Below are 140,874 nucleotides of genomic sequence, written 5' to 3' on the forward strand. Positions count from 1 at the left end.
CAGTAGCAATGCGAATCGCAGACGTGCATTCAAGGTGAATCAACCTGAAATAGTTTTTATGTAAATTAGTTCGAGTGAAGTGATACTCCATTGTTGTAAGTGGGAAGAGGGTCGTGACCAATGCAGCACCACAACAAAAGCAAAAAACAACAAAAACTGACATTGAAAACTTCAGAGTTAAATACTGTAGTTTGCCTTACCTGTGCGCGCTAGACTTGATTAATAATTATGCCATTGTCTCTGTTTTCTAGGCTCTTCCTGGTTCTAGGCTGTACTGTTTTCCAGGCTGTTTTAGGGGCTAGGCTGTACTGTACTCTAGGCTTGTCTGTTTTCTAGGCTGTTCTGTGTCTAGGAAATGCTGTGTTCTCCACTGTTCTGTGTTCAAGGATGTACTGTGTGCTATTCCATTCCATGTTCTGGGCTGTTCTTTGTGCTAGGTGTGTGCTGCGGATCTCCCAGCTGACGGTTCCACAGTCTGGACGGCTGCACCACAGGGAACCTCACAGTCTCCATGAGAACATGGAGGAGAAAGATCCGGCCTCCGTCCCTCATTATACACACACACGACAATGTCCCTATTGTAGTGAGCTAAATTACAGCAAATAATCACAAAGACACACACACTTGCTCTCCTTCTTTGTCTTTGTTCTCAGAGTCCTATTTTAGACTATATTACAGCAATTATTCCAGCAGTTATTCTATGACACTCTGAGGAGACTTACACATACAATTGTGTGTATGTGTGTTTCTATAACAGAGTAATGGTGATCATTACAGTATGATGGGAGTGGGGTCTTAACAGCACATAGGAGACTTGTTAGGGGCTACACTCAGAGTGTGTATGCACAGAACAGACAGGGCTTCTAATGAAAACACTGATGCCTAGACGCACACAAATAGACACTGGGGAGTCCCACAGCACACAAGGCACACACAGCCTAAATACACACAAACACACACAAATACTGGTACTCGCACAAACTCACACTGGGGAGTCTACTAGGATGTGTCCAGTCAGGAGCACAAACACACACTCTCACTCACACACAGATGGACACACAGCACACACACACACCAAGGCACACAAAAGAATACACACACAAATACTGGTACACACACATTCTCACACTGGGGAGTCCACCAGGATATATCCTGTCAGGAGCACCAACACACACTCTCACTCACAGACAGATAGACACACAGCATACATACACAGAAACGCATATACACACAAAGACTGGTACACACAGACCCCCACACATCTGTCATCTGAGGTAAGGCGCCAGAAGGATGCCTCCTGGGACATTTAAACTGTCACCCCTCAGAGGATGAAAAGAAGCACTCCTGTTGCCTGCCACTCCAAATCCTGTGTGTTTGTGTGTGATATCCAGCTTACTATTAGAGAGAAAACCCCATGGTTCCAGTGAAAACAGATATAGCCCTCTCTTCTCTTTTCACCATCTCTCTTCCCTCCATCCCTCCCTCTCTTCTCACCATCTCTCTTTCCTCCATCCCTTCTTCTCTCCTAAGTCCCCATCTCTCTGTCCTCCATCCATCTCTCCCTTCCTGCTTTTTGCTCTATTTCTCTTCTCCACGGGGATCTGTTACAGCTGAGTGATTCTCTAATGATCTCCAAGAGAGGAGCCCATAGTCTCTCTCACACACACACAAACACACACTAACAGGCTACAGTTGTTCACAGTGTTCACCACACCACTCCATCTTCCATCTCAGTCTCCTCCGGGATAATTGGGCGGAGAGTTCACTCACTCAGTCCCAGCACATAGGCACCATTAGAGCACACAGCCGTGCCAAAGCAACTGGATTTAGTGTGTGTGTGTGTGTGTGGTGGAGGCCTGTCAGGAGGAGTACAGCAAAGACACTGTCAGTCAACAGGTGAGTGTGTGCTTAGTGCTGTCATGTCCCCGGCCTAGGCCAGACCGGGTTCTAGTCTGTTCAGTCTGTTTATTCCAGATCCAGGCATCCTTTCCATTTCTTCACTCCCTCCCGGTAACTCAACTCACCTGCGGCTCATTCCCTCATCAACACCACAGCTCTTAACCCTTGTGTTATCTTCGGGTCATTCTGACCCATCAGTCATTGTGACCCACACACAGAGCCAAAATGATGAAAATTGTGTCAATGTCCAAATATTTATGGACCTAACTGTAGATTCAAGTAAGGACCAATGCCTGATCATAATTTCTCTTAGCTTTTTGGACAGTTGACAGACGGCTTGTCAGAATACCTGGTAGCCGAACCTGAGGAGCTAAGAAGTTATCAGTCCTCTGTACAGTACCTGGTGTGTGTGTGTTGTTTGAGTGTGTGTGCATATATTTATGCATTACAATCAGGAGTGACCTGGGATGAGTAAGTGATGTTTATTTACAGAAATTATAAATGTACTACAAAGTGTTTGGAGCTTAGACCGAATGGGGAATTATTGATCAAAGGGCGCCTGCCCAACATTCGAAGAAGAATCCCCCACGGAGTCCAGACACTGGTGGCGGTGGCGGAAGCAGACGACCCAGGCAGCCAGAGGAGTCGAAGAACAGCAAACAAAGCCACCGGGTGGCGACGGAGAGGTGGAGGGTCGCGCACTTTAGTAGTATAGCATGGACAAACTAAACAGGGAGAGAAACGTATTTAAAGGCACAGCATCATTGTGATAGGCTGACAGCTACGAGGAACATTTGACACCGCTAATTGATAGACGAGAGCGCTAATCGACACTGAAACCCAGATGACCGCCCGGCATAGGAAAGAGGGAAAGTAGGGAACGTTCTTAGCGGGGGGAGTAAGTAGTGAAACATTATTGTGTATTCCCGAGTGCAGCGATCGGTCTTGCCTGACTGAACTTGCGCTAAGCGTCATATGTGTGTGTGTGTGTGCGTCAGCCCTGTGACATCCCACAAAAGTCTCTGTAATTATAACATCTGCTGCTGTCACTGCTGTGGATATAAATATGATTAATCAGCACGAGCCAACTTTGTTTATCAGCCTGATTGTGGCATTTTGGCACGACTTCGCCATGATGAAGAGGACAAATACACTGTGCTACACCAAAGCTGTTTGCTGTTATCTAATGGCACACACACACACACCACACACACACATGCACGCACATGGGCATATTCACACAACCAAAACTGGCACAAGAGTAAAAAAAATGACCTCCCAGATATCAATTAAGCAAAGTCGTTTGTTACAATTCGATTTTGAGGTTTATGTTCTTGAGATTAGTCTGTGTGATTAAACATATTAGAATGAGTCAATCTCTATTTCTGACAAACCTACACACAAACATGCAGACCAGACACACACAAGCACACCCACACAAAAACTTGCGCACACACACACAAACACACAAATATAGTCACATGCACAGAGGAGAAGTCAACAGGAAAGACGAAGGGAGAGGAGGGGAGGCAGAAAGTGAGAGTGGAGAAAGAGAGAAGTACCGAAGAGAGAGAGGCAAGGAGAGAGAGAGCTGAGAAGAAATGGAGAGATGTGGAGAGGATGAATAACACTGCTCTCTGTCTCTACAACCAGACCAACACTCCATCCAGCCCTCCCTTTTCAAGTCTCTGCGAAAGTCTTCATTCTCCTCCTCCCTTCATCAATCCACACCTCCTCCTGATCCCTCCATCAATCTCTATTGGACAGGCTGCAGTCTCTTCCTCCCCTGTGAAAGGGAGGATGACATTTCTGTATTGTATTGTTCGTGGGAGATAGAGGGAGGGAGAAAGACAGGGGAATTGGGAAGGAGAGAGAGGAAAGGAGAGAGAGAGTGGGAGAGAGAGAGAGGACTACAGTGTAGGAGAGATAAAAGGCCTTGATAAATAAATTATTTTATTAGACACAGTCAATATATTCTCAGAGTCAGGTCTGAATGAATGGTCGATGATGGTATTTAAACTGCTGAATATTACTGATGTATGTGGAGACTCTGATACATGTTGTTCCTTTGTGGACCAATAGTGGACGAGACCTGCCTTTGCTATACTCTCTTCAACTTACCTGAAATTCTCAGATCATCTTGTATCTGTCTGGGGCTTGTTGGTCTGGAACCATGGTATGTGTGTGTGTGTGGCTCATGTCAGGGGCTTGTTCACGTGGAACAAAAGCACTGCTCCAGAGTCCTCAGGCACCATGGGTCTGGATCTGAACCGTCAACCCCAGTCTGGATACAGCTGATGTCCGGAAAACTCTGCTCAATCGTAGTAACGATTGAGCAGAAAACAAAACCATCGATATTTCTTACGTGCGTTTCCCAAACATGCTCGTAAGGAGTAAGCTAATCCATGCGCTTTCAAGAGCTACGAATTTTCAAGAGATACTTAAGCTATGATATCTTTGGGAACGGCCCGTAAAACTAAGATTCGTCGTAGGATGGATTCTACGATCAGTTTAGGCTTACGACGCTTTTGGGAAATGCACCCCAGAACGGTTGCTCAAGGAATGTGCCAACCAACTGGCTGGGGTTCTCATGGACATCTTCAACACCTCGCTGATCCAGGCTGTGGTACCATCATGTTTAAAGACTGCTACAATTATACCAGTGCCTAAAGAACCTAAAATCTCCTCCCTCAATGATTACCGCCCCGTAGCACTCACCCCCATTATGATGAAGTGCTTCGAGAGGCTGGTAAAGGACCACATTGTCTCCAGACTCCCCCCCACATTTGACCCGTACCAGTTTTCTTACCGGCCTAACCGCTCTACAGAGGATGCCATTTTGTCTGCACTCCACCTGAGCTTAAAACACCTGGAAGGGAAGAACTCACATGTTCGAATGTTGTTCCCGGATTGCAGCTCAGCGTTAAATACCATCATCCCGCAGCATCTGGTGAGCAAACTGGCCCCCCTTGGTTTCAGCACCCCCCTATGTAACTGGCTGATTGACTTCCTCACCAACAGACCCCAGTATGTGCGGGTGGGCAATAACATCTCCAATGTCATCTCCCTGAGCACTGGCTTTCCTCTGGGCGGTGTCCTGAGTCCGCTGCTGTTCACCCTGATGACTATGACTGCTGTGCCAAGACCACTACTAACCACATTGTGAAGTTTTCAGACGACATGACAGTAGTGGGCCTTATCCGTGATGACAACGACACGGCCTACAGAGAGGAGGTGAGACTGGTGTGAACGTTGACAAAACTAAGGAGATCATCGTTGACATAGAGCATAGGTCACTAGCCCCAAAACATTGCGAGTAGCCAAACATGAAGCATACATTCTGAAAAGCAAATACGTGCCAATGGGGAGAACCATAGAAGCATGTAGTTAAACAAGTTACAAATTAAACAATATGAACAACAGGTGGGGAGACAGTCAGTGTCTCTGATGGAGGTGGGGAGGTGATTCCACCATTGGGGGGCCAGACAGGAGAAGAGCTTGGGTTGGGAGCGGGCACTCTTGAGAGGTGGGACCACCAGACGGTTGTCAGAAGACGACCGTAGGTGACGGGTGGGGGTGTAAGGCTGCAGGAGAGACTTGATGTATTCGGGTGCAGTCCCGTTCACTGCTCGGAAGGTCAGTACCAGGGTCTTGAATCTGATACGGGCCATGATGGGAAGCCAGTGGAGGGAGATGAGGAGTGGGGTAACATGGGAGCGTCTGGGTAGATTGAAGACTGGCGAGCAGCGAGTTGCAGTAGTCCAACTTGGAGAGGACAAGTGCTTGGACTAGCAGCTGGGTGGAATGCTCAGACAGGTATGTCCTGATCTTCCGGATGTTGTAGAAGGTGAATCTACACGACCGGGAGACTGCAGCAATGTGGGCAGTGAGGGAGAGCTTGTCCTCCATGGGAACCCCGAGGTTCCTGGCAGAGGATGAAGGGGTACCCGCCGCAGATCCCAGGGTGATTGAGAGATCGTGGGAGATGGAGGGTTTGGCCGGGATGATGAGGAGTTCTGTTTTGGTGAGGTTCAGCTGGAGGTGGTGCTCGGTCATCCAGGCGGAGATGTCTGCGAGGCAGGCCTCGATCCTAGCTGAGGTCCCCGGATCAGTCGGGGGGGAACGACAGGTACAGCTGCGTGTCGTCAGCGTAGCAGTGGTAGGAGAAGCCTACCACTGTCAGGATGAGGTTGAGCTGTTTGCCTGTCTTGTGGGTCGCCGGTGTGTTCAGCAGCGTCAGGTCGAAGGAAGTCAGAAGAGACTTGAAGTCGACGGTCTGCGTTCCTTCGAGGTGGATGTTGGAGTCCCCAAGGATTATCAGCGGGGTTCCATCATCCGGGAGGACGCATGTCCGGCTCCTCCACAAAGTTGGCTAGTGGCCCTGGTGGACGATAGATGACAAGTAAGAGTGCTTTGATAGGGTCAGTTAGCATCACATAATGGTGTTCAAATTATTTGGTGGTGACAGAGAGTGGGGTGGATGTGTATTTAATATGTGGGGAAAGAAGCAAACCTGTTCCACCACCTCGCCCGGTTGAGCGGGGTGAGTGAGAGAACGAGTGGTTGACGGAGAGAGCAGCTGGAGTTGCAGTGTTCTCTGGGCGGATCCATGTCTCTGTCAGCGCAAGGGCATGAAGAGAAGCAGGGGATGCGAACGCCAGGATGAAGTCTGCCTTGTTCACAGCAGACTGGCAGTTCCAGAGCCCTATAGAAAGCTAGCTACCTATTGACCAATTTAGCTGCTATACCCTTACCCTCTGCCCTTGAGACTAAGTTTTAGCTAGACACAACAAAATGAAACAAAGTCTGATTTACTTACAGTCAAGGAGACAGTCACGATGTACACTCAGTAGGACACTATTCGCTCAGGGGGACACTGACTGTCTCTCTTTCTCTGTCTCTTTGTCTCTCACTTGCTGTCTGTGTTTTTCTGTCCTCTTCTATCTGTCCTTAAATGCCTCATTCCCTCGACTCACACCTGTCCCCTATCTCCTTCTATTTTCCTCTCTCACTCCCTCTCCCCCCTTTCTCCCTTTCTCTCTCCATCTCTCCCTCTTTCCCTCTCACCCTCCATCTCTCTCACTCCCTGTCTCCCTCTGTACCTCCTTCCCTTTTCTCCCTCTTTCTCCCTCCCTCTTTTTCTCTGTCCATCTCTCCCTCCCTCCCTCTCTCCCTCTCAGTGCTCCAGGGTGAGACCCACAGGCCCTAGGCATCGATTGTGTTCTGAGGACTAATGGCCATGACACAGGCTGAACAGGGAGAAAGAGGAAGGAGAGAGAAGGGAGAGAGAGATTGAAGGAGAGAGAAGGGACAGAGAGAGAGATTGAAGGAGGGAAAGAGAAAGAGGGGAGAGAGGAACAGAGCATATTAAAAGAGAAGAAGAGAAAGTGAGGAGAACATTGCGTTAGACAGAAAGAGAGTGAAAGGCTTTAGTTAAACGCCCAAGTTAAAGTAGGAACAGAGGAGAGAGATTACATAAGAAGACGAGAGCGAGAGAGAGAGATGTAGGGGATGGAAGGATGGTTCATTTACTGTAGGAACTCCCAGAGCAGAACGTAATGGTTATCAAAATCCCCTTCATCCACTTACACAAACACACAGGGAGGAAGGATGGCTGAATGTTGAGACCTGTCTAGAGGCTAGAGGATCCGTCTTTGTCTCTGCTACGTAAACATCTCCCTGGGAAGTCTTCTTTGTTATCCTCTCTCTTTATTTTTCTATCTTCCTCCTTCCCACCCTCTTCACGCCTCTTATTCCCCTCCTCTCCTCCTCCAACCCTCCTCTCTTATTCCCCCTCCTCTCTTCCTCCCTCCTCCTCTCTTCCTCCAACCCTCCTCTCTTATTCTCCCTCCTCTCTTCCTCCCTCCTCCTCTCTTCCTCCAACCCTCCTCTCTTATTCCCCCTCCTCTCTTCCTCCCTCCTCCTCTCTTCCTCCAACCCTCCTCTCTTATTCCCCCTCCTCTCTGCCTCCCCCTCCTCTCCTATTCCCCCTCCTCTCTTCCTCCCTCCTCCTCTCTTCCTCCAACCCTCCTCTCTTCCTCCCTCCTCCTCTCTTCCTCCCACCCTCCCCCCTCCTCTACTGCCCACTCTCCTCTCTTCCTGTTTATCCAGAATTAGAACAATAACTAATTCTCGTTCTATAATCTAGATGGAATATGGTTCTAATAATGTAGAACCAGTCCCTCAGTATAAATATCTCCCACCCACACAATTGTCATCTATTTCTGTGGCTAACTGGCTAAAGCTATTTTTCAAGTGCTTATGAGAGCTGGTCAGTTTTGCATTAATGAGTTTAAGTACCCTAGAAACCACAGACAGAGTGGGGTGGGTGAAGGGGGGACAAAACTGATGTGTGAGACCTGTCTTTCTCTATTTCTCTTTCTTTCTCTCTTTCTTATGTCTTTTTGTCGCTCCACTCTCTTTCTCCCCTCCCTCTCTTTCCCTTCCTCCCCCTTTCTGTCTCTCTCTCTCCTCCTTTTCATTTTCTCCTTCTCGCTCTCTCAATCCCCTCCCTCTCTTTCCCTCTCTCCCTCATCCTCTCTCTCTCCCCTCCCTCTCGTTCCCTCCCTCCCCTTTCTCTCTCTCTCTCTCTCTCTCTCTCTCTCTCTCTCTCTCTCTCTCTCTCTCTCTCTCTCTCTCTCTCTCTCTCTCTCTCTCTCTCCAAGACCATGCACATTAGCAGGGGTCCCACACTCTCCAGAGGGCCCCTGGCTACAGCGCATGGAACACGGTGTGTAGAACAACACCTGGGGAGCCCATTCATCATGTAAAGGCCAGGTGTGTCAGAGGCAACAACCCGCGTTACCGAGCAACCTCCACCGTTAACGGGCAGACCAGCTCCCCGCAAGCCTCCTTACCCTCTCACTCTGTCTGATGAGGTCATAAGAGTGAGACGACACTGCCACGGGGGTCTGGATGGAAGGATAATACAAGATGGCAGCTCTTCCAACGGCTGGGATACACTGATTTATCTTTATTTAATAGGATGTGAATATTGCATGGTGCCATAGAGGGCTAAACTTGATCCTTGACAGGCGATGAGTGTGTGTGTGTGTGTGCACGGTTGTGAGCACGTGTCTGTTTGCGTGCAAAGCTGTGTGTGTGTCCGAATAATAAAGCATTATGTTTGCAGCTGAGCAGTATGAAGCACTTATGTCTTCAGAAATAGAAGTGGACTACTAGGTAGAGGAGAGACTCTCATGCTCCACTTTAAACCGTTCCACCATCGTGATCATTCTTCATCACTACGTAATTCTCTTAAACTCCTTCCTCTCGCGCCAACTCACGCTTTTCCCTGCCTTCTCTCCTCCCCCCTTCCCTCGCTCATGTTACTTCATTAGACTCTACAGTTTCTAAAGGTTTCTCCGCATCGTTAAATCTTTCAGCAGCTTGAAAACACAGATGATCATGAAAAATGGATGTTGACTTAAACAGCTCTTCCCCAAAAAAACCTCTCGGTCAAAGTAGAGCTACTAAACTTAAAAAAAAAAAAATGTTGCCCTTCCTCTTGGAGGGTCTGAAGGCAGGATTTTATGCCTGGTGGACCTGTGCCAGGGAGGTGGATGGTTGGATGGTGGAGGGTTGGATGGTGGAGGGTTGGATGGTGGAGGGTTGGACAGTGGAGATGGAGAAAGGTCATCACAGGGTCACATTATGTGAAAAAAAGCAGGTGTACTGTGGTCTGAGTGATGGAGGAGAGAAGGAAAGAGGAGAGAAGCAAAGAGGGGAGAGGAGAAGAGAAGAGAAGAGAAGAGAGGAGAGGAGAGGTGAGGGTAGGGGAAAGGAAAGGAAAAGAAAGGAAATGAAAGGAGAAGAGGAGAGGGAGGGGAGAAGGGAGGAGAGTAGGGGAGGGGAGAGATCTATCTGAGGACATGGAGATGTTACAGTAACCTCTTCATCTACTTGACCTCTGATCAGCCTGGTGGCTGTCTGTGCACGTGTGTTTGTGTGTCATCAGGATTATGTTGTCTACCACTCCAGGCAGACAGTGGTTTTGCTGTGCAGAGGAAGCAACGTGATCTAGCATCTTTTAGACGGCTCCTTGACAAGCACATAATACTGTTCTATCAACAGGACTGGATAAGAGAGAGGAGATGGAGATGGAGAGAGAAAGAGAGAGCGAGAGAGAGAGAGAGAGAGAGAGAGAGAGAGAGAGAGAATGAGAATGAGAAAGAGAGAGAATCTGAGAGAGAATGAGAGAGAAAGAGAAACAGCTGTTGGTTGACCGTGTTTCCATCTCAAACACATAGCCTCATTTCACATTATGGGATTTTATGTATAAAAGTGTAACAGCATCCAAGCAACACATATTACACACACCACTGAGGTTCAACAGTGTGATCCTACCTAATGAACCATCAATAAGAATGCTGCACACAGAGAGGAGGATCCAGACCATAATGTGCTGTCTGTCACACAAGTTTGTTGCATCTCCACTTTCCAGGTGGAATATAGGGCAGGCTTGAATCGTATCCATGGTAGCAATGATCAACACTTTGATCGAACAAATACATGCACACACACCTTGTTTTCAGACAGCCTTTGAGCTCCTGTCACAGTTTGAATTTGACAGCAAGCCTGAAAGGCTTGAGTGACAGCACCAAGGCGCTTTGCAGAACAGCTGCGGTGAGGTGAAGCTGTAGGCACAGAGGGAAGCCGAACCAGGCTCTCTTGCGAAGGGGAAACAGATGCGATTCCACACCTGAAGATGAGAAAACCTTATCGGATGGGTTTATCTGCAATTATGGCTGATCCTGATGAGGAGAGGGGAAGGTGGGGGGGATTGGTGTGCTGGCGGGTGCATACAGTGAGAGAAAAAGAAAGCAAGAGAGAGAGAGAGAGAGAGAGAGAGAGAGAGAGAGAGAGAGAGAGAGAGAGAGAGAGAGAGAGAGAGAGAGAGAGAGAGAGAGAGAGAGAGAGAGAGAGAGAGAGAGAGAGAGAGAGAGAGAGAAAGAAAGAAAGAAAGAAAGAAAGAAAGAAAGAAAGAAAGAGAGGCAGACAGCATTGGTTGGGTCTGCAGCTCTCTGAAGGAAAGAGACAGAGAGGTGGGATGAGCAGGGAACCTTCAAGAGACAAAATCCTGTCCTTTGATCTTAGGTGAGGCTCCAGGTCTGGATAACACACACACACTCACATGCATGCACACACACACAAACAGAAACACACACATACACACAGACACACACCCTCACACACACAAACTTACACCCCTGTCTACGCTGTGATCACAGCTTGTATTCAAGACTGAGTGTTATTGTCCTTATCTCCCCTACAAACCTTTACCCTCACCTGTGAGTGTACTGCCCACCTGTGGATGTCGGGGGTATTACACTGTGTTTGTGCGACTGCGTGTGCACTGTGTGAAGGGGGACAACAGACAGACAACGGCATCTGAAAATAGCCGTGTGTTAAGGGCCATGAAGCGGATTAATAAAGCGGTGTAATGTGAGAGCTAATTCTGTTTACTCTGGGAAGCACTGTTTGGGTCATTGAGACAAACATTACAGCTAAATGGACTGGGGCAGGGGCAGCCAATGGTAAATGATCTGCTGGGTGCTCAGGCCAATGAAGCGGGACCACCATTACGAGAAGGCCAATCAGAGTTCAGAGTCAGATTAATGTCATGACAGCTGTGACAGCCTCTCAAGTATTTTCTCTAATGACATGAAACGCTTCCCAGAATAATCTGATTCATTTGATTCTCTGTAGGTTATAACTTTCTGTTCAACATGTCAGTTGAACCTATTTTTTCTTTACCAATTTAAATTTATCCTCTCGTCTCGTCTCCTCACCCCTGTGCTTCTCTCTTCTCCTCTCTTCTCTTCTCCTATTCTCTTTTCTCCTTTTCCCCCCTCCCTCCCCATTATACACACACCCAGTCTTTAGACATGAGCGCAGTGACATCAACTCACACACACACACACACACACACACACACACACACACACTCACACACATAAACAACAAGTGCAGAGTAAACTTCAGGGCTTTGTCAATATCCCCACCATCGTCTGTAATTACACAGCCAGGCAACACACCCAGATGCATACCCACACACATACAGATGAATGCACACAGTCGCTCACTTACACACAGATGCATGCACACACATACACTCTCACACACAGACGCAGACACCCACAGTCACACTAATTGCATTGAATCAGTTTAAGTGTGAGGTCATTCATCCCAATGTATCTGTAAATAATCCAAACCTATTATTCTAAAACCCATTTCACACTCAGGAGCCAATTATCGAGTCCTAAATATAGAGCAATTAGTACCTCTGACATCATCTATGACACCACTTGCTCCTGAATAAAATCTGAACAAAACTTTTGCACAAACACTCTTATACTGTTAAATGCACACAAAAAAGTTGAAGAGAAACCGTTAGTTACGACAGTATAACATAAGTGAAGATTTCTATCTGAAATGTGTATTTCTTGGTAAATTCATAATGACAAGGAAGTGGGTAGGGAGACGGTGCGGGGGTGGTTTGAGAAAACGCCCTCAATGCGCCACTGAGCATTTTCCATTGAAACCAATGGGGGGCCATCTTTAAACAGCTTTGATTCTTGGTATACTTATAGGTCTGTCTGTGCCTTCTTTCTCTTCGTCTTCCTCCACCTCCTGTGTACCAGTAAGATGCTGGAAAGATGTGGTGACTAAATAAAGCTCAATGTTGCCCTCTTCTGGCAAAACCTCAAACGTTTCATTGTTTCATTGTCCAGATGTCACTGAATATTGGATTTTTTTTATGACACACACGCACATGCACAGACTTACATATCACAGAATACCAATAAGGAAATGTCATAAGTTTTTTATGATACCATAAATGACATTGACTTAATTTATATGTTGGATATGATTGCTACAAACCAGTGTCCCCATAGAGAATGTGTGCAGTGCCTTTTGTGTTATGGCAAGTAAATTCAACATAAAATCCTCAAAACGTACTTTTCTTTGGATTGTTTTTATTATTTTTTCTAGTCTTAGTCAGTTACTGAACTTGTAACTAAGAATTCAATAACATCTCTTTATTAGTGCAAATGTTTATTTTATTAATCAAATAAAATTATCTCTCTCTCTCTCTCAATTTTCCATTTAATTAAATTCAATAATGCTTTATGAATGAAATGAGACAATAGTAGCTCTTTCTACCCTACTTAGGCCTACGTTATTGGGATCACAAGTTTGCATCAAATGAATTGAAGCTGAACACTGGAAAAAGCGACACCAGCACATTTGTCTTCGTGAAAACAAAACCACGCCCTTTATACAAACCCCTCCCCTTTCAAATTCTCGGTATCCGGAAATTAGCAAACTCGTGATGTCAGGAGTCTTCTCAACTAAGTAGCTATGGGGATGACCATATTGCCTTCCAAAGCTGAAAATATAACTGAAAGTATCTCTACTTTGTCAGCTAGCTTTATAGCAACATTTTAATCGACAGACATGGAACTGGCAACACGGACGGTGATTTTGACAGCCAGCATGGATTATTAAACTTGCTATTGGGAGCTGGAGATGCCAGCGGTCCAGCTCCTTTCCGAAGTCCGAGTTGAGATTCGCCCTTAGGCTAGATAGGCTAACGGTAGCTATGTTTCCTTAGCTAGCGAACGGATGGTATTTTGCGATCATCTGTTTGCTTACCCCATCTACCAAGCTTTGTAGACATGACGCGACTTGTGTTAGAGCAGGTGACTGACTTCGGGGACTTTACAAGAGGAACGGATTTAACTGAGTTCCTAAAACCAACTAAATCTAATGGCTGTTGGAATAACAGTCTGTCAGATGTTCGTGTCAGCCCTGACGGACGTCACATTCACATCATCCTCCGGAGTCCTAAAGTCGGTCTCATGACTTACGACAAGTATCAAAGACCTCAGCTGATCCAGAGCCAAAAGCATTTGGATTTAGGCCTTACACGGACTTCGCCGATTGTGGATGTTGTGTATTTGGACTACAGCAGAAAGAGAGACGGGGGAGTTGCTGTTGTAGCAGTGGTCTTCGAGAATGGAAAAGCGGAATTCTGGAAATTCCTGGAGTGCAAAGGGGGCTGGCATCTCCTGCAGACATCGGACTTGTGCAACAGCCCCCGGGCTAAAGTGGTGTCAGTCTCCGCCTGCTTTAACTTCATCGTCTGGTGCGAAGAGAGGCCCCCTTCGGAAAGCTCTTCTACCTTCAATGCCACAAGGAGCAACTTCAGGTACTGCATCTGTAAACGTTCTTACGAGGTGGATGAAGGTGCTGTAAATTTGGGGGGCGTGAAAATATCTCTTCATAACAACCCGTGTTACCAGTTGGTCAGCACCATTGACAATGTCTACCTGCTTCCGAACTGCACGGCGAAATGCGCCGCTCTCAGCATGTCGAAATTCTTCCTGTCGTGGTTCCCACAACATGACACGTTTAGGGTTAGCACCACGTGCAAAGGAACACTTCTGAGAAAAGACTGTCCTTTACCAAAAGAATCAGACTTCAAGAGATTGATAACGGACTGTGTCGGCTATTTATCGTCTCTCAACCCGCCCGAGATCTATGGCTTCTCTCCTACCGGTTGTGGGGGCCTGTTGCTGTTGCTCAGCACTGGCAGGGTTTGCCTGCTCCAGAGAGATGGAGTTATGAGGGAAGTCTATAAACTAGCAGACAACTGCCTGGCCAGCAGTGACACCCACAACAGCCTAAACCTCTACCAGGACACCCTGGCTCTCACGGTAGGCAGGACCCTGTATTTGATTGACACAAAGTGTGGCAGGGAGTTGGAGAAGATAGCACTGAGGAGGGAAGGGCTACTCTACATCAACCAGGGAGACAAGCAAGCCCCTCACTTCCTATCGGAGACTGGGCTGTTCGTAGTGATGCTTCGGGAGTTGGACCCCCCAAGGGGTCCCAACGCAGACGCTAGGCAGAGGCCCTCGTCCCTGGGTGCGGAGGAGAGCATCCACCCCGGGGCTCTCCTGGTGGAGGCCGTGTTTGAGGAGGCCTGTAGGTACTACCAGCAGAGGAGTCTGGGGAGCACCCAGCTGACTGTAGAGAAGCTGAAGAAAGGAGGCATGTTTCAGGCCCCCATCTCCCTGGCCTCCATCCTCAGGGACTACCTACATGGAGGGGCTGGAGGTGGGGGCCAGGAGGCAGCAGAGGCACCCTGGGGGACTGGAGGGGGAGGCGGAGGAGGGCAGGACAAGCTGCGTGTCTCCCTGGACGCAGAGCTCAAGGCTCTGGTTTCCCTGGAGGAGGTGAAGAGGAGCGTGGTAAGGGGCAGCGAGGAGGAGGTGGAGGTGCTGTTGGAGAGCCTGGTGCAGCAGGAGGTGGGGAGACTGCTCTCCTCCCCGGAGCTGGACAGGGACGCTCTCCTCTACCTCAACTCCATCTTCAGCCTGTTCCCACGCCAGGCGTGGAAGGCCACGCAGTCCTCCCTGCAGCTACGCTGCAACGGAGAGGGCTCTCTGTCCTGTAGGGCGCCCCCAGAGGTCTGGAAAACCTTGCTAACCCCCCTCCAGAACCCCAGTACACCTGCCAACCTGCCCTGTGCCAATGGCCAGCCCAAACACATGCCAGGTCTTAAACCCAACCTCTCTCACTCTAACCTTAAACTGAGCCCCAGCCCTAACCCTCCCACAGCCAACCTCACCCTGGCCGTGTTCGAGCTCCTGTGCCGGTCAGTCTTCCTCTTCCAGCCCAGCTGGCTCCCCAGGTTCCTGGAGTTGGCCCAGCAGCAGCAGGGCTCTGCCGGGCTGGGCCTGGGCCTGGCCTCCTCCTCCTGGAGCTACTCCGGAGCTGGGAGAGGGGCAGAGAGCGGGGAGAGCGTGCCTCTCTACAAACGGGCCCTGTCGGTGCTTCCCGGCTCTGAGAAGTACCAGGACCTGGAGGTGGACCTGCTCCTGGTCAGCGGGCGTCCCAACGCCGTCCTCCAGGCCCTGCGGATCCTGATGGGCCGGCGCCAGTGGGAGCGCGTCACCCAGGTGGCTCAGAGGTTCTGCCGGCAGAGCCCACTGCTCAACAAGGAGATCTTCTGTATCCTGCTGTGTGAGGTGGCCCAGCACCGAGACCTGGACCCCTACCTGGACCTGCTCTGGGCCCTGTGTCCTGAGGACCTCACGGTCACCTCCATCCTCAACATGGTCCTGAAGAACATCCCTTCTTCCTCCTCCTCTACCTCCACCCCTTTCTCCTCCTCCTCCACCACCCCTCCCCCCCTCTCCTCCCCCTCGCCCGCCCCCGCCCAGAGCAGCCAGGTAACCGTGGGACTGTTGAAGCCCCTGCTCTCCAGGGTTCTCCAGAGAGAGACCAAGCCCAGTCAGAGGTACGCGGACATCCTCCAGTCCCCCAGCTTCCCCCCGCCCACGCCCCCCCGCCAGGAGAAGGGGCCCCCCAGGGCCACTACGATGCCTGCTCTGCTGGACCAGCCGCAGCCTCAGGAACCTCACGATGATCTGTACAGCAACATGCCTGCCGCCCTGCTGGACCTGCCGTCAGACCCCCCCCCACACAGGACCATGGTGAGGGGGAGGATGACGTCACCGCCTAACCCTGTCTAGCACACACACACGCGCACACAGACATAATATACACACATAATGAGCACCCAGATAGACCTACATCATCTACACACAGAAACACACTCATAATAGCAGAGTGATAATGTGTCCAGAATGCAGAAACGGTAGTTCCATGTGACCCTGGGCATTGCTTGCTAGAGACAGTAGGACTGGAAAACACTGTGATTGATGTGAAGTGCTAAAGCTATTAACAACCAAAGCACAAAGAGAAAATTATGTACATTTGTTGTTCTTTATCGAGAGGAGTTGGGATTTGTAACATAGTAAAAATTGTAATAACAGAGCTACAATAATATAATCTGCATTAATGCAAGCTTTTGAACATGCTTATTAGTCTTTTTTTAATTTTTTAATTTTAGTCTATTTAATAGTCTTTTTTTTTTTGTCTATTAATTAGTCTTGTGTAAGCATACCTTACCAGAAAACTCAGTGAAAACAGAAGACTCCTGCTCATGGCTGTAGAGTGAATACTGAAGTTTGTATCATTGTACATACCATACAGCAGTCCACAGTCATTTTATATTGGACCTCCTATTGTGTAAACATGGGAGGGTATTTAAGTATTAGTCTATGGCCAGGAATGACATAGAATCTAGGTTGAGTGTGTTTCTGTCAAAGATAATCTAAAGGATTGACAGACAGTGAGGATAATATATGTAACAATTATTGTGCATGGGCTAAATCTAGCTATCTATTGGTAGCAACATAATAACCTTCATCCTATACAGGTTCTTCATGCGGTGTATTATGTGTTCTGTTGGCCTGCTCTGAACCTGGAGTGGTTCCTCTTGGGAGGTTCTTCTCTGCTGTAAGAGGAAGTTTGCCAAGGCCTGCTGTAAAAGGATGAAGTGGCCTTTTCATGTGTCTGTTCCTGTAAGCAGCATTTCAAAGGTAGCCAGCTAACTGGGTTGCCTGGACTACTTGGTAAAGAATAGCTATAATTATCTGTCTGCTACCTTGCAAACCTTTAGGTATCTTCAAAGTCTTCTAGGAAGTTAGCTGGCTAACCCTAACCCTTTGTTTTGAAGGCAGTAGAGGCCTATTTGAACCCTTTGTTTGTTGGATGGGTTAAATATTTACTCCTATTGAGGCCAATTCTGTTTTTTGTGTTCCTCATAAAAGCCATTCAGTCGTCAAGATCAAATATTAACCCCCCTTCCTCCCAACTACCCTGGTCCCTATGGACACTGCCTTAGTTATATTACCATGCAGAGACTCATGTTTAGCAGTGGTGCTTGGGGAAGAAGTGTGTGTGTGTGTGTGTAAGTTGTTGTTAAATGTAAAAAAAGTGTCCAAGTGTGAAACCAGTTAATCATTAGTTTTTTGGTTGTGGAGGAATGTCTGCAGTCCAAAACTCAACAGTGTATACCTTTACATTTTCTTATTTTCTGCCTCCTGCCCTCCTATTCTCACCACCCCTCTCTCTCAAGCTCTCATATCTCCCTCTACTTTTTTTTATCCCTCATTCCATCTCTTCCTTTCTTGCTCTTCCTATATGTAGCCTATCATCCATTTCTCCTCAGTCCCACCCAGGACATTCCTACCAAACTCCCTAGCGAAGGTGACTCACAGTCCTTCTCCAAATTGAATTGAGGGCTAATTCTGTTATATCCTTATAGGGAGGGGGAAGGGGTGGGGTAGGCAGACTGGCCTTAACCAATCCACGATGCCTCAACTCTTTGTCTCTCTCTTGCACACGGACTCCTCCACACACACACACTTAAACACACACATCCAGCAGGTCAGTCTCCCTGCATGATCCTGGTGAAGGTAATGACATTAGAGATATGAGCCTCTCTGTGGCCCTCTTCTCTCCATGCCCCCGTGCTCCATGTCCTAATCCCAGAGAGAAACCACCAAATACAGATCAACCTGGATATTTAAGTGTCACCACGTCCTCTCATGATCGGAACGATGACTTTGAGCTTTGATAGAGATGTCTCTGTATTATTTTGAGGTGCATCGGTTGAAAGGCTTCTGCTTTTGTTTGTGAACGTTTCGCTGATGGTTTTATTTCTCTCTCCCTTTCCGTAGCCTACACTGCAATTTAGAATCGGATTAATGCCTCGTGTTTTGTACTATAGAAAACCGTTCATCTAATTTATTCCCTCTCACATTTCATATTGAGATGGTATTTCAGGAAGGTCTGTGTAATGAGGCCTGGTACTGTCACACAACAGCTTGTCATTCACAGACAGGCGTGACTTTACTGAAGTTGGCAGGCTGTCTTTGTGTGTTGAAAGACGGCTTGGGGTGTGTGTTTGTGGGACACAATGTCGGCTCTGAAACAGCTGAATGAAAACGTTTGATATGTCGGTGTCATCTATGTCCAATATCGCAGTGCCTGCTCACTTGTCCTTAAATACAAACTACTCGCTGTGGTGAATGTGTTCTTAAGAGAAGGCTAAACTATGTCCTTCCCTGTTCAGTCATATATATCTTCTTTTGAAGATCCTTTGCCTGGTTTGACAGTGTTGCTGCTGCATGGGGTATCACATTTTGGGATATTTGGGATGACTTACAGCATATTATATAAATACAGCATATAATGTATTAATAAAAATCAAAGTTAAACCTCACTATGGTCCCAGAATCTTTTTAAACATTATTAATCTTCTAGGAACTCTAGTGACTCAGTGGGTTATTTCCTTACCAAGGAGTTGGTCATCCGTTTCAGAGTGTTGAAAGTGCATCATTTCATCCTTGTTCTGCATGTGACTGCGCCTCTCCTACACACAGCAGCGATGCTAGTGAGTTCAGCTCCACCACAGTCAGCAGATCCCGACTCAGTTACTCATGTGTTCGCAGTGTGTGACGACTTCATGGATACGGTGCTTGCATCAGTAGAACACAAACATACTTGTATAGATTGTACGTGGGTGGTACGTTATTTTATTATAGTATTTATTATAGTCTCTGACCGAACTGGAAGACAGCGTTGCTGACTTCCAGGATCCAGCTGAACACGGACTTTCCCAGACAGACCCATATGAGCCATTGCCCTGGTTGTTACACAGACTTAACCTGAATCATACATTAACCCAACCATGGGCAAATCCACTTACAGCTACTCACAAAACTGTGTGTGTTTGAGAGAAAGAGAGTTCCAGTGAAAGGATTAGTGTGGTATGAATGCACTGGCAGTACAGAGCCTGTTGTGCAGTGTCTGTGTGTCTGTGTGTGTGTGTGTGTGTGTGTGTGTGTGTGTGTGTGTGTGTGTGTTAGAGAACTATGAGAAGAATGTTCAGGTCCTACCCAGGCCACAGAGTAGAGGCAGCATGTTACCCTGATGGCTTCTGGGATGTCAGTGTCACAGGACCTGGGGTGGGGCCGGGCAGGGGGCTGTGTGTGAGTGTGTGTCTACTTCACGTTGAACAGATGGGTTTCTCAGAGAGGTGTGAGGGTTACAGGAACACAGCTGTGACAAATGAAGGATGCAATAAGGATAATCCAAGGAAGAGAGAGAGGGAGGGAGAGAGAAAGGGGGGGAGAGAAAGGGAGTAAGAGAAAAGGAGGCAGAGGGTCCAAGGAAGAGAGAGAGGGAGGGAGAGAGAAAGGGGGGGAGAGAAAGGGAGTAAGAGAAAAGGAGGCAGAGGGAGAGAGGGAGATAAGGGGGGAGATAAGGGGGGAGAGGAGGGGATGGATAGAGAGAATGAATGAATGAATGAGAGAGAGAAAGGGGGAAGAAAAGGGAGAAAGAGCGAGAGAGAGACAGAGAGGAGGCAGAAAAAGGGCGCAAGAGATAGGGAATGAAAAAGGGGGGAGAGAAAGGGCAAGTCACAGTAAATCTGCAGGGTCCTGCTGTCATCAGTGTCAGATTCCACGCTGATAGCCATCTTCTTCCTCTGCTTTCACCTCCCTCCCCCATCCTTTCATCCCATCTCTCTCTCCCTGTTGCACTTCAGCCCCTTCACAGCCATCTGTGCTAAGCAGAAGTGTCTTCGCCTGCATGAAACATCATCCACCATCCAATACTCAAATCAGCTTCTCTTTGTCTTTCCATCTCTCTCTCGCTCTCTCTCTCTCTCTCTCTCTCTCTCTCTCTCTCTCTCTCACACGCACACACAAACACACACACACAGTAACACACACATCTTTGCTGTGGAGTGTACAGATTCTTCCACTCATCTTCCGGAGGTCTGTGATGCAGGTGTTGTTGAAATAGCATCCATCGACCTCGTCCGTTTTTAGACTTCAGTCCTGTAAACAATAATCAATCTCAATGAACCACACTGAGCCTTGATCCGGCAAACTATCCCTTTAATGAAGCTGTGACCTTGGCACACGAATGTGAACTGCAGGCAGACAGGACTGAAATAGGATAGTCGTACTATGACACTGCAGAAGTGATGGGACAGCCTAAAGGCTTATTTGTTGAGATCAGTGGTTCTCAATCCTAGTCCTCGGGACCCCCTGCCCTGCATGTTTTAGATATTTCTCTGCTCAAACACACCGGATTCAAATGAATGGGTCGTTATCAGGCCCATTTATTTGAACGTCTAAAACATGCAGGGCAGGGGGTTCCGAGGACCAGGATTGAGAACCACTGGTTTAGATCATGTTTTTGTCACTTTGTCTTTAAAGATGTCATGATAATAGAAGGATCTCATATTTCACACAGGTTTCACAAGTCTTCAGTAGCACATTTTAATCACGGTAGTTTGACCACCAACAGCTTTCATAAATGTTTCATCATGAACTACAATCCGCATAAAGACCCAATAAAGTGCTTTGTAACACATATACAAACATATGCTATGGTATATTCATTGTCAAGTACAAAATGTAATCATCTTTAAATCAGTTTTTGAATATCATTAAATATCATTACTTACAAAAATATTTGTTTAGAAAAAACGTTCAAAAAGAGAAACTCCGAACAACTTTGTATTCAAATGCAACTGGGAAATCATGACGGAGGGGGAAGCCAGTGAGACACACACACACACACACGACAGTCAATCCACAAGTACATAGCATGAAAAGGAAAACAGTACATTGGGTTTGGAACTTCAAACTGACCAGAGACGAACGTCGAGCAGGTGACCACAAGAAGGGACAGTTCAGTAAAACAATCTAGTGCCGTGACTGGACAGTACAATCCCTGCTAACTCCACCCCTGTGCCACATCTCATAGGAATCCCAATCATTCCAAGTGAAGAGTGCTTGTGTGTGTGTCTGCGTATGTGTTTGTTAGTTCATATTCATCAGTCAGTGGATCTACCACTGTGTCCTTGCCGGACTATACCATTTCAGGGAGGTGGGTTTCTAGTAGGCCTATTATTCTCTGAGAGCAGTGCCAGCTATGCTCAGTCCTCGTGCCACCTTCAGTATGGTTTGACCTGAGCCCGGGGGATGTGGTTCATGGCTATGTGGTTCCTGGGAGAACAGACACACATGGTTATCAGAGGTAAACGCAACCATCAAGAACAAGTGTGTGTGTATATGAGTGCATGTGTGTGGAATCATTTGTGTGTATGTGTGTGTGTGAGTCCATGTACGAGTGCATGTGTAGGTGCACGTGTATGTGTGTGTTTGTATGAGAGTATGTTTGTGTGTCACTCACTCAAAAACGTCACCTTGGTCCATCTTCCTGTAGTACTTGGCCAGTTTGATGGAGAAGATGATGCTGGGGATGAAGAAAAGCATGCACCATCCCAGGCTGAACCAGAACGCATTCTACACACACACACACACACAATAACAGCAACTTAAAATACATATAGATACTGAGTGACACACCTCAATCACACTGAGTAGCACATCTGATTGCTGGTGGATAAATATGTGGTTCTGAGGCTGATGAAGATGAGGACATATGGAGGAGGAGCAGGGGAAGCAGATGGGGGAAGAGGAGGAGGGTGAAGACGTCTTACCAGAGACTCCACCATGTAAGAACAGACAATGACCTCTGCTGTGTCCACAGCTCGTGCAACGGGTCCACAGCGACCCACCTGCTGTGTGATCTGCAGAAAACAAACACACACACCCAAACACACATTCAAACACAGATACACAAAATGTGCTATAAACTATATAGTACACAAAAATACACAAACTCCAACACCAAAATGTTGGTGTACAAGCTGGCTGTGACTCACCGTCATGTTGGCCCAGTCTGCATAGGTTATAAAGTACCCCATCTGACAGTCCACAAACCTTCTACTCTCCTGGGAGAGGAAAAGGAAGGAGAGAGAGTGTGTGAGAGAAAAAGATAGAGAAAGATAGAGGGAGAAGAGATGAAAGAAAAAGGGATAAAGTGGGCATGGGTAAGGGAAAGTAACAGCAAGAGGGAGAGGGTAAATTCCTCACATTCTCTAGCGACTCAAACTGAAAAGTCATGAGTCACGGTAAACCAATCACTGGTCACATTTCCCTCTAGCATTCTGGGTAATGTAGTATCTGGAAAACACACACATGCAGACACAGATTCATACAAGACACACACACACACACACACACACAAACATGCATACAAGCACAGATACACACACACACACACACACACACAAACACAGTTATACCCTGTATGACTGTAGCTAGGTTCGGCTAGTAGGCCTACATTACCAACCCTTCCCCTTTGATGGGATTAAGCTGCCACACCTTCCACAAAGGAACCAAACCATTTGACTTTAACATACGATGTATATGATATATAAATGCAGCAGTTGTTTCCCCATGTATGTAGCTGGTACTGAGAACTCACATTCTTAATGATGAGGGAGGTGTTTGTGTTGAGGAAGTCCTGAGCAGTCCCTACTTTCCTCAGCACATTCTCCACTGTGCCCTGGAAGGTAGAACCAAAGAGAGGAAGAGAGAGACGGAGAAAGACAGACAGCAAAAGAGAAATAGAGCGGGGGAGATGGAAGGAGAGACAGGGACAGAGAGAAGGTGAGAAACAGAGAGAGGGAGATGGAGCATGAGAGAGTAAGGGAGAAAGATGGAGAGAAACAGAGAGCGAGTGAGTGAGAGTTGATAAGTGGAGGAGTAGGAGAGCTAAATGTTTTTGTCAGTGCTGCTGACATGGATTCAGTGTGTTACCTAGGGTGACCAGATTTGAGTTTGTGAAAAAGTCGCGTTGACGGAGGGGGGGAGGGGGGGGTGTTGCTGGTCGTGCATTGCATGCTGCACTATCTGATCAAAATTATAGTTCTCTCTACAGTCAGAGGTCGCGCATGAAGGTGGAACGTAAGGGAGATACACTTTCCAAAACTTGTAAGGGCGTAATAGTTTGTGAAAGACCCAGAGAAACATATCCGACGAGGCAAAATCGCGGACAATTTTGGAATCCCTGCCGGACGCATTTTTTGGGTCTCGAAAAGAGGACATGTCCGGGTAAAAGAGGACGTCTGGTCATCCTAGTGTTACCTACATTAACTTGTGTTGCTATTGCATGGAGGGCCTGGATGGTAGAGTTCAGATTCACCTGGAAGAGAAGATGTGATCAGGTTTAGGGTTCAGACAGGCCGGAGAGATTGACACCCATCAGTTGAACAAAGTCATGGTAGGCTTCGCTAAAAGAGGCTTGGCCATGTTAATATGTGTTTGTCTAGGCTAGGCTAAGCTACGCTAGCCTGGGCTGGGATAGACTAGGCTAAAATAGGATACAATTTATTAGGAAGGATTAGGATAGGATAGACTAGGATTAGAATGGATATACTATGTATGAATATGCTTAGACTAGCTAGGCTAGGCTTGGAAAGGCTAAAATAGGCTAATCTAAGATAAAATACGCTTGGCTAAATAGATTCACCAATTGTGGGATGATGGTTGTATCTATATCATTCTGGATCCCCCTCAGATCTGCTGCCTCAGTCCTCAGCTCTGCTTGTATGGTGAGGTTAGGCTACAAGACAGAGGAACACACCGCATTAGCCTTCTAGCTCATAGAAATGACAATGGACACATACAGTCAACAATATTGCAGGACATTGTCTTTGAGGCTAATGAGAATATACCGGAATAGTCACTAAGTCCAATAAGAATCAACTTAAATATACAGTAGTCTTTGTTGGAAGCAGACCAGCCAAGTACCTGCCATGTGGCCAGAGAGTCCAGCTTGTCAGCTGTTGTGTTAATGTTGATCCTGGACATGTTGTTGATCTGCAAGATATGTAAACATGCTTGAACATTTGTCGTAAACATGTTATGATGATATAAACACACACACATACCAACATATATAGCCTGTAAATACACACTCACACACGCATGGACAATACCACAGGTACAGTAAATACATGCACACACACCCTTTGTTACCTGCTGGGTGACAACAGAGATGTCTATGTCCTTGGCCATGGATGAGAAACTGCTGAGCTGAGATCGTGTCTCTGGGGTCAGTAGAGTGATGGTGGGCAGGTTGATGGCATTACCCTCAAAGTTCTGCTGGATTTGCTCTGTATACTGTAGGAGGAGAGGTGAGGTGAGGTGAGGAGAGGTGAAGAGAAGAGGATAGTTGGCCGGTTATGTTATCTTTGAGGGGTTCCATTCTAGATTCACCTCTGTAGTATAAAGTATCTTGTGTTGGTGGAACAACTCGTCTTACCTTGGACACGTTGAGCAAATCGTTGAGGTTTATGAGCTCGTACAAGTGAAGGGTCGACCACAGGGGCATGTCCTGCTCACAGTCCCTACACACACACACACACACACATACACAAAAGAGGGCATGTCAGGCTACATGTAGATGTCTTTTCTATCAGACAATATAGATGCATACCTGTATGTGTGAGTGCGCATGTGTGTGTGTGTGTGTGTCTTTCTACCTACTTGTAAACCTCAGTGAGAGTGAGGTTAGATTGGAGACCCAGTGTCTCTGCCAGATTAAACCCAGGGATCAGGCCTGGAGTGTCAACCAGCTATGGGGGAAACACACAGGTTACTAATGCATCCATGTCCATGTGTGTGTGTGTCTGTGCGTGTGTGATGTGCCTGTGTGTACATGTGTAATTGAGCAATATGTTAGAACAAAAAAGTGTTAATAAGGGTGCGGTTCAGTTTCATTTCCATGTCGCCATCTCTCTTATCAGGAAACATGTCTCTGGAATTGTGAAACCTTTCTATGGATCTTGTGCATGTTGAGTCATTGGTATGCCGAGAACACCTCTGTGTGTGTGTGTGTGTGTTACCTGCAGCAGCTTCCCGTTGTGCCAGGGCTGACAGACCAGGGTGTAGACATTGCCGCCCAGCAGGAAAAGAACCAGCACCAAGAGCATGAACAGCCAGGAAAACAGGAAGCTCAACCCTGCACCTCTGCAACCACATCCAGGTCAGGGGTCACAGGATACAAGGTCAGTCATGAGACTTCAACAGGCCTAAACACAGTTTTATGTTTCTTAAAGTTTTTAGTAAAACTATCCAAGGAATGGAAAGTAAATAGAAAATAGCTTGTTTCATTCAATTTCATTCTATCATCCCGTATTATATTCCATGCTATCATAGTATATTATAGTAAAACATATTATTATAGTATATTATATTACATTTTACTATACTCTACTCAACTCTATTCTATATTAAATTAATGAGTATAATTCAGGGCTCACATCATGAAGAAGGAGCCCCCACAGTCTGAAGTTCCGGAGCGTTCCATCGGGTCATCCTTGGGCCTCAGACCCACTGGGCCCAGAAGCAGCCCCATCAAGTTACACACCACCACCAGCAACACCAAACAACACAGGGCCAAAAACACACTCCACCTGGATAGCACACACACACAGACAGACAAACACAAACACACACAAAGACTCTGAGTGACTGAGCATGTCTTCGCAAAATATCAGGAAGTGTGAGTGTCAAACAGTCATTATTATTTCACTTGTTTTTTTATTGTTCAGCTTGGTACTCCTTGTTGTTGATGTTTACCTGATGCGTTCAGCTCTCTCAGTCTCAGGTCTGTACTGGCCAACGTACTTCATCGCCTGTCCCAGTTCTTCAGCCAGGTTGCTCAGGGTGGACACAGGGATGTCACTAGTCACCTTGGAGATCTGGCTTTTAATATCCTCCAGTTGCTTTTTTACACCTGGCACACACACATACATTAGTTTGTAATGCAGTACTGCATACAACAACATTTTACAATGACTAGATACACAGTTCACTAAGGAAGCATTGTCAATTAAGTAATACACATGTTGTACAGAACTACCAGATCCTGTCTCTGCAGCATACTCACTTTTGACAGCATCCTTGGTGTCATTGGTCACTCTCTGGGGAATGTTCTGGAAGAAGGTTTCTCCCTGTAACAGTAGGACAGTCAGCTCTGGTCTGTACTGACGGCCTACAGACAGCTAAACCCCCGGACAGCTAACCCTCCAGACAGAAAGTTAGTCCTACACTACACACAGAAAGCTAGTCCTACATACAGCTAACACTACACACAGAAAGCTAGTCCTACATACAGCTAACACTACACACAGAAAGCTAGTCCTACATACAGCTAACACTACACACAGAAAGCTAGTCCTACATACAGCTAACACTACACACAGACAGCTAGTCCTACATACAGCTAACACTACACACAGAAAGCTAGTCCTACATACAGCTAACACTACACACAGAAAGCTAGTCCTACAGACAGCTAACACTACACACAGAAAGCTAGTCCTACATACAGCTAACACTACACACAGAAAGCTAGTCCTACATACAGCTAACACTACACACAGAAAGCTAGTCCTACATACAGCTAACACTACACACAGAAAGCTAGTCCTACATACAGCTAACACTACACACAGAAAGCTAGTCCTACATACAGCTAACACTACACACAGAAAGCTAGTCCTACATACAGCTAACACTACACACAGAAAGCTAGTCCTACATACAGCTAACACTACACACAGAAAGCTAGTCCTACAAACAGCTAACACTACACACAGACAGCTAGTCCTACGGACAGCTAACACTACACACAGAAAGCTAGTCCTACAAACAGCTAACACTACACACATACATCAAGTCCTACAGACAGCTAACAATACACAAAGACAGCAAATCCTACAGACAGCTAACACTACAGACAGCTAACCCCCAGACAGATAGCTAGGTCCACAGACAGACAGCTTGTCCTACAGACAGTTAATCCTAACCCTGCAAACCGACAGCTAACCCTATAGACAGACAGCTAGGCCAACAGACAGCTAACCCCAGCCAAGCCCTACAGACATATCCAGCATATTCATTACTATGGTTCCTGTAACAGACTACAGTTTTCTGTATGTATGGCCTCACTCACTCCCTCTGGTACATATATAACAATATGGACCTTGTAGACTTCAGCTTAAAGGTTATCAGTCTATCTGCTTTTCTTTCTATTTTTCCGCAAAGAGAAAAGCCAATCGATTGAGCATGCAGGTTCCAGCTGTTATTGGCTCATCAGTGGTTACACACGGGCTGACCTTCTCCTCTCTACACCGTTTAATTTCTGGGTCTCATTCTGGAATGTAGGGTGGTAGTGGGCGGAGGAACAGGAGGTTATATTACATGATGCTGTGGTTATTTTAGAAAAGGAAAAACAAGATATTACGGGATTTGATACTAAGCAGTCCAGTGTTTATGTGTGTATGTGTGTGCTGAGTATGTGTGTGTTTTGTCATCAAACTCACTCACCTCCTTCACTTTAGAGTTGAGATCAGCTTTATTGACCTTATCCACAGCAGACTGCAGCTCACCTAGATTAGGGGTCTGGGGCCATTCACACACACACACACACACACACACACACACACACACACACACACACACACACACACACACACACACACACACACACACACACACACACACACACACACACACACACACACACACACAAACACACACACACACACACACACACACACAAACGTTATAGCTCACTTTCAAATCCTGCATGTTATGTCTTTAAACTAGCAACAGGGGGCAGCAAATTCAACCTCCACCCCCCTCACCACAGCACTGATTATATTACATCCTATAGTTACAGAGCTGAAAGCACAGTTACAGAGCTGAATGCACTGTCAACAATCCACCTCAGGATTTCCTGTCTTCTAAACCATTAGTAGTTAATTGTTCCCATTCAGTAATCCAGCAGACCTATCAGATGTCTGGTCCTTCTTTGTTGGTTAGCTGTTCGACCCGTTTGACCGAGACAGGACAGTTGAGCCATTGTTAAACACAAGAGGCTGTTCCTAGCTGTTTGTCATACTGTGTGCGTGTGTGTAAGTGTCTAAATGTCTGCTTGTGTGTTTGTTCATAGTTGTGGTTTTGCTGAAATTAAATCCTACCACAGTGGATATTGGTGGGGTTTTAGTTAAAGTAGGACCTAATTTGTCCTCAATTAAGTAAATTCATACTTTACTTAAACTTTACGCAATTAAGTAAATTCATACTTTACTTAATTGTATAAGGAGAGGAGTTTCCTAATTTCTTCCTTCCCATACTCCTGTGTTAAATATGATCTGAAATGCTTGATTGATGTTTAATATTACAGCCATTTCCTGCAATATAAACGCTCATAAAAACTCATAAACGCAATGACCCAAGAAGTAGTAGTTCTATAAACAATTTGTATGGCTTGGTAGTTTCTAAGACAACGTTTATGACAGTATTATAGGTACCAAGTAACTAGTATAGTACATTATAGTATAGCATTATAGTATAGTATGGTATGGTATTCAGCACAGTACCGCACAGTTCATTATAGTATAGTATATAATATGGTATGTAATGGGATGGGATAGTATACAGTAAAGCACAGCTCATTACAGTATAGTATTACAGTAGTATAACAGTATAGTATAGTAGGGCATAGTGTGGTACAGTGCGGTACATGTCAGTGTTACTCACAGTCAGGGAGGTGTCCAGGTTGAGTCTCTGCAGGTCTGGCTGGGCCTCAGTACAACCAGCACAGTCAGGGTTCGACAAGGTTCTGTTTAAACGGTCCTTCACTGCGCTAACGTTAGCCTGGACCACCGCCACTCTGCTCACAACCGCAGACAGAGACAAGTTCAACTGGCCCAGGAGGACGTTGGTGCTGTTGGCCACTGCACGCATACACACACACACACACAAACAAACAAGCAAACACATAAACACACACACAAACACATACGGACACAAACACACACACAGAGACATTATTTAGGACAGACGTAGAGAAAAATACAGTTGACTGAAATTGAACACTGTATATGTATCCCCCCCCCTCACACACACACACACACACACACACACAGTGTGGCATACCTTGGGCCACAACTCTGACTGACTGCAGCGCTGCATTGAGCGGTCCCTCCAACGCTTTCTGGATCTCTTTACCAAGGAGTGGACCAATGGCTGATGGATGAGAGCGCATCAGTACAGTACAGTATAGTACAGTATAGTTTATTATAGTATGGTACAGTTAAGTATAGCTTATTATAGTATAGTATACTGAAGCATAGTGTAGTTTAGTTCATTATAGTAGAGTATGCAGACAGATAGACAGACGGTCAGACGGACAGACAGACGGTCAGACGGACAGACAGACAGACAGACAGCTTACCATTCAGGCTATTGGACACCTCATCAACCGTCTTGTAGCTCTCATTCAGAACATGGTCAACTTCCTGTGGAGAAAACCAGGATTATACACACACACCTACAATAACACATATGCGCACGCAGGTGTTTAATAACACCACCCAACTCAGAGATGAATGATTGACTCACTTTTCTAATAAATCACCATAAAGCTGGCAGAAAAGATAAACCCTCCCTCCCTCCCTCTCTCTCTCCCTCTCTCTCTCTCTCTCTCTCCCTCACTCCCTCACTGACTCAGTGTTCCATGTAAGTGAGTGTGTTGACACACACTGTAAAAAAAACAAGCACACCCTACAATTTCTGGGGAGATTGTAGGGTGTGCTTGCTTGAGTCGGTTGCACAGGGGTCCGTTTTTACATTTTTACAACTGATATTTCTGTATATTTTATATAAAAATGCATACTTATTATTTATAAAGATTCCATAGATTTAAAAGCATTTTTTTTGCTGCTCATTTACAACTGAAAATACGAGTGAAGTGTAGAATGAAATAGATGTCTTCTCATTTCCCCTACAAGAGGCAGCCTCATCGTTGAATCAAAACGAATAAATTTGGCAGACCGGTGTAAAAATTGACCTAATCTCTATGACTTAAACGTCCTTTTAAGTTTTTCCCTTCTCGTGATATTTTCAAGCATTTAGCCTACTCATATTGCATTCATTCATGAATAAAGAACCCCCTTTGAAGATTATTCTACGACGTTACCGGCAGTAGAAGATTGAATCGCGATTCAAACAGTACCACCTGCTAACTGAAAATATGCCCCCCAAAACGTAAATAAGCTTGACATTTATTTAGTGGAAAATCGCTCATTCATAAAAAGTTCACTGGTAGCGACCATTGTCAGTAACAACGCAAAATGCGATATAGCCCTGTGTGGAGAAGCTGCCCCGGTAAATTGTACTACTACGGTACAGTACTAGACTACTGCTGTGTTCGTCTTGGTAGCAATTGCGTTGGTTGAATTGGATTTAACGTTCCGTTGTACGGTTTAGGCTGAAATTAATTATTTTCATGAACAGATTGACAATGTTTAGGCTGTGGCAATGAAGTTCAGGTTAGTAGTTAGATAGACTTTTGATTTAAGTAAGGAGAGTGCCGAACATGTTCTGTCGCTGTTTGACTTCCTAAACAGCTGTCTAGTGTACATGTTTTTGTAGTGTGTCTCGCGTAAGCTACAGCGTTGCAGTGAGCTACACTGGTTTGAAACCACAGGTAATGGTAATTTCACCAACAAATCGTTTACTAATGTCAGAATAAATCCTACAACGAAAATGTATATGTGAGGAATGTTTATTTTAACGATTGAAAACAGATACATCATAGACCACTGTAGTATGTGTTGCCCGGGCAACACAGGCTAATGTCATGATGCTAATACTTCAGTGAAATGGTAGACTACTGTTTCCGAAAGTAGATGTACTTCCTTAATAATATCAGCTTATATTGTACATTACACATCACAATTGTGTGTCATATCACAAAGTAAAATGAGTAAATAGTTATCACCCTGGCCTCGTTTCTTGTGGCGCTTCTGCAGCTGCCTTGCAGTAAAGCTATAGTTAGCCTAGCTATCCCCCAAGTTAACAGATGCGAAACGAATGTTCTGCCAAAGGTAGTCACGCGTGTTTTCGTGACGTTAGTGACGCAGTGACGTTAGTAACGTCAGTGACTGTGGCTAGCAAATTAGCCACCGTTAGCTTCACTTTTCGCCACAAAAACTTAACTTAAGCCTAAACCATGCAACGGAACGTAAATTCCAATAGAAGCAACTCAATCGCTACCAAGACGAAACTTTTGACACCTACGTTGTCTATGTAGGCCAAATATTGACAGAGTTTTAGGGGGGCAAAAAGAATAATAATAATATATATGTGAGAGAACAAAGGTTGTGCTCTCGCCGAAGGCTTGAGCACACCCAATAATAATATATATGTGAGAGAACAAAGGTTGTGCCCTTGCCGAAGGCAAAGCACACCCAACTAGAGAGGATACAATTTCTGGGGAAATTGTAGGGTGTGCTTGCTTGCGTCGGTTGCACAGGGGTCTGTATATTTTATATAAAAATGCATCGGGCCTACTTATTATTTATAAAGATTACATAGATTTAAAAGCATCTTTTTTTTGCTGCTCATTTACAACTCAAAATACGAGTGAAGTGTAGAATGAAATATGATGTCTTCTCATTTCCCCTGCAAGAGGCAGCTGACAGGCTGAATCAAAACGAATACATTTGGCAGACCGGTGTAAAAATGGACCTAATCTCTATGACTTAAACGTCCTTTTAAGTTGTCCCTTCTCGTGATATTTTCAGGCATTTAGCCTACTCATATTGCATTCATTCATTAATAAAGAACCCCCTTTGAAGATTATTCTACGACTTTACCGGCAGAAGATGGAATCGCGATTCAAACAGTACCATCTGCTAACTGAAAATATGCCCCCAAAAACGTAAATAATCTTGACATTTATTTAGTGGAAAATCGCTCATTCATAAAAAGCTCACTGGTAGCGATCATTGTCAGTAACAACGCAAAATGCGATATAGCCCTATGTGGAGAAGCTGCCCCGGTAAATTGTACTACTACGGTACAGTACTAGACTACTGCTGTGTTCGTCTTGGTAGCGATTGCGTTGGTTGAATTGGATTTAACGTTCCGCTGTACGGTTTAAGCTGAAATTAATTATTTTCATGAACAGATTGACAACGTTTAGGCTGTGGCAATGAAGTTCAGGTTAGTAGTTAGATAGACTTTTGATTTAAGTAAGGGGAGTGCCGAACATGTTCTGTCGCCTTTTGACTTCCTAAACAGCTGTGTAGTGTAGATGTTTTTGTAGTGTGTCTCACGTAAGCTACAGCGTTGCAGTGAGCTACACTGGTTTGAAACCACAGGTAATGGTAATTTCACCAACAAATCGTTTACTAATGTCAGAATAAATCTTACAACGAAAATGTATATGTGAGGAATGTTTATTTTAACGATTGAAAACAGATAACGCTACATCATAGACCACTGTAGTATGTGTTGCCCGGGCAACACAGGCTAATGTCATGATGCTAATACTTCAGTGAAATAGTAGACTACTGTTTCCGAAAGTAGATGTACTTCCTTAATAATATCAGCTTATACTGTACATTACACATGACAATTGTGTGTCATATCACAAAGTAAAATGAGTAAATAGTTATCACCCTGGCCTCTTTGCTTGTGGCGTTTCTGCAGCTGCCTTGCAGTAAAGCTATAGTTAGCCTAGCTATCCCCCAGGTTAACAGATGCGAAACGAATGTTCTGCCAAAGGTAGTCACGTGTGTTTTCGTGACGTTAGTGACGTAGTGACGTTAGTAACGTCAGTGACTGTGGCTAGCAAATTAGCCACCGTTAGCTTCACTTTTCGCCACAAAAACTTAACTGAAGCCCAAACCATGCAACGGAACGTAAATTCCAATAGAAGCAACTCAATCGCTACCAAGACGAAACTTTTGACACCTACGTTGTCTATATAGGCCAAATATTGACTGAGTTTTAGGGGGGCAAAAAGAATAAAAAGAATAATAATAATAATAATATATATGTGAGAGAACAAAGGTTGTGCCCTTGCCGAAGGCAAAGCACACCCAATTACAGTACTTTTTCTGTAAATTATACATAAAATACAGATAGAAAGACAATGGCAAAATTTAAATGTATATATTTACATTAAAATTAAAGCAAAATATTGTTACTTAAAAATACACTAAAATTTCACAATTCAAGGTTCCTATGTCTAAACCAAAGAAGTTATTAAGAAATTATTTGTCCGTGGGATGAAAAATATCTGCAAAATAACTGTTAAAATAGCTAGTTTTGAGTGGAAATATGTGTTTTAACAGAACATTTTGTTGAAAATGTTATTAATATTTGAAAAAAAACACAGAAATTTTAGTGTATTTTTACGTAACAATATTTTGCTGTAATTGTAATGTAAATATATAAATTAACATTTTGCCATTGTCTTTCTATCTGTATTTCCTGTCATTCAGAAATACAGAAAAAATCACGTATAATTTACAGAAAAAGTACTGTAATTTAATCTTCTTTTTTTTACAGTGCAGATGTGGTGGCGTATACGTGGGCCGCCTGGATCAAAGTCCAGGGCTTATTTTTACTCCCAGCACCCCCCTGATAAAATATGGTCCCGCGGCGATGCGACTAGCCATATTTCTTACTTGTAAGTTACATTGGCATAAAGTAATTTATATTGTATGTGTTTTGATTAGACCTAAACGTAAAACTAACTCCCGTTACTTCACCACTAGACATTCCCGTTATTAGACAAAGGACTTGATTCTTTCTCCTCCCCCTTCCCGCTCTTTCCATCTGACCCATTGTATGTTTTGTTTCATGTGTTAGCCCATCAAACTCTTACTAAAACCAATAACATATTTCCATTACTGTTCATTATACGTAGTTCAATTTATTCCAATAAATAATTGTGATCAATTTTAACTGCGTATTCCGAGCCCTCATTTTATTTGATCTGCTCTACACTTAGAACGAATTCATTCCTTAATATGAGACTAATTATTACATATTAAACATAGGATCCCTTAATGTCTTTAAACCAATATTAAGGTGGTCCCCCAATTAACAGGATACTTTATTATAAATAAAGTATTTTTATCTTAAACGAGCAAACCCCGCTACAGTAGGCTACCTTACCTTGGGAAGACTGATGAGGTAGGTATGGAGGTTGTCCAGTGTGTTATTTATCTCGACTGTAATGTGATCCACACTGACTTTGAGGGACTCGTTGCTCCTGAACATGCAAATATTCCCAGCACTGGACACACACACACGCACACACAAACATACACACACATACACAAAAGAAAATAGGTTAATGAGCACCTAACATAGTAAAATACAACATAAATTATTAATTTTTTATTTCTCTCCCACTCTCTCTTTCTTTCTCACACATACCCTCTCATGCTCTCTCTCACTCTCTCCCAGTCCCACTCAATGTCTCTCACTTTTCTCAATCTCTCTCACCCAGTCTCCCTCGCTCTCTCTTCCTCGGACCCACTCTCTCCTTCTCACTTTCTTTCACACACTCGTTTTCGCTCTCTCTTTCCCTCTCTCTCAATCTCTCACACTCAATCAATGTATCTCTCCCTCTCTCTCTCTCTCTCTCTCTCTCTCTCTCTCTCTCTCTCTCTCTCTCTCTCTCTCTTTCCCTTTTCTCCCCTCTCTTACAGTAGGATCAGTGTAGTGATGAGTGTGCAGCAGTAGAGTCCTCGTCTGTGACAGTGGAGGCTAGATGTCTGCTGTTGGTACATGCGCCCGCCACAGTTGCCACAGCAACGGCAGCATGCCATGATGAATCCAACCAGGGGCATGAGGACAATGTAGAGGATCCCGATGGCAGCACACACCAGGAAGCCCACCTCGTAGACCAGGAACTGGACACACACACAGACACACAGAGATATGCACACAGACACACACATTTACATAGGCACACACAAATAGACACACATGAAAATGACAACCATCACAATGAGTCAGTTGTCTGGTCACACATAACACAATAGGTAGACAACTACCTCAAAATGTTGGGAATTTTACATTGTGAAATGTAAAATTCTATTCTAGGGCCAAGTCATGAGTTGTGATCACAGATACTTGACACCTCTCAGGCTCACTACAGGCGGCTAGACAATAGGGAATGAGATAAACCAATGGTGGCCACCATAAACAGGGACATACACAGACATGCACACACACACACATAGATATTGAGGCACACCACACATAGACCCCCAAACACACAAACCAGACAAAAACTCACATTCCCACAGGATGAGGGAATGTTACCTGGTATTTTCTCAAGTTACTTCTGTGACCTTCACACACTCACACACACACATTTACATTTACATTTTGTCATTTAGCAGACGCTCTTATCCAGAGCGACTTACAGTAAGTACAGGGACATTCTCCCCGAGGCAAGTAGGGTGAAGTGCCTTGCTCTAGGACACAACGTCATTTGGCACGGCCGGGAATCGAACTGGCAACCTTCAGATTACTAGCCCGCTTCCCTCACCGCTCAGCCAACTGACGCCCAGTTACACCGGGCGTCAGGTGTAACCGGTGTAACCAGGTGTAACCGTTGACACATACTCACACACACTGAAACAGACATACACACTGAACAAACACACACGCACACACACACCTCTTTGATGGTTTCCTGGTCAGATAAGGTGTTGGGATGCTGAACAGCTTTCAACACAAGATCTGGTAGAGAGGAGAAGGAAGGGGTGCTGTGAGATTTCTTCTTTGTGGTTTATCAACAACTGAACAAAGGATTAGCTGACGGTAAGGTACAGTACACACACAACATGTCGTAAAAAGGACCGACATCATACTCTGAAGATCAGGTGTCCCATTTGACATCTTCCCTCTGAACTCCAACTCTTTCTCTCTCTTCCCGGTTGCTCCTCCTCTGCCTCCCTCTCTACTTTTCCTTATCTCTCCCCCTCTCTCTTAATCCTTTCCTCTCACTCTTTCTCTCCCCTCCTCAATTTCTCTCTGGGTCTCCCTTTCTTTTTATCTTCCATTCTACCAGCGGTCCCATCTCACGCTACAGTCCCCCGTGTCAACGTCACACCTCAACACACAGTGGACTCAAAATCCAACACTTTACAACACTGCAGGCCTCGAACGGTTGTGGTCCATTGTTGCAATAAGGAAGTCTGCTAGTCAAGGTTATTGTTGTGGCCACCCAGGTGGTAACTGTAATTGCGTAGGGGGAAGCAACTGGTTGCTACCTCGTCAGGTGTCAGAGAAGGAGAAGCAGAAGAGAAGGCTTCTCTGTCGTATTTCTCTCCATTCTACAGTCTCTTTCTCTTCCAATAACTCTCTCCATCTCTCTACTGGCAGGTTCCTTCTATGCTAATTGCATTAGAGGTGTGACTGTACTCTTCTGTGTTAACAATCAGAATCAGAATCAGAAAGGGATTTATTCGCCATGAAAGTTTGCACAGACAAGGAATTTGCTTTGGCAGGAAGGTGCATACAATAAACATATACCTAAAATTTAAATTAGTGGACTAACTATACTAAGGGTACATAAACTAGCAGTACAATCACCAAACTCTCAGGGCACTACTGCACACACACACACACAAGGGCGTAGTGTGTGTGTGTGTGTTGGGGGGGGGGGGAGAAGTAACCCCCACCCACCCAATATTCAAATGACAACAATGTTTGAATACTATTAATGTTGTATTATGTTACTTCAACACCCCCACTGTTCAAACCAAATCTACTCAATCTACCTTGTACACACACCTTATATGCATACCCTCCACTCCATGGCCTCTGTTTGTTTCTCTCTCACACACACACATGCAGTCTTTTTCCGTCACACACCCTCTCTCTCTCTCCCCCCCCCTCTCCCTCCCCCTCCTTCTCTCTCACTCTCTCTCTCCCACTCCCTCCTTTTCTCTCCCTACCCCTCCCTCTCTTTCTCTTCTTCCTCCTCCCCCCTCTCTCCCTCTCTCCCCCTCCTGAAGAGGGTCTTACACAGGTCACATAGAGGAGTGACACATGGGGTGTGGCCAGATACCGTGACCAGATCTGCTTTCCACCCCGAGGGCGAGGAGCATCTGTAGTCCAGACAGGATCATCACATTCTAAAACTCAGCAGTCTGAACTACATATCCCATCAGTCATTGTTGGGTGTCATGGCATTGTCTGCTGCTTGTTAATCACTGACCAAGATATAAACAAGCAAAGTTGCTTGATTAAAAGTACAAAGTGTACACAAGACTTCCCAGAGACGATAGATACAACCCCAGAGATAAGAGGAGGCGTTTGGGGAGATGACATCACGGTGGCTGATACTGAGTCTGTGAGGGTGAACAGAGACGGGATGCAGGTAGACATGCTGGCAGGTGACACATGCCGGTGGCATGTAGTCTGGCTAATAAGGAGAATCAAAATCCAGTCCTTAGAACTGCTACCAGAGTAGAACGCCAGGAAGGGGGAGTGAGAAAGAGATAGATAGCAAAGAGAGAAAGGGAGGGGTGAGAGAGAGAGGGAGACAGCAAAGAAAGAGAAGGAAAGAGAGGGGGCGAGGGAAAAGAGAGGGAGAGAAAGGGAGAGAGAAGCTTATGGTAGATTTAAAACGAAGGCGTCTCTAAGTGGATCAGCTTGTACACCAACACAGGACAGAAAGTTTAAACAACTGTTGATAAGCTGCCACTAGCCATGAACACGAGGACTATGCTTTTAGGAAAACCTTTAACACACACTGATGTGCCAGAGTCCAACCTAGGAGTGTGTTTACTCCAAATAAAGGTGTGTATGTGCCTGCCTAAAGTTCCGTCTCTCTTGTTTGTCCGCTTAGATCAATACCAACCAGTAAGACTCAGGATTATGAGAAAATACTTTGTGTAACAAATACTCTGACAATTATCACATTTCTATGGACCGTTTGGGTGTTGGATATGGACACAAAGTCCTGAGTCATGCACGTATTCAGCACCTTAGAAAGGTGCCTACCAAGTTAACCATTGACAAAGTATTTCTCTGTACACACAGTCTGCGTCAAGTCTTAAATTTAGTTTCTGTTTGCGGAAAAGAATCAATTAGGTGAACTAAGAGTTGACCTTTGACCCGAGGGATGGTAAACACAAGCTTAGTATTTGTCAGTGATTTACATAATGACCACAGAGTTAACCAGAGGGAAACATTTGGTGAGTGCTTGGACCTGCCCAGTCCCCTGTTTGCACGCAGTCAACAATCTGCACGTCATCACTTAATAAATGGTTAGCGTTAGGGTAAGGATATATGCATGATAATAATATGTGTGTAATGTTAACCTATCAACATCTTTTAATCAATAAAATGCCATCTACAAGTGGACTACTCAATTAAAGGGTTATAAACTGTGGGCCTATCATTCCCATTGTAAGGTTAGAACTCTCTTTGGTTACTGTTGAATTCTTGACTTGTGATTGAACTGTGCTATCACCATATGCATCATTTTAAGTTTCCCCTTAAAAAAAATTGGTTTTCCGCAAAACCTTTGGATTGTTCTCTAAAACCTTTGGTACCTTTGGAACTTTCTCGGAAACCTATGGAATCTTGTACAACCCTTTTGCCTAGGAGTAGTCAAGGAGAAGAACATCACTGACCTTTAGGGAAGGGGTTGGGCTGGACGGTGTGAAGGAAGGACTGGACCACCCCCGACATGAAGCCCAAGTCTGTGTCCAGCTTCGGGGTGTCCTGGTACTGGGCATGGTTGAGCCCCATGGGGCTGGATCCGCTTGGACATGGCACTGGGCTAGGGGCAGGTTGGGCAATGCTGAGTCCCAGGAGGAGCACTCCTAGCCAGGCCTGAAACATCCTGGCGCTGGCCTCTAGCTTCCAGGACCTCCATAGATTCCTATGCAGTCCCATGGCTGCCTCTGTGGGTGATGAGACACACTGGGGAGATGTGAGCAGGGTTGAAGAGATGCAGAGAGATCACCTCATGGCACTACCTCTCCCTGGCTGGGCCTGTAGACAGACACACACACAGTAGTAGTGAATGAGGTGTGGCTACTAAGTAAATAATTTGTTGAAGAGAGAGAACAGGTAAAAGGCAGAAGGCTGCGGTCCCCGGCAGAAGGCTGCGGTCCATCAGGACCAATACCTCACGCCACAAAAACAGTTTCTTCCCTTCCGCTGTTGGCCTCTTCAACAAGGCCAAGGGACCACACTGACTCTAATGACTTCCTGCTTAAAACACATTGCTTTTTGCACTGCATTACACAATTGTATCTTGTACATTTGTATTTTTTGTAATATTTGTATTTTTGTATTTTTATATACACAACATAACTTGCACAAATGATAAACGATCATAAAAAGTTCCGTGGTCAAGCATGTGCCCTGGACATCTGTGAGTAAACGCCTAATATTTACATTGCCGCAACCTTTTAGTCACATATTTCACACTTGCCTTTTCACAGGACAGCTGACTAAGGATGCAATCAATTTACTGTAACTCAAACATTGTTTACTATCAGTACATGGGGTTGTGGGTGTATGTGAGTTTCTGGGTGGCCACAGGTACCAGCATCTACTTTGTGACGAGACTAAGTCAGTCTTTAAGACAGAGCTGAAACCGTAATCTTGTCTGTTTACTAAGGACATGATGACACTGAGAATTCTCTCTTGGTTAGATGATAAGGCTTTTCTTTTCCACTGTTATCACCACAAACAGTCTCCCCAACGGCTCCCACTATCTGTGAGATATTATGCTCGGGAAATTACAATTCTTTGTTATCCATGTATTCATATTCAAATAAAGTGGCAATTGAGAGAGAGAGGGAGAGAGAGAGAGGAACAGGGCGAGAGCGTAAAAGATAAACTATGAGCTGAGGACAACACCCCACTGCTTTGTACAGTATAAACAGACACTCAGAGAGACTTAAAAACAGAGAGAGGCAGAGAGAAGCAGACAGAAGCAGATACAGTCAGAGTCAGACACAGAGGCAGAGGCACTCAGAGGCAGAGACAAAGGTAGAGGTAGAGGCAGAGAGAGTCAAAGATAAACTTTGAGAAGACAACTCACTGGTTTTTACAATATAAACAGACACTCAGAGTGACTGAGGCAGAAAGAGGCAGACAGAGGCAGTTCCAGTCAAAGGCAGAGGCAAACAGAGGAAAACAGAGTCGGAAGCAGAGACAAACGCAGTGATAGAGGCAGATTCAAGGAAAGATTAGACTGCTTGATGGCTGTGTGCTGCATGTATACTTGTCTAATGTAGTCTCTATGTTTGTCACAGAAAACAAACCCTCAGACACTTCCCAGTTCCGACCTCACACAAGCAGCCTCTACCCTGGGGGTGTTTATCTAGCTAGCTAGACCCCCCCCCCCTTTCCACTCAGAGTCCCTGAGCGTTTTCCAACACAGGAGGAGATTGGGAAGAGAGGAGAAGAAAGAGGTGAGGGGGTAGAGAGCAGACATGTGGGAATAGAAAGGTGAGGACTCAAAACAAGGTAGGGGAAGAAGAGAAGGGTTGGGAGAGGAGTGGAAAGGTGAAAAGGGGGAAGTACAAAAAGAGGGAGAGACAGGATAGAGAACTTTACCTTTACTTCTTGGGGGTGCAGCTGGTATAGGTGAGGCTCTGCAGTTGGAAGAGTAGAGGACAGATGCCAGGTGTGTGTGATTCGGCTTTCTGGTCTAGTCTGCTTCTGTGTGTGTGTGTGTGTGTGTGTGTGTGTGCGAGTGTGTGTGCGTGTATGGGTGTGCGTGGTCTACAAAAACTGAGGGAGGAGAATGTTGGTCCCAGGAGAAACCCCACAGGCTGCGCTATCTCTGGGAAGCTGAAGTGGACTGGCTCCGTGCTTGGTGAACGCGGTCACTATGAGAAAGAGGGAGGGAACGAGGGATCAGAAGAGGGAAGTGGGAGGGTCCTAACGGAACAGAGAGAAAGAGAGAGTCATGAGAAGAGTGGAGAGAGGGAGGGAGGGGGAACTAAACACATAAGTTGGTGCTGGTACTTACCTCGGAGAGCACAGAAACGTACGCAAACAGCTGTCTTTTTTCTTGAATCAGTACAGTCAGAAAAGAGAGGCCGGCACTGTCATACAAAAAAGAAATCAGGCATTTAGAACTTTCTATTAAGTCAAAGTGTTGTCCAGCACTGTCCTTCACCATGGATTCAACACAAAGGAAGTTACATATTTTGAAACAAATGTCTCAAGAATGACAGTTCATGCTCATAGTTCCTGAAAAACTCTCATACAGTATGACCTGAGTGGTGTAGGTTTCAAGTTATCATGTTCTCATCAGGTACATTCCTTCCCACCTGACACAGCCTTCCACTTAGCTATGGCAATGTGTTCTAACATGTAAACACATTGCAAATATGCAGCACTAAATGTGTTCCAATCACTGACAGCACAGGGAGGGGGTTAAGACAAACGTTTTGGGGATTGTGTCGACTTATGATTCCAACAAAAACAACCATTCTGACCAAATCAAATCAAAATGTATTTGTATAGCCCTTTTTACAAGCAATGTCACAGAGGGCTTCACATACGCCAATGGATCTGCCCTTCAACCAACCTAAACCCTCAAGGAAGACAAGGAAGAACTCCCAGAAAAACTCACTAGAGGAGAAAAAATGGAAAAAACCTTGGGAGGAGCAATTCAGTGAGAGATCCCCTCCTCCAGAGACGGTTGGTGAAAGAGAGGTGCAGAACACAGGCTTAACATAGTCATAACCATCAGGCTGACCATCAGGGCAGCACTCGTCTGGACAATAATACTAATAATGTATTCACTTAGTAGACATTCTTATCAGAAGAAACACACATGGGTGTGTGGGGGGGTAAGCCTGAGAGACATACTGTATAAATCTACAGGGACATGCTCTACCACTGAGCTACACCCATTAACAGAACGCCATGAAATAACATCCAAATCTAAAATTTAAGAAACCGTACACTTAAATCCAGACTGCTATGGTTCTGAGTGGGCCCAAACCATGGCCTGACTTGAGATTATATTGTAGAACACATCAATCTCCCCAGCATCTGTCTGTTAGTTCACCTAATTGATTCTTTTCCGCAAACAGAAACCAAATGAAAGACTTGATGCAGACTGCGTGTACAGAGAAATACTTCGTTAATGGTTAACTTGGTAGGCACCTTTTTAAGGTACTGAATAAGTGCATGACTCAGAACTTCCCAGCAACTCAAAGTCAACAGGGTAGACAACCTCCCTGAGGGACATACAGCCGTGACCAAAAGTATTGGGAGCGAACATACATTTTGTGTTTGCAAAGCTTTCTGGGCCTTGGCATAAAATGACTGCTAACATAATTTCAGTAAGTCATATCATCAGCACAGGGGAAAGTGTGAACTAGTTCTAGGCAGGTGAAATCACTCTATCATTCTGATTGGATTTTAAGAGCAGATGGACTGCTGTTAAAGAGGGGACTATTTGTATATATTGAACATTTTCGCCCCAAAAAAGCGTAAAAAAAATGAAATGTGCCTTATTGTATTCCAGTATTCTATAGAAAAATGTCAAAAAAAATCCTCAAATACTGAACCAGCAAACTTTGCCAATTTTTTAAAAAATGGAAGAAAAAGGTGCAGTGGTCTCTCTATTTTTTTTCCAGAGCTGTACAGTAAGACCACAACAACAAAAAATTGTTTCACACGCGCCGGACACATCTTTCCAATCCCATTAGAGCGACCAGGTGCTGGGCTGGGTGAAGGAAGGCAGAGCAGCAGGAGCCTCTGCTACAGTGTGCCAACACCCAGATCAGCAGCAGATTAACCCACAGCTCAACCTCTCTGGTCAGGTCTGGTCAGCCAATACACCTGGCACAGCGCCTACTCCCTGCATCCTCCCCTGTGTGTCGCTACGTGGAACTCTTGTCTCCTTCATCAGAAGTCTCGGATATGTGGTTGATATGACATAATTACGTAATGCATAACGTTCCTTGATCAGCTTGGAATGGTTTGAGTTGAAGACTGTTATCTAATGATTACATTTAGTTTAGTTCCAAATACATTGATTAAAGGTGCTGTAAATCAAACTCCATGATTTGCTTCTCAGTACATTATATACATGTGAAATGAGTTGCTGAATGCATGTGCAAAGCTCTAAACCTTTGTACCACTGAAATGTGGAGTTAGACCGTTTCTCACCCGTTTTCAGCTCAGGTTTTGTTTAGGCGGGGCAAAACCCAACCTATCTACGTCAGATCACAGACGGTTTATATAACCTGCATTCTGTTACTCAGCTGGTACGATGCAAAGACAAAGTAATTAACACATGAAACACTCAGAGACTGCAGGTAGGTCTGTTCTTATATCTGCAATTGATTTAGCTAGTTGTTGCTGTTGTTGCTAAATTCAATAAATTAGAGGGGGCGGAGCTTCAGCTCCTTCAGATGACACGCCCCCCCCCCAGTATCAAGCAGAGAAGACTGCTGGTTTTCTCACGATTTCAAAGCCTAATTTAACATACTTGTCTGTATTTAACAACACTCTGTGGTGTGAGGAACTTACAACTAATTTTCAGTACTGCTTTACAGCCACTTTAAACGGTATATACATAAAAATGATGATCATGTTCAGAGAGAGCAGTTTATCTCAGCGTTTGGAGAGAGTGAATCCTCCAGTTGTAACCCTCTTTCTGGCTGCTCTGGTCCCTGCTGCCTGAAGGGCTGTAGAAAACGTGCAACAACAACAGAGTTGTCCATGGAGAGATCATTACAACCTGCAGGACAGGCCTTGACAGGCAAACAACAGCCTGTTATGGGGAGCAGAGCAATCAAAGGGTGACTGGCAACTGGAGCTCGACATAATACTTGCTACTTCTAGTGCTCAGAATGATATTGTTGTTGTTGTTGATGATGGGCAAGGTCATCGTAGGGTATTCTCTCTTGTTGGGTTGAGAGCCAGCATGTAATGGCATGATGATAAAATACAAAGACACAGTTGTGACATTAAGACCAAAATATGTCTGGCAAATCTCATGAAACACCCTGAGGCATTCACAGTATGTTTCTTTGTAAATACTAAACATTATACTGTGACAGTAGGTTGGTGAACTCCACAATCATTTGCATCACTTTGCATACTCTTTCACAACTCCAACTGGGATTAAACAAGACAGCTTTCTCAGGCTGAAGTGTAGCAGTATGGCCTCTCTACTCACCTTCAATTTCTTGTCTCCTCTCATCAATGTCTTCTTTGTCTTCTCCTCAGTTCTCGTCTTGGTTTCTACTCCACCACTCAAGATCTTTCTGCTAGTCTTCTGAAGCTGCCAGTAATCAGCCTATCACTTCAACCCTAGTTTACCTCGCCAGCCCAGTTACATCAATTAAATGCTTAACCTTTAATCTGCCCTGACACCAACTCTGCAGCAATTCTAATGGTCACTGACACTTCCCTCCCTCCCTCCCTCCCTCCCTCCCTCCCTCCCTCCCTCCCTCGATATCTCTGTGAACGAACATCTGGCTTCCATCTGTCAATCATGATAGCAAAATCCAAGTATTCAAATGATACTGGTGATGGTGGTGTACATGTGAGATTGGATCTAAATTGAGGCCTAAGAGTTGTTTTACACGTCAGCAAAACTCTTGACGTTTGAAACGACTGCTGCCATTTGGCAAAACTAGCACATGAATCAGATTTGGGAAAGCGCCTCCTTCCTCTCACGCAATACTTCAACTGTCAGATTTAGCAACACCCACCTTCCTGTCAGCTATCCTTGTCTTTGCAACCAGGGAATAGATCATCACTGTAGCAAAGTTATCAATTCTGGCTTCACGGCCATTGTTGCAGCTGTCATCCTCCTCTTTGCGTCATTTCATCAGCTTTGCCCACATCACATCTGCTGAGTTCCATTAATAGTCTTGACATTCAGCATTGATTTCAGTGGGTGAAATGTATTGGGTGTCATTTTGGAGAGTTAAGAAAATATATTGCGTATGGACCACTTGGGATAAAATCCTATAATTAAAATCACATTCTACTCTTAACAAGATTAAGGTAAATCCTATAATTCAAAGGGCTTGTAGGCAACACAGCACCCGATATCACATTTATTAAAACGCAACAACAACAACAAACCCAAACTCAGTCAATCTTTGTATATGTGAAAATTTGTCTTTATTGATACCTCACATGAATAACCAATAACAGAAAACTATCAGCAAAATAGATAAATCACTCCCTATATGGGTGATACAGGGAAATGTTATACATCTCAAACACCACCCTCAAAAGGGGGTCCAGGTGGCCATGTTGGAGTTCTGACCAGTCTCCTGAAGTGCTGTGCCTCAACCGCAGAGGGAACAGACAACAACGATCGTTCAAAACAACGTACAGCAGAGTGTGTAGGTTCAACGAGACACTCGAGGTTTAGAATGTGCATGACTCCATGACAGAGCCGATGACGATGGGTTGCTCAGTGTTCCGTGCTGCGTAGGGCGACGCCCGGTGGTAAGGCTGCGTAACTGCAGGGCCTGAATAACTGCTCTGGCAAACACTTTAAAAACCAAACGGAATTATTTCATCGATGACTTTAACAAAAAAAACAGGGCCAAAATGACTTAGGGATACATGATGATGATTCTTTGATATCAACATAATATCCAGGGGTTCTGACTATGGTGACAATGAGCTTGGGTCTAGAACACCAAGTCAGTTCTTGCCATTGTGTCCACCTCAGAACACTGAACAACCCAGCAGCACCTCTCCTTGTGACAAAGACATTGAGGAGACTGTACACAGGAAAAAGGGAGTGAAGACTATAGAAAAATAAATACATTGTATGTTTAACCAAAGACGAGCTTCTCTCTCCTGACCTGTGATTGTACCCTTAAAATCATCATATCAACAAAACCAAAAAGATGTGTTCATTTCATCTTTATACATGAGACGGGAGTGTCATGGCTGGCGGCAAAAACAAGGCTACAGAACAGGGCAGTCGTACAGAAACTACAACCTCAAATATACAAGCACAGACACAAACATGGGGAAGGGGGTGGGATAAGCCCAGGTAAAATAATTCTGTATAGAAAACATTTAGACATACTGCCTGCGTCGCACAAAGATTCTTGGTCTGTAGCTTCTCTAAACTGTGATTAAAAACGTTATCCTTGGAAACTTAAGTTAATAGAAAAGTTTTTATTTTATTTTTTTTGTTTACCCTTTCCATTTTATATCTTACAACAATGCTGTCAAAATGTATTTTTCAAAACTTTCAGGAGTAGCAAATTGGAAAGAGGGAGACCGAGAGAAAGAGAGACAGAGAGAGCAGAAGGGCCTGGGGGTCTGGATGGAGGTGAGAGATCAGACATGTACAGTCAGCCAGAGAGGGGGAGCTCAGCGAATCACAGAGCAGCTGCAGTCCCAGGGGAGGCGTTCCAGATCACCTGCACACCTTAATAACACCCTCTCCGTTTTAGTCGGTAAAATTGACGACTAAATCTTTCCAACAATTTGTTTTCGTTCTTTTTCATATTGTATTCACCAAAAACCATTTATCGTCAGCACAAGTGCTTTCTGAATCCCCTCTCCTTGGTCATTAGTGTGTTGGTTTTAAAGAGCCTTGTCTATATAGCAGCTCTCTCCCCCAACCCTGATTCAGCATTACATTAACAAAGGGTGGACGGTTCCTTTAAGAAGCGAATCTGAATCATACATCGTCTGACATTGACAGATGACATATCAAACATAGACGTACATGGAAGCTGGAAGCATCATAACAATAATAATATGCATCATCATCAGTGTACAAATTATCTTAACAGTAATATTTATACAACATATATAATACCGTAGATTCTCATCTCCAATGACATGTTCCAGATGTTTTGTTATTTCATTCTTATATCAGCGATAATAGAAAAAACAAAATATGTCTTCAATTTATAATAAAAATAGAATGAAGATAAGAGTGGAAAACAGTGCAAAGAATATTTGGGGGTGTTTATCATGTTGTTTAGCTTGTTTGCTTGCTTGTCTGTTTATTCCTTAAGAAATTGTTATAAAAATAAAAACATTGAAAGTAAAATTAAGAACATAGAAAGTAATCAACCCACTTCAGTAGCGTCTGGTGCTGAGGTCCAGACGCGCCGAGAACACCCTCTCCAGTATCTCAATGCCTTACGCTGTGTGTGTGTGTATGTGTGTGTGTATGCATGTAGGTAAGGGTTTCTGTTTCCAAGTGTTGTGTGCAAGTGTATGCATGTGTGAATGTGTGTGTGTGATGTGTGTGTGTGTCAGTGTGTTTTTAATGTTTAGCGTAGTGGTTCTCAACTCCGGTCCTCAAGCTCCGGCACTGTACAGGTTTTTGTTCCAACCAGGTCCTACAAAACAAATAATTTAGTTTTTAAAAACTTGAGCGTTGGATTTATGCTGTGGTGCACACAATACTGGAATTGTTGTTGTAGAGGTTTTAGTATCTAGTGACTGAGAGTTGACTAGACCTAAAGAAGCATTTCTCTTCCCTGTGAGACGAGCACAACACAAACAAGAGGTGCGTTGTCAAGGAAACGCACACAGAGACCCGAGGTTGGAACAAGAACCGCCAACATGGCCGCCAAGGCTCGCACTCGGATCACTGGCTAGACGGAGCTCTGAGACAGACACAGAGACGGGCAGTCTGTCTGGCACACACACATGCACGCACACACACAGAATTGGGGAGTGCAAGGAGCCATGAGACGAGAGCCGGGGCTGAGTACCACTGAGCATGTGCGAGAGTGAGAGAGGGAGCCGGTGATTATGAGTATGTTGCCAAAAACGGTCTGAAACTGTCGTCACAGCTACCACACAATCTCTACCATGTTGTCATCCTTCCCCCCCATCCTACCCTCCTCCTTCAAAACAAAACAAAAAGGTCCGACCCACCCCCTCCTATCTGCCCCACCCTGTCCTCCACGCTCCAGTCAGTCTAGGGTGGGTGGAAGAACAGTCCGGTACAGGTCCAGCACAACCACGAACAGAAGAGTGAGCCACCAGTGAGCTTGTCTACTGTACTAGGGCTGTGGGCTGTACCGAGACAGCAGGCTGGGAGGGGGGGGAGGGGGCAGGGGGGGCTGAGCGGGGCCTACTGAGAGGCCTGGGAGCCGGGGTTGTCGTTCTTGCTCTCCTGGCTGTTGGGGTTCTTGTTGTTCCAGGGGGAGTGGCCCCCGCCGAGGGCGGGCGAGCTGTTGAAACTGTCCTCGTCCTCCAGCCCGTTGGCTGTGTCAAACTGCGTGTTCTCCAGACGCGTGATCAGACGCTCGTCCTCGTCACCAAACTCCCCTCCCATCAGAGTGGGCTCTCCCACCATCATCACGTCCTAAAGGGGACGACAGCAAGGGCCGGCACACATTATCCCCAGGAAAGGGGGGGCGGAGGGGCAGAGGGCCCGGGGCGAGGCCTGACTTTCTGTCTGTCTATGTGTCTGTCTGTCATGGCGGACTGAGACAGGCGATTGGCTGGAACTACCAAGGATGCATGTTGGGATGTTGAGGGTACTGGACCCGAGTGATTAGATGGGACCTTTGACTAAATGTCAGTCAGAATCTGCCTTCCCAAAATCTTACTGATGGGAGGATGTCAATTCCGCTATGTACATAAAACACAATCGTTCAACTAAAGCTCTGTGTCTGGCTCTAATGTAAAGGAGATTCATTAAGAAGTCAGTTTCATCCATGCTCAGCCCACTCACAACAACACACAGCTCTAGCTCACAGGCACCTCGCAGGCACCCAGCCCCCAAAACTACAATGCCCCAACCCGCCAATACCCCAAACCCAATGCCCCAACCCTCCGACATGACAATACCCCCCGACCCAACATTCAACTCCCCCTAAATGCCAACCACCCAATACCCCAAACCCAACCCCTCCAACCTCAACCCTCTAATATCCCAACCCCCTAATACCCAGCCCCCCAAACTAACGCCCCGAAAGACCCAGCCACCCCAAACTAACCACCTTGATACCCCAATCTTCCAATACCCCAAACCCAACCCATAACATACCCCAAACCAACACCCTAATACTCAGCGTTCAAGACCTAACCCCCCCCCCCCAATGCTCAACACCCCAAACCCTGACCATTAAAAAGAGTGTACATTTCAGTAGCCACAACCTCTGCCTCAAGGTTAAGGGTTGTATTGCCCATTCCTATTGGATGGTACCTGCAACAGGGTTTTTTCCCCATTTCTGATTGGCCGGCATTGAGTCCCTAATCCTTGAGTGCTGCATCATGGGGTTTTCATTCCACCTCGGGTCTCATTCGCTCGCTCACTCAACCAACCAATGGCTGCTGTGCTGCATGCGAATCGTGTGCTCTGACAGGCTCATTGGTTACAGGCTGGAAGTTCTAACACAATGGAGGAAGGCAGGCTAGGATTTTCTAGACACCAGTCCAGGAACAGGTTCCTCAAACCCATCCTCTCATGGGCAAGGTTACTCAACCCCATCCAATCCTAAACCAGGTTGCTGCACCCCATCCACCAATTCCTTACCTTAAGATGAAAACTTGAGTCAATTACACTACCCTTAAAATGGATCAATCCTTCCGTCCCTCCCTTCCTTCCTGATATCCATGATCTGACATGACTGAATTGGTAACAGGAAGGCAGCACTGTTCAACTATCCAGCCATGTTACAGAAGGAGGAAAGTAAGGCCAAAAGGATTGAAAGAAGAAAAGTAGTAAATGAAAGGAAGGAAAGGATGGGCCCGGTGTGTGGTTAAGAGCTCTGTCCTCAACCAAGAGAGACTGCAGACCTGAGGGGACCTGGACTACCCCGGTCAACATCTACCCACAGAGCCTGCCTACCGATATGCTACGTCTATTTCCAGATGCCAATTTATATATCAGGTGTGTCCATCTCTGTAAATCTTTAGTTACTGATCCAGTCTGTCCATCTCTACAGGTCCATCTCTACAGATATGGTTCTCCCCTCTCTACAGGTATAGAGATCTGGTATGTCTCTCCCTTTACATGCAGATATGGTACGTCTGTCTGTATACATCTAGAGCCAGCTAGATCTATTTCGATACATCTAGATCTGCCATCTGGTCTCTCTGTATACATGCAGATCTGGTATATGTACCTCCCTAGATCTGCCGTGACAAAGCAGCTGGGGGTCTAGGTGAATGTAAAGGTGATGAAGATGGTCTGCTTACAGGTACCTGGGTGGAGAGAGCGAAGGTGTTGGCGGGGCTTTTCTTCTTGCTGTTGCTGTTGGTGTTATTGCCCCCTCCTCCGCTCATGGTGCTGCCGCCGGAAACCTTCCTTTTCCTCCTCTTGTTCGGGGCCTGGCGGGCTGGCTCGGCTGGAGCGGCCGGGGGGGATTTAAACACAGAGACGGCAGGTGTGGTTTGTGTGTGCGTGGACATGCGGTTGTGTGCGCGCGTCATTGTGTGCGTGTGTGGGTGGATAGGTATAGCTCAGTGGTAGGGCATTTGACTGCATATCAATAGGCTGCAGGTTCAAATATCCCCACACCCTCCCCAGTACGTCGCTTTTGATGAAAGCGTCTGCTAAATGATCATTCTACCTGGGGGGGCCACCATCCTCTGCCACTTCTGGAAGAGGCAGGTCTTGAGGCAGTCCCGGGGGCTGAGACTGTAGGTCTTGTGTCTGGACATCAACTCCTGCATGGGCTCCAGGATCACACACAGCTGGAGGGAGGGAGAGGGGGAGACAGAGGGAGGGAGAGACAGAGGGAGGGGGAGACAGAGGGAGGGGGAGACAGATGGAGGGGGAGACAGATGGAGGGGGAGACAGATGGAGGGGGAGACAGAGGGAGGGGGAGACAGAGGGAGGGGGAGACAGAGGGAGGGAGAGACAGAGGGAGGGAGAGACAGAGGGAGGGGGAGACAGAGGGAGGGAGAGACAGAGGGAGGGGGAGACAGAGGGAGGGGGAGACAGAGGGAGGGGGAGACAGAGGGAGGGAGAGGGAGACAGAGGGAGGGGGAGACAGATGGAGGGGGAGACAGAGGGAGGGGGAGACAGATGGAGGGGGAGACAGAGGGAGGGGGAGACAGAGGGAGGGGGAGACAGAGGGAGGGGGAGACAGAGGGAGGGGGAGACAGAGGGAGGGGGAGACAGAGGGAGGGAGAGACAGAGGGAGGGAGAGACAGAGGGAGGGGGAGACAGAGGGAGGGAGAGACAGAGGGAGGGAGAGGGAGAGACAGAGGGAGGGAGAGGGAGAGACAGAGGGAGGGAGAGGGAGAGACAGAGGGAGGGAGAGGGAGAGACAGAGGGAGGGAGAGGGAGAGACAGAGGGAGGGAGGGATAGAGCAGGGGAGAAATATAGGAGAAGGAGGAAGAGACAAAGGGAGGAAGAGAGAGAGGGACAGAGGAAGGGAGGAACAGAGGGAGAGAGTTAATGAGGGGAAAAAGGAGAGAAGGAACAGAAAGGGTTGGGTATAGGAAAAAAGAGGGAGATGGGAAAAGGACAAAAAAGGGAAAAAGAAAACAGTAGACAGTTAGATGCCTACTAGTGCCTTTCGCACTACGAAACACATGTTTAACTACCATCCCAGTTCCTACACACTGTGTATCCCAGGGCCTCGCCCCTGTTAATGGCCATGCAGGAGGACACCCAGTCTGGCTCCAGTTTCCTGGACTCACCCGGAGGTAGTTGAGTGTGGAGTTGGACAGACCACATCTGGTGATGTTCTTAGCCAGCTGGTCCAGCATCTGAGGGTCCTGGAGGTGGGAGGATGAACAGCATGGCAGTGTCATCATGTGCTTGTGTGTGGCACCATGTGTGTGTGTGTGTGAGGGGGGGGGCTAGTGTGTGCAAGTTGAGTGTGTAGGCTACAAATGAGTGTGTGAGTGTGTGCGAGACTCACGTGCATGGCCAGAATGCTCCTGGGGAGCACCTCTCGGTGCTGTCTGATGCTGAAGTGCCAGGTCTTGATCCTCATCATGTCATCAAACATGAACTCCAAGTACAGACGGCCCTCCACACACACCTGGGGGAAGAGGTCAGGGGTCACATTCAGCCGGTATGATTAATCCGGCATCTATTTAAGGCTAGACATCAGTGTGATATCAGATGTGAGTGCATATAGTTGAAGATTACATTTACAGAGTATAGTGTGTATGTATTAGTAACAAACTGTATAATGTGTATGTATTAGTAACCAGTGTATAGAGTGTATGTAGTCGTAACATAGTGTATTAGTAACCAGAGTGTATATATTAGTAACAGAATGTATGGAGTGCATGTAGTCATAACATAGTATGTATTACATGTATTAGTAAACAGAGTGTATGGTGTATATATTAGTAACAGAGCGTATGGTGTATATATTAGTAACAGAGTGTATGGTGTGTATATTAGTAACAGAGTGTATGGTGTATATATTAGTAACAGAGCGTATGGTGTATATATTAGTAACAGAGCGTATGGTGTATATATTAGTAACAGAGTGTATGGTGTATATATTAGTAACAGAGCGTATGGTGTATATATTAGTAACAGAGCGTATGGTGTGTATTAGAATCCAGACAGTGTACCTGTGTGAACATGGGCTTGCCGTTCTGGGTGACCATGGTGCACTGGTCACAGTCCAAGGACACAAAGTTACTGTGGAAGGACTCCTTGGGGTGCTTGAGCACGTAGAACAGCTCAGTGGCGCCCCCTTCAAATATACTTCGGAAGTAGCGTGGGATCAGGGTCCGGCCAATGGCTGCGCAGAACACAACATGGGTTCAGCTCCAATTCATCACACTAGGCCATAGACCAACACATGAACTGGCTCTACTGTTTGGTTTTAAGTCTGTACATTTATTTTAGGCTGTCATTTATAGATGATTTTGCTATCACCAAGGCATGAACAACCCCTTTGTCTATCTAGGTGCAGTAGACAGCTAGTGTGGATGAGAACGTGTGGTGTGCGTTGGCAGTTAGCTTAGCATCGAAATGGGAGACATGCAGAGTTCAGCTACAACAGGTTTTGTGTTCATAGTGTTTCAGACGTGAACCTGTCAACTACCGTTTTGGAACTGAAAAGGTTCAAAAAGAAATATTGAATTCTTATTCTTAATATTATTAGTTATTAGCCCTGGCCTTACTGTAGGACTCGGTGTGTGTGTGTTCTTACTGTAGCGCTTGGGACCATCCTCCAGACAGAAGGTGATGGTGAGCATGGCATCATCCTCAAAGAACTCTGTAGTGAAGGCATCCCACCACAGGTTGTCACAGTCCTGGAATGAATCAACCAACCAATTAACCAACCGAACCAATTGATCAATTAACCAATCAAGTGTCTAATTAACCCTTCAATCAACCCATCAGTCACTGGCTCACATAATTGGAAAAATTTGTGTGCTCATAAGAGTAAGCTTTGTGAGTGTTTTATGCTCATGAACTCCACCACGGGAAGAGTCCTCAGCTTGCTGTCAGATGAACAGGAAGTGATGTCATGCAGCAGTGCTGGCGTCTCAGAAATGACCTGCACTGTCTCACCTCCGTCCAGTTCTGTAGTCGCTTGTTGAGCTCAAATATCCTGTAGTCTGTCTGGTTTCCATACGGCGTGTGTCTCCTGTAACACATTCACAACACCGTCCATCAACAAAGTCAGCTTTCTTGTCCAACAACAGTTCCAATTAGGTTTCCTGAGCCAGACAGACATGCTGGGGAGGGCAGGTGTACTCACCCCATTCCTGGCTCCATGTATGAAGGAGGGTACATGGGCGTCGGCCTGGCAAAACAAACACGGTGAAGAGAATCGTTAAATAGAATTTAATTGGAACTGAACTTGGGCTCAACCAGCAGGAGTCATGCATGGCCATGAAGCTTTTCTGGCTCCCACTCACTGCTCTACTCTGGTATGTTCTTCTAAACAACTCTGTCCACCATGCAGCCAGGAGCTATTCTACCCTTTTCTACTTTATTCTACTCTGTGCTACAACATTATATTCGGTTCTATAAAATTCTATTGTATTCTACTATATTCTACTCTAGGTTCAGGAGGTTCTTTCAGGGCCTTACCCACGTCTGTCCAGAATTCTGCCTTGAGCTATTCTATTCTACTCTATTATAGTGTATTCTACTATATCATGTCCTACTGTATTCAGTTCTATGTTGTGCTACTCATAGATATATATAAAGGCTAGATGTCTCATCCTCGTTGCCGGACAACGGAGTCGAACATCCGCACATGGCGGCCATCTTGCTACAGTCAACTCGCTCACCCATAACATTGTGTTGGTGCTACATGTACTTTTTAAATGACCATAACTTGCTCAATTTTCAACCGATTTTTAAACGGTTTGGTTTGTTATCAACGTCAGATGTCGTTATGCCACTGCACACTTATATTCTATTTTTTATCTCTGACGTTGATAACAAACCAAACCGTTTAAAAATCGGTTGAAAATTGAGCAAGTTATGATCATTTAAAAAGTACATGTAGCACCAACACAATGTTATGGGTGAGCGAGTGAGATATATATATATATATATATATATATATATATATATATCTATGGTGCTACTCTAGCCAGAGGATGGTCCAAGAACCTGACCCACATCTTTATACTATTCTACTCTATTATATTGTTTTCTGACATTCTATTGTCCTCCACTCAGGGGCACCTACCCCACGTCTCTGTCCAGCATGCTGCCTGGATGGAAGGGGGGGAAGGCACTGCCGTTGGGGGGCTCCTTGGGGGAGTACAGCTTGAACGACTTAGACGAACAGCCTGCACACAAAGACAAACACATTCACATCAATTATTTATTGTCAAATGAGTCATGGTCCATTATTCCATTTCAAAGTAGAGAGCTTTTAATGATGTTGTTATCGTTACTGGGGGAAATATTTTATTCCATCCAAATGATTTACATGTTCCCCTTAGGGGCAGTGTATCTAGCAATTAGCTGTCTAAAGCAAATAAATACATTAAATAATCTTATTATTCTGTGAGGGAAAAACCCCTGGTCTATTTTTCATAACCAGGGACTGAGAGAATCCTGTATTTACTGTTTCCTCTTTGTTTCAATCTCACTCCTCATTATAGCTAACCTTTACTCTCTGTGTCCCTATGCATCTCTCTCTCCCTCTCTGTCTCTCTCTCTCTCTGTCTCTCTCTCTCTCTCTCTGTCTCTCTCTCTCTGTCTCTCTCTCTCTGTCTCTCTCTCTCTGTCTCTCTCTCTCTCTCCATCTCTTTCTCTCTCTCTCACTTGGTCTTTCATGTGATCGTGCAACACAACATACTGAGTCCTCCTCCGTGTGCATGTCTCTCTCTTCCTCTCCCCCCTCTGGTCGCCTCGTCTGCCCATCCCCCTCTCCCGTTCTCCCTCTATCAGGCTGCTGTTGTTAACCCCCGAGTGCCCGGCTAAGGCATTAAGGCTTCAGCAACACACAGCGTGCTGACCAACACCCCTCTGGCCCCTTTCTCCCAATCTGCTGAAGGAGACTGCACAATCACAGGCCCCCTGTTCAGAGAGGGGGAGAAAGGGAGGAATGGGGAGAAAGAGAGAGAGATAAAGAGATAAGCTTGGTTATGTGCACTGTGCTGCGGATCTGCCCTCCTTTCCACCAATCGGAAGAGTGAGAGTTCATCTCTGGTCGTGGTCTGGATGTCACCATGCCAGGTGGCCACAGAACCAACCCTCAACAACCCCACCTGGTGCGAAGCATGTTCACTTAAAAGGTAGCAGCAAGCCCAAAAGCTGCACAAGAGTCCCATCCTCCCTGTCACCTCAAGGTCTCAACAGGAAGTCAACCCCCTATACACAGTACACACACTCCCATATTTAACACTCACTTATTTCTTAAAGCAGACTGTTACGTACTCAAAGTTCAGCCACACACAGACATGCATCCGCCCACTCAAACCATATTCCTGCTTAATCCTCGTTCCAATTATCTCTCTCTCTTGTTTCAGGGTCCACCGAGGAACCCTGAAACCACCCTCCCCCTGACCCCTTACTGAGGAGGTGATCCCACTTCTAGCCCCCCAAGTCTACATAAATGGCCTTTGACCCTTCAGCCACTCCCCTCCCATACAACAGCCACCAACGCCAGACAGCATTCATTGGGTCACATACTGAGCCAGGTAGATATGTGGGTAGACTACCACATGCATGTCCTGAGTAAAGCAACAGAGTGGGCCATTTTCTACTGATCTATGAGAACATTATGTTTCTGTCAATGTGGTTTGGACTGGGAGGGTCATCCCAATGTGTAATTCACAACTCTACCTTAGAAAGTGTGAGATGCCAAGTCATTAAGTGTGGCTAGTTTGGGTCACCAAATAAGAAGTCGGAACATTATACTCTACAGACACATATCATACAGACTCCTGAATCTGAAAACAAAAGACTGGCCCATCTCGTCTGACCTTAAGGTCCTATACTACATTATGTCCACGTTCTTATCCTTCCTTGGTGTATTTAAGGACCCACTCATTAACAAGATGCCTGCGCCACCCAACCCATCTATCTATCCATCTGTTCAAGGGTATCTGGGGTGCCTGGTGAAAGAGTGGTCCGTGGCCCATAGTACTAGGCCTACTAGTTGGAACTTAATACAGAGCGATTACTGTTTCGAAAATCTGTCCCTCAATCAGAAATAAAGCATAACTGGACAATTCAGCCACAGTAGGAAGCTGGCTACTCCGGCAACAACACAGTAGCTTTATTGGAAGTTAACATTATAAACCATCCAGGCTTGTTGGATAGCCTAAGCTTTAAAATAAACCATCAAAATCTGACTTGTAACAACAGCAGAAAATGCGAAGGCCGCAACAATATCTGGAGAACAAGCTTGATTGCCATCCTCATCCGCGACCGATAGACTGCTGCCGCCAAGCAAACTAGCATGAGTGTTCATGGACGTAAAGACTCGACAAGTGACCTACCATCAGCAAGCGAAAATTCACACACCAAAGTGAACGTGTACTGATGCATCCTGTAAACCAATACCGTACCTGCCGAGAAGTGTTCGCCGAAGCGCGGCGTTCCAATAGCACCGATGCGCGGTGCTTCAACACCGCCGCTCGGTAAGTCCTAGCTCGCTGGCTATCCTAATTTGCAGAACCTTCTGCACCGTCGTCAGTTTAGTTCTCCTTTCCAAACTGAACGAAAAGCATCGTTAAGTGAAGCAGATCGATACTCTCCAGGTTTTGCAATATTTTTCTTTATATAATTATTACTTTTCAAAATCTACGTAGATTTAAAGTAAGGGAGGACGCCAGTTAGCGATGGAAGCAAGCCCCCTTTGTTCCTCGCCAGACTCGAACAATGGCCCCCGTCTCCGATCAAGCTTCCCCCTCGTTCTGTTTTCCTGTCGGTATAAATCCCAGATACTGCCAGTGCACCCCCAACAATGTTCAATCTCTCCGTAATCCGCAGTCACTGGCGAGCCAGCTACACCCTTCCCCCAACCGCATCACTACTAACAAGAACTCAAGTCACAGCAGCCTAGTCACTAAGAAATACTATATTAGAATAATAACAATGAATCATTCATTCAAAGACTTACGCTACAGCTGCATTTTGCTGACCATGTAAAATATGGGTAAAATAAACAATTCAGTGTGTAGTACACAGACTGAACCTTTTCATATTCACATGTTCATCAAGCATATAGATTATTTTCTACAACTGTGTGTGTTCCGTCTAGTCATTATCTGTGAAGTGAAGTCAATAGAGAGAAAAATATACCACAAAATCGCAGACCAGCTTTACCCAGCACTAATGTAGAAATCCCCTTTTTGTGGACACATTGAAATAATGAAATAACAATAATATGGATGTCAAATTAAAAGAAAAGGGGAGGAACGAAACAACATAAAAGAAAAGCCCCCCCAAAATAAAATTAAAGGAAACAAAAAAATAACTAATACAGAGAAAAAACAAAAGGCTATTTTTGAGTGCTGGGAATGGGTCCACCACAGGACCTCCACTTGACTAATTCCAGGCCTGCTGTCTGCCCCATTGTGAGGGGCATGTGATGGGTCACATTTGGGCTGATGTACGGGAAATACACAGTACAGCAGCGACGTCTGCTGGCCAAAGATACAAACTACTTCTGCACTAGTGTCGCTTGTTCATGCTCTCCAAAGTGGGTCAAGCCATACACATGTTCACTTTCACCAAAAGTATGGCACATTTTGAAGGGTTTTCAATACATATATTAACTATATATGTTTATTTGTAGGTATGTGATGACAAAACAAACTAAATCATTCCATGGGTACCCTCATCATTTGCAGTCAGTGAATGTCAAACTCATCACACACACACACACACACACACACACACACACACACACACACACACACACACACACACACACACACACACACACACACACAAACACACTGCTTTTAGCAATAAGGCTGCCAGAGTGAGATAACACTGAGCTAGCAGACACTGTGTGCCAGTCATGTTAACTAGGTTCATTCTCAGCAAACTTGAAGATTTTTCCATATTCTTCCCTCACTATGATACTTTGTAAACTCTATTCAACCCTAACCCAATTCTCGGATCAACAAAGTCTAGCCCCAACCCAAACCTTTCTCTAACAATCTCTAACCAGGTCTAACCCCATGTCTAATCATCTCTAACCAGCTCTAACCAGCTCTAACTATCTCTAACCAGGTCTAACCATCTCTAACCAGGTCTAATCATCTCTAACCAGGTCTAATCATCTCTAACCAGAACTAACCCCATCTCTAGCCATCTCTAATTAGGTCTAACCAGGTCTAACTATCTCTAACCCAACTCTTGGTCTAACCTTGGTGTAACCTAACTAACCCTATCCAACCTTTGGTCTCATCTTGGTTTAACCCTAACCAACCCCATGTAACCCTCTTCAGTGCTGCCTCCTTGACAGGTATGCCAGGTTTGTTCAGACACAGAGAGCTGTGTTTGTTCTTCTCTCTGCTTCCTTGTTGCCATCACGACCAGCAGGCTGCCATGACCCTAACAGCTCTTTGTTTCGACACTGGCCAAAACCAACCGTTACCAAGCCCGTGCTCCAACATCAGTAAGTACCAGTTCCATTCAACCTTCCTTTCCTCCTTCTCTCCTCATACCCATCTGTGGTGACCGCAGGGTTTCCCGCAGCACTTTTCAGTTAAGGCGGCCGCCTAAGCAACACACGCCTGCCGCCTTAACCACGTCGTCCAAAATAAATAACAAAATCTTTAAGTTTATTTTGTTTTAATAGCGATTATCCGCCGTGTTACTCTGTCCTATTTTCTCCCCTCCTTTCCAAAACGCCAGTATCCCTTCTCTGCAGAACGCATTAGTCTATCGCACAAACAACCCCCCCCCCCCCCCCCCGCATTAGTCTATCGCACAAACTAGCCCCCCCCCCGGTCTGACGGCAAACCACACCCTACTACCTTAACTAACAAATTTTCTGCGGGAAACCCTGGACTGCATCTATAAAACAAGAGCAATGTGTGTGTGTGTGTGCAGCCTTGGGTCTTCGTGGGGAGTAAATTGTCTTATCGGAGTGGGTGGATTTAACATTTTGAAAGTTCACCTCAACCTCTTATCTGGTTGGTTTCCTGTGTAAATAAATGGTTAGCCAATGTCAATCTCGCAGGCTTGAACAGAGTCAGTTACTCCAGGAAGTAGACTGAAATTAATTTGAAACATTGTCTGTTTAGCTTTTGTCAACCATATGCTTTAAATTTTACAGTTAAGTTTTGAAATATGTGTCATGTGCCATCCTTTCTCCCTGAAACTGAGGTGTGAAAAGGTCTGTCATCAAATCTGATCAATTAACAAAAAATAAAGATTACAACTAATGATTACTTTATTATTTGTATACAGTTTTTTTTAATGTTCTGAATATAATAAACAATGTTTGATCTATACCCTGCTATATTGGCTCATGAGAACATGACCCTTGGTGATGTGTGTCAGACACCTGCACCTTACAGATCTGTAATAAAAACGTATTTTGCCTTGAATTTGTTTTCGGCAACTGACTTCATTGACTTGGTACTTTCACAGAAATATGGTAGACAAGAGACTTCTTCAGGTGACATCACTAAGGCAATGATTCCAGTCCTTTATTTCGCTCCCCCCCTCCCCCCCCCTCTGTGTTTTTCCTTATCCCCCTGTCTCCCTGCCTCCCACACAGCTCTCTCCCATGGGGTCTCTTTATTCACTCTTTCATTACAGAAAGCCATTTCAATCTGGCTTTGAGAGGCTAGCAGGAAAGGAAGAGAGGAGAGAGAGGAGGGGAAGGATGATGAACAGACAGAGGGAAGAGTTAGAGTCTGTCTTTCTTCTCTAACTCACTCTCTGTTATTGCGTAACAGCAGAGCAGTTATGTTGTGCGGATGCCATCTTGGCTTTGCTGTGACTTTGATTCTGCTCCAATCAGCAGCCATGTGACTTTCTGCATGAGGCAGCCCCATCACCGCTGCTGCTACTGCACACTGCACTATGGAGGGATGGGGGGGGGGGGGGGGGGGGGGGGTGCGGGGGTGGCAGAGAGAAGGAGGGGGATAGAAGGAGAGGGAGGAAGGAAGTGGGGTAGGCAGGAGCTGCAAGAGAAAGCCGTTGGATAGAGAATTTGTGTGTGTGTGTGAGAGAGAGAGACAGAAAGAGAGAGAGTGGCAGAAAGAGGGGGAGGAAAAGAGTGAGAAGCAAAGGGAGGGCTTCACTGAGTGTGTGTGGGAGGGAGGGAGTTAGGTGCTTGACTTTAACTTGGAGGCAATACTTTAGTCTCCATAACCAATGAACTGTGTACGGGAGGATCTTTTTCAATCTGACACGAACCCAAGACCAACAGAGACTTGCAGACGCACACGCACATGCAGACACACAAACGCATGCACGCACACACAGACACATGCAAACACAAACAAATGCACACACACACAAATACACACGTAAACACACAAAGAGAAGGATTCCTCTGTCCCACATCATACAGGAATGTAAACAAACCTGCCCCAATTTACATCAGCTCAGTATGTGTGTTTGTTCTTTATGACTCATCTCGCTCCTTCTTTCATTCTCTTCTATTTTTCTTCCCCTCTCTCACATTCTTCTCCTTCTCTAAAATAACGTTGTTGGAAATTTCCATGACTGAGCTTAAGCATGCATCCTTGTAAACGGCAGGGTTTGATACAAACTCGTACCAAACTCTTGCTGGTTGGTGTGTTTGAAGCAGCTGGAGAGTTACTCACAGTGTTCATTCTGAGAGAAGCATCACACACACATACTGTTACACACACACACATACCGCTACAAGCACACACATCACTACACACACAGCAATGTGCTGTGGGCTCAGTGGAGCTCCACCAGTTCAAACTTGCCCAAGCAAGTTATTCTCTGAATATATGTTAGAATACTTTACCGTATTCAACACCATGTAGCCTGGTTGTGTGTTGCAGGAGAAAAGCAAACTGTGAACCTGGTGTTCGACTTGAATGGTGCTTCCTTGTGGATTGTGCTAGAACTTTACAAGTCTGCTAAATGCCCAGTCAAACCAAGGGGGGAGAGACAGGAGAGAGACAAGGGGAAAAGGGGAGTGAAAGAAGAGACAACAAGAGAAGAGAAGGAAAGAGAGGAATCCCTGCAGAAGGTAGTCACTCCTCCACTTCTCTACAGACCATCCCCCCTCTCCCTACAAATGCCTCCTTGGTGTCTGGATCTCTGTCACAGTGAAGCGTCAACACCACCACCCACAGCTCCTGTGACCTAGCCTGGACCTGGTCAGGGCGATACTGGGTTTGAAATCGAATCATCTCTCTCTGGGGCTCCAAGGACGGATGTTGTGATTAGATCTCTGTGTGACGCTGCTTCCCTCTGTGCTCTTTAGCAGAGAACGAGCTACATGACTTCAACACGTATTTTGAATCTTTCACTGTGGCTGTGTCTCTACATGTGCCTGGGACTGCTCTGTAGCCTGAAGAATCGCCCACAAACACGCAATCTCTCTCTTTCTCTCCATCACTCACCCCTCTCTCCCTCTTTCTCTCCCTCCCTCCTCTAAGTCCAAGGTCTATCATCACATATCCACATTACCAGGTACCAAACCATATTTAAACATCATATGGATGGTCTCTGACAAACATCTACTGTGTAAAACTACTGAATGTCTATGTACTGTAACTGCATGAGAGTTGACTTTCCATGCTAAGAAACCACCTTGCCTGGTTGAACTCATAAAAGACCCATCATGAGGTGTGAGTGACTGCGCTGATGTGGAGGATGAAGCAGGAGGAATGAGAGAGACTAGCTAACCAGCAGACTCAGAGCAGTGAGGTAGCAGGAGAGAGAGACTAGCTAACCAGCAGACTCAGAGCAGTGAGGTAGCAGGAGAGAGAGACTAGCTAACCAGCAGACTCAGAGCAGTGAGGTAGCAGGAGAGAGACTAGCTAACCAGCAGAGTCAGTCACTAGGACCCTTAGCATGACGCCTGGAGCCTGGACGTGTTCTGTTCCCTGGCAAGCAACTCCATTCCTCTCTGTCTTTGTCATCTTTTTCGGTCATTCTCTCTTTCTCTCGCTCTCTCTCTCGCCCTCTCTCATCTCTCACTGACAGATTCAGACAGGTCACTCAGGCACAAAACACAAGCACACACAAATACACTTGGGGAATGCTGTACCCAGCCCCTGTAAACACCTCTACACAAGTCACCTTGTTGACAACAAGGTTTTGAGAGACAAAAAGAAAGTGAAAGAGTAAGAACCAGTGAACAGACTGAGATGAAGAGAGGGAAAGAGAGGGAGAGGGGCTACTCACCAGGGCAAGCACAGCCTCCAACAGACATCTTCTCACATGTTGGGTTCTGCTCTGCACGAAACAGCTGCCTTCACTCCACACAGCACTCACTGTAGCTTCAACACGGCACTACCCACGGAGAGAGGGAGACAAGAGGGAGGAGAGTAAGAGGGAGGGGTAAACCAGGGAATAGAAAACAGAACGAGAGCACTCTCACTCTGCCTCTCTAAAGCAGGAAACAGGAACTACTGCTTCATTAACATGCAAATTGTGACACTGGTGGGAGGAGACAAGAAGAGAAGGGGAGAGAGAAGAGGGGAGCGAGGGAAGAGGGGAGGGCAAGAGTTGGGGTAAAAGATGGGAGGCGGGAGACAATTAGAGCGAAGAGAGAGAGATGAAAGAAAAAAAAGATAGAGACGGAGATGTGTGTGACCACTGAGACGTGTGTGTGTGTGTGTGTATATGTTGCAGAGACTCAGCATCTATTTTTGCCCGCTGCTAAGGGAGATAAACACACTCAGTAGGAGCCCAGAGGCAGAGGGTCATTACTGCACATAAACACACACAGACACATGCACAGAGACGCACACACACACACACACTTTGCTTCTTGCATGACTGATCTCTCCCCTCCTCCTGCCTTCATCTCAGTCATCCATCTCTTTTTCTGTCTCTCTCCCTCCATCTCACCCCCTCTGTTGCCAGGAGAAGAGAACAAGGGTGTTAATCACTACAGACAGTATCGATTAAAAATGCAAAGCCCACCTGGAGCGCGCAGGGACACGAGAACACACATTCTCTTTCTCTCTCGCACTTACACACGCGCACACACACTCACAGGATCACCGTAGAAGCGGCATGTAAACAGAATTACTTTACTGCAGCCTGTCAGTCAGCCCTGCTCATTCTCTCTCTAAATGTATTTCTCTTGCTCTCTCTCTCTTTGCCTCTGTCTTTTATTTCTTGCTCTGTTTTCATCGCTTTGCCCTCTTTTCACCTTCACCTTTTTACACCCCACTACACAAGCACACACATACTCCCGTACCCTAATACACACACACAACTACGTTGTACTCACACAACTACTCATTCACACACAAACAACTTAATTCACAGATTCTCATGCACACACACACAAGTTCATACACACACCACTAAGGTATACTAATGCACACATACATGCCATTACACTCACTGTCACACGGTTATGTACACACACAACTATACACACACACACGCACAACTTTACACACACCTGCACATGTCCACACACACACACACACAGTCCTCAGCACTATGAGACGTCCGTCCTGGTTTACTGAGTGACTCTGGAGTGGAGCTCTGGAACGAAGCAAAAATCCTCTTGATCTCTCCCAAACACACACGCACACATGCACACAGTCACCCAGTGGGTCTCAATGCCAGATCCTTGTTATTGCTTCATACAGGATCCCCCCCAGTAAGACTCAACAGGAAGCCCTCAGTGAGGTGTGACAGCTGCGGTCCCCACACGCCAGTGCTGGGACAGACACTGTTCAGGCGAGTGTCGTACATGCTGTCAGACAACAGACTGATGGCTTAGCAGCTAGGAAACCCATTAGGTCTGTCATATCTCTCTCTCTCTGAGTTCTTTATGCCACCCTCTATGTATTTCTTTCTCTACATGCTGTATTTACTATCTCTCTATTATATTATTTTTCTATGATTCCATCTCTACGAGTCTTTCTCTATCATGTTCTCTCTATCATGTTCCCTCTATCATTCTCTCTCTCTTCATTGTCTGTCACTCTGTTTTCGTTTTATCTGTTCCCTTATTGTGACTGCTACACACCTTGTCTTCTGATGCATATCGAGGATCTCTGGCTTTTTAAAATGGCGAACTGTGAACAAAGGCAGACATGAGTAGAAAGCCACAGAGTGTGTTGCATGTGTAGTGTGTTTGTGCCTGTTTATATGAGTGTGTGTGTATTTGTGTGTAGGAGTGAGTGTTTGCGTGTGATTTAGGAAATGGCTTGCTTTTTCCAGTGCCAGATATTGGGCTTTGAAGCTGTGAGCCTAAGGGAATGTGCTTCTCTACTGACTACACAATCAACCTCTCTCTGCCCACAGTATCTCAGTCTCTTTCTCTTTCCCTCTGTCTCTCTCTCCCTTTCCCGCTCTCCTCTCTGCTTCTTTCTCTCTCTTAGCTTCTCTCTCTCACCCCCACCCCTAACCCTCACTCTCTCTCCCACTCTCTCTCTGTCTCTCTCTCTCTCTGACTCTCTCACTCTCTGTCTCTGACTCTCTCGCCCTCACTCTCGGTCTTTGTCATCTTCAATCTTTCTCTCCCTCCCTCTTTCTCTCCAACAGGAACATACACAGTCAAATCTTGAGTCAGACGCCTCAGTAAAAATAAAGATGGTCTCCCTCCGTGTCTCTCCTGGTCTGAGTGAGACACGCTGTAATAGTTGGACAGAAAAGCATTCCAAGTGCACACATACACAGACACACACACATGCATTCCACAAACCAATGCTGACATATGGCTGAGAATGTTTCACCTCGATAATACAGAAAAATTACTGACAAATCAACCCCTTTCCCCCAAACACACACTCCTCTGACAAGGGTTGCATATCACCTCTGAAAACACATCATCAACAAAACACAGACACCACTGCCTGGACCTTTTCTTGTCCAGACATACGTAAACAACAACAGCATGGTCACCTTGTGGTGTAGTCTGAGAAGCACTGGTAGATCCATCTCAAAAGCTCTACTTACCTGTCTCACCCTGGCTTTTGTCTTTATGGATCCTCTACACATCACACGCACACGCACACCCAAACAAACAGACGCACATAAACAATCGGGGGGACACAGGCGCACGCACGCACAAAAACACACCCCGCGCACACACACACACACACATCAAAAATGCACTCCAAATCCCTCTGTGCTTACCTCCTTTCTGTTTCTGTCCACACAGCCTCTAAGACCCCCGAGGTCGTCCACACAGCCCAGCAGGATCGACCACGGACAACACACTGGACACCTGGAGAGAGAGGTGAAGAGAGGGATGAAGAGAAACAAACACAGTGGACGGAGTGGCGTGCAGAGTGAGAAGGAAAAGAGGAGGAGGTGGAGGGGGCAGATCTAGGGGTATAAATATGACGCAGAGGCAGCAGTCTGAACCACTACTCTCCTCTCTCCCTCTCCTCCTCTCTCCCTCTCTTCAGCCCCATCCCTCTGTACCCACAGAGAGAGGGGGCACTGTATCCATGGCAACGCCAGAACAGCAGTAGGTAGCTGTTAGAGAGCTGGCTGGGGCACAGCAGCGTCTCTCCTCATGCACACGCACACACACGCACACACACACACACACACACACACACACTGCCAATCAGTCTCTAGCTCCCACGGACATGCCTCAGGCTGCTGTTGCCAGGAGAACATAGCAACAAGGCATTAGACAGCACTGCAGCAAACACAGACAGGTCAAAATAAGCAGATAGACAGGAGGTATTTGTGGTGGATGCGTAGGTATTTTAATAAACAAGTACTGACTTAAAGACAGATGTGTGTTTGTATATGTGTCTGTGTCATCTTGCTTTCTGCCTTTGATACAAGCATGTAAAATGTTCTCTGCTGGCAGCAGTGGTCCTTCTAATGAGCAGAGACACAACCACAAGGTGACCCAATTCAGTCTCTCTCTTTTTCTCTCCCTCCATCACTGCAGTTTTTCCTCCTACTCACCATAAGCCATCAATAGTTGCAGTAACAAAAATGGGTCTATAGATCATATCGTAACAATTTCTTGATTAACACAGTTTAGTGCCAAGGTTGTGTGTCTGATTTTTTATTCTTCTCTAGCATTTTTGTAATAGATAATAATATAACATTTTGCTAAAGAAACACCCATGGCCAGGTCTGGAACTTTTTATTCTATGTTTGCCAAATCTTAAACTGCTCGTCCTGTCATTCCATCCGCATCCACCTTATATAATAATTTGAGACAATTCCCAATGTATTTAGACAATTGATCAACTTCAGAGAGCATCTGCTCTGCTTGAATATAGTAGACGTTTCGTCATACCTGCGTACGGCAACGTTCTAGTTCCCACCACTACGCCCCACCCCAACCTGGTCAGGCCCGATCGGGCGGGGCTGAACTCCGACCCTGTGTGCATCACTTTGCCGGGAATGCAAGCACCACGTGTGTCCACGCCGGTCTGTTCCTCCTGTGAACGATTCACAGTTTCACCGAGCTGCAGGATAGTTGTAAGATGGCGGCGCGGTGGGGAGCAGGCGAGGAGATTATAAGTGCCTGCAATATGGAATTTTTCTCTACAAATACACTAGACGAGGTAAAATACATCTATTTGAATTCTCAATATGTTACTTTTTTAAAAGAGCGTCATGTAAATGTGCACCCTGTGCGTGGTCCTGTCCATGTGTTTTACATGCTTGCTAGAATGGGACTCGAAAAGTGACACGTGGATACATCCATGCAGTTCTGAATCTGGTAGGACTTTTAACAGACAGCAAGAGTGTAGTTTGAACCTTATAAACTGCAGTATTTTATATGTACTACTGAGTCCTTGACGTTAAGTTTTTGGTGAAGTATGTACAGCAGCACCTGGATAGCTATCACCAAACTGTGTTCAACGTGTTAGCAGCCTAGCTGATGCGCTACCAATGCACCAAACATCAAGTTAGCTAGCCAACTAATAAATAAATGGCAACTTTTGAGTGATGTGCCCAGCTTGTATGAAACATTAGGAATGCCTTCTTGCATTCTCCATTCGCTGTCAAGAATACGTTGTTCCAGGACAGGCAAATTGTTTACCAATATCAATTCCGTAATGCTTTTCAAATTTGCCGTCCACCATCGTTATGTTTGAATTTTGTCCGGTGTGTGCGGTAAATGACAACTACCCAGTCAGATATTACTACCACCGTGTAATATGCCGATGATTATAGTTCATTTTTTTGGTATAATTTATTCTTCATTTATTCATCTTAATTTCATGCCGGTGTGATGGACTTCTTTGGGGCCTTTGACTATCGGACTGATTCACTCACACGTGGTCGTGAAGTATGACGCATTCAGGATGCAAGTTATTCCATGAAATATGAAACATTAACAACTAAATACACATGGCTATGTTTTAGTCCAATATCTTTTTGTGGCAATTGGACAACTATCCGGAGCAATGTCAACAATTTAGAGTATTGAATCTTGACAGCTTTCAACAGCACAGAAGCTTGTTTGATTTCGTTTGTGTTGTGTGTGGCTGTTATCAAAGTAAAATACAGAAATGTTGGTTACATTGTCATTTCAATTGTTGAATACAAAATCAGTCATACACGTGCTATTTGGATGGTGAATCACATGTTGGTTTGTGGTTTGAAACAGCTGACGAGCGCATAATCCTTATCATGAATGTTGTCAAATGTGACAAAGTTCTGCATACTGTGAATCTGCTAAATACCAACCATGTTGAGTACAAAGAAAAGTAGTATTATGTTCAGCGTCTTTCTCTGGTGTCCACGAGGTACTTTGGGACTTCCTGCTATGTCCCACGAGCTGCGTTTGTTGTAGTGCAGCACGTGGGCTCGGGATTTCCTATGGGCGAGGACGAGGCGCATTGGGTGCGGAATAAAAATGTCCGCGCAGGGTCCGGTTCAAATGCGCTTTGACGGCACGTGGTTTACTGGGATTTTAAGAGCGTATATGTACGCTCATGAGCAGTATTATAAACATGAATATACATTTTAAGAATATGACCAATCTGTCTTTATCTTCATAGTCAAATTCAAAATAAAAGTACATCTCAAACAGCCGTTTATCAATGTCCCACTTGTCCATGGGGTAAAATAATGACCTCAAGATTAATGTAGGTGTATATTAAAATCATTGTATTACATTACAAATATTAAGGAAACGTAATCAATGTAGTGCACACCTTATTTTACTTTATTGGTCGTCTGCAGCCAGATTTTGCAGTTCATTAGCTAGCTGCTTTGCAGTTTATTTCAGGCTATTTCACCCCAGGCTTTTGTGCTGAGATTGAGGCCATTAAACATGATGAAACGCATACTGTGCCTCCATTCACTAGACTTCTAATTAAAGAGACCGTTGGTTCCTCCAGGCACCCTGTATCATTTGTTTTGATTAAATGTGGTGTGAGCCAGTAAAAGTTCAGTCTGCTGGAATCATGTGGGATGGTTTGGTCTGGGATAAGGGGCCAGGCGTGATCATGTGATGCTGTTGTTAGACCGTGGGGAACACAACCTGTTGCACACTCTCAACTGGAATAGGCTTGAAGCCCTTAGGGGTACCTTCTCAACAATCTTTCCAGTAGATGAAACATACTGGAACTGGCCCTGACAACCCTTTTAGTCATGTATGGCGTCAGTTTGTCAAAAGTCGAGAGCGCGTTGATTATTTCACACTCGCAGATAAACTTTTCACTCGCAAAATGTAAGTAATCGCGCATAGTTGTACAGGTAGCTGTGAGCGAGCACCTGACAAGGGCTTATTGGTTAACTGCTCGAGCAGCGACATTTTGCTTGCGTGAGTCTAGGTGCCTTTTGATAATTTGGGGGCGGACACCTATGGAGGCACTGACCCTCTTATGATTGGTAGCTTTCAACGTGATCACCACAGGGACACCCTTGTACCTTGATGGACAGCTTACGTTACACGAAGCACTGAGTGATACTACACTACATAAACATCTGTTGGCTAATGTTAACTACTTACATGTTACAACCCAATTTCTGAGTAAATTATTGGCTTGTTGGATGAAACCCCCCTTAATCAACCAATATCACTTAGGCCTACATAAAAATTCATATCTGCGCGTTATGGCATTCTACTGTTACCTTTCCAACAGCAGTAGTCCATCAGTGTTGCTCCCTTCCACACCAGGATGCGAGCTCGGGTTCTCTGGCACTATGATCGCAACAACACCCTTTGTAAATACTGCGTGTAAACCAGCTACAAAAGCTAGCTCTTCGAAGGCGCAGTTGGGTGCTATTTATCCTGATTAGGAAGTTAAACCAATTCAACTCGGTTACACCTATGTGAACTGTTATGACAGATGGTTCATTTGCATCACAATTGACTTCTCAAGAGGATGGGTCAGTTTTTGCCGGCTCCACAGGTCCCATTTCATATGAAATCCTCATTAACCTGACTAGTGAAAACAACCCATGCCGAATTTAGACTAGGCCTCAACCTTTAAGTTGTTCTCTGACCCCTGTTCTACCACCCCTCCCTACACACTCGCTCTCCTACCTCCCCATCTATTTCCACTTTGTCCTTCTCTCCCCCTCCATCCTTCCCTCTCCGCCCCTGCAGGAGGTGGATGCACCCAGGGACAGCATGGGGGATCTGGGGCTGGATGCAGCAGAGGCCCTGGGCACCCTCCAGGGGTGCCTGGACCCCTCCATCCTCTCCCTCTTTGAGGACATTCCCACAGGGGAGGTGAGGCTCGCTGATGCACCTCAGCAGAGCTGGATGACAAATAGATACAAAAATATTTGTAAAAAGATGTACAAATATTCAACAAATCTATATAGTGTGCAAAAACACAATGCATACATGTACATACAAACACACCCCCCTGATGTTGATAGATACAAAATAAAAATATTTTCAGTCAGCCTTCAGCCTTTTAATAACAACTTGTTAGCAACTCCTTTACTGAGAGGAATCCTGTTAAGCCTCACCACAGCCAACGTTCCCCCTCTCCTCCTGCTGTAACCTGAGGCTGCCAGACAGGGAAGGGATATGTTGTTAACGCTGTGTGTGTGTGTCCAGGGTAAATGCCTGGATGAGGAGAGCGAGGCGACCCTGCTGACTGCTCTGACAGAGATTCTGGACAACGTGGATGATGACAACCTGTCTCCGTTTGACACCCTGCCTGACTCAGACTTGCTCTCTGCTCAGAAGGGCCGGGAACACTCTCCGGTCAGTCTCCCTACAGTTGCTACACACACACACTAGGAACTCACACCCCACGCACTCACACACACGCGTTCACTCAGAGGAAGTCACTCACACAGACTTCCACGAGGAGATGTTATTGTCTTGTCGAGTATGTTATTGTTGCTTTGATTTACGTCTACCAAACATGTCAGTGTTTCCCCTACCATTATATCGGGGGGCACCCCCCCCCCCCCCCTGGAAGGTCAAGTAAAAAAAAAAAATATATATATATATAATAGCGCCAGATCACGAAATACGTAATTTAAGGTTACCTTTCCTATAAAACTGGTCTATAGCTTACTCTTTTATTAAACAAGCTAAATGGCCTTATGTTATTTCTTATTTACAAAACGGCATGTCATTTCTGTGTCGTCGTCCCCCAAAGCTGTAAACCTAGGGGAAACACTGTATGTACCATGTTTTGCTTTATGGTCCAGTTTCCCAGACATGGATTAAGTTTAACCACCTTGTAAGAAAGATAAATTCAATGAAAATCTCCCTTGAAAAAGCTTTTAGGCTACGACCAGGCTTAATCCATGTCTGGGAAACTGGGCCTGGAAGTGTTGTCCTGTCTTTGATAGTGATTGTTTGTAATGTTGTTGTTGTTGTGCTCCCTGTAGCTGAGGAGACTGCTGTGTCTGTCTCGCTCACCTCCAGAGAAGAGCTCTTTCTGCAGCAGCAGACAGTTCTCCACTGGGAAGGTATTGAGAGCCCTGTGCTGTCTTACTGGCTTCACTTGTAATTATTAAGTTTCTAGATAAACGTAGACACGGTGTGGAGGAATGAAAGCAATCCTGTGGTTGTCCCGTGTCTGTGGGTCTAATCTCAGATCGTCGATTCTGGTGACAGTCTTACCAGAAGTCCTCTGTCTGTTCCCCTCAGAGCCTGCCTAGGAGCCTGCCTGGCTCGCTCCAGCGGAGCGATGGCGAGGAGGAGGAGGACGGGGAAGCTGGCTCCCTCACCCTCAGCCCAGCCAGTCAGCCGTCCTCCCCAGGAGAGGAGCAGCTAAGCTGGGCAGGACTTAGCCTCCCCTTCCCCATAGCCCTGGAGGAAGAGGACGGGGACGGTTTGTCCCTGAGCCTGGGGGACCTGGTCAGACACATGCACCCCTACTGCATGACTCTGTGTGTGGAGGAGGGCAAGGAGCAGTTGCTCCCAGAGGGAGGCATCCTTCTTGAAGTGGTGGACCAGGGGGAACATGGAGAACCCATCCTGGCCATCCCAGACCTGTGTCTCCCCATCTCCCTGGCCCAGATCCACGGCTCCTCAGAAGCTGAGCTGAGGGTTCCGGAAGAGGCAGCCATCTTGGAGAGGCCAGAGCTTGACCACGTCATAACCGACGAGGCCGCTGTTGAGACGGTGAGTCCCTTGACCCTGAAGTCAGAGGTCAGGGGCGAGAAGGTCGTCGCTAGGAGACCCAAGGAGGAGATGGCGGAGAAAAGCCCGTCTCGAAGGAAAAAGAAACGTAAAGAGAAGGAGGCGAAGGTGGGCCTGTCTGAAAAGGCGGTTGCGCCCGTGGGAGGACGTGTCCTCCGCAGCACCTCTGCCCGCCGAGCAGCCCACGACTTGCCCCCCAAACCTGCTGAGGAGAGAAGCAAACCAGAGAAGAAGAAAAAAAGTGTCTCTTCTCCAGCTGTTGTCTCAGCCCCTAGATCCGACCAGGCTAAACCACGTTTAGCGGTCAGCACCTCAACATTACCCTCTCCCCCCAGCCTTAAGGTCGCCATGCCTCCGGTGTCCAAACCTGACAGGTTGCCCATGGCAACAACCCCTGAGAAGCTGCCCCAGCCCGTTCGTCTGCCACCAGCTGCCCTGGCAGCGCCCCTCCCCAAGTCCCACTCAATTGATGCCTTATCAACGACTGCTGCCTCACTGAAGGAGCCCCTACCCCCCGCCGGCCCCCGGGCACCTCGGGACCCCACCACCCCCTCACCCAGCGAAGACCCCCCCACCACAAACCCCGAGGCAGAGCCAAAGCCCAAGCCTCTCAGCCTCCAGCAGTACCGGCTGCTCCGCCAGCAGAAGAGGCCGGTGCAGAGGCTCGAGGACCACAGCACCAGGTGGCCCAGCCTCCCCGAAGCCCCCAAAGAGCTGTGTCCCATCCCCTGTCTCCCTAGCCCTGACCCCCGGGACCCCCGCCGCCCCCTCCTCCCCCAGCCTGGGAAGAATGAAGAGGTGGAGGTGAAGCCTGCTTGGCAGCCCATGGGTCCTTGTGCCCCACCCACCCCCGAGGCCTTGCTGGCCCCCCCTGCCTACATGGTGGCCTCCTCTAAGGCTAGCTCCGCTACCTCCACCCTGGTGAAGCATGGGTCCTCCCCACCCACGCAAGCTGTGCCAAACTCAGCCCCCCCCTCCCAGCTTCGTACAGCTCCTGCCTCGGCCCCCAGTCCCATCAAGGCTCCACAGGCGACCCCAGCCACTCCGGCCCTGCCCAGCTCACCCAACGCCAAGCCTTTGGCCCGTGTGCAAACCCATAGTCCTACGAACAACAAGCCTGCGACGCTACAGAATACCACCTGGTCAAAAACGGAAACCTTGAAGGCCCCCGCTGTCCAGCCTGCTGTCCAGCCTGCTGTCCAGCCTGCTGTCCAGCCTGCTGCCCAAACTCACCCCAGGAGTGGGACCCATTCTCAGCCTGGGGCCTCGTCCCCTGTGGTCCCCAGCGCTGCCCCATTCAAAACCACTACAGCCCCCCCCACCCCTACCGCTGCTTTGTCTTCACACACCCGTCTCAGCACCACTGCTGCGATACTGCCTTCCTGCAAGCCTTCCGCCACCCCAGCCTTGGCCCCCAGGCCCCTGGCCCGGGCGACCTGCCCCCTGGCCCACTCTCCTGGCTGTATGCCTATGAAGCCTGGGGCTCCATTTAAGGCCACCCCAGCCCAGCAGGCTCCTCCTAAGGCTAAGGGCCCCACTCAGGAGCTGATCGAGGCCTTTACCACTGAGATTGGTGAGCAGAGCAGAGGTTGAGGGTCTGAAGAAATCTTGTTGATTGTTGGTTTAAAGTAGTATTAGTCCAGCCTCTGCATGATGGTGATGGTTTGGGTTGCAGGCATTGAAGCGATGGATCTGACCAGTCTGTTGGAGCAGTTTGAGGAGACCCAAGGTGAGCTTAACACACACACACACACACTGAACACAACATTATACACACACAGGTCTCCAGATCAGTCAATTCACCTCAGCCATAAAACAACTTAGCAGCCTTAACGTAGAAAAAGCATTTGGTTGCTTGGTTCCCCTCATTGCCGGCTCTCCAGAAGGCTTCCAGGCATGGCTGTTGTATCCATGGTGGTGGTACTGAGGGCTTGTCCGGGGGGCCACCGTGTCTGTTGCCAGCTACATTTGGAGTCGGAGGATCGGGTGGGTGGGGATCATGTTGTAAGGCTATAGATACACATGGATAGGCGTGCCCATGTAAAGGGTACAAATCAAAAACAAATTAACTTGTATTCAAGCCCAGGGAATTGGCCTCTGCCAAAATATATATTTTCCTCCCTCAGAATACACATTTTCAGTAGCTGTTACAGACATTGTGGGAGAGTTAGGGGGTCACTAGAACCCTCCTTTTGTACCCATCTTGACAGCGTGGTCACATTAGGCCACACATCCATGTGTGCATCTCTGGATAAGAAGAGCCTCTTGGTGCTCTGCTTCTGGGCTGTATGCTCTGGTCATGCAGAGCTGCGACTGGAGGTGGTGGACTTCTATCAAAAGACAGCTAGGGCTCGTCAGTTGCTCCCCTAGACACGTCTGCTGGCCAGCAGCTTCAGCCAGCGGCCAGGCACAGAGCGAAGGTTGTGCTTATCTTCCTCTGACCGAAGGGCCCAGATAGGTTTTTATCTTTTCAAAAGGTGTGATTGAACACTTGTCTTAACTATCTTGTCCTGATTCCGAGTTGAATGTTCAAAAGTCACAGGTTGGAATGCGGGGGACTCTTCTAGAAGGAGGGTTTTAGAATCCTTGCTTGCTTCCCCTCTAGAGCGGGTCTCTGTTCTGTCAAGTTAAGGATTGGTGTAAGCTTGGGGTTCCTCAGATCAGTGATTCTCAGAGAGTACAGGGCCTTGTTCACCAGGGTCAGAGACTAGTGTGTGTATGTGTGTGGCCCTTTAAGTGTCAGGTCAGCTGCTTTGTACCCATGTGGCTTAGCAGCTGGAATTTTGCCCTGTCCGCAAATCAATTTAACTCTCACTCTGCTGACTAGTACAGGCCCCAACAAAGCAGGCGCCCAGACCTGTGTGTGTGTGTGTGAGACAGTTGACTGCGTGTGTGTGTCCCTGATATCCAATAGGGCTTTGTGTTGGCCAGCCTTAATGGCTGGGCCATGTTTACACCTCTGCTTTTAGTGAACTGCAATACTAATGAAGTATAGGCGTGTTGAAACGTTCCTCCAATTCACAAAGTAATTCTCTACTCTCTATTCTTGTATGAAATGTGCTATATAAATAAAGTACTTACTTACTTACTTACTTACTTACTTACTTACTTACTTACTTACTTACTTACTACTACTAATGGAATGTCCCTGATGGGACATAATTTCCCCCATCTGTGTGTGATGGAGGATCTGTCCTTAACCCTGTAAGACCCAAATATAGAAACAATGTCCAAAACATTTTTGGGGTAAGTCAGATGATGTTGTAGGAGTCCTCTGATGCAGATAATGAAGGATTAATTAACTTTTTAGGGAAACATAATATTGCAACGTTGGGCCTAGTTGAACTTCAGCATTTGCTCTCAACCTGTCAGAACAAATACACAAAACAACTAATGGTTAATTTGGAGTGTGGATTGCTTACATAGCACTATAACAGTACATTTCATTAATAATAATCACCCAACAGTCATATTTTGATGAATCAGAATTTATTAAAAAATATATAAACTGGATAAATATGATTCAAAACAGAACGAAAACTTCAAAGACCCCGGGGTCAATGGTAGTCCCAAAAGCAGTTCCTTTCCTCTGAAAAGCGGAGACGGAGATTGCACTTTCTGCAGAGCATATTAGAATATCCTTTTATGCCATCTCTGCAACGTCCTCTCGTTGTCTTCACCGGGAAATGTGCGACCATGTCCCTGCGCACATCCGTTGGTGGTTCACATGCCCTCTTGGCTGGGACCACATTTGGTGGACCCCCATTACCTGAGGATGGTCTCTTCTGAGCAGTCACAGGTCTCTGAGGTGTCACAGTTATCAACGTCAAAGGGCTCCCACTGGCTGAAGATGGCCGCCCTCTCCTTGGTGTGTTGACAGCTGTGTTTGTCAGGATGAGAGAGGAAGCTAGTTGCGCCTGAAACAGTCTCCTGTTCAACATCTTTTTCTTGGGAATATTGAGAGCTTTGCAGTCCCGTTTGTAGAGGAGACAGGCATTGATCACAGCAATGATTATTGTGTGCCAGACGATGTAACTATCAGCGGTGCAATTTCATGAGGAACTTGCAAATGAGTCCAGCAAATCCACACCGCCCATGTATTTGTTGTATGCACCCACAATATGAGGTCTCTCAACTTCAATGTAGGATTTGGTGGCTTTGTTCCAGCGTTGAATCTTTTGCACAGGATCAATGCCAGCAAAGGATGACAGGTGGCCGGTTCGATTCCCGGCTGTGCCAAATGACGTTGTGTCCTTGGGCAAGGCATTTCACCCTACTTGCTTCGGGGGGAATGTCCCTGTACTTACTGTAAGTCGCTCTGGATAAGAGCGTCTGCTAAATGACTAAATGTAAATGTAAATGACAAGTGTGACTGCCCTGTTGTCATATCACTTGACAGCACATATGTTGGGGTTTGGTTGGCTTGTGTTGGTTTGCTCGATGTCTTTACCATCATCATCATCAGTTGGACAATCAGTGGGTCTCTGATTCTCTTTTTCCACTTCCTCAACATTTTCAACCACCTCCTCATCACTCGAATCACTGGTGTCCTGATTCCATGTCAACATCACTCTCTCCATTTTGGATAGCATCAATGACATCATGCACACTGAAGTAAACTCCTTGCTGGTGTCATTCTGAAATGGAAATAATAGTTAGAGTATGTTCAAGTATACCTAATTCCAATGCAAATGAATCTTATTCATGCAATTCATTCCACTGAAGGCACGCACTACTGTCTGGCTAGCCTAATGTGCTCTCTACTTAACATTCTAAAAGGAAGATGCAACCTGCACATGCTATTTTAGCTACCATTTTCACCCAACGTTGTAAAATTACAAAGACAAAACAAGCTGAAAATCAAATGTGATGCATGAATTCCACAATAACTTAGTATTTACATAAACTACATATTCTAACAATCACCCCCACAAATATTTCATGGAATTTACTTACTTCAATGTTGATATATCCAGTCAAATGAAACAAGAAGATTCGCTTCCAGGAAAGTTTGCTGGTGGAGGGAGTTCATGGCCTTATGGCCAGATCTATATACACATTTAGTATCCAATGGCATTGCAAGGCAATACAATAAGACCATATGGCCATGTAAATGCAAATGTTATTGTTGGAGAGCTAAAGATGACGTTGTAATATTACAACAAGGGGTCTTACAGGGTTAAGAAGCAAAGCCAGGCGTATCCTGACCTCATCCGCATCCCCTCGCTCTCATCCCCCCCCCCCCGCTGTCCCTCGTTCCTCCCTGCCCTATCCCCCACTCACCCGCTCTCTTCCATCTCTCCCCCCAGCCAAAGAGGAGCTGTGTGTTCCGGAGGTCTCTGGTAGAGCAGCCGCTGTAGGAAACTCTAGGTGAGTTACCCTACAGCCACCATGCTGCTCTGGGTGTGTGTGAGAGCGAGCCAGCTGTGTGTGTGTGTGTGTGTGTGTGTATGGTTACATCCACCAAGACCTGCCGCAAAACAAGCCATTGCAGCATGCGGGTTGGCTCTGGGCAGAAACCCAGCTCTGTCCTGCAGTGCTAGCGGCCCCGGCTCGGTGCTTTCTGGGTCACACCCAGCACGGCAGACAGGCATGGAGGCGGCGCGCTGACAGGTGTTTGTGTTGCAGGGTGCGGCCAGTTCCTGACCGGACTGCTGTGGAGCGTGTGAGAGCCGAGGACCTGGCCAGCACCGCAGGTGAGACAACGACAGCACAGATGGACAGGTCGGCTGTACCGTATCATGTTCTCAGAACAAACCTAACTGGGCTTTTCCTCTCTACTCCCGCCCGCTCCCTACACAGCCTTGACTCCTCCAGCCACCCCCCCTCACCTGATGTGGAAGCCCCTGGCTGCTGTGGCCCTCCTGGGGAAGAGCAGGGCCTCCGAGGGCCCCAAGCCTTCCTCCTCCAAGGCCATCCAGATTGACGCGCGGCCCCTGCCCTCCAACAAGCACCGTGGCAAGGCCCCGGCCAACTCCCCTGCCCCCTGGGTGGATCACACCCTGGCCTGCCTGGACCACGATTACTGCCTGCCCAGGGAGCCCACGAGTGGGGAGTCCATGAGCGGGGAGCCAGGCAAGCGATGGAACGTCAAACAGCAGCCCTCCATTACCATCAAGACCATCGAGCTCCACAGCCCTACCACCACCACCACCGCTATCCATCCCCCCCAGGCCCACCCTGCCTGCTCTCCCTCACCACCCGTGGGCATGAGGACCCCCCCGCAGCCCCCCAAGAGCCAGCCCTTGGATGACAGGACTGAGCAGGCTCTGGGAAGCTCTGTGCTGGAGACCCCCGATGCGTCTCCCACCAGGCTGGAGGTGGAGGCTTCTCCCGTGGAGAGCAGCCCCAGGAGAGGGCCCTCAGGGCGGGCACACAGGGGCTACGCCGCTGCTTCCCGCTCCCCCAGCCCCAGGGAGAGGAAGAGAGGCAGGTCGCGGAGGAGAGGGAACAATCGCTCCCCCAGTCCTGCTTCCAGCGGCTCCGAGTCCAACTACTCCGAGGAGTCTAGATCACGCTCCCCCCCTAAAAAGAGGTTCGACACATTTTCTATTCTCACTATCCTTCCATCAGAAGTACACATAAACACAACAGCACCTGCATATATACTTCTGTCCACTAGGCGGCCTCTTAACACATCTACCATCTCAGACTTTGTCCTTCAGTGGCATGCTGGGATACATCAGTCTACATGTTGCTCACTCCTCCTCCTCTGCTCAGGTACCGCCCTCGTCACTCCGAGAGCAGCTCCTCCTCCTGCTCCTCCTCACGCTCCTCGGCCTCCCGCTCTCCCCCCAGGACGAGGAGGCACTCCTACTCCTCCTCTCGTTCTGGCTCCTGGAGCCGCTCGCGCTCCCCGCCTTGGGGCAGGCAGAGCAGACCTCACAGGTAAAGCACCACACACCAGCGGGACGTGTACTGGCTGTTTTTGTGTCGTTAAACCATCAATTCAGTTTTTAATGGTGATATGTATTAAACAGCACAGCCATTATACCAACATAACCATCTTTGACACACAAATATAAGACAATAACACAAACCACTTGGCCATGAATCTGATGTGATCAGAATTAGCGTACGCCTAAACAGCGTCTCACAAGTTCTGATCTCCATACCGCTCTATCTAGCATAACACAAAGACAATTCCATCTAGCATTCTAGAGTGGAACCAGAGAATCCAGCATACCACAGTACATCCCATCTGATGGCCCTGAACTCCAAAGTTCCAAAGCTCCTTCAACACACAATTTTATAGTACACAGTTCTCAAATGTCATTGGTTACAACGACTGCTCCATTGATCAATTAAACCTCAACTCGGCTTAATTGTCCAACACCCGCATCCTTTAAGCAGCAACAGTTAGTCACAGGATGTCTTTAAGCATAAATTTCCATATCCGTTGCCTTCTAGATGGGCTGAAGGCATTCTCTATTGAGATTCTAGGTTGTATAAATGGTCATCTTATTCTCTAGATTGACTGAATTTGAAAGAAGGGTTTGGGGAAAGGTCCTGAGGTGTGAGATCTGGAATATTGGTTTACAACTGTCCGTCCTCCTCTCTTCCCCTACTCCCATGTCTCCATCTCTCTCCCTATCGGTCCCTCCAGCCCCTCTTACAGACCAGGCTACAGGCATACCTCCACAGAGAATAGCGAAGAGGTGAAGAGGAAGAAGCAGAAGGCGATTGTGAGTAACGCCATCGTCTCACATAGACCCTGTAGCAGTAGTACGCCTGCACAGCCGTGTGTGTTTCAGGTGTCTTCATTCTTATATTGTGTCCCCCCCCCTCTCACACACACACACACACACACACAGGAGGAACGAAGGGTTGTGTACGTGGGCCGCATCCAAGGAACCATGACCAGGAAGGAGCTGAAGGAGCGCTTCTCTCTGTATGGAGAGATAGAGGAGTGCACACTACACTTCAGAGACCACAGGTAAGATATGTCTGTACAGGTGTAGCCACATGCCACACAGCCTGTCATCCATCTCTGTAAGAGTCAAATCTGGGTTTCGTCTGAGGAAAGCAGGAAGATGGACACGTGAGCTGCTGTAGGGTAGCTGTGTGACTAGGGATGCGATTTCAGGTGGTGATCGTGACTCGTGCACTGAATTTGAACCTGTGAGGCCCTTTCAATGGCATTTCAGGCCAAGCTTCAGTGCTATAGCAACTCCAGGCTTGCTTATAACTGGGGCCTCCAGGCTACTTCTCCTGGTCGCTCTTTTAAAAGCAACTCACACGTCTTCCACGTTAACGTACTACAGGGCTTCTGAACTACATCTTTCATACTGTACCATGTTTCTCTCTGGGGTCAGAAGTGCAAAATGATGGAAGTAAAGCACACATTCAAAGCGACCTGCAGTAATAAATGTTTAACCTTTCTGATTATCATGTTCTCCAAGTTCCCTCTTTTTCTAAGTTCCCTCTTTTTCTTGTCTCATTCCCAGTGATAACTATGGGTTTGTGACTTACTACGACACAAAGGATGCCTTCACGGCCATTGAAAATGGGGGCAAGCTACGCAAACCCAACGAGCTGCCCTTTGACCTGTGCTTCGGAGGCCGCAGGCAGTTTTGCAGAACGAGCTATGCTGACCTTGGTACATGTTTATATCCATAAAGGGATAGGACGATACTTTTCAGTTATAAATGAATGTTATGCAACATTTAATTAATTAATCACATTACGTTCCCATTACTCTTTTATATAGTTGTATACTATATAAGGGTCTAATAGCTTGGTATGACAGTGGTGTCACGGTTCAATACAGCAACAAAGCATGCCAGGGAATAATACAAAATATATATATATTTCTTTGGATTGTGGCAATATGGTTCAGAATGTAGCTGACCTTCTACCATCTCCTCTTCCTATCTTAAGAATGTCCATTGGCATCTAAAGTTTATTTCTACCTGTCTACTAGTTCACTAATGTCATTAGAAATATTAACCATCGCTCTCTCCGTTTGTCTAGATTCGAATCGAGAGTATGAACCTTTGCCTGTGAAGGGCAAGTGTGATGCACTAGACTTTGACACTTTACTGAAGCAAGCCCAGAAGAGTCTGAAGAGGTAACGAAAGGGTGGACCCCACCATCAGACAGGTGGGCGGACGGCCAAAGGAATTTACGGACCGTTGCGCCTAACTTACCTCAGAGCCGTTGGTTGGCTCCCAACCTTCAACGCTGCCTTTACATTTAACTGTCACTGTTTTTGGTTGTTTGTATTTTTGTTTGTATTGTTTTGTTTCTGCAAGCTAACACCTTCTATTGAAGTGAGGATTTGTATGAAAAGAGAAAGTTGGAAAAAAAAAGTGAATAAATAAAAAATATAATTTGTTTTTTAAGAAGAATTTATTTAACTGTATAATCAGATTTGCCATTGTGTATGGAAAAGACACGTTTTAAAAATGGGAAAATAAGTTGAATTGAATATTCCCTATAATGTCTGGGAAAAGGTTGAATTGCATTGAAGAAATGTACTGCAAGCCTGAATAAACCAAAAACTTGAATCGAGTGACTTGTCTTGGATCTTACTGGATCTTACAGCACATTTTATATTTTGAAATCAAGTAAAAGTTACGGTAAGAAACGTATGTGGGGATGTAACCGTAAATGTGTTGTGCAAGGTGTCAGCAGGTAGTTCAGTCAGAGATGGAGGTGGCAAAGTTGATAGTGACTTCGAAATTGTAATTTCACCTATGTAGGCCTACTGTGTCCCCTTAGAGGCTATATGTTTTAATATTGAAATGCCAGGGAGGGGCTACTGAAACTAGATGGAGAAAGAAAAAGGAAATCTACACAAACTAACGTTTTGATTACTTCCATTCGTCTTTTCCTTTTGACCTTTTTACGACATTTTACAAAGTAGTTAGCCCATATGACATTTCCCAAAAATATTGTTCGTGTTCTTGACACAATGTCAGAAGCTTCGTCAACATAGGAAGGGGCTACACAGCCAGAAGATCAAAGCCACTTGTATTAGTAGAAATACCAATCCTGTCAGATGAATCGTCCATACTTGTACATAACTCTTACTAGTGCCATTATAATGCGACAGTAAATACATTCAAAGGTTGTAGTCGGATGAGCTAACATGGAGTACATGTCCTTATATGTACAGAGATGTGTGCAGGGAGTTAAGATGTTCAACTTCCCCAAATACCGTCGAAAAAATGAATCTGTCTGAAGCATACGTGACAACAAAATAATCCGTATAGCTATTCCTTTAAACAGAAGCGAACGGTGAAGCTGTCTTGATCAGAATCGGACACTTCAGATGTCCATAAAGCTGTCTAAACGTGTTGTCATTTCTGAGACCGTAGTACATCTTGTTGAAACATCACCATCTTGAATGTGTTTTGTCAGAGAAATCCGGTTGTTACTGGTTGAATCTAGTCTCATGGGCATGCGCAGTAGGTGTAAACAGGAAGAAGCTGGAAGAAACTACGGCAAATACAACGGGAAGACAAATTGACATCCACCGAAAAACGGAATATTGATCTTATTTTGTGTATGAGTGCGTTAACGGAAATTATGTAGCATATTACTTGATATTTATTAGAATCGAGACGCTGAGCATTTGTTGGAATTCTGTCGATAACATTTGCTAGCTGTAGCTGTTGCTAGCTTCGGCAGCCAGCGTTATCAAACACGGTATAGAGCAAAAATTCGCCTCCTTTTTGCAAGTCGACCAGATGGTCCACTAACCCCCTAACTTGCGTATCGGGTCAGGATTTTCTTGTAAGAATCGTTTTTGTCTCCATCACCAGCTGTATCCGATAGTATTGCTAGCAGCTCTAGAATTTAATCAGAAAATGGTTCAGAAAGACAAGAAGTTGGAGCCGAGTCAGGTCGAGGGCGAGCCGAACCCCAGTCCAGTCCCTAACGATGCTTGTGCCGAAGCTCCCGGACCGGTCGAAGAACCGAGCATTGGAGTTGAGCTGACTGGTCAAAGAAAATTCATCAGTGGAGTGGTGGAAGGTGATGCATTTTGCAAAGAATTAACGTCATTCAGTCAATTATATCGTTTTGCATGATGCCTACCCGACATTGTCAACCATTGTCAATAATTTGCTTTCGAGGATGGTTGTATGATCATTTTACAGCAATTAAAATAATAAATACCAAATATTATTATAATTAAGTCGCACGCTATTACCTAGCATAATGTATTCATTAAGGCCCTGTGTGGTCTGCAGATGGAATTGTGTCATATTACATGATAGAAGATTAAAACGACCTCTTTACCACTAATCATGGGTGTTAGCAGCACACTTCAGATTAAATTACGATGTTATAATAGTAGGGTTTTGTTACCGAGTGCAACAAGCATCGTTGCAGAGAGGAATAGCAGACAGTCAAAAGGGGTGCAGTGAATTGTAAACCGAACTACAGGGTTGCCACAAGAGCCTCACATTTTCAGCATTTAAAAACTGAACACATTTGTCTCCTTTTTTGTCTGAAACAGGTTTCTATGGCCGTCCATGGACAATGGAACAAAGAAAAGAGCTGTTTAGAAGGTAATTCAACATGTTAGCAGTTCTCCACATCTGCCTCTGTCATTTAACTAATCTGTTAAATGTAAGTTAAATGTAACTAATGTATTTCCCCCAATTATGCCAGCCGTGGGACCCCCATCTTTCATAATCAATATTTAATGAGATTTTAATGCTGTTCTTGCACAGTATAATAGATGACATCAGTGGTGTAGTCTAGCATGAAGTTCCAACCCTCCCCATGCCGTCCCCCCCACCCATGCATAACTGCTCATTTTATAGTGGACACAAGGTGTGTGCCCTTATATCACGTAGACTACATCACTGGATCATATGCTAGCCAGCCTTGGCCTTCCTGTTCTAACCATAGCACATGCTGTGTGTCCCCAGGCAACAGAAATGGGGTCTGAACACCTACCTCTATGCCCCTAAAGACGACTACAAACACAGAATGTTCTGGAGGGAGATGTACTCTGTAGAAGAAGCAGGTGAGAGACACTACTTCCATTTATAATTCCTATATGCTCCCCTCCCCATCCCTTATGTTCAGTATTGCCTTTTCAGTCAGTTTGAATCTGCATTAGCCAAATCCTTTATCCGTCTGGGCAGTGCTTAACTGAACTGGAGAGAGTGTCTGGTACGCAGGTTGGTATTCAAACCGCTATGTTAAATCTATCCTAACAAGCCAACTATTTAAGCTATTGGACGTCCTGGTGATACGGCTATTTCTCGCAAGGTCGGTCACAAGGCCCTTCTGGGTCACATTCCCTACCATGTATTAATGTGTGTTCAAAGTGTTCCCCGCATAGCGTATTTATTAGTGTGTAATACAATGTACGTGCCTTCTCCAAATTTACCCCCTTTATGTTTCTCTCTTTCCTTCAAACCCCCCCCCCTTTTTCTCTCTTTCCTCATCTCCCAGAACAACTCATGACCCTGATCAGTGCCGCTAAGGAGTATGGGATAGAGTTCATATACGCCATCTCGCCTGGTTTAGACATCACCTTCTCCAACCTGAAGGAGGTTTCCACCCTCAAGAGAAAGCTGGATCAGGTAAGACTGCTTATTATGTCACCTCTGGCCGAGTAGCAGAGACACAGGCTTTGTTCATGTCTCAGGGCTTAAGGCTGGTCCATCAATAGAGATTCTCCATGAAACAAGCATCTCAGATTATTCGAGATGAGTCCTTAATCTGTGTCCAGATTACCGCATGACAGGGCTTTACATCTGACACCACAATGGCCGTCCCCTCCCCGCAGGTCTCTCATTTTGGCTGCAAGTCTTTCGCCTTGCTGTTTGACGACATCGACCACAACATGTGCCCTGCCGACAAGGAAGTGTTCAGCTCCTTCGCACATGCTCAGGTGTCGCTCACTAACGAGATCTTCCAGTACCTTTCTGAGCCAGAGACCTTTCTCTTCTGCCCCACAGGTAACTAACCCAACCCCCTTTCCCCCCCCCCCCCCCCCACACACACAACACACACTTCATAGTCCACAGGTCTGAAAATGCTATCACTTCATAAAAAAATGCATGCTAGAGGATAATTGTTTCCAAGTCTGGTGTTGCATAGCCATGAGTTGATTTCTTTGGTGTGTTGCTTGTCCGTCCTAACCAGAGTACTGTGGAACCTTCTGCTACCCTAACGTCTCGCAGTCGCCCTACCTCCACACCGTGGGAGAGAAGCTCCTCCCAGGGATAGAGGTGCTCTGGACAGGTGGGTGGGCTCCGGGCCCTGCTATGGGAGGTTCCCACACCTCCACACAGCTTCTCGATCATGCTACAACACATCTACACCTTAAACCACGTGTTTCCCTTTAAGCGGAGTTAACCCTGAATTCAGAGACGACCTCACCCCGGTCTAGTTCTTGTATCCGGGAATCCTGAATATTATCACATTAAGCACCCCTATGCATTGAACTATTGAAGCCCCGTAGACAAACTTAATTCCCAAAGATTTCTAGTAGGAGAGAGTCCCTTCTCTCACGATGTGCCTGAACCTCTGATGTCCCTCTCTCGGCAGGACCCAAGGTGGTGTCGAAGGACATCACGGTGGAGTCCATCGAGGAGGTGTCGAAGATCCTGAGGCGGGCGCCAGTGATCTGGGACAACATCCACGCCAATGACTACGACCAGAAGAGGCTGTTCCTGGGGCCCTACAAGGGCCGCTCCACGGAGCTCATCCCCAGGCTCAAGGGAGTCCTCACCAACCCCAACTGCGAGTTTGAGTCCAACTTCGTGGCCATCCACACACTGGCCACCTGGTACAAGTCCAACATGAACGGCGTACGGAAGGACGTGGTCATGAGTAAGTCTGGGCTCTCACTCTTAGACTCTGAAAGGGAAATGTGCCTCAGTGTTCAATATGCTTCTTTAGCATAGATTTATTTAGCCTAAAATTTAAGAATTGGCATAATCTCTGCTAAACAGAGATGTACACTTCCTGTTTGCAGGAGCAGTATGCTACACAAACTGTCACACATGCTTGTTAATCCATGTGTGAGAGATGTTAAGAATCGGGTTTGTATTTCAAGTCCTGCAGGACTGTTTGTTTTGAATTGGTTAGCTCAGTCCAGTAGCTGAGGTTAGCAGGTGGTAAGGGGTCAGCTTTGGAAATAGATCAAAAACAATCATTTGACATGTTGCTATAATTATCTCTTTGTGTCACACACACCCCCCTCTTTGTGTGTCACTTTCACATTCTCTTCTCTCGCCCCTCCCTCTCTCTCTCTCGTTCACTCCCCCCCTCCCCTCCTCCATCGAATTTCTCCTCTTATCTCCTCGCTCCCTCCTTCTCTTTCTTCATCTCTCCATCCTCCTCTCTCCTGTCCTCCCTGCCTCCTCCCTCTCGTCCAGCTGATGGAGAGGACAGCACCGTGTCCATCCAGATCAAGCTGGAGAACGAGGGCAGTGACGAGGAGCTGGAGACCGACATGCTGTACAGCCCACAGCTGGCCCTCAAGCTTGCCCTCAACGAGTGGCTGGGAGAGTTCGGCGTGCCTCACCAGTACAACAGTAAGACCTGGCTAATCGCTCCTGGATAATTAACCCGACACTTCAGTTTCGGTCGTTGTAGCTTATGAACATGTCCTTAACGTTTCATACACAGTAGCTGATAATGCCTCAAATCTGTTGATGGTATCAAGTCATTTCCTTTTGTGGTTCTTCTCACAGGTCGCCAGGTGCCTCACAGCGGAGCCAAAAGTTCAGCCATAGACGTGACCTCCATGGGCGCCTCCTCCCTCTGCTCCGCCACCACGGTGACCACTGTGTTCCAGCAGCCCATAATGTCCCCTGTGGCCCCCTCCCTCTGCCCGGACCCACACTCCCACCCTTTGACCAAGCCCCGGGCGGAGGAGGTGGAGGAGGTGGGTGCTGCTGTAGAAATCAATCCAACAAATAATCAAACGATTTACCGTGACAGTTAAATCTCAATGAAAGTCCTTCAAGAAAAGAAAAGAAAAAAGAATCGTATCAGTTTTCTGACCCTGTAGGTCCAGAACCTTCCTCGTCTCAGAAGACGGTTCGTGCTAGCGCTAGGGCACCTACTCTGTGTTTGAGTTGAGAGACATGTGGCCTCCGTTCCTCCAGGTGGAGGTAGAGAAGAAAGACTCGGACGAGGAGCCCATGGAGATGGCTGTGGAGAAACAGGACGAGGCTGGGGCAGAGGCCGACTCCGAGGCCAAGACCTCCAGCCCCCTGCTGTCTGAGAAGATGTCTGAGGACCTGAGGCCCATGGACACAGACAAGGAGAGCCTGGCCGAGTCCAAGTCCCTGGAGGAGTGCCTACAGGAAGACTCTGGCAGTGACGTGGCTCCCATGCAGACCGATGAGCAGCTAAAACAGGTGGGGCCGGAAGTATTCTTTTCCATTCATTTTTCATTGCATTCATTTCACAGAAGTTTTTTTTAATCCATAGCGGCATACAAACAGTGCAGCAGAAGAAGAAGGAGCAGAAGTGCATAGTTCTAACAGTATTTTGGTGGTCACAGGAGTGGTGATTTCACCAGGCACGGTGTAAAATAACATCCCAGCTACCAGGCATAGTTTGATGTCATCTGATCTGCTAATTGTTCCTGAAACAATGCTTCAACTGCAATGCTTCTTCAACACAATTCCTGGACTAGATTAGGTCCAGTCTGCCCCGCCCTGACCCACCTCTCTCCTCCCCCACAGGAGGTGTTTGTGCCTGGACCGGGAGAGAAAGCTCGCTTCATGGTGGAGCCTCTGTCCCTGGAGGACCTCAGCCTGCTGGCTGAGATGTTCTACCTGCCCTACGAGCACGGGCCCAAGGCTATGCTCATGCTCAAGGAGTTCAACTGGCTCCGGGCCAACAGCAACACCGTCAGCGTCAACTGCAAGGGCGAGGAGCCGGAGAAGGTAGGAGGGAGGGAGGATGGAAGGAGGGTGGGATAGACAGACAAGGAGACAGAGATGGTAGGGGGAGGGAGGAAGGAGGGATAGATAGGCAAGAAGACACAGAAGGTAGGAGGAGGGAAGGATGGATGTAGATAGATGGGACAGTGTACCAAAGAAGTAATAGGGAAGGATGGATAGTGATGAATGGATAGAGAGACTGATGGATGGAAGCTTCTAGTTAGTGATGGTTATAGATCTGTGGGTATAATAGTTTTACGGCCCTCTCTTGGGTAGTAGTGGCCCAGGGAGCGAGAAGGGCCTGACAAATATAAGAAGTTCTGAGCTTGTAAATGCGGTCAGGTTTGGTGGTGATCCTGGGAACTCCAAACTCAAAATGGTGGATATGCAGAACTATAGGGGTGGTACAAGCAGTACCCTTTGCTGCCATGGGGTGGTGGTGTGTGTCCTCACTGCTAAATGGACACGATTCTCACCATAAGTTCATTAGAGCTCAGGGTTCTATCTTTATTTGTATTATGTTGGGAGAACCCTGATGCTTTTAGATGCTTTTTTCAACAGTCTCTCTCTCCCTTTCTCTTTGTCCGTCCCTCTCTCTGTCTCTCTCGCTCTCCTCCTCCTCCACCCCCACCCTCCCTCTCCATTCCTGCCCTGTCCTGCAGGTGGCAGAGTGGCGGACTAGGGCCGAGACGTTTGAGGAGATGTGCTGCTCCGTGATCCAGATGTTCACCCGTCTGTCCAACTCTGTCAACCGCACCATCCTGTACGACCTGTACCCATACATCTGGGACATCAAGAGCATCGTCTCCATGGTCAAGTCTTTCGTCCAGTGGCTAGGTACGTAGCTGTGGATCACCAGACAAGGGGTGCAGTAGAGATATCAACCGGAGAGACCACACAGAGACAGCTATGGTCACCTCTGGTGGTGAAGACATGGAGGAGTCTCATCTAGAGGAGAGCTCAGAGCTCTTATGTAGCAGGAACACGACACAGGCTGATAGCTTAGAGCCGGTCACCAGGACGGCCTTAGTCTGTCTTATCTCCCTGCGTGGTAGATGGAGACATCCACACAACCATATTCAGCTTTAGAACAGTGTGACTGAAGACCCTGCCTGTCTGATTGATAGCGGACTGAGGGTGGATTCATGAAAAGAAAAAGAAAAGATGATCAGAATTAGCTTTATTTGCCAAGTAAGTTTACACAAACAAGGATTTACTGTGGCGGGAAGAAATGTAGCTCGCGAAGCCATTCATTGTCTGCTTAACGGATGTGCAAAACCTTCATTTTAGACCTAGTCGCACCACAATGACTAGCCAAGATCATGATACTATAGTCGCTATGATGCTTCTTTTTTCCATTTGTTTGTGTATTTGTTTACTTGTTTACTACTGACTGAATGCTGACTGCATCGCTAGCGCCCCCCTCCAGTTAGCTGTGTTGACTGAGGTCTGACCTCTGTGTGGAAGGACGTTCAGCTGGGTTAATGCTGCTTGCTGTGTGTCACATCACTGCTGCGTAAACACACACTCCCCTCCATGCCCTAGCGCGCACGCGAGCTTGGAGAGACAGGTGACTGACTGGGGAAGGTAAGACCATTCTGGTGCAATAGCAAACAACTAAGCCTGAACTTCTACCTTCGGGATATGTCTTGTGGAACTGTAGAAGCTCCACTGTGAAGAGTCCTGTGAAGGGAACGTTCTGGAATAGATGATCAGAGATCTAGAAGCTCTCCTGGAAGGTTCCTTCTAGCTGCATCAGAGCTGAGCTGGGGTAGCGCCTCATCTCCTGTTTCTGTAAACACTGATCTCACTCATGCATTCTCCAGCTGGACAAAAACATTCTGTCTCTCACACACACACACACACACACACACAAACCCTTTCTCACACACCGTTTCCCCCCTACCACCACCACACATAAGCACTGTCTCTCTTACAACCACACACAAGGAGGCGATAGGTGTGCCCTGATCCAGCTAGAAGACCAGACCCAGAGAGGCTGCCTTGATGGAGTGTGAAGCACCAGCATGGTCTGTAGTCTCCCCATAACCCAGTTTCATCCACAGGTTTCTGTCCTGTCCTTGTCTAGACGGACAAGCTGAGGACCCTAAACGACTCTACCACACAGCAGGCAGCAAGCCCACACTGGCAGATCCACCTCCACACCAAAGTCACTGACAAAATTGACCCATTTTGTACAAGCCCCAACTATACACTAACGATTGTAGGGGAAAAGAAACGACAAATATCCATGGATCAAAGAGCCGGTATATTTGTTTTCAGTCCCACTGACACAATAATGTAGTTCTGACACATTCTAATGTGTTGATGGCCATGTGTCCACACAGGACATTTAAATCTCTCCTTTCCCATGGTCCTGTTCCTCCCCCTGATGCCCTGCAGCTGGCATTCAGTCCCCTCCTCCCTGGTGTTGAACTGAGAACAGTTATTAATGAATATCTTCTATTGTTTCTCCCCTCGCCATGTGCAGATGGACGCATCCACTCCCAACACTTTCTACTGCTATTGGATCGCCAGTGGCCAATGTACTCACTATGTAGGCCTTGTCACATTTTTGTGTGGTTTCCGTTAGGGGTCGAAACCCCATTCTCATAACAGCAAAACGTTACGATAGCGGAAAAGGAAAAAACAAACTTCTGATTGGGATTGAGATGGAAAGGGATGAAGCAGCCCTCCGGATGAAGTCACATTTTTGCGCAGCGATGTTTTAGTATCCGTGTTAAGACGTGTTAACGCCAACATCTCTTTCTCTGACAGCTTCTCTCTAACGTGGTTTCATCTCCATCAGCTGTCCTGTAGAGACGGCCCTCCAGCGCCAGAGGCACCTGTTAACGGACTCATCCCTGGCTCTCACTCTCATCCCACATCATGTTCTCTGTATCGTTAGGCCCGTAGACCCACTAGAACCACAGGCCCAAATGTCAGCCTCAAACCAGTTCTGATTGGTTGGGTAACACAACACCAGAGTCTTTGTGACTAGTAATGTAGCCTGCTTGCAGGTAACTGGTAAAAAGTTAAGTAATGAGCTCATTGAGTGGCCATTGCTGCTCCTGTAATCTTGGAGCATTAACATGTGGGGTTTACAAGTGAAAGCCAGCTATGAGGCCCCTCCCTCTGCGGGTGCATCTGTGCGCTGATTGGTTCCCGCTTCTCACAGGAAGTGCTCTTAAAGGTCAGGGTGAGGTTGAGAGGTCATAGCAGGGGTGTTTCCAGCCCCGGCTGCAGCGCACTGCATTGATCTCGTCACATGACATGGCGATGTGGCTTGCCACTAGGTGTAGTCCAAACGTCATCTCCACCCCCTTCAAGCTTCAAGTTTTCGAAAGCTTTATTGTCCTTTTGCTGCATGTGCGTAGAGCATGACAAATAGGTCAAACATCTTTAGAAGTCATGTGTAGACTTCCCTTGTTTTGTAAATGTTCCGGAAATTGACAGGGCAAGCAACATTTAGAGAGTTTCAGGAGTGCTGAGAACCTTCCGGCACCTGCTCCCCCTCCTCTCCCCCTAGTTCAGCATCTCTGCTGGGTCTCTTGGCCTTCAGAATAGACCTTATCTGACACAAACTTAGGTGCTTAGAAGGAAATATCCCTCCTCTCTCTCTCTCCTCTCTGTCTCTCCCTCTCTCATCTATCTCTCTTGCTGGTTTGATGAGGCCCGCTCCCCGGTCATGTGACGAGGCAGATAGGAGGAGAATGTGACTTCAGACGAGGAGCTGAGATGAGAACAGTGGGGTGATGGCAGCTGAAGCTTACAGACCAGACCAACGAGGCACCCAGACCTGGGCTGAGGGAACGTTCTCAATGGTTCCTCCATGTTAGGTTCAAGGAACGTGTTGAGGTTGCGCTGATCTCAGAGGCCCAGTTAGAACCTCTCACGTATCGACCTGTGTGAAACGGTGCGAGTCGACACACTGCCGTTATACAGAGAGAAGGGCTTGTGTCGAGATGATTCACATTCTCGTAGTTTGCGTGACAAACCACACCAGTAGTACTTGATGGAACGTTAAAGGGCCCAGTTACAGAGATCTCCGAGATGGTCGTAGTGTGTTCACCTGAGGAGAGGAATAATAAGGACTTCTCAGTTAGACCTCAAAAGTAGTGGTCTGAGATTGGTCACCTTGATGATGCATTTTTGTTAGGAAGGATTTCCACTTCCAGAAGTAAGCTTTGGTTGCTTGATCCCCAGTAGGCCAACCCCCCCAAAAAATATTTTTTGTTTTTTACAAATCCTTTACATGGAACCAAAACACTAAATAACATTTATAAATATTTGTTGTCTTTGGATAATGATAACGGACGCCGATATACCCGCTCCCCCTCCCCCGTTCCCTCCATCTCCGTTGGAGCGCCCTGTCACTATGGTAACCTGATGTCCGCTTGGCTGTGCTCCTAACAGGGTGTCGTAGTCAGACCTCAGCACAGTTCCTTAGTGGAGACCAAGAGGCCTGGGCCTTTAGGGGCGGTCTAGCAGGAGAGTTCCAGGTATCCCTCACACTGACTTCACAGCTGAAAAAAAGAGTTTGTATCGAATGTTAGAATGTGTGTTCAGTGTTGCGCGCACGCTTATATGAAAAGACGCAAGGGTTTGGTCTGGGAAAGGGGAGCTGATATCTGACGATAGACTTTTGGATTCTGTGGATGGTGGATTCACCCCATTCCTTCTACTTCTTAACAGACACCCACATCTTTGGCTTCGAGGTGAGCGTTTGTTATACTTTTGGGAAATTATTTCATTGAAAGAAATTGACCTCATGGGGGAACAAAAGCTTGTTCTGCTCAAACAGGCATTACGTTGTTTTTAACAATCTCTAAATTCGAAATTCTTTCAGCGACTGCCCAAAGGAGATGCTGCTCTTCCCTGGCGCACGCGGACGCTAGCGAGCATGGCTAGGGTTTTTATTTCCATGACATCTAATTTCTTTGCAGGAAAGCACAGCGCAAAAAAATCCCCCCCCCCCCTTTCCCTCCCCCCCGCCCCCCTTTTTTGCACGCGCAAGCATTTTAAAGCATCGCAGCGCCAGCGAGAACGCAAGCGAGACCTCCCGCGAGACTCAAAAACAAAAACTCCACGACAAAAAAACTCCAACTTAACTGCTCTAGTCGTGCGCCGTCTCAGGCTTTGCGAACAGCAAAAAGCCTGCATTGGCATGTAGTCTTGGAGAACAACTTACTGCTAGGTAGTATGGTAGTGTATCCTCGGGCAGCTCTTGCCAGTGTTGTTTTGCTCCTGGAGTTTTGCCTGTCTCTCCCCTGCGCCTGCATCACAACCTTTCTCAACAGGAGGGCCCTCTGCGCAGCGCCAGCGAGTACTTGCGATGTTTTTAGACACATGGGAAAAGGAGCATCTCCTCTAGCCAGTAACGCCTTTCCTCAGACCAAGTCAACACCCTCACGCTCTGTTTTCTCTCTCTCTCTCTTCAAAAAATATGTTATGCATTGCTTTTTTTGGAGCAATGCTCTTTTAGTGATAGAAAAGTTCAGATATTTTTGCTCATCAAGTTTGTCATTTACTGTGGTCTTCCACTGTCCCTCCAGAATGAGCCTCAGAATGAGTCCCTGTTGTCCGTCTAGGCAAGGCTTGTGTTGAGGCCTAGCTCATTCTGGAGGGACAGTGATTCAGCTGCAGTAAATGATAGGCAGCCAACTCTGTATCAGAGTCCCAGATCCCCTAAACACATCTGTTTTGATACCCACAGAGATTGTTGCCTATAGAAGGGGCAAACGATCTTTTCTACCAGCCTCCACCTTCAATGCCAACCTCCAAAATCTATTCCATACGGCCCTACTATCCCAAGGATGAGGTGAGGAGAAGATTACACCTTTTGGATCACTGTGTTTGTAATTAGGTTTCAAAGTGTTGTCGTGCATGTAGTGTTCCCCATCACACCCCTGTCTAACCGTGTGTGTGTGTGTGTGTGTGTGTGTGTATTTGTTTTGCAGCCTGCAGTCTATAAGATTTGCAAGGAGATGTATTCTGAAGGGATAGAGGAGGTTCCATTCTCTGAACAGGAGCCAGACCTCATAGGAGACAGGTAGGACCTGGAGAACACGTATGGCTCTCCACCGATAACTTCAGGGAAGGCTCCACTTGACATGGTACGGTCTGACCAAAGACGTGTGTGTGCGTGCGTGCAGGCTGGTGGGAGGATTCCTGACCCACAGCCCAGACTACGGCTTCGTCCTGGAGGATGAAGAGGGGATCTGTGGCTACGCCCTGGGCTCCCTGGACGTCAAGCCCTTCGTCAAGACGTGCAATATGAGCTGGATCCCCTCCATGCAGGAGAAGTACAACAAGCCCGACTGCCAGAAGGATCTGTCCGAGGCCGAGGTAGGAGGCCCGGCCTGGTTCCTCAGCACCTCGCTGGGGTCCCATTTTCAAGTCTCTACTTGTACCTCCCCGGGGTAAAAACATCTGCTGAAAAGGCAGAAAACTTAACATCCAAATAGCTTCAAGCTCTCCTCCCTATTCAGGGCTCGACAATAACGATGGCCCGGGGCCAGTAAAAAGTTACGTCGCGACAGTTAAACTAGCAACTCACTGGCCCGATCAGGCCACTGCTCGCGGGGCGCAACGTTGACCAATCAAGAGTTGAGTAGTGAGTGGTTGTCAAATTGTAATTCTCTAATCTCAATAAAAGTTTTAACAACTGGCGCGAGACACTGAAGTGAAGATGGCAGCAAAGGAGAGCTACGAGCTCAAACGGAAGCGACTTTTTAATGTAACTAAGATGCACTGTGTCGTCTGTCGAATGTTCCCGTCTAAAGCAGACAAAAGTGGATATTTTTACACAGGCACCGGCAATTTTTGAAAACAATCCCTGACCAGCCATGCTAACAGCACCTGGTTTGCGTGACAGCTGGTTGACAATCCATCTTCCAGGCTGTTGACCATGCTGGTCAGGAATTTAATTGCAGATGCCCATCGAGGTATTGCACGACTTATAACAACGGCATATCATGTAATTAAGACGGCCAGCCGTTCGCCTCGTTCCCCCGGGCTATTGAACTGCAGCAGAAGAATGGTGTCGACTTGGGTACTCAGTATCATACGGATGAAATGCTATGGAAGCTTTTATATATTAGCATCGAGGGACCAGAGGTTTCACAGTTTCAGCCAGAAAGACACACAGTTTTGTTGTTACAATGATAAACTACAACTTTTGGAGGGGGGGCCAGTAAAAATTGTCTTGGGGCCAGTAAGAAAAATGTTAACGTTGAGCCCTGATATTCATAATGTGTTCATTTAGCAGAATCCAAAGCGATGTACAGGGGGGAGTTGAAAGTCAGACTTTGATTTGCTTGATTTGCTCTACCATTGAGCTGTACCCATCCCTCTCCCATCTTCTCTCTGTTCCTCTGTAGAAGATGATGCTGAGTTTCCACGAGGAAGTGGAGGGACTTCCGGAGACCTTCCTCTCCAACTTCCCCTCCCTCATCAAGGTCGACGTCCATGCCAAGGTCACTGACCCCAGCGTGGCCAAGAGCATGATGGGATGCCTGCTCTCGTCAATCAAGGCCAATGGTAGGTGGTGTCCATGATGTGGGAAAACCAGCCCGTCGAATTGAAAAGCAGGGATGGGTTCTGATCTTCACTCTCTCTCTCTCTTCCCTTCGCGCTGTCTCCCCCCCTCCCTCCTCTCTCTATCTCCCTCCCCAGGCTCCCACGGCGCGTTCTGCGAGGTGCGCCAGACAGATAAGCGGATGCTGGACTTTTATAGTAAACTGGGCTGCTTCGAGGTGGCCAAGATGGAGGGCTTCCCAAAAGACGTGATCATCATGGGTCGCAGCCTCTGAGAGTGCCCCCTAGTGGAACTGATGGAGTGTACAGACAGAGAAAGAAACGGCGAGAGGGGGAGGGGGGGGGGGGGGTGCGCGCGCTCGCCTGCCACCCGTACCATCCATGAGGGTTTTTCTACCACATGATCATCAGGGCCAGCCCGAGGGTGGCCAGGTTTTCGAAGCTTGGTCATCCCTCAAGGCCCAAGGTGCTGTCCATAGATGTTCTGGAGCTCCTCTGGATCCACTAGGTCCAGGAGCCCAGGGGTTCATCTTCAGCAGGCTGTCAATGAGTCCTGTCTGTGCGTGTATGTGTATTTGTGTGTTGGGGATTAGAGCCGAGATGGAGGAGAGTTTCCCTCAGTGATTGGGCGTTAGAATGGAGCAGGAGGCGACTACTCCCCCATGCGGCTCCAGATAGCAGGAGCTGGCCTAGGCTCCTCCGGCTCCTTTAGCCTTCAACCCCTTCACCTTCCCTCCCTCCACCAGCCCATCTACACCACACCACAGGGAACCAAGAAATTGATAGAAAGGCCGGCCTATAGTCTCCAACAAGCGCTTACCACTCCCCTACCTGACACACAGGTGTTCCCCAGCTTCTCACATCAGAGCCAGCCCTGCAGCACTCTGGTCGGGGGCGCAGGGCTGTGTGGGGAGGGAGGGAAAGAGGCCCCCTAGTGCAAGACTGCAGGACAGCAGCAGGAAGGACATTTCTGAACTTGATTACTGGCACTTGTGTTCCTTAAGTTCATCCGTGGGGGGAGGGGTGTAAAAACAAAAACAAACATCTTCGGTTTTCCAGGAGACCCACACGCCTGTAGAAGGAAGTGTTAGTGGAGACGACTGACGACCAGAGGAACCTGCCTCTGGGTCCGTCTCCACCTGGATAGAAGTAGCTTAGTCCATGGATCTACACGGTTCTCAGCTTTTTTTGTTCGTGTATTTGTTTTGTGTATTGCTTTTCAGTTGATATATACTGTATATTGATATACTATACATATATTGCCTTTTGGTTCATTGCCTTGCATGTATGTAATGTCCTACTAGAGAGCCTGGTGTTACTCTTTCTTGTCTGTCAGACTGGAGGTTTGTCTGTCAGACAGTCAGCTGGAGTTGGGGGTTAAGGGTTAGTCTGCTCTGTGTCTGCTCCTTCTCGGACGAGTGGCTCAATGTCCAGCCTCCTTGACGGCACTTAGTACACTGTAGCACGCAAATCAAAACGGCAACAGATATCCCAACCTAATGCACAGGTAATGAAACCCTGGGTTTGGTTGAGCTTCAACCAGAGACACTGAGTAATATTAGCCTCCCTGGATCCATCTCCATAGTTTCAACACTAGCTTCACTCCACCATAGCCTACCAGCTCATCTTCCCGACCTTTCTTGGCCAAGGATGAGGGGAACGTCCTACTACTATCCCCAGAAGGTCCCTGGGTGCCTGTGCTGGATCCAGCATACAGCATGTCTACAATCCAGCTAGATAAACAGCACGCAGAGAGCATTCCCCTACCATGCTGAGTAAAGACGGTTATCTGTTCTGGACATTTATATTTCTACCTGTTACTTGTGAGTAGACGTCCTTATTCTGGTGTATAGCAACATACCTCTGTGCTTAGGTCACATCCGCCTATCACCAAAGTGGCACCGACCTGCAGGGGTGTGTGTGCGGAGGAGGCTTTTTTGTATCTTAATTGTTCAATGTTTTGTACTCAAAACGTGTTTTCTCCTCGTTTTTGCTTTGTTTGTTTTTTGTAAATCTTGAAGAGAGTAAAAAGCACTTTGATGAAGATGATTATTACAGGAATGTTCTTGTTTGTTACCTGAGAGGCTGCCCTGCCGTGTCCTCTTTGTACAGTCGCTGCCTGACAATGTGATGTATTTGATACTGTAGCCCAGAGTCCTCCATACATGAGGACTGTGCCAATGAGTGGTCCATTCTTTTTTTCTTTTTTTTCCAATTTGTTCACTGTTTAGTTCCCTGTTTTTTTAGAAGCTTTACTAGGGGAACTCTTGTTTGGTGTAACGTTCTCGAAGGAATGCTTGCTTTGTTTCATATTCTAAAAGGAACAGTTTGATCCTCCAGTGCTTTCATCGTCACCTCTTCATAGAGAGGTGTAGAACATCTGCCTATATGCTCATGGTATGCACGATGACAGTTTGTTTTAGAATAAAGTCATTTTAGTCCACATAGGGGGAATTAGAAGTATGGTTGTCAACCTCTAAGCCACAATGCCTGTGTGCTCCATAATTTTTTCAATTTACAATAAATTTACTCAACCATGTTTGTTCTTTATGACTAAATTTGCCTTCCACTTTTTGAGTTACTCAGAGCACAAACTGTTATTACAAAAAAAGTTTGTAACATGAGAATACAGTTCTGATTCCAGACGTTCCATTAAGAACCATTTCAGGTCAAAAAGAATCGTTTGAGGTTCCAAACATCTCCTTCCTGGTCTGAAAATTGTTGTAACTTGGTGTTCTGTATTATTACTATGGTTTCTAAAGACATCATTCACAGTGGATTACAAGTAGATATAGGATGTATATAGAGAGCAAAACAATGTTATACATCTCTACATTGTGGCCAGATTCTCTGGCCTCTTTATTGCTACACTAGCGATAAAGATAGTAACCGTAACCTCTTGGACAGTTTACTGCATTGCTTGTGCTTTATTGACATGCTGGCTTCTTCATTCTGGTGACTGTGAAGTTGCGATGGAAGGGGTGTCATTTGTACAGTTGATTATGCTTGAATATACCTTTTGCGGATGGGAAGGGGCATTTTGATTCATACACATGAAACTACAACTTCTGTAAGATTTGTATGTAAAAGATGATTCATATTAATAAACTATGATTACAGCATTCTGGTGTGGGTGCGATTGTGATATATATTGCAGGTTGATAAAATGTCAGCTGGCACCATAAATGTTTATATTTACTTTGTTGACCCATTTAAATTAAGGTTTGGTCACACCCACTGTTAGGAGTAAACGAGCCCAGACGGAGAGGGAGGCAGGTTATGGTATGGAACGTGGCCTCAGGACGCAGATTAATGACGTAGTCAACGTTGCGACGAGTTTTATTTCAGATTGAAGGAGTGATTTGATCTCAGCAGCAGAATTTACGAATATAACAATGTCGTACGCAGACGACGAATCCTCGGAGTGTGGCAGTGCGGGACCATCCAAACTGGAAAGCTACGTTTTCAGTAAGATCGCAGTTTATGAAATGCGATATTAATTTTTAAAAAAACTTTTGATTAGCACACGTGGGGAATCGCTGTGCCACTGCCATTTGCACGTTTATTAAGTAATGACACCAGGCTGAAAAATACCTAAACAAATTAGCGGTGTCTGTATTTAGTTGCCGTTGTAGATAAATGTAATGAGGTAAAATGTTGTTGGCCAAGTTATATCGAACTATTAAGAGGGCATTGAACGACAAACACGTGTAACAAAATGGCATCGTATCTTCTCAGGCTGTGAACTTTCTTCCAAAGTACCATTCTACACCTTTCAAGGAGATGAAGAGGAGGATTTGGAGCACTTTCTTGAATTACGAACGGTAGCAGATTCATTATTGTTACCGATTGCATTTTTTTAATGAACCAGTTATTTATCTGTACTCTGATCAATCGCTCTTCTGTAATATCCTAAACACGTGTATTTTTCTGTCGGGGGTATTTTAGGTATGTCTTGGAGAGGGAGCAAAAGAGGAAAGTAACGTGGTTGAGGTAACGGCCATGAACCACCAAGGCAAGACCATCTCTGTGCCTGTGGCAAACCTCCACATCAACTGCCTGCCTATGGTACACTAGTCTTTTAAAATGTTTACATTACAAAACATTGCCTCTCATAGGGGGAGATGGGGACTAATATGAAGGACGAATAGATATTATCAGTCTATTCAGACAGTCTCCTAATGTGAGTTCTGCCATGGTGTCTAGTCATTGGTTTCTGTCTCATCCCTGCTGTGTTTCTCAGGTGAGTCTGGGGGAGTTCGAGCTGAAGGCTCCGGTGACCATCCGTCTGAGATCTGGAACAGGGCCTGTGACTGTTAGTGGACTTCACCTCATAGGTAAGATTTTTGATGTGTGCAGTACTGTACACAGCGAGGGAAGAATGGCTATACTCAGTGGTAGTCCACCCCCCCCCCCCCCCCACACACACACACATACATTCTTTTTAAAAGTATAATCACTTTTTTCCTGATAGTTTGACACTTTCATGTCTTAGCTTCACGCAGACTTTCACAGCTTCCCGCATGCTAGGAAATCCATTCTTACTGGGAGTGTGATGTCGTTTTCTGTCAGACAAACTGGGTTACCCCGCTTGGAATGTCCTGTTACCATGACAACCGCCTGGGCTTTCAATGGATGCTGCCTCAGGGTCCTTGTCCGTTGTAACCCCAGTATCTGTTCTCATCCCGTAGCCTCAGACGAGCTTGCGTCGGATCTGTCCGATGAGGAGGAGGAGCTGGATGAGGAGATTGTCCCCATCAAACCTGCTAAGAAGAAGCAGAAGTTGTAGAATACAATCTGTCAGAGCCTGCTTCATTTGGACTTTTTATAAGAAAAATAAAGGGATGTTCTTAATCCCATTAGATACATTTTATATATCGACTTCCGTTTTGCTGCCCTAAGATGACACCCATAGGTGTTGGTCATGCTAACATGGTGTGGTTGAGAGGGGTGCCATGTGGAACTGACCTACCTTTTGGTGTGTGGAGTGGAGATGGCTGGAGGGGGTTTGCCCTTAGAGACCGAATGAATTTGGTTTTATTACAAAACGCTGCATTCTTTTTGTGACACAATCTGGATTTTGAATAGGATTGATAGTGTGTATGGATGTTGATCTTCAAAGAAAATGTGATTTTCTCAAATACGACACCAGCAGTTGACTCTGTAATGACTTAAAACCCTTAAAGGTTTTAAGAAAGTTTGAACACATGATTTGTATTTGTTTGCATGCTTTGACATATTTGAAACCTCCTTTTAGCCTGGGAGCCAGACTAGTCTGCCAGTCCCTGCTTCATTTTCATTGGCAGATTGGTCTGGTTCCCCTTCAAACAGATTTCCCTCTGACCAGATTCGGATTGGGCCAGTAAGAACGGTTTACCTGACATGGGGTTGGTTTAAGGGACTATACAGAAGTGTAGTTGAGGCTAGAACCAACTAAGATGGCTCTTCATTGTTCCGATTGGTTGTATATACATTTGCGTCCAGAGGCATTTAAGTTCCTTTGGAACTAAAAAATGAACTGAGGTTCCATGGATTACCAAATTAATATACCATTTTGAGTGGTGTCTAATGTCATGATGTTCTATGAAATGCATCTTTCTGAAGTGTTATTTTTTTGTATGTTTACAAATTGTTTAAATAAAGTAAAATTCTTGTGATGAGAGTATAAACTTGTTTATTTGGTTTCTTTCAAAGGAACAAAATGTCAATTTGCACTGTAGTATTTGCATTGCAGTCTAGGCAGAGTCCACAAGAGCACTGATGGCTTCACTGACTCCCTGCAGTTCAGTCCTCTCAGGTCCAGTTGTAAAGCATCTTAACGTGAGGATGCCTTCTGATCAACATCACCCATGCTTCCCCACAGAGATGACAAGTTGACAACTTTCCATGTGCACAAATGTATGCTCAAGTCCCATAACTTTGTATATTTTGTATTATGCATGTCAATGCACTTGAAACAGTGCAAATTCACCCCCAGATAACCATAACATATTCCTCTGCTCTCCCCTCCTGGGTGACTGGAAACAATGAGGACAATCAATGGGGGGGGGGGGGGGGAGACGACGACTTGGTATGACCTGGTGCAACAATAAGCCTTCTGCTGGCAGTCATGACCACTAGGAGGCAGCTGCTCGGCAAATAGTTTGTATTTGGAAAGACACATCTGCCTTGAGCTACAGTTGGGTTTTCTCCCAGCCATAGTCTGGACCATGAGAGCACATAACTGTCTCAGTCATGGTTGAGCTTCCTGAATGATAAACAAGGCTTGCCAGGTAAACCTATAAGCAATGAATACGGTTCCGTCACTGTATTCTTTCTGTATCAAATGACCTCTTCACACACCATACACCAAAGAAATCTCATGATTGAAAGTCACATTCATGATTAATGAGTTGATAGCTTGAAAACATACAAAGGAGAAAGTTGTATCAATACAATTACAAAGCCTGGGTTTGGGGGAGTTCACAGAAACATAACATAAAAACATTTTCAACGGTGGTTGTTAGCGGGGTAGCCATGCTACAGGCAGACTGATGATCATCTCTGTCCACCATTCTGCCTCATAGCCCCTTGTTGAAGTAGACATGGCGTATGCCATCTCCACACTGAGACACGATGGACTCCCTGAGCTCTGGCTCCAGCTTGGACACAGCAATGGAACTGGAGTAAAAAACACAGGCACGTACACTGTTAATGAGTACTGAAGTCCCCCTTCAGGTAGAGCACAAGGTACGTTGGGATTTAGAGTCTGTGTTGTTTACCAACTCTGAGGAAAGAGGGAGCAGGCTGCTGGTACCATGAAGACGAGGCTAGGGGAAGGGAGGAGAAGGGATTAGAGTTACAAAAAGCAGTAGGAGAGCTGTTCCCAAGATAATCTTTTCCAGTTGATTACAGTTTTACGGGTCAGAGAAGTTAGCCTGGACTTACAACACTCCCACCATCATCACTTGCAGGGGCCCATGGAAGAACGTGATTTTCTGGAACACAGTGAAGAGGTCTGTCATTAATTATTGCTAATTGATCAGTGGTTAAAGATTTCAACTAATGATTACTTTATAACTTTTATACCATTTTGAATGTTTTGAATATAATAAACAATGTTTGATCTATACCCTGCTATATTAGCTCATGAAAACATGACCCATGCTCATGTTCAGGAGAGAAATATGCCTATATATGATTTATGTTGCTTGTAGCATTGATAAACGGTCATTATGCTGTTTGCTAAAGCTTGCTTATGCCTGCATAGTTATAAGTCAGTTATATGTAAGATGCGATTAGGAAATGTCTATGATACTAGATTGTAGGTCTGAAGTCACAATGTTACCAAAGTGTATAATGCCATGCAACTTTGAATGAGGAAAATAAGAAGAACGTCGAGGCTATCTAGGAGCCCTATCTAAAGACTAAACAAAAGCTATCTAGCACCATGAATGAGGCGTCTTCTTTCTGTGCTTGCAAAGCTATGTTGATTGTCACCCCTCTCCCATATTGTGATACTATTTAACTGCCTTTCATTCCTGTATTCATTGTCCAGTCCTCTGAGATGCTCAGCTTGAGTGCATCAGACACCTGCACCTTACAGATCTGTAATAAATACTTAGATTTTGTCTTGAACTTGTATTTGCCAATGGACTTCATTGACTTGGTACTTTCACAGCAATAGAGTAGAACAAGAGACTTCTTCCACAGCATAGTGCACAATAACTACATCTTCCTTCTTTACATCTCCCTTTTATCTGTCTGTCTTCCTCTCACCCACCACACTGTCTTTTTATCACACACTTGTCACATGTCAGTCATTGGGTTTTTCGTCAGCACAACTTCCCTCCCTCTCTTACCCCCAAACAGGGTTTGAACTCAGGGCACTCCTGGCTGACCACCCCTCATAAACGTGGCTCTAGCTACCTTTTCTATGGGGCAGGTGAGGGGGAGTTTAACCAATTCAACATGGCTACGCTTGCACACAAGCGTACACACTTACTTGCATGAACTTGTATTTCTCCAATCTCTGCATGACAATCGGCAGAATGACTGTGGGGGAAAAGGAGAACAGATGTATGAAGAGAGTGCTGTGAGAGGTTGTTTGATTGGATGAATTAATAAAAATTTACTGCATTCAAACGCATTCTTACTCATGCCCGGGGCTGCCATGGTAACGCGAGAGATCACCACCTGAGTGATACCCTTAATGGCAGCTTTCTGAAAAAGAGAAGGAGAGCAAGAGCAAAGGGGAGAGAGGGAGGAAGAGGAGAGAAATAGAGAAGGAGAAAGAGAGGAATAGAGGAGAGAGAAGGGGAGCAAGCGAGGGGGAGTGAGAGATTGAGTGGGCAGTCTCGTGAGTGAATGCGATGCCATCAGCCCAGTACTCACTCGAGAGTGTCCGAGCTTGTTGCCGTTCTCATCTGTGACTGCAATGCCATTGAGAATCTCTCTGTAGACACACACACGATCAGTACCACACACACGCCCGCGCAATCAAACACACGCAAACACAAGTTATACTTACTGTTGTCTCATCATGGGGATGTTGACACAGTTAGCTGCTGCCACAGCTGCAAATGGCACCCAGCGGGCGACTAAGGGAGGGGCTCTCTGGAGGTGGGGGGGAGGGGTTAGATGATGGTGAGACAGTTTAAGGCCAGACCCTTTCACACAGCCTGTTAAAGCCGGGAATGTTGCCTTGCAGTTCAATAAAACAGGTACGGACACAGCATGGTGGGGTCGTCGTTGTACCGGCAATAAGCCGGCAGCAGAGGTACATTTATTCATTTAGCAGACGCTTTTGGTAGTCACAGAGCCGAATCAACGTCTGTTTAAAAGGGAGAGCCGGCATGGCGGGACTACACATGCTATGACGCTGACGTCTAACATCACACAAAGTGGCAGCACTATGCCGGCTTTGTTTGGTTCAGTGTAAACAAGCAAAGCCGGCACAATGGCAGGTTATCTTTACGGCAATTTTGCAGGATTGCTGTTTAAAAGGGGCTATTGATTAAAAGTCAGATTGAGATTCCATTATTTCAAGGCCGATAAGAAGTGTGTTTGTGTGCATACCACAGTCAACTTGTCTGAGACTGGTTTGCTGGTGGAGAAGGTACCTTGGTGTAGAGGTTCAGACCCACAGCTGTGGCCAGGGCAGTGCTAGTGGCTGTGATGTACGCCACTCCAATCTGCCTGGCAACACAAACAAACACACACAGAAAGGTTTCTCTGACGGAACTCTTAAGAGACATAAACAGGAGGAACCCTCTCTACTGGTTCTCCCCCTCATAGTCTCCCTCATTTGTCAAAGTTAACATTAGGTCAGATGATTTGCCCAGGGTTTGTGGTTCAGGACCTGGCCCAGTTTGGTGGCTTACTTTTTGGAGATGGGTGAGGCGGCATTGCGGTTGGTGTAGTTGACCAGGGCATTGAAAGACTGGTTCACCCACTGCCAGAACACTACAGCCGGCACTGATCTGTGGCCGCACACACGGACACACACACACAAATGGTTTCGGAGTCCAGCACGGTTTCATACAACCTATGGACAGAGGCCTATATCCCATAATGCACTAAAATGTAATGCACTCACATAAAGATATGATTGTGTGGATGTTTGCTACAACCCTGGCCCACCTGTAGAACTGCAGCATGAAGCCTGTGATTGCCATTCCCCCTGGAACCTGGAAGGACATCCGGCCAATCAGATTCATGCGGTCGCCCGTGTCAGGGTGAAAGGCGGAGTCATAGAGCTTCTTGGCGTAGAGAAGCTGCTCCTCGGTGGTGCCTGGAGGAACGCTGCCCGCTCTGCCACACACACACACACACGAGCCACCACATTCTAGTGGGATTCCTCTTTGCATTTGTTAACGGAAACATAAATTCAGTTTCCCCTCCCTCCCTTCTTTTGTCCCCTTTCTCATCTCCCATCCCTCACTTCTTCTCTCCCCTTTCTTAACTTCCCTCCCTCACCTCCTCTCCCCTCCTCACATCTTCTCTCCCCTTTCTTAACTTCCCTCACCTCCTCACTACTTCTCTCCCCTTTCTCAATTCCCCTTTACTCCCCCCCACATCCACCTGCAGCTGTCCACCAGCTCTCGAGCCTGATCCAGGCTGGAGTCGGGTAGTAGGGCCGTGCGGAAGTCTGTGATGTTGAAAAAGTGTTTCAAACGGCCCATGAAGGTGCTCTGGTCCCAGCGGGGAGAGTCGATGTCAAACCGACTCTGGTCCATCCTGGCTTCCCTAGCGGGAAAGAGGAAGCACAGGGTTTTTGAAATTCTAACAAAATGATCCTAACAAAAAACTAGTGTCAAACTCATCTCAGGCTCCTTAAGTACTGACCACCAAACCGTACCTGTGAAGCGCAAACCCACTGACTGACATACGCTTTCTGTATCTTTAAATCCAAGATGTGAAATAGCGAAACGTTTATAAACTTCACTTCTGATCTAGCGAACTCTAGCCATTTAGCTTGTTTACCAGCAAGGCACATTCCTGGGCTGACTTATGCTACATATGTCACTGGGTTTCACCCCACTGGATAACACTATTCTAGCAAACAGCAAGGTAGGTACACGTGTTTATATGTATGCCGCTAAATAATATATGATCGATTAGCTACATACCTTGATAGGTCAGAATACGCGTGGGAACACTAACTCTTAATTGTAGTGGATGTAGTTTGAGTTCAATTTAAGTGTTTTTAAATTCTATAATAGCTAAACCGAAGGAGGGGTTCACGTGGCAGCACACGTCTTCCAATCAGAGTAGAGGGCAGCTCAGTCCCTGTGTTCTCTTCACATTTCTCTCTTGAACCGAAAATTACAATTATTGGCTACCAGCACATGGAATGAATTGCTTATTGCAGTATTTATTCAAATGCAGTATTTATTTGCTAGTTAGCTAAAGCGACAGTTTGTGCAAAGGGCTGTTTGCACTGTCTCTTTAAATCCACCACCCCACTTCCTCTTTTGTCACTAAAGGGCTACGTTCGAATACTTTTAAAGTGCATGCTTCCTTGACGTCCTCACTTGACGATCTGCGCTGAGTGAGTGACCGGTTTATGGGCAAATTTCAGGAACGCCAGGGCCCAGTTGTTCAAAAAAGTTGGATCTGGATCATAATTATTTGGATTTTGAAATCCCATGTTTTGTTATCCAGGCTCAAGTAATCAATTTTACTTTTGTGCTGGTTTTTCAAAGCAACATTGGATTGGATCACCCTGATACCAAAATCGGATTCCCAGTGTTATAAATGGGACTACATATAAGAATGTAGGCTACTAGCTACGTAAAGAACAGGTTCAATAGCCAGCATGGGGGTCACTTTTAAGTGTTTTGATTTGAAGCATAAAACAATCAAAACTGTCAGAGCCATCATCTGACCCACAAACAAATAAAAACAAACAAATATACATTCTTCACAAATACAATGTGAATGTTTTGAACATGTGTTTCAAAATTAGAAAAATGCTAAATTTCCAATAGTTAACTAAATTAAAGAACTTTCAGATTTCGTCTTCAGTTGTGGAGAGACCAGCTTTTTGAAGCTCCCTTTTGGAGGGGGATCTCAATTCTGTCTTTGGTTTGCTGAAGTTGGGAAAGAGTGATTTGTTCCTTTGCCAGACTAATCTGTACTTCTGCTCTTTCATATAAATACATATATGTACTACATGATACAAATATAGTTTTAATTTACCAAGTGTTATTACATTTTTTTCCTGAAATCCATCCTGAATCCACCCTTCTGCTGGTATCAGTATGATCTAGATTTATTTTAGATCAAAGGTATTCCAGTCCTATAAAAAAGTTTAGAACAACATATATTGAAGGTTTGATCCAGATCAAAACCAAGACTGGATTACGTGATCTAATTCAATTTCAGAATCCTTTTTTTATTTTGAACAACCCATTTTTAAGATTTGATCCAATCCAATAGCCGAAATCTGATCAGATCACTTCTGAACAACTGGCTCAAGGTGTGAGTGTGAAAGACAGGATTACACAGTGTATGTGTGTGTGTGTGTGTGTGCACATTCCAAACCCATTAGAACATTACATAAATACTGGAGATATTGTTTGTTTCCATAGTCACCTCAGTAAATTAATATTAAAAAAATGTTTTCATGTTTGATCTTTGGCCTCATTACTGTGCCAAAAACGGCTCCTCATGCAAAATTTTGTGGGAACACAAGTTCCCACAAAATTTTGCAGCTCTAGTGTGTTGAAAAAACAGTCTGTGTAAAGCTGTATGTGTCTGTAATAGGCTCTTAAAACACCTCTAAAGTCTGATGTGTCTATGTATAGTTACAATGTGGTTGTGCCGAATATCCACGGGTAGCAATACCTTAATTTTTTTCTTTGTATTTTATTTTCTTTCTCTGGATGTTTCTGAGCTGATTGATTAAACAGACACACACACATGCATGCACACTCATATATACACATGCAGGATTAATGCTGGAAACCTTTGTTAGGTTAATGAAAATCACCAGACAGACCTCAGGCCAAACAAAAACAGGATATTGTTACAATCTATCACACACTTTATTAACTTCTGTGTGGAAGAACTGATACTTTGTGTGTTTGTGTGTGTCTGTGTGTGAGTGAGAGAGAAAGAGAGAGAGAGAGAGAGAGAGAGAGAGAGAGAGAGAGAGAGAGAGAGGAGAGATAGATAGATGAGAAAAGATACACTTGTTTATAAAATAGGAAGTGGGTGGCAATTTCGTGAATATCTTCAATTATGCAAGGCAACATTAAAGGTGTGTGTGTGTGTTAGTGTGTTTGGGTCAAAGTGTGTTCATTGCAGCTCCTACAAACCTCCAGGGTAAAACACACAAACAGCAGCTGCACAACAGCTGACAGCACCCCGGTACAGAGCTATATAGTGAAACACACACACCCTCTCTCCCTCTCTGTGTCTCTCTCTCTCTTTCACACACACACTTACACAACTCTAACAGGCATAGGCCCCAAAGGCAAGGGTGTGTACATACTCATCTTCTCTTTCTCTGCGCACCTGCCATAGTACAGCACAGCTGTGTGGCACATAAGTCTTTACTCAAACACACACACATTCACCACACGCACACAGCACACAACTCAAGTCACACCATTTCATAGGCAAACACACACCGACATGAGGATCGTTCAGCAACACCTGAGCACACATTCTCCCACACTGCATGAAACCACTCCCACTAACCTCCAAGAAGTACAAACACAGTCAAACACACCATTCCAAATAGCACCCAGCATATCAGTACAGGGCCGATATTGTATCCTGTACTTTCCTGCTGAATTCCCCATATGCTGTCATGATGACCCAGCAACACACCCACACATACAGGGGGAGAGAGAGGGAGAAAGAAACAGAGTAAGCGTAGAGAGGGGGGAAAGAGAGTGATGAATGAGGGGAAAGATAGTGGAGAGAAAGTGAAAGAGAAAGTTGGAGAGAGAAAAAAAGATTGGTTAGTGGAGAGAGAAAAAGAAAGCCGAGAAAGAGAGATGGGAGAGATAGAATAGATTGTGTTGTTTTGCCTCTCCAACAGTATTCCACCACCAGATGTCCAGATTATTTCTAGACAGACATGAGGAGTGAGGATTGGCGGAAGATTTTAAAGTGCATTACACAGCCTTAGCCCTACTGGATCATCACATACAACAACCAGTGAGAGCTCTTCCATTTACAGTTTGGTAGAATTCAATCTGGGACTGGAGATCTAGCAGCACACTTAGATTGAGCAGTGCACCCCTAACACAGTCTGTGAAGAAGAGAGGGCCAGCCTATTAAAGAGCCCCCTCTGAACAGCCGGCTCATGTTTTATTAATCAAGCATAGAGACAGAGAGAGAGCGAGAGAGACAGAGAGAAGGGGGGGCAGTACAGTTGAGCATGGGGAATTCTGACAAGCTGCCACATACATGTCACTTCCCCTACATACACATGAACACACTCACATGCACACACACATGCACATGCAATACTGAGGCCTTGAAGATGGCAACGACTGTAACTAAACCTAGCCCCTCTTCTCCTTCCCCTCTATCTCAGGGACAGGGTCTTAAAGGGCACACAGTCAAATGAAGCTACAAAAAGCTAAATATGCTCTATATACACACACACACACACACCAGCAGGACTGAGTTTAGGGGGTGTGGACAGGAGGGCAAGAGCAGGGAGAAGACAGAACATTTCATAAGTTATAAGACGTGCAGGTTCATGACGAAGTTCCATCATTCTCATGCCCCTCTTCCTTTTTCACACGTACGATTCCTCTTTCCTCTCCTCCACCCCACCCCACCATTCAACCCCAACCCTCCACTCATACACCCTCCATCTCCTGCTTAGTTGGGGGAGGGGAGGATGAAGGGAGAGAGGGAGGGATGGGTGGAGGCAGTATGACTGACAGATCGGCGGATGACTGTGCAGTCCCAGGCCTCATTAAGAAGTCTGTGCTTATATCATCTGCTATTCTACCCATCCTCCACTGCACCGGGCGCAATCAAATGATACCACAGGAGAGGGAGGAAAGGATGGAAGGAGAGATGGTGGGAGGGATAGGGAGAGGGAGGGAAGGAGAGGAAAGGTAAGAGAGGAGGGGAGAGAACAAGGGAGGTAGAGAGGGAGGGGGGGAGGATGAGAGAAAAGAGGGGGAGGGTTTACAGTTGATCTTCCTCAATGAATGCTGGGAGGCGACCTAACGTACCATCCAGCTGCGCCACAGAGACAAAGGGAAATCTCTCCCAGGCAAGGTACTTTAATATGCTGCATGGTTTAAACCAGGAAGTAGTCACACTGCAGAAAATGCACACACTTCCAACAGGCTACCAGGAGCAAAACATTCTCTGTTACTGTCATTTATTATGTATGGCATAGCATTCCCAAGTTTGTTTAGGATATAGTATTGTATAGTGGCATGTAAATTAGTCTGTTCTAGACTTTGTGACCTCCTATTCTCTCTCCATTCCTGACTCAGTTCATTGGGTGTATCCAGTCTGGCAGTAGGAAAGGTTCCATAAACGGGTGACATATACTATTGGTACGTCATTTAGGATAAAGGTATCTGCTAAATGAATCAATGTAAATGGAGTATTACGGAACAGTGTGTATATGTGGTATAGGAGCTTCTTTCACAGGGAGCCCACACATTTCAGGCCCAATGAATGGCTGTGAAAACATCTCTTAAACTAACACACCTTCTCTCAATGACGAGCTCCATGACCACACACACACACCTGCGGGGGAGTGGGTTTGATCAGGTTAAAGTGTAACCAACACAACAGTAAAAGAACAGTGAACATTCTGTGGCATACAGAAATAGTGAATCCCAGCTGGCACGTTTTCAGCACCAGGTTTCACATGAGACATGGTCCAAGCTAATGTCTTGGAATAACACAAACAGCAATATCACATATATTTCCTTTTAGCCATAATCAAACAATATGTTAGTCTTGTTCTGAAGTACATTGATTTGTTTATTTTGTGTACAGTAGCAGTTTAATTCCATTTGTTATCTGGTATAAAAGTCATGAAAAAACGGACAACCGTTTATGCCACATCCTGCCAGGACCCATGGAATATACAGCCACCTCCAGGAGGCTTTCAGCAACTGACAGGAAGTCAAGAGCTTTGGGACAGGAAGTTAAGACTACTTTCAGGAAATAAAATGAGTTCTTAGGGGTTCTCAGGCACTGCAGTCTATGGATTGAGTCAATAACAATTCTCTCTGTGGAGAGGAAGGACTTCTTTTAAGACAAATAACTTCCTGAATGTGGTTAAGACCAAGTTGTCATAGCTTACAGTTCCAGTCAATGCAAAACATTAGGTAAAACAGTAATTATCCAAAGCAAATCTACTTTCTTGCCATCACACACACACCCCAATTATAACAGCCTGTTATATTTATCCTCACGTATTCTGATGTGTTCATAATCACACCAACATGAATCCTGTCTATGAACTGTCATTCCCACAGAGAGGGAAAGAAAAATAACAAGTTTGTAGACTTGTGAGAGCAGAAAGTAGACTGGGATCCAGCAGTTTTATAGGGACAGTTCACTGTTAACTGGTGACGTAGTGCTTGGCCGAGGACTGCCCGTACAGCCCGTAGAAGTCTGGGTGTCTGTGTGTCTGTGAGGCATCTATCCAGTCCCTCATAGACAGCCCCTGCATGGCTGAGGCTCCGGAGGACAGATGGGGATGAGGGGGGTACTCCGGCGAGGTCACCCAGGGGAAGGAGCCTGATCTTGGGTAGGGTGGGTTGGTGCGAGGGGGCACCCCAGAGCAATAGCAGTTATCCATGGTACACATAAGGATCTTCCTGCCTGCATACTCCGGCAAAACAGCCTGCTGAGAGGAGCCCCCACTGGGGTAGTGGGAAGGGGGGAAAACGGGGCCCGAGTGGTGGGGGGCCGACGGAGAGCCACTGGAGCTGGCCCCCAGAACACTGATATGTTGGACTGAGGAGCTGGGGCCTAAGCTGGGGTTCAAAGCCTGGGAGGGGCCCTCGGAAGAAGACGAGGAGGGCCCCTGACGGCCCTGGCCACCCAGGTAGGGCTGCTTGGCGCTGGGGGAAGGATCCTGGAAGTTGTGGGCCCCTCCAGAGCCCTCGGGGAAGGCTGAGGAGTGTTTGCGCTTCTCTGGCCTGGAGGAGGCTTGGGAGGTGGCTGGGTACGGCACTGTCTGGAGAAGGAGCGAAGGTGCACTGAACGGAACTGGGAGAAGAGTACGGGGGTGGGGGGGGAGATAAAGAGGAGGATGACACAAGGATTGAGAAAGATGGGAGAGGTTAGAGAAAATACTATTTATTAAAAAAATACACATCTGTTGACACACAAAATACTTGAAGAGAGCTGTAAGAGTAGTATGTACAGTAGTTAGTCAGTGTTATTTACTCTCTCCTCTTCCTCTCTCTCCCTCGCTTTCTTCACAACTCCTCCCTCCTTTTCTCCTCTCCTTCATTTTTATCCCTCAGAGTTTCAATTTGTATTATTTTTTTAAATATTTGAAATGGCAAACAATAACACAACAGTGGTACAGGTATCTCAACTCCTCTCCTTTCTTACCTTCCAGCATCTTGTGCAGGTTCTTCTCCTTCTTGGTGACCTCTGAGAGCAGGAGCTTGGAGTTGAGATGGCCGACCTTGTGAGGTGGGAGGCCGCTGCCCAGACATGACTGGGACCTAACCGAGCACACACACACACACACACACATGCGGGGCACACACATAGGAGGGACAAGGTGGGGAATGAACAAGATGTTCCACAGTGAGCCCAAACGTCTACCACTAGATCTAGAGGAACTGTCCTAAAAAGGGGGTGATGCCTGGTAGGGCTCAGCACTGGTAGGGCTCATCATCACTGAAAACACTGTTACAACAGACACACATACACTGGTTCCTCTCAAGTGTTATCGGCACAGCGAAGCACTCACCTGTCACTCAACAGCTTCACAGGTTTGGTGTTCTGGAACAGACAAACACATTTGTCAGTTAAGTCCACATCTGTTAATTTATTTGTGTGTGCGTGTGTGTGTGCGTGAGCGAGCGATACCTTCATGAAGTTGATGTCCTCGGCCCTGTCCAAGACCATCTGAACAGAGCTCAGTAGCTTGTCAGCCTCCTGTCTCCTCTCGCTGAGCCGCAAGGCCTGCTGGGAGTTCTCCTGTCGGTATCTGGAGTGGGCTCGGTCTAGCAGCTGCATGGTCTCACTCAGGTCCTCTTCCAGCATCAGCTGCATACGCCGGTACTGAGACTTCACCTGCTCCTTCAGCTCACACACAGCATCCTGCAGGAGAGAGGGGAGTTAGAGGCTAGTTATGCACACACACATACTCGCACGCACACACAGCAGTATAAGGTTGACCACGTACCACTGCGCTGGACTTTCCATGGATTTTCTCACTCCATTTCTCTATTTTATAGAGCAATGCGTGTGTGTACGTGCGTGTGTGTACGTGCGTGTGTGTACGTGCATATGTGTACGTGCATGTCCTACCTCCACCTGTGTCTTGTCCGACTCCAGCTTGCAGAGTTGCTCCTCAATGTCCTGAACCCGATCCTCTATCCTCTCCTGTTGCTTCATCAACATGTGCTGAAGAGAGAGAGAGAGAGAGAGAGAGAGAGAGAGAGAGAGAGAGAGAGAGAGAGAGAGAGAGAGAGAGAGAGAGAGAGAGAGAGAGAGAGAGAGAGAGAGAGAGAGAGAGAGAGAAAGAGGGAGAGAGTAAAGAGACAGAAAAATACACACAAGGGTTAGTCACAGATCTCATCACAAGACTCTTGAGAACCAAACTTTACACTGGTGCACATCCAAACACACACACCCACACAATATGAGCCCAGATGCCCTGACCAATATCCTTCCCTCTCCTTTAATAACCCTAACCTCTCCGAACCCTCCCCTCTCCCATCCTCACTCCATCCTAACCCTCCCTCCTGAGACAGACTGAGACACACACAGAAACAGAGACACACACAGAGACATGCACACAGAGAGACACAGAGAGACACAAGACCCAAGCCAGGCCATGCAGCAGTAAGTGAACCTTGGTCAATTTCATGAGAAAGGTACCTAGCAGGCACAGAGGGGAGGAGGCTGCTGCCATGGCAGCAAAGCACTTGTGTGTATATATTTATACAATATGGGAACATGTGAGAGCAGAGTGTGAGAGTCAGGAGAGAACAGGAATGAGAAAGAGAGAAACAGGGAGTGAAAGGGGGGGGGCGAGGGGGAGTGAGAGCGAGAGATGGAGAGAGAAAGGGGCACGGAGTTAGAGATGGTGGGAGTGAGAGAGGGGGAGAGAAAGAGAGAAAAAAAGGGAAAACCTGCTTGTCCTTCTCTCTTTCTGTAAAACAGTAGGTCTCTCTTTGTTTGTTCTGGCCTCTCTGTCAGTGACCGATAGTCATGACTGTGTGAATAACACACCAGACTATGCTCCATGTGAGTGAGTGTGTGAGTCTTTGAGCAAATCTGCTTTCCGAGAGTGATGCAAAGTCGTACAAAAGGAGAAAGGAAGTGGCCAAAAGAGAAAACTAGGGCCAGGAACCGCAAAGTTTCCAGGGTACCAGCTAATGCCCTGGGGTACCAACTAGGGCACTGGTGTATAGTCTAACCTTATTGTCTAAACCTTACCAAAAAATAATAATCTGGTATCTTGCGCACTCAATTAATCCAGAATATAGTAAGACCAAATCCACCTTGTGGGTGGAATCATTGCATAATTGAGTGGCTGGTGCCTACAACTAATCAAGTGCCCGATGGTACAGAAGAGTGCTGTGTGAAAAGATGTGTAACTCTGCAGAGATTCTGCGAGTCTTCGTCCTGTGGCACCGCAATTTCCTCAGATGTATCCACAGGGGGTGACAACTTGAATTGGAAGACTGTCTTATTATTGTTTTATGTTCATAAATGTTTTGGCATTATTTGCTAATGTACTTTTCAAATAAAAGGCTTCAATGGGAATTCAGTTACCAAGTAGGAAGCAGCATCTCAGCCATGTGCTCCCTATCCGTGTTGTGGTAATCCCTTACCACAACACCCTTATCCCTTATTTGCTCACTGAACTCTCCATCATGTTGCTTCCAGCCCTGCAATGACTACTTTTTAATATCCAAGTGACACTCATGCATTGGCAATATTGTGCAGAACACAACGTTCTACTAACGAAGCACAAAAAGGCATTTTCATGCACTCAAACATTGAGCATTGATTGAATGAGAATGGTCTTAGAGGGAGACTGTGTACAGTATGGTGGGATAAGCCAGGTCTTGGTGGGTCACTGCCTGCTAACAGTGACCCATGGCTCTGGATGGGTCCATTTTGTAAAATAAAATAATAATGTGCTGAACAAAACCCATTGCACACAGTAAACATAAGTGTGTAACCGCTCACTCTTTTGATAAATATGCCTGAATGACTTCTGGAAATAACTGGTAACAGTGCTGCTCTGGTATCACAGCAACAGGCCTCTTCAGATGCACTTTTTCCTGTTTTTCTTATCTACCTTTCTCACACACGGTCCAAGAGACTGCGACCGTTCAGCCCAGTAAACGCGACACTCCAGTCCATTCATTCTTTCGCTCTCTTTTGTTCTCTCAGCACCCCCTCTCTCTATCCTCTTACCTTTCCCTCTCTTGCCCTCTCTACCATCCCATCTTCACTCCTGCACTGTTTAATTTGCCTCTCCATCTCTCCAGGTCTTCTCCTACCCTTTCTTACCTCACCTTCTCTTTTATTATCTTCCAAAACGATCCTCTCTTTCTCTGGTTCTATGCCTTCTCCAGAAAGACTAGGTCTGGGAGAGAGAGACTGGCACTGGGAGATAGAGACTGGCACTGGGAGATAGAGACTGGCACTGGGAGAGAGAGAGACTGAGACTGGGAGAGAGAGACTGGGACTGGGAGAGACACAAGGAATCACACAGCTGAGTGCTGACCGGTGAAGAGTCACCATTTCTCTTAGCTGAGTGCTGAGTTGTGAGCTCTACTAGTGACTCAAGCTACACAGAGGCCCAGAATCAAGACCACATCCTGGGCTATCAAGACCAGACTGACCCCTGACCTGAGACAGCTGACTGGAGCACAGCACACAGGAAAACTAGGCCTTTCAGAGGACAGAAGCAGGCCAGGCCCCAACCCAGCAGAACTGGGCCTCGGTGTTGTGTTGCGTTTGTTTGCCCAACAGACAGACACAAAACAAGAGCTCCAACAGAATGAAACCACATCCCCAGAGAGAGACCCTTAGCCTGCACACACACACCCCCACCTCCCACACACACAGCTTCTGTCTGCATGCATAATAGTGCTTCCAATTACACCCCGTGCAGTACCCTTTACTTCACCATACAATGTATCAGTTTCTGTTCCACGCCTTCCTTTCTCTTTCCCCTACTAAGTGTGAGATAGTACTGTGCTGGGATAGTTAGAACTGGACTGAGCTGGACTGGACTGTGAATAGCTATGCGGGCTAGGCTGGACCAGGATGTTGATGTGCAAGAATCCCTGAGGGTACAGACATCAGAGTCTCTTTCAGAATCAAAGGACAAGTTTTCCACATGACATGTCATCAAAACGCCCTCCACATTGTAAGAGCATGACTCATATTCAGACAGACATGACACTGCCAACTCATTATGGGGGAGGGGAGAAAGTAAGAGGTGAGGCATTGAAATGTCAGTATCCCCCCCCCCCCACACACACACAAACACACATACAAAAACGATTTTTATAGATGCTTTTAGTCACAGAAGCAGCTCTGGAAGAGTTGAGCTAGCATGGTGGTTTGGGCTTTGTGCTCTACATAAACAGTTTGGAGGTTTGCCAACAGCATTCACGGCCTCAAACTAAAATAGCCCCCTGGAACGGGCCAGGCTCTCGCGCCCCCACCCCAGTGGGATGGTCCAACCTCCCCCACCCCCACCCCTGTGAACGACCTCCCATCAACAAGAATGATGAGGGGAAACTTTATCCTCCAATCACTGCTACAAAGACACCAGTGTTGGTTCCATATTCTAAATCTGAATCGCCATGACAAAACCTTCGTTGAACACTGAGGAAAATGTGTGTGTACAGTACGTATATGTGACTTAACAGGTGTGTGTGTGTACATTTAACAGGTGTGTGTGTGTGTACACTTAACAAGTGTGTGTGTGTGTGTACTTAACAGGTGTGCCTGTGTTTTGTGTGTGTACATATGACAGGCCTGTGTGTGTGTGTGTGTGTGTGCTCAGCTGTGCTGAGGAGAGGAGCAGGCTGTACATGTAAGAACAGGCTGGGAACCATTGTGTTGTCTCTGAGCTATGCTGGCTACTAGCCCAACACACAGCTGGCCAGATAGGAGGAGGAGAAGGAGGAGGAGAGACAGAGGAAGAAAGAGAAAGAAAGAGAGAGAGACAGAGACGGAAGGGAGAGAGAGAGAGAGGAGGTAGGATACTTATGGAGTTTGCGGGGGTGTCAGGTAAACACACCCTTCCTGTGGAGGGAGGAGAGGCACATCTAATGAATTCCTGTGTGACTTGAGTCACCCTGTAAAAACCCTGCCGTTATGAAAGAACACAAAGATGTATGTGTGTGTGTGTGTATGTGTGAGTGAGAGAGCGTAGTGTGTTTTAAAGCTGTAATTTCTCACTCCCTCTCTCTGCCTCCATCGAAGCCACGACACATGGGCCATGAAAGAGCGTGAGAGAGAGAGAATTCCTCCACGCATCCACAGGGCCAGTCTTGCCAAGCCCACAACAGCACACCTCACAGCAACACATCATCACTCACCAGCACCCACCCACCCTCCCTCCCCCTCCCTCCCATCTTCTTCCTTATTTCCCAACTTCCTTCATGACACACATGGCAAGATACTTTAGCAAGCAACACTAAGTAGCCACTATGTTTAGTGACCCATCTGTTGAAACCAGGAAACAGCCCTTCTTATTGGAAACCCTTGTGTCAAAGCATAGCGGTCTCACAGTTTCCTTCAGGTTAGTATGCAGATTTGCTGTCCAAGTGTTTCTCGGGATGTGTCAGCTCATCAACGTGTGATCCCATTCAGATCGAGGACAGGGGTGTATTACACATCTGTGGTTTGCCCTTTCACCCACTTTCCACCTCGACAAAAGCGAAAGATCCTTGTCATAACCTCTCCCGCGAGACACTCCGACGCACATTAACCAACTTCCTGTCGAAGCTAGTGCCACCCCTCATGGTTTTCAGTCATCACTTCCTGTTTGGGAAGATTTCATCTTTAGCCCTGCGTGAGGGGAGGGTGGGACTGTGTTACCAGGAACTTTACCATGTCTGATTCATAGAGGTAGTGGGTGCCAACACACATAATAGTACACACCTTATTATCCAGATGAATCATTTTTTTGTACAAAAAAGTTTCTGTTTACATTCAGTACAGGAAAGACTGGACAGTGGAAGTACATACTGTGACTTTTGAGACACCGTTCAATTAACATAATCATACACAAAGTGAGTATTTTATGTGTCTGTGACTCTACTGTGTGTCTGTGACTCTGCTCTGTTGTGTGTCTGTGATTATACTGTGCCGTGTGTCTGTGGTCTAGCTCCATGGAGCAGCTGGACATTGTGGAAACATGTACACACCCTTTACTTCATACATGATCCATACATGATCCCATTAGTTCCACTAGCACTTCTACATGCTAAGTTGAGCAAGATATACTACTGGCTCAGCTAGTAAAGACGTGTGTGTGTGTGTGTGTGTGTATGTGTGTGTGTGTAAGGGGGAGAAGGGGGGCACAGCTTTACCACCCTTTTCTGTGCACATGGAGCTTAAGTGCAACTATAAACAGAGCACTTTATGAGGATGAAGGATAAACCCTAAAGCCTTTTGCTGGGTCAGTTTCCTTGTAAGGTAGGCCTTTCAGATGTGACAAACTGGATGTCAAACTAACAAAGAGAGGGAGTCAGGTGGCTGAGCGGTTAGGGAATCGGGCTAGTAATCAGAAGGTTGCTGGTTCGATTCCCCAGCCGTGACAAATGATGGTGTGTCCTTGGGCAAGGCACTTCACCCTACTTGCCTCGGGGGAATGTCCCTGTACTTACTGTAAGTCTCTCTGGATAAGAGCGTGTGCTAAATGAATATAAATATAAAATGTAAATGTAACAAAAGAGACCTTTGGGCCAGACATCCTCAAACATCAACAAATGTGGCACAGAGTGGCACTGATAACCCGTTTAATACCCTATTCACAAATAAATACGTGAAAATTAAACCCTTTTTAAAAGAGAAGCTAGATTCATGTCAGTGGCCTGGTCATGGGCCTCCTATAGGCCCGTTGTGGTGCACTTACCCGAATATCGTTCCTTCGCACCTCCACGTCGCAGACGGCGTGTCCATGGCTCGAGGCGCACCTGGAGAAGCAGCAGTACTGACAGACGGCCACCTGCTCTGCCTCGCAGTGGAACAGTCGGTACTCGTCGTGCTGTGGGCAAGTCCACGCTCTCACCTCCTCCGTATCCACCAACAGGTGCCCCGGAGCCGGTGACGGCTGCTGCAGGTGCGTTTGGACGTGAGATTGACAGCAGGGCGCTTTGCAACGCAAGCAAACTTTCTGCGCCGGGAGCGGAGGGCCCCGTCGGCAGAAGATACAATGCAACACCGAGGGTGTCTTGTCGACGTTTAACGAATTGAACTTCTCCACAATGTTCGTTAGTTTGATGTTCTTTTCCAGTGTGGGTTTCTGAGAGTATGCGTGATTGCACTCTGGACATCGGACTGCCGCCGCCTCTTTGGCCCAAGCCTCGGAGATACAGCCCCGGCAGAAGTTGTGTTTGCACTGGAGCTGTATGGGCTCCTCGAACACATGAAGACAGATCGGGCAGATAAGTTCTTCTTCGAAACAGTTTTTCCAACTCTCTGCCATGTTGGTTTCGTTTGTTGGATTCCTGTCAACGGTTCTGTAAGAATTGGCTGGCCTAACCCGGATTCTTTGTTTTAGAAAAGTAGGCTCTCCGACAAAATTACAATCCAACGTAAAACGATATAGCTATAGACTAAAAAATATTTAGATTCTGCAACTTACCCTAGCCTAACCACTGAACTACACTTGTCGTGTCTTTGACAAAAACGATTAGAAAAATCTACAACCCACCAAAAAAATCAGCTTTTTGATTATAATGGCGTAACACTTAATGGCGAGACATTAAGGGACAAGGATGCTGATACGGTATAGCGCGTTCCCTATCTGTCAATCATTAATGTCCATCCACAAAACAGCCGAGGGAAGTTGACAAAACAGACTTAACAGTTGGGCATGTTTAGGATATACTATCATAAAAAAAAGTCCGAAACTGAAGCAGAATACAGAACAAGCAGACAGAGTAGGCTATGTCGCTGCGAATATGAATTCCCTCACACGAAGAGGAAGTGAAAAACGCAAGTAGGACGGATATTCGGCAGGTAGCCGATCTATGGGCCTAACGGGTTAATTTAAGAAGAGAGCACAGAGTCTGTGGAGTAATTGTAACAACGTATCAAACAGTCACATTAAATAGCTCTCACAGCCTACTAGAATTAGGTCGACACGTCTTTCTATAGCTTTCTATTATCAGCCATTTTGTCAGCGTCTTTAGAGCAAATTTAAAAAGCAACGTTACTATTTATTTTCCATCTCATTTGTATGCAGCTTCTCCGATGCAGCGACAGTCTGTTAAAAACGGAAAACGTCAGAAGATTTCTGCTTCTTCGCAGGATCAAGCGATTCGTTGACGGTCAAGGTCTAAATACATTTCCAAAAAATTGTCGCTGCACTATATTCCAGTCGTCCTAATATGATAATCGTTGTGCTTTTTCTGGTTCCTTTAGGAGAGCTATAGCCACACTGGACGTAACTCCGAATTTTGCTCGGCTCCCCCTTCTCTGATAGCGTGACGGCAGCACTGATACATAAAGGAGGAGGGGTCTACGGGGAAGTAGGCGGGGATTTAATTTAAAACGCTATCCGTGCACTGTCTGTATACAGGTTTAGTAGCGTATTCCAGTAAAACTCAGTCTAGGGATGCCTATGGGTCGAATTGTATGAAAGACATCTTATAGACCTCCCCTTTACGCGCTGTCCTTCTCTCCCTTTATTCCATTCAGTGTACCTTGGTGAACACAAACAGAGAACACGAATCCGCTAAATAGCCTATGGGCTGTTTATCAATTCGAAGAACACTATGAACGTACTTGCGTTCTTGAGAAGAACGTTCTTGCGAGAACGGTCTTGCAAGACCGCAAGGACGGGGAACGATTTGAGATACGTGTGGCCTAGGGTGACCAGACGTCCGGATTTCGTCCGGACAGTCCGGTTTTCCAGCCCTTTGTCCGGACCGCTGTTGCGTTTCCTCCTTTTCGCCCTTTTGTCCTCCTTTTTGACCCTTCCTGCCCACCGTCGCCATTTACCACTCGCGTAGGCTTTCAGATGCCAAAAAGAAAGACCTCCTTCAAACCTACGTGGAGTTCAGAACTCCACTTTGCCACTAAGAGCAGCAAAGATCAATATCGTGCCTTCTGTAAGCTCTGTCGCATTGATATAGACGTGAGTAGTAGGGGGAAAGGGGCTTTAGAGCAGCATGCCTGCGCTAGGCAACGGCACAAGGATAATGCTAGTTCTGCCGGGCACTCTTCCTTAACATCATTTTTTGCTCCGAACACAACAGCGGGTGATAAAACAACCGCTGCTGAACTGACCAAATTATATATTTTAATTTATATTACAATTGAAATAGTTTGGGGAATGGTAGGCCTACTGTCTTATTTTCTTATTTATCATTTGACTAAACTTGTCTCACCAAAGACAACAGAAAATCAGTGCACTTGTATTGAAGTATTGGATTTGTATAAAAAAAAACTTTGGGGGATTGTTCTCCTTTTTGACCCTTTGTCCTCCTTTTTGGACCCAAGTGTCCTTCCTTTCAGGGTCATGCTTCTGGTCACCCTAGTGTGGCCTTGCAATGACTTCTGGGAAATCAGATGTGTTCTCGCTGACCAAGTCACTATCCGATGCATCCTCGATAAAAGGGGCGGATCAAGAACATTTCTGGTATTTTTGGTGTTCTTGGTGACTTCTGTTCTTTGGATTGGAACCGTACTTGGGCAATGAAAGATGACGTCAAATGAGTTTGCAAGAACACAAGAACGGAAAAAAATGTGTATTGATAAACAGCCATTGAGTGTGCTCCTAATCTCAGCTCGTTACCTGTGTATAAGACACCTGTCCACAGAAGAAACCAATCAATCATATTCCAAACTCTCCCATCATGGCCAAGACCAAAGAGCTGTCCATGGATGTCAGGGACAAGACCATCACAAAGCAGCTTGGTGAGAAGGTGATGACAGCAAATGGAAGACACACAAAAGAAGTGTCAATCTCCCTTGGTCTGGGGCTCCATGCAAGATCTCACATGGAGTTGCAATGATCATGAGAACGGTGGGGAATCAGCCAAGAACTACACGGGAGGATCTTGTCAATGATCTCAAGCAGGGCCGGAGTGGGGCCACTTTTCAGCCTGGGAGTTTCAGGCCCAAGAACGGACCACTTTTTTTTGTATACCAAACAGGGCCGGATGCAGCCTGCTTTGACTGGGGGTGAAGTGAACTTTTCTGGGGGGCACATGATTACAGGAAGGGATCTTATTTTTTATATTGATACAATTTTTGAGACTGCTTAACGAGCCGAGTGTTAATCAGGCACGGAGCCAGACGTTGTAAACATTCGGGGCTTAGCCCTAGGACGTATGGGTTTGATGTGACGCAAGATAGGGACTTCCACACCTAAAGCGAGTGCGCACAGCGGGCCTGATCTCAAGGCAGCTGGGAACATGGTCACCAAGAAAACAATTGGTAACACACTACGCTGTGAAGGACTGAAATCCTGCAGTGTCTGCAAGGTCCCCTTGCTCAAGAAAGCACATGTACAGGCCCGTCTGAAGTTTCCCAATGAACATCTAAATGATTCAGAGGAGAACTGGGTGAAAGCGTTGTGGTCAGATGAGACCAAAATCGAGCTGTTTGGCATCAACTCAACTCGCTGTGTTTGGAGGAGGAATGCTGCCTATGACCCCAAGAACACCGTCCCCACCCTTTAACACAGAGGTGGAATTATTATGCTTTGGGTGTGTTTTTCTGCTAAGGGGACAGGACAACTTCACGTGGAAGGGTATTCCAGCATGACAATGACCCACAACACACAGCCAAGGCAACAAAGGAGTGGCTCAAGAAGAAGCACGTTAAGGTCCTGGAGTGTCCGAGCACATCTCCAGACCTTAATCCCATAAATCTGTGGAAGGAGCTGAAGGTTCGAGTTGCCAAACATCAGCCTCAAAACCTCAATGACTTGAAGATCTACAAAAAGTAGTGGGACAAAGTAGTGTGCAAACCTGGTGTCTAACTACAAGAAACGTCTTGACATCTGTGATTGCCAACAAGGGCTTTGCCACCAAGTACTAAGTCACGTTTTGCAGAGGGGTCAATACTTGTTTCACTCATTAAATGCAAATCAATTTCTAACAATTTTGACATGCGCATACATGGCATACAACGTACACTATATTTATTTAGTGTACATTAGTACACAACACGAAAAAAGCAACCTGGTGATGATGCAGCTCTTTTTTAGATACGAATAATATAGTATGACAGATTTCTTTGAATATCTTCTAAACTTCTTACTATCCGGTGGGTTCTGTGTCTCTACCCACATATGCTTAGTGACGTGTTCTGCAGCATGAAAGCATTTACAGAGAAAAGGTTTGGTTCTAGCGAGGAGAGGCAGTCACTTCAGGTACTTCAGCCGAGGCAAGCGAGATGGAGGGTTGACAATGAGAAAAGAGGGGGATGGGAGAACAGGATTTTGAGAGGAGAGCGTAATGAGGAGGATAAAAGAGAAGGGGAGGATGAGCATCGAGGTTGATTGGAGGAAAAGTGAGAGGAATGAGGGTAGGGGGTGATTAAGGACAGATACAGGATGGGGCATGTTTTTCGAACCGTAATGGTTACGCTAAGGACCAAAGATTTTAAACAGAATTCATTAAAATTGCCTTCGAGGAGGGACATCTGATGACTGACAATGTTTACCATGTCCTTCAGTGCACACATTCAGAGAAGGATCTGATCATGTAAATACCTTTAATGCACTTGGGATTACAGAGGAATAGGCAGTTACACCATTTTTTACCAAATTAAAACAGCATCACAAAAATGTGGGTTTTTGGCGCCTCATAAAAGCTCTTTTTTACACTACCACACAGAAAAATGAACAAAAAATCACGGCAACATCATGACGCTTAGTGAACACATCCTCTCTTTAGGAAACAAACTCTGAAATACATTCACGCACCAAACACACAGATGGAGGGATGGCAAAAGACAAAAAAAAGAAAAACATTGATTCAATTAATCCAGATGTACTGGCAGGCAGTGTCTCGTCTCTACAGAAACATAGTTTCCTATTCACTGCAAAGCAGAAGAGACGGCCATGCCTGAATAGTCTTCAAAGGCAGCCTTCCTCACTTCCTACCTTCCTGTGAGGACTCACTAATGTAATAGTCTCTACTGGCAACAGCTGTGTACACCTAGGAGAATTTGCCTTCTCCTGTCTAGTCACGTTAGGTCAGTGGGTAGCTCAAGGAGGGAGGATGCATCTCGAGTCCTGAAACAGGGCGTATTTTACTCACATCCTCCGACTGGAGTACATTTCAGCACATTTAAGTAACCCTAGATAACACCACAGAGGACCAGAAAGAACATATATCATACAGTTTTAAAACTAACAAAACATTCCTTAACAAAACACTAGTCTTCAAAGTAGTGTCATGAATTCTTGCTCACATTTACCACAGCATTGTCGACAGTTAGGGCCTGGGTCCATTTCATGTCATGTGGAGAGCATGTTACACAAACAGAACAAACAAATGCATACAACACAGTACACACATGACTTCGGCAGGATATGAAAGGGGAAATATTTGCAAAAGTTTTACATACATATTGCGTACACATGAAGACACGCAAGATAATCTTAAAAAAATGTTTTTTAACTAGGCGTTCTGACTGATTAACACACAGAGAGGCTGGCACTGAGGGAAGTCAGTCTGTCTCCAGTCAAACTCTTCATCAACCAAGTGGCCCATGAGTTACACAAACAGCATGGATCCACTTTGCCATCTACTGGCACCTTTGGCATAACCGCAAACACACAAACACAGAATATGTCCAGCACTTAGGAATAATAATAATAAAAACAAAAGAAATTGATATTTTACTAAGTATAAAAACCTACAGAAGGGAACACCCAAACCCACTCGTGTCTATTGGAATGTAGGCCGGGGAAGTCCAGTAGTAGTTCTGGCAGGTACCCTTCATGATGTCTGCGTCCTGCTAGGCCGTGAGGGAGGGACAGTGTCAGTGTGCCCAAATCTGGGGCCTCCAACCGGAGCCCCTGGAGCAGGTCAACCCCCATGGACCAAGGCTGGGTTGTGGTTTGCTAAGGGACCACACTCACGTTCCTACTGGGCTGTGTGTGGTCCCAGTGTCTAGGTGTGTGTGTGTATATATATATATCTAAAGCCAGTCTCACTGCAGGGGACTGTCAAACACAGAGTCTGGAAGGACGGATATCTTCAGCTTCTTCTCTGGCCAGCTGTACTCCTTCGGTAACTTAGTCTGACAGAATGGGAGGGGGAGAGACAGAAAGAGGGAGTGACAGGTAGACGAAAAGAGAGAGAGAGGTAGAAGGGGAGAGAAAGTGAGTGAGTCTGAGAAAGAAAAAAAAAACTTGAATGCTGGAATCCCATCAACAGGATATTAATTCCCCACCATGCAGCACATTAACGCTGCCAGATGCTCTTAGGAATAACAGTGAGTCCTGGAGCTCAGAAATCTCCCCTCACCTCCTCTCGAGTGTTCAGCTCCTGAAGATCTCCTAACATCTGCTCCACAAACTCCTCCGTCAGCAGGATCTAAGACAGTCAGACACAGAACAGTCAAGCCTTGGTGAAAGACTGGGAGTGTGTTGCCAAGTTATGCTCCTATTGTGTGTCGTGAGTCTGAATGAGTGGGTGACAAAGTGTGTGTGTGTTACCAGGGTAGACTCCTGGTGTGTGTAAGTGGTTAGTGTTGTGTTTTTGTGTTGTTGAGTGTGGCATGTGCAGAAAAGATATGTCTCTCTGTATATTGTATGTATGTAGTTAGTGAGCTTATGTATATGTGCACATGTGTGTGGGTGTACCTGTAGCCAGGGCCCGTGAGCAGCGTAAAGGTGTTCCTCTGTCGTAAGTGGCCGAGTTTCCCAGATTCGTTAAGAAGCTCTTAACGCTAAGGAGCGTTCTAAGAGCGTTCTAGAGTGCTCTTAGAACGCTCCTAAGAAGCTCTTAGCGTTAAGAGCTTCTTAACGAATCTGGGAAACTCGGCCAGTGTGTTTGTGTGTGTGTGGGGGGGTACCTGTAGCCAGGGCCCATGAGCAGCGTAGGGGTGTTCCTCTGTAGCAAAGGCTCCCTCCACCCCTGTGGAGACGAAGGTGATGGCCGTGTCTCCAGTGATGCTCTTGTAGGTGAAGTGTCTCCCATGCAGCAGCCTGCCCCTGGGAGCAGAGAACCAGTCAGAACAGAGAACCAGTCAGAACAATCTGAACAAGGATCAGTCGGAACAGAGAACCAGTCATAAATGACAACCAGTCGGAACAATCTAAACATAGAACCAGTCCGGTTAAAGAAAAGAGTCAGAAAAGTCGGAACAGAAAACACAGTGAGAACAGGCACATCAAGAGACCCTTGTCATTAAGGATTGGCGTTGCACAATGCATAACAGTTTTAAAGGCAATGTAAAATCAGAAACATTAAGACAGGTCACACAAGGCGAGTGTTCAGTATGTACACAGCTTGTAAACATGGCTATGCCTAAAGTTGGCAGAAACGTTGGAAGAAAAGTTGACAGGCACAATTATAGCCTACAGTTTCCCCAAAAGAACTCTGCACGCCTATTTTTAAAGACAGAACAAATATTGTAAGATATTTAAGATGTAAACACAGCTGTGCAGACATGAATATTGCTTACTGAATTTAGATCATGGAATTATTTAAAATAAAAATTCCAGCTGGGAATGAACTTTTTAAGTCCCAAACCCATTTATTTTTGGTTACAATTATTCTGCACGGTTCAAAATTAGGTGTGCAAACTAGAACGGAACAAATTCTGTGTTGGTGGAATAGGGGCAAGTGATAACAGCAGGCCAGAGACCCATCCGACTTGGGACTCAACACCACCGGGACGCTGTGCACAGCCTGTCAGGCTCTGCTCTTTGGAGCAGAGATATTCAAGTCTTTACAGTCCAAATCAAGCCTTACAGGGCCAAGTCAAAATCTTGGGTTACGATCTTAAAGATGCTGTAAAGCAAATTCCATGATTTGCTTCTCAGTACATTATATACGTGTGAAATGAGTTGCTGAAAGCATGTGCAAAGCGCAAAAATGTCCCACTGAAATGTGGAGTTAGATCGTTGAACAGTTTAGGCGGGGCAAAACCCAACCTATCTACGTCACAGCCACCTATCTACGTCAGATCACAGACGGTTTATATAACCTGCATTCTGTTACTCAGCTGGTCTAATGCAAAGACAAAGTAATTAACACATGAAACACTCAGAGACTGCAGGTAGGTCTGTTCTGATATCTGCAATTGATTTAGCTAGTTGTTGCTGTTGTTGCTAAATTCAATAAATTAGAGGGGGCGGAGCTTCAGCTCCTTCAGATGACCCCCCCCCCCCCCCCCCCCCCCCCCAAGTCCCTTTTAGAAAGAGCTTAAAGCCTGCTGAAAGCTAGATCTATAAAACCTGTCGTAAATATTTAAATAGACTGCCTTGACTACATCAGGCGCTATTTAAATCAAAAGTTAAAGCTGCAATAGAAAACACTATAAAATCAATTCAAATATGAGAAACTATTCCCCCAATTATTGTCTGACTTCCGAGTTTTCCTCTAGCCTGAGGTCATTGGAAACTGTTCAGAAAAAGACTGGCACTTAAAAACAAATCCTTGGCAGGTGATTGGATGAACCATATGTCTATCACAGGCTAACTTCAACCCCACCTGTAGCTACTAGTAGTTCCTCATGGGATGCTTACTGGTCTGAATCACTGTGGTACGGGCCCAAACAGATAACTTGGAGCTTTTAACTTGGAGCTTTTAACTTGGAGCTTTTAACTTGGAGCTTTTAACTTGGATTTTTGTGTGGTCGTGATCCAGCTGTGTCGCAAGGCTACAGGACAGTAGCCAGACTGGGGATCTATCCCTCACTCTGCCCCCCGGCTCACTGATGGCCTCTCCCCTCACCCTTTCCCTTTCTGCGTTCCTCCCTTCCTCACCCTTTCCCTTTCTGCGTTCCTCCCTTCCTCACCCTCTCCTTCTCTGCGTTCCTCCCTTCCTCACCCTCTCCTTCTCCCTTTCTGCGTTCCTCCCTTCCTCACCCTCTCCTTCTCCCTTTCTGCGTTCCTCCCTTCCTCACCCTCTCCTTCTCCCTTTCTGCGTTCCTTCCTTACCCTCAGACAAAGGTCTCTCTGTAAGCTGCCTTTGCCCCCCTCTCTCCCATACACACCCAATATAAATCATGTTCATCCTGAGACAGGCAGAGCCTCCAGTCTTGGTAAGAGAGAGAGGTTAACACAAGCTCACTACCACGTCGCCGACAGGCAACATGAGGTTCCTAGAAGACTGATCAAATCAGAGTGGAATAAGTGTGTGTGTGTGCGAGAGAGAGAACGAGTGAGCGAGCACTTGTGTATGTGAGAGTGTGTGTGTGTACCTCAGACAGAGGGGCAGCAGTGTTCCTGACTCCTGGTTGAACTTCAGATGGACACTCTCCAGCTGCCTGGTACGAACCAGCTCATGAGGAACGATGGCTGCTGAGCCCTCACTCTCCAGGCTGGCCTTCCTGCTCCTGGGGGGAGGAGAGAGAGATGAGGGGGGAGCAGGGGGGAGAGGGAGGGGTAGGGGAAAGACAGGGAGAGAGAGAGGGTGCAAAGAGTAAGTGAGTGATTGGGAAGCATTGGTTATGAGTAGTGTTGCTTTCGTCAACGAAAATTATGACTAAATATCGTCGTCAACGAACCTTTATCACGTGACGAAAACTAGACGAGACGCAACGTAAATGCTGGTCATGTGAAGATGACTATAATTAAATGTAGAATGCAATATTGTTGACGAATAAAAACGAGACGAAATGTGGTTTACAAAAGAAAAACGAATCGTTTAGTCGCGTTATTATTATTAGCCAACTCATGAGGCTATGGTTAATGTGTCTCATTTTAACGTTAGCTTCAGACGTCAGCTTTAAACGTTAGCCACTGGACATGAAAACGACTGAGACATTGTGTGAACTTGCAGAACTTGTGTGACTGCGTGTGTGTTTGTTTGTGAGAGAGTGTGAAGTGGGTTAACGTGTGACTAGTGTGTGTACTGTGTGTGTGTGTGTGTATTTGTTTGTATGAGAGAGTGTAAAGTGGGTTCTTAGTTCCTACCTTACTGACTCACATAGCAATCACACTGAACTGAATTTGGCATCAAAAACATGACCTTGAATACCTTATTCTAGACTAATAGATACATTTAAACAAGTGGTTTTGGCATTAACATGCCTCTCGAGATTACTGCTTAGACTTCTGTTTTGATTAAAAAGAGACTAAAATACAATTTTCATTGACTTAAACTAGACTAAATGTTATCAGTTTTCGTCAACTAAAACTAGACAAAAATAGTAATGGATAAGTCTGACTTAAACTAGACAAAAATAGTAATGGATAAGTCTGACTAAAATAAGACTAAAATGCTCAGACTTTTAGTCGACTGAAACTTGACTAGACTAAAAAGAGTATGAACGTGACTAAAACTAATAACTAAAAGGACAGCTTGACACAAAGACTAGACTAAAACTAAAATTAAAACAGGCCACCAAAAACAACACTAGTTATGAGACAGGTGTGTGTGTCTGTGTAGGTTTCAGCCATCCTGTCTCATACTGCTAACCCTGCAAATGGCCCACTGACAGTCAATGGAAAAACCAGATGGGGAGATTTGTGTGTACACACACACACACACACAGCAGCTGGAACGTGCCAAGGTCAGCGGTCTTGACCTCGTCACTGTTCCTCTGGTGACAGGCTGGCACTGCTCACATGTAGACATGAGAACCAGCAACTGGAGAGACTGCACCCACAGGGGGGTCAACTAGGGGTCAGCATGACTTCCTGTGAGACTGTGTCAGGGGAAGAGGGGGGGGGGGGAGAGTAGGAAGGAAGAAGGGGGAGGTGGGAGAGGAGAAGGAGGGAGGACAGGAGGAGGGAGGAAGAAGGGGGAGGTTGGAGAGGAGGAGGAGGGAGGACAGGAGGAGGGAGGAAGAAGGGGGAGGTGGGAGAGGAGGAGGAGGAGGGAGGACAGGAGGAGGAGGGAGGACAGGAGGAGGAGGGAGGAAGATGAGGAAGGAGGGGAGTCTCCGTGATGAGCCCTACAACTTTATCAACAGGCCCCACACAGGAGATTAAAGTACAGGAAAGTGGTTACAGTTAGGGGGTGTGTGTGGTACGCATGTACTGATTGGGATCTTTGTGTGTGTGTGTGTGTATATACTTACTGGTGTGTGTGCGTGTGTACATACTGGTGTGTGCGTGTGTGCTTACTGGGGTCTGTCCTGGGTCTGTCTCTGGCTGCTGATGGGGGGCAGAGCAGCCTTGGTGTTAAACTCCAGTCCTTTCCTCAGTGCTTCCCTGATCTGCTCTGTGTCTGGAGCACACACACACACAAACAAAAACAATGATATTGGAAGACTCCAAAAGCTTTCTTATCTTTTATTAAAATATTCCTTTTTTTAACAAGGGGTGTGTGTGTGTACCCTTGTCGGAGAGTCTGCGCGGCTGGGAGCCGACGCAGACGGACCTGCTGTCGTCCTCGTCCTCGGGAGGCCGGCTCAGGTCGTCCCACACACACTTGGCACTGACCCCACTCAGGTTGGAGCCCTCGGTCTCTATGCCCTGGTCCACTCTGTCCTGCTTGGGATCAGCAACACACACACACACACACATCAACACTTGCGCATGCAAACACCAATACTGATGCTCTGTCACACACACACACACACACACACACACACTAGCTCTTACACACCAGACGAGAGCATTGTAACTATGCTGCCCTAATAATATTTGGCCAGCAGGTGGCGCTGTTCAGTCAACTGATTGCAGTCAACTGACAATCACTCAAAGAAGAACCTGTTCACACATGTCTACTAGTTGTGACTGAGTCTCGCGCCTACGGACTGATGCTCCGGTGAGTTGAACTAGAACAGGGTTCCCAGAGAGCAGGGGAAACCAAAACATCCTGAGGAGAACTCTGCAGCCTTACTTGTAGGTGAGGGTCGATGTCAAATATGGTCTCTCCTCTCCTCATGTCTGTGATCAGCCAGGGGCCACCAGCCCTGTATGCACACACACACACTTAATGAAAAGAAAGACCAAAGTGGTGTGTAGCTTAGGTTGTGTCATGCTATATGTAGTGTTAGTATTGTTTAGGAGGACTTTGTTGCAGAGGTGTGGTGTTGTGCGGAGGTGTGACGTTGTGCGGAGGTGTGACGTTGTGCGGAGGTGTGGTTTTGTGTTGCGGAGGTGTGGTGTTGCGGAGGTGTGGTGTTGTGTTGCGGAGGTGTGGTGTTGTGTTGCGGAGGTGTGGTGTTGCGGAGGTGTGGTGTTGTGTTGCGGAGGTGTTGTGTTGTGGAGGTGTGGAACTGTGTTATGTTGTGGTATTGTGTTGTTTTGTGTTATGGTGTTGTGTGGTGTTGTAGCGTTGTGTTATGGTGTTGTGGTGTTGTAGAGTTGTGTTATGGTGTTGTGTTATGGTGTTGTGAGGTAGCGTTGTGTTGTGTTATGGTGTTGTGGTGTTGTCTGGTGCGTGTCTCCACTCACACGTGCACGCCTCTGAGCAGCTCCAGGATCCCCTGTCCGTTCCACTGCTGGGCTGCCTGCAGCTCCTCTGTACACACACCCACAATCTGCTCACAGACACAGCTGCCAGTCAGAGTGTGTGTGTGTATTTTAATATAGAGACCATTCAGTGAATCTAACCTATGCATTTCTGACCCTCAATCTTGGACTGTACTTTTCAGATTTTCAATTTTTATGTCTCTTTAGGTTAAAGTGTCCGTGGTCTCCCCCTCTGCTAAATGGAAGTGTGTGTGTGTTTGCTGGGCACCATGCATCTGCATTCAAGACCTAACTAATGAGATTTGCCTAACCATGTAGCAATGTGTTACACAGTATAGCAGGGAGTTATCTGGCAAACATTAGTATGGCTAAACAGAAGTTTTAGGCCGAAAATGAAGCCCAGGGCTGGATTTGCTCACCTGCAGGAAGCTGACTATGCCAAAGGGGGTATGGACAGGCTGCATCTGGGGGTCCTCTGTCAGCAGCATGTGCTGGATGCGAGACTCGCTGTTGTCTAGTGGGCTGTGCCACGAAACGTGGTCCCCACTGCAAAATGTGTTTTCTGCACAAGACGACAAAACACAGCAGATCATAAGAGATGGTGGGGAGATAGAGAGAGAGACAGAGGTGGGGGTGTGACAGAGAATATAGACACAGGGTTTCAATTAGATGTTTTGGGGGCTGCTGACGAGGTCACAGGCACCCTGTCCAGATGTGCTAGGGAAGAGAGGAGAGGGGGCAAGAGGAGGAAAGGAAAAGGCAAGAAGGAGAGGGGGAAGACAGGGCCATGAACCAGCATTCATCTAGCTTCAGAGGCCACCCAGGTGCAAATGGACCCCAGCTGGAAAGTGGAGGGGTGGGGGAGGGGTCCCTCCTCTATCCTTTACTGGCTCTGAACCCCCCCAACCCCCCACCCTTCAATGTATACATTTCACCCAGCTGTGGGATTTAAAGGACTTAGCAGCGGAGTGACACACACGAGGTCTGGGAGAGAAGGAAAGTGCTTTTGCAGTAGTAAAAACAATAGTGTTCTAGCGAGGGAGAGTGAGAGAAGGAAATTAGACTTCCTACGTTTCCCTAGAGACTAGAAATAAACCATGCAGAGGACCTAGTCTAGAACAGACTTAGGCCGAATCCCAATTCTCTTTCTTAACCCTACCCCTTCCCCTTAGTTTACCCCTAGCCATTGTCCCTCGAAACCGAGGGGTAAGGGCTACATAGCCCTATGAAATGAGACACCACTTGGTTACAGTTACATATATCGATGTCTCCAAAGCAAGTAGTGTTATGCACTGATATCAAATGAAATTCGCTGCTAATGGAGTTTAGTTAAAACTTTAGACATGCATGGAGTCCATTCAAGGCTAATCAAAGAAATGCGGGACTGTTGTGCCAATCAGCAATGCAACGTTAGCGTGGCAAACTAAAGGGGGCATTGACTGGGTTTTTTGGGTATTTCGCACTGTTCCTTAAGGTCTCCGATAGGGTATGTAACATTGGTTGGGCTGAAAATGGCCCAGGTGCTGTTCTATGAGCCCTGTTGCATCCTGTGAAATAGCCGGCAGATGAACGAATCATTGATCCAAAGACTCGGTTGGCAGAGTAACGAAACATTGATCCGAAGACATGGTCGGGAGGTGAACGATTCGTTCATCTGCCGGGTACGAGTCTCTGGATCCTTTTTCACGTGACCTGCATAGGCTCAGTACTGGTAGCTAGATGTGATTTGTTCATTTTGACTGGATCTTCGGATACGGATCATTTTTCACGTGACCTGCATAGGCTCAGAAGAGGAAACAGAAAGGATTTGTTTGGTTTACCTCGTTCACTTTCGTGTGACTAGGTTTAGTAAGACGTGAATTCACAAGTAATAATTACAGGTTTCGTTATTGTAACTTTTTAGTACTTTACTTACAGTTCAGTGCAGCGTACTTGTTTGCCGTGATAATTAAATGCTAGTGTGATAATAAATGACAATTTCAAATCATACAAACTGTCTCAGATTTGTTCCTTTTAATGAACGAGATTCAAAGAACCGAGACCGTAAAAGGATTTGAACTTCCCATCACTACACAGCAGCGCGCAGAACATTTTGGGGCGTGACAAAGGTACAGACCAGAGCCGCCAAAAAAGGTGGAGCCACCGAACTGACGTCAGTTCAGTGGCTTTTTTAAAACCTACCGTTTTACAGCTACATTTTTTTATTGTGAGATTTACATAGGAAAGAGGTGTCAATGGACTTTGAGGTTCACTGTATGTCCATTTTACCCACCAAACTGTCGTTATTCAACTATGACAAGGTAAAATCGGATTTACAATCAATGACCCCTTTAAACATTTTAATTAAGAACATGGTTGCAAATACATATGAACAGGACTGTGTAGAGCACAAAACAAGACTGTCATAATTTTTTTAATCAATTATTTAAGCCGAAAATATTACATTTATAGGACTCTGGCTGATCTGGCCGCCATTGCAGGTTGCGCAGTATTCACATACCCCTCGGTTTCAATTTAAGCTCCTGAAAACACTTGGTTTTAAGGGTTGTATACCCCTTCGTCTTTGCCCTACCCCTCAATCAAAAAGAGTATTGGGACACCACTTACTCTCACGTGAACGCGCAAAACTAAGGGGTAGGGGTAAGACAGAGTATTGGGATTCAGCCTACGTCTAGAACAGAAGCCTAGTCTAGAACAAAGAGACCTAGTCTAGAACAGGGACCTAGTCCAGAACAGAGAGGCCTACCCTAGAACAGAAGCTTACTCTAGAAGAGACTAAGGGCCAATCCCAATACTCCCCCTTACCCCTTCCCCCTAGCCCTCGAAACTGAGGGGTAAGGGCTACATATCCCTAAGAAATGGGACACCACTTGGTTACGGGTACGTCATCTAGCACGTATCAATATCTCCAAAGCAAGTAGTGTTATGCACTGATATCAAACGAAATTTGCTGCTAATGGAGTTTACTTAAAACTATAGACATGCTAGTGAGAGAAATGCGGGCCTGTTGTGCAAATCATCACTGTAACATTAGCGTAGCAAACTAGCGATTTTTAGAAACGTTTCAATTAGGAAAATGGTTGCAAATATATATGTACAGGACTGTGTATAGCACAAAAAAAGACTGTCATAATTTTTTAATCAATTAATTAAGCCGAAAATATTACATTTATCAGACTCTCTGGATGATCTGGCTGCCATTGTTGCCGGTCGCGCAGTATTCACATAGCCCTAGGTTTCAAGAAAGCTCCCGATCTTACTTGGTTTTAAGGGGTGTATACCCCTTCGTCTTAGCCCTACCCCTAGCTCAAAAAGAGTATTGGGACACCACTAGCTCTCACGTGAACTCGCAAAAGTAAGGGCTAGGGGAAAGGGGAAGGGGCAAGGGGGAGTATTGGGATTGGCCCCTAGTCTAGAACAAAAGGTTAGCCTAGAACAGAAAGACCTTGTCTATATCGGAAGCCTTGCCTAGAACAAAGAGACCTAGTCTAAAGCAGAGGCCTACTCTAAAACAGAGACCTGGTCTAGAACACAGACACCTAGCTTAGAACAGAGGCTAGTCTTCAACAGAAGCTTATCCTAGAACATAGAGAACTAGTTTAGAACAGAACCTCATCCTAGAACAGAAAGACCTAGTCTAGAACAGGCAAATCTAAACCAGAGCTTCTTTCTGTTAAGGCTGGATTAGGGCTCTCTTTACATTACTCTTCCACGCTCTCTCCAACCTCAGTTGATTGGGAAGAGAAAATCCCTTCCTCCACAGGTACATTGTTAATACAGAGAAGGAATTATAGAATGTCCTAGAACCCTGAGGCAGTTCAGATTCGAATATATTCAATACATTAAGAACTCACCCGATTGGAAGACATAGCGAGCCAATCCCTGCATGAGTTCAGCGGGCCAGGTGGGGGGGGCGGTCTCCCCCACCTCCCTCTTCAGCCTGAAGGTGAGCTCAAAGCCAAACCCACTGGGACCCTCTGCTCCTGTAAATCTGACACACACACCCACACGCACCCACACGGGCAGAAACGCACGCGCACACACCAAGTACATAGGATACAAATTAATCATAACTATTGTGAAGAAAGTAGTAATAAAGCAGTTTTGTAAAACTATGACCACAGCATCATTCTAACATTGAATCTCTGACTACTAACTATATAGGCAGTCATCTATCAAGAGTAGAAAAGCATGTTCTCTGGAGAAAAAGTGAAAGCATGTGAGCAACAGGGCTGACTGATTAAATAATACCAAAGCTAACAGCAGTGTGTAAATAACAGATAGTGAGCAATGCCGTATTTATTATTGGAAATATGTCAATCAAGGACCAAAAAACATTCTATAAAAATAATTTTGTTAACACAAGACGGTCTTTACTGACATGTTGTCTCATGAGGATGCCCCTATTGTAATGTCGGACTGTGTTACCCATCAGTTGAAACATGTCAAGCTTGAAGAACTCCAGCATCTGAATATGGATCTGGATCAGAATCTGAGTTTGGGAGTACTTACTCGTGGACTCTGTTGTCACCGTACAGGTCGCTAAGGCCGAAGCTGACGTAGTGCCAGTGCTCCTGCACCTCCTGCGCCTGACAACCTGTGTTCCTATACATGCTGATGTAGTCCAGAGGGTCCGGACCCCCCAACCTGGCAACACGCAGGGTGAGAGAAAAAACGGTCAAATGGTTGTCACAGCCAGTGCGTTGGCTCAAGGAAATCCCAACGCAATATTCATGAGAACAAAACAACCTGGCTACAGTAAACTATTGACCAATAATTCAGTTTTCCTTCTCTTAGGCGATGAGAAACTCGAGCTGGTGTTCAGAAGAGTGTGTCTGAACTGCCATTCTCTGAAAGTGCCCATGAATCAGATTAACCAAGTACTGTTTATGGATTCTGCAACAATATATTAGTGGTAAGCAGACTGCTTTGAAGCTAAACACAACTGGCTAGGTAGTTAACTTAGCTGGCTGTTCCCAACAGCAGAATAGAATAGGGAGGACCATCGAATTATGAAATAAATCTGACTACGTTGCGACTCACCAATATTTAACGATTGCTGTGACTTGTAGCGGGTTGGCCTGTTCGGGGTAGAGGCGCCTGCATTCCCCGTAGATCGCCTGCAGTCCGGGTGGAAACAGGGACGCTATTCCGTGGGCTGGTGTCCCACTGCTAGGCCGCACCTCGTCCATCCCACTGTCTGGAAACGATGGGAAATCTTCGGAAGAAGCAAATTATGTAACTTTTTTCGTAAGTCAATTCAAGGGAAAAACCTTTTAATTGTGTTAGTAGTCTAAAACAACAAACTACACTTTACTGGACTTTAGTTGGCAATGTTATGAAAGCGAGGGGACCTCGAACGTTTCCCCAAGTCTACGATGGTCCGCCTGTTGCTCCCCGAAGTCCGGGGTTGCCAGGTTAGTATTCTATTCAGGATCCACGGTTTGGGACGTAAAAACAAATAAGTAATGTGCATATTATATATATTTCATTACGCATTCGTGTATAGTTAAAATGTTTAGGGAATTAGAGGGAAACGAAAAAAAAGACTCTTTCTTATTTTCGAGTCTTTCGGCAAAGTTAATATTTTAAACCTGGCAACCCTGATAGTGGAATGTGACTTTTGCTTGGTTTAGGGAGACCTCTGCTGTTTGATTATGTTTAGATAAAGATAAATAAAACGGAGCTGTAAGTTTTATTCATCTATGACATGCCATCATCATAACTCCTGATTGAGAGCTTGTTCATTGAATATAAGATAAGATATGGGTAGTCATCACACAAGATTTACTTAAGACGTTTGTTTACCTGCTGCCTGGATACTTGGGCAGTCAAACGTTGAAGTCAGGCAGGTGGCTTGCAAAATAAGGAGCAAAGAAAAGTGAATGGATTTGCGATTCTTAACCTGCCTGCCGACACATTACTATTAGACGATTGAGATTGTGTTGGCCTACGGGTGAGAACAAGCTGTGTGTGTACATTGATTTTGAATAAAAATACAGAGTATGTGTACTTTTAAACTATTTTTTCAGCATGAATAATTGCATTTTTATGTGTTTCAGCTTAGAGGCACGTGTATGGACAGAATCAACACAGCCTCTCTTCCGAGGCACAGGGACATCTTCCCTTTCTCTCCACACCTGCTCTTTAGAACATGCACTTCTTCCACCCATACAGCTTCCCAGCACCATACTCCTACAGCACCATGATTCCAACCTCCCTACCTCCACATGCGCTGTCGTCTTACAACGGCAGCCGCCGTCTGCCACCCATCCACCCACAGTATCCGCTGCTCTTCAATCCACCTCCGCAGCCCTTCTGCATGGGTGGCAGAGACCGCAGGAGGGGTCCCCAAGACCCTGGTCAACAGTACCACCACTACTACAGCCCCTGGCCCTGGCACATGTGGTCTAACAACCTTTTGAATTACCAGCATTTGTATTCACACCCTCAGGCACCTCCGGCCCCAGTGGCCCCCACCCCTCCTAAGCCCTCCAGGTTCCAGACTCAGACCTGGCCAGAGGGCTTCACCCTGAGAGGAGATCTCCGCTGGGGCAGGCTGGAGAGGGTGTACGGCCCTCGGAGGGAGCTTCCAGAGTTTGTGAGGGAGGATCTGCGGAGAGTTTATGGGACCTACCCTCGGACGGACCTGAGCATCACCTACCAGGGTGGGGAGTACGTGGTGAGAGGGGACCCCCATGTCGGGGAGCAGGAGTACCGGGTGGAGAGGAGGGTGGTCCAGCTGGCAGAAAGCCCAGAGAGGGACAGCGTGAGCGAAGTGGTGGAGGAGAGGAAGAAAAAAAGGGGATGGAAGGGAAGGAGATCATGAAGGAGAAGGAGAAATTCCAGCCTGGATGATGAGGTGGGCCAGTACCATGCTCCGACATGAGTTTGAAAATGTTTTTGTTAATGGTTTCAGTCTAAGAAACAAGACAGCAGTGCCCTCCTTTGATTGATAGCTTCAAATATTTGTTATAAAGATGATTGAAGTGAACATGTTTTTTGTGCTGTATGTGATGTTTGTGGTCATGCTTTTGTATTGTGGCAAATTTACCATTAAAAAAACGTTCCATATTTATACTTCAATAGCAAACAAATGCAATGCATGAATCAATCTTTACACGCCAGATTATATAGTTTGAATGTTTTTTATTTAATAATTTCATTATCAGTGTAAAACTAAACCCCTCATACCTCAAGGTAGGCTGTTGTAACAGCGAATGTGGTCTAGAAGTCAAAGTCATCAATAACCTTTTTGAAGTTTAGTCACATGGTTGTGTGTCTTCTAGTTTTGTGTTATCTTGCTCTTTTGTGGTTTGGTGATGTCATCTGAATTATGTGTAAAAACAATGAATCATCAAATCCCCCCTCCCCCCATACCATAAGCTATCATCCATTTTATGGACAAAACATCGTCGTATACAACCCCCTCATGTTTGTGAATCATCCTACTGTTGTCTCCATGACAGCAGGTTTCATGGAATGATAGATTGAGCCATGATCCAGCTGATAAGACATGCTGTCTGGGTGTGTGGGCTTGGTATGTCAGAGGTGTAATCTGCAACCTCATATTTACTGTAAACCATCTGTGCACAACCACGCACTGTTTTCCTGGAAGTCACCCCACATTCCATCATTTCTCAATAGTCTAATTCAACATTTGCAAGTAAATAAATGAGACATGAATGCTACAATATCTTTGATCAGTGTTGTTTATTTATAATGTACACTGAATGTATTTAGACTTTTAAATCAGAACCCTTAAAATTTGTACTTTAGAGATGTACTTTAAAATGTCTAATGACATGTTAGCCACCAAAAAAGCTACAGCACTGTTACAGTTTACAGCATCAATGTGTTTGGTTCAAGAGAGCCATTTCCTGTTGTGGATTTGGTGTTCCAGCTGTCAAGCAGCACCAAACCAAAAGAACTGAGCCCATAGATGCCACATGAAGAAGTCCCCATCTATGGAATTCAGTTCTCAGGGCAGAGTACCTCTTGTTCAGAACATCTTGTGGCACATCTCTTACCAAATCATCCTTGTGGAGGAAACTACCATATTTCAGAATACCTACACAAGAACCACTGTTTTTAACAATGATAAGGATACATTTTCTGGATTGCTGACACATCTCTCTCTCATTGACTTTCTTATATAGTCTTTCTCTTTCTCTCTTGGACACACTCACACAATCTCATACACTCACATACACTCCTCTCTCTCTCTCTCTCTCTCTCTCTCTCTCTCTCTCTCTCTCTCTCTCTCTCTCTCTCTCTCTCTCACACACACTCACACACAAATACATATCCAGTGTACATAATGTACTTACATATATTTTTATAATCTTTCCTGGCAGAACTAAACCCTGTACTGCTATGTCACAGCAGA

At 46.1% G+C, this 140,874-nt stretch overlaps 9 protein-coding genes and 1 non-coding gene across 20 annotated transcripts; 5 read left to right on the forward strand and 5 right to left on the reverse strand.

Annotated features, from left to right (window-relative positions):
- The first annotated feature begins 13,273 nt into the window (after positions 1–13,273).
- LOC136943297 (BLOC-2 complex member HPS6) lies at positions 13,274–16,793 on the forward strand. Its single transcript, XM_067236562.1, has one exon. The coding sequence runs from the start codon at positions 13,581–13,583 to the stop codon at positions 16,443–16,445; it is 2,865 nt and encodes a 954-aa protein (XP_067092663.1). The 5' UTR covers positions 13,274–13,580; the 3' UTR covers positions 16,446–16,793.
- Positions 16,794–20,704: 3,911 nt separating this feature from the next.
- On the reverse strand, positions 20,705–41,328 carry prom2 (prominin 2). Its single transcript, XM_067236248.1, has 24 exons — positions 41,169–41,328; positions 39,227–39,590; positions 36,259–36,320; positions 35,277–35,482; positions 34,740–34,860; positions 30,001–30,064; positions 29,703–29,792; positions 29,304–29,500; positions 28,086–28,160; positions 26,644–26,707; positions 26,334–26,490; positions 26,015–26,167; positions 25,598–25,721; positions 25,239–25,327; positions 25,015–25,099; positions 24,729–24,872; positions 24,501–24,569; positions 24,220–24,312; positions 23,839–23,892; positions 23,173–23,253; positions 22,568–22,636; positions 22,343–22,432; positions 22,033–22,145; positions 20,705–21,845 (listed from the first exon to the last, which is right to left on the reverse strand). Exons 2-24 carry the CDS (start codon positions 39,489–39,491, stop codon positions 21,794–21,796), a joined length of 2,517 nt encoding a protein of 838 aa, XP_067092349.1. The 5' UTR covers positions 39,492–39,590; positions 41,169–41,328; the 3' UTR covers positions 20,705–21,793.
- A 4,371-nt stretch (positions 41,329–45,699) lies between these two features.
- ldb1a (LIM domain binding 1a) lies at positions 45,700–66,303 on the reverse strand. 4 transcript variants are annotated; one of them, XM_067236295.1, is made up of 12 exons: positions 66,224–66,303; positions 63,302–63,409; positions 55,173–55,275; positions 54,228–54,272; positions 54,038–54,113; positions 53,673–53,775; positions 53,086–53,258; positions 52,416–52,538; positions 52,192–52,269; positions 51,113–51,236; positions 50,745–50,887; positions 45,700–48,897 (listed from the first exon to the last, which is right to left on the reverse strand). In XM_067236295.1, exons 2-12 carry the CDS (start codon positions 63,327–63,329, stop codon positions 48,664–48,666), a joined length of 1,230 nt encoding a protein of 409 aa, XP_067092396.1. In that variant the 5' UTR covers positions 63,330–63,409; positions 66,224–66,303; the 3' UTR covers positions 45,700–48,663. The 4 variants fall into 4 exon arrangements, with proteins under 4 accessions (XP_067092396.1, XP_067092394.1, XP_067092397.1 ...); XM_067236293.1 differs by having other exon boundaries at positions 50,739–50,887; positions 66,224–66,302; XM_067236296.1 differs by having other exon boundaries at positions 45,700–47,920; positions 50,739–50,887; positions 66,224–66,300.
- A 1,242-nt stretch (positions 66,304–67,545) lies between these two features.
- Positions 67,546–82,148, forward strand: pprc1 (PPARG related coactivator 1). 3 transcript variants are annotated; one of them, XM_067236857.1, is made up of 14 exons: positions 67,546–67,626; positions 70,629–70,754; positions 71,091–71,240; positions 71,879–71,959; positions 72,141–74,208; positions 74,311–74,364; positions 77,945–78,005; positions 78,264–78,331; positions 78,438–79,170; positions 79,356–79,523; positions 80,242–80,320; positions 80,450–80,571; positions 81,083–81,234; positions 81,609–82,148. In XM_067236857.1, the coding sequence occupies exons 1-14, from the start codon at positions 67,546–67,548 to the stop codon at positions 81,707–81,709; spliced, it is 4,044 nt and encodes a 1,347-aa protein (XP_067092958.1). In that variant the 3' UTR covers positions 81,710–82,148. The 3 variants fall into 3 exon arrangements, with proteins under 3 accessions (XP_067092958.1, XP_067092959.1, XP_067092960.1); XM_067236858.1 differs by lacking the exon at positions 71,879–71,959; XM_067236859.1 differs by lacking the exon at positions 70,629–70,754.
- LOC136943703 (small nucleolar RNA SNORA50) lies at positions 80,738–80,877 on the forward strand. The gene has a single exon (XR_010876714.1). It is a non-coding gene; the product is annotated as a small nucleolar RNA SNORA50 (small nucleolar RNA).
- Positions 82,149–83,064: 916 nt separating the features above from the next.
- On the forward strand, positions 83,065–96,374 carry oga (O-GlcNAcase). The gene is made up of 18 exons (XM_067235975.1): positions 83,065–83,615; positions 84,103–84,154; positions 84,521–84,618; positions 85,053–85,183; positions 85,390–85,561; positions 85,749–85,847; positions 86,154–86,438; positions 86,987–87,145; positions 87,305–87,498; positions 87,722–87,976; positions 88,307–88,510; positions 89,170–89,344; positions 92,924–93,009; positions 94,224–94,328; positions 94,468–94,559; positions 94,663–94,855; positions 95,890–96,049; positions 96,185–96,374. The coding sequence occupies exons 1-18, from the start codon at positions 83,450–83,452 to the stop codon at positions 96,319–96,321; spliced, it is 2,763 nt and encodes a 920-aa protein (XP_067092076.1). The 5' UTR covers positions 83,065–83,449; the 3' UTR covers positions 96,322–96,374.
- A 2,983-nt stretch (positions 96,375–99,357) lies between these two features.
- Positions 99,358–101,703, forward strand: npm3 (nucleophosmin/nucleoplasmin, 3). Its single transcript, XM_067236468.1, has 5 exons — positions 99,358–99,514; positions 99,785–99,870; positions 99,995–100,114; positions 100,290–100,383; positions 100,738–101,703. Exons 1-5 carry the CDS (start codon positions 99,442–99,444, stop codon positions 100,833–100,835), a joined length of 471 nt encoding a protein of 156 aa, XP_067092569.1. The 5' UTR covers positions 99,358–99,441; the 3' UTR covers positions 100,836–101,703.
- A 6-nt stretch (positions 101,704–101,709) lies between these two features.
- LOC136943214 (sideroflexin-2-like) lies at positions 101,710–106,747 on the reverse strand. 4 transcript variants are annotated; one of them, XM_067236464.1, is made up of 13 exons: positions 106,657–106,747; positions 106,386–106,427; positions 106,109–106,273; positions 105,668–105,838; positions 105,409–105,507; positions 105,148–105,223; positions 104,556–104,641; positions 104,420–104,480; positions 104,182–104,248; positions 104,031–104,080; positions 102,974–103,023; positions 102,808–102,855; positions 101,710–102,706 (listed from the first exon to the last, which is right to left on the reverse strand). In XM_067236464.1, the coding sequence occupies exons 2-13, from the start codon at positions 106,412–106,414 to the stop codon at positions 102,607–102,609; spliced, it is 1,002 nt and encodes a 333-aa protein (XP_067092565.1). In that variant the 5' UTR covers positions 106,415–106,427; positions 106,657–106,747; the 3' UTR covers positions 101,710–102,606. The 4 variants fall into 4 exon arrangements, with proteins under 4 accessions (XP_067092565.1, XP_067092566.1, XP_067092568.1 ...); XM_067236465.1 differs by lacking the exon at positions 106,386–106,427; XM_067236467.1 differs by lacking the exon at positions 106,386–106,427 and having other exon boundaries at positions 106,109–106,264; positions 106,657–106,668.
- Positions 106,748–110,778: 4,031 nt separating this feature from the next.
- Positions 110,779–121,381, reverse strand: trim8a (tripartite motif containing 8a). The gene is made up of 6 exons (XM_067236861.1): positions 119,835–121,381; positions 114,026–114,121; positions 113,582–113,815; positions 113,463–113,494; positions 113,096–113,211; positions 110,779–112,744 (listed from the first exon to the last, which is right to left on the reverse strand). The coding sequence occupies exons 1-6, from the start codon at positions 120,405–120,407 to the stop codon at positions 112,092–112,094; spliced, it is 1,704 nt and encodes a 567-aa protein (XP_067092962.1). The 5' UTR covers positions 120,408–121,381; the 3' UTR covers positions 110,779–112,091.
- A 3,253-nt stretch (positions 121,382–124,634) lies between these two features.
- sufu (suppressor of fused homolog (Drosophila)) lies at positions 124,635–137,879 on the reverse strand. Of its 3 annotated transcripts, XM_067237066.1 has the most exons (13): positions 137,803–137,879; positions 137,529–137,703; positions 136,998–137,132; positions 136,340–136,476; positions 132,905–133,047; positions 132,468–132,553; positions 131,911–131,983; positions 131,402–131,558; positions 131,190–131,292; positions 129,320–129,454; positions 126,965–127,103; positions 126,415–126,483; positions 124,635–126,187 (listed from the first exon to the last, which is right to left on the reverse strand). In XM_067237066.1, the coding sequence occupies exons 2-13, from the start codon at positions 137,675–137,677 to the stop codon at positions 126,098–126,100; spliced, it is 1,416 nt and encodes a 471-aa protein (XP_067093167.1). In that variant the 5' UTR covers positions 137,678–137,703; positions 137,803–137,879; the 3' UTR covers positions 124,635–126,097. The 3 variants fall into 3 exon arrangements, with proteins under 3 accessions (XP_067093167.1, XP_067093168.1, XP_067093166.1); XM_067237067.1 differs by having other exon boundaries at positions 131,402–131,555; positions 137,529–137,869; XM_067237065.1 differs by having other exon boundaries at positions 137,529–137,869.
- Positions 137,880–140,874: the final 2,995 nt, after the last annotated feature.

Source organism: Osmerus mordax, chromosome 5 (assembly GCF_038355195.1).
Source record: "Osmerus mordax isolate fOsmMor3 chromosome 5, fOsmMor3.pri, whole genome shotgun sequence".
Lineage (NCBI taxonomy): Eukaryota > Metazoa > Chordata > Actinopteri > Osmeriformes > Osmeridae > Osmerus > Osmerus mordax.

Excerpts from the sequence above, each read along its gene's own strand:
- LOC136943297 (XM_067236562.1), top strand. The coding sequence starts at position 13,581 with ATGACGCGACTTGTGTTAGAGCAGGTGACTGACTTCGGGGACTTTACA.
- prom2 (XM_067236248.1), bottom strand. The coding sequence starts at position 39,491 with ATGGGACTGCATAGGAATCTATGGAGGTCCTGGAAGCTAGAGGCCAGC. Across the intron at positions 29,501-29,702 it reads AGTCAGAGTTGTGGCCCAAG|TGGCCAACAGCACCAACGTC; the intron begins GTATGCCACACT and ends GTATGCGTGCAG. Across the intron at positions 28,161-29,303 it reads ACCTGGACACCTCCCTGACT|ACCCCTAATCTAGGTGAGCT; the intron begins GTGAGTAACACT and ends GAATGGCCCCAG.
- ldb1a (XM_067236293.1), bottom strand. The coding sequence starts at position 63,329 with ATGTCTGTTGGAGGCTGTGCTTGCCCTG. Across the intron at positions 54,114-54,227 it reads TACATGGAGCCAGGAATGGG|GAGACACACGCCGTATGGAA; the intron begins GTGAGTACACCT and ends AATGTGTTACAG. Across the intron at positions 53,776-54,037 it reads GACTACAGAACTGGACGGAG|GACTGTGACAACCTGTGGTG; the intron begins GTGAGACAGTGC and ends GATTCATTCCAG.
- pprc1 (XM_067236857.1), top strand. The coding sequence starts at position 67,546 with ATGGCGGCGCGGTGGGGAGCAGGCGAGGAGATTATAAGTGCCTGCAAT. Across the intron at positions 70,755-71,090 it reads AGGACATTCCCACAGGGGAG|GGTAAATGCCTGGATGAGGA; the intron begins GTGAGGCTCGCT and ends GTGTGTGTCCAG. Across the intron at positions 80,572-81,082 it reads CTACACTTCAGAGACCACAG|TGATAACTATGGGTTTGTGA; the intron begins GTAAGATATGTC and ends TCTCATTCCCAG.
- oga (XM_067235975.1), top strand. The coding sequence starts at position 83,450 with ATGGTTCAGAAAGACAAGAAGTTGGAGCCGAGTCAGGTCGAGGGCGAG. Across the intron at positions 87,146-87,304 it reads CGTGCCTCACCAGTACAACA|GTCGCCAGGTGCCTCACAGC; the intron begins GTAAGACCTGGC and ends TTCTTCTCACAG. Across the intron at positions 94,329-94,467 it reads CCTACTATCCCAAGGATGAG|CCTGCAGTCTATAAGATTTG; the intron begins GTGAGGAGAAGA and ends TTTGTTTTGCAG.
- npm3 (XM_067236468.1), top strand. The coding sequence starts at position 99,442 with ATGTCGTACGCAGACGACGAATCCTCGGAGTGTGGCAGTGCGGGACCA. Across the intron at positions 99,871-99,994 it reads ACTTTCTTGAATTACGAACG|GTATGTCTTGGAGAGGGAGC; the intron begins GTAGCAGATTCA and ends GGGGTATTTTAG. Across the intron at positions 100,384-100,737 it reads TAGTGGACTTCACCTCATAG|CCTCAGACGAGCTTGCGTCG; the intron begins GTAAGATTTTTG and ends CTCATCCCGTAG.
- LOC136943214 (XM_067236464.1), bottom strand. The coding sequence starts at position 106,414 with ATGTCAGTCAGTGGGTTTGCGCTTCACAG. Across the intron at positions 105,508-105,667 it reads TTCATGCTGCAGTTCTACAG|ATCAGTGCCGGCTGTAGTGT; the intron begins GTGGGCCAGGGT and ends GTGCGGCCACAG. Across the intron at positions 104,081-104,181 it reads CATGGCAGCCCCGGGCATGA|TCATTCTGCCGATTGTCATG; the intron begins GTAAGAATGCGT and ends TTTCCCCCACAG.
- trim8a (XM_067236861.1), bottom strand. The coding sequence starts at position 120,407 with ATGGCAGAGAGTTGGAAAAACTGTTTCGAAGAAGAACTTATCTGCCCG. Across the intron at positions 113,816-114,025 it reads CGGACAAGACACAGGTGGAG|GATGCTGTGTGTGAGCTGAA; the intron begins GTAGGACATGCA and ends TCTCTCCTGCAG. Across the intron at positions 112,745-113,095 it reads CCTGCACAAGATGCTGGAAG|TTCCGTTCAGTGCACCTTCG; the intron begins GTAAGAAAGGAG and ends CTCTTCTCCCAG.
- sufu (XM_067237066.1), bottom strand. The coding sequence starts at position 137,677 with ATGGACGAGGTGCGGCCTAGCAGTGGGACACCAGCCCACGGAATAGCG. Across the intron at positions 136,477-136,997 it reads GGTGACAACAGAGTCCACGA|ATTTACAGGAGCAGAGGGTC; the intron begins GTAAGTACTCCC and ends TGTGTGTGTCAG. Across the intron at positions 129,455-131,189 it reads CAGACCCAGGACAGACCCCA|GAGCAGGAAGGCCAGCCTGG; the intron begins GTAAGCACACAC and ends TCCTCCCCCCAG.